Source organism: Grampus griseus, assembly GCF_964374135.1.
Source record: "Grampus griseus genome assembly, chromosome: 2".
NCBI lineage: Eukaryota > Metazoa > Chordata > Mammalia > Artiodactyla > Delphinidae > Grampus > Grampus griseus.
The window spans coordinates 25,048,842-25,189,582 of record NC_139018.1 but is presented as its reverse complement, the minus strand read 5'-3'; the positions used below and the strand labels follow the sequence as shown (position 1 = coordinate 25,189,582).

At 47.8% G+C, this 140,741-nt stretch overlaps 1 protein-coding gene across 2 annotated transcripts; it reads left to right on the top strand.

Annotated features, from left to right (window-relative positions):
• The first annotated feature begins 27,507 nt into the window (after positions 1-27,507).
• ADCK1 (aarF domain containing kinase 1) lies at positions 27,508-138,380 on the top strand. Of its 2 annotated transcripts, XM_082649134.1 has the most exons (11): positions 27,508-27,589; positions 37,430-37,575; positions 39,578-39,661; positions 69,456-69,659; positions 99,308-99,466; positions 109,998-110,156; positions 116,990-117,106; positions 130,431-130,580; positions 131,807-132,004; positions 135,894-136,087; positions 137,566-138,380. In XM_082649134.1, the coding sequence occupies exons 2-11, from the start codon at positions 37,441-37,443 to the stop codon at positions 137,735-137,737; spliced, it is 1,572 nt and encodes a 523-aa protein (XP_082505260.1). In that variant the 5' UTR covers positions 27,508-27,589; positions 37,430-37,440; the 3' UTR covers positions 137,738-138,380. The 2 variants fall into 2 exon arrangements, with proteins under 2 accessions (XP_082505260.1, XP_082505261.1); XM_082649135.1 differs by lacking the exons at positions 27,508-27,589; positions 37,430-37,575; positions 39,578-39,661 and adding an exon at positions 42,669-42,736.
• Positions 138,381-140,741: the final 2,361 nt, after the last annotated feature.

Genomic DNA, 140,741 nt, shown 5'->3' with positions numbered 1-140,741 from the left:
CTGTAGATGAAACAAGAATAGCTATGAGTTTTGATCACTGTTGAGGCTAGATAATGGGGAAATGGATATTTATTATATTATTCTCTCTACTCTTGTATACGTTTGAAATCTTCCATGATGTAGAAACGAACTTTTTTTTTTTTTTTTTTTTTTGCGGTACGCAGGCCTCTCACTGTTGTGGCCTCTCCCGTTGCGGAGCACAGGCTCCGGACGCGCAGGCTCAGCGGCCATGGCTCACGGGCCCAGCCGCTCCGCGGCATGTGGGATCTTCCCGGACCGGGGCATGAACCCGGGTCCCCTGCATCAGCAGGCGGACTCTCAACCACTGCGCCACCAGGGAAGCCCGAAACGAACTTTTAATAGCAGTATAGCACACATACAGAAAGGTGCATGCACTCAGTGTACAGTTCTTTGAATTTTTCCAAACCACACACACTAGTTTGAGCAGCAGCAGAAGCACCCCACATCCAAGATCACTTGATTTCTGGTGTGACAAGATGTTCAAGGCTAATTTAGTGCTTTTTCTGCCCCAGACCTTGAATCAGTCCTTTATCCAAGAAGGTTTTCTTTAAGTGGAAAGTGATATTTAAAGAAAACAATCTGGATGCTACAAATGCTCATCGTTACTGGACAATTATTGTTTGTAAGGCTTTTCAGTGGACAGAGCTAAAAAATTCACATATACACATAGTTTTGGAGAAAATGCATCATGCATTTATACTAATATTCCAATCCAAGTTTAGGATTATACAGATTTTACTTTGATTTTATATGTGTATCTCTTCTGAAAATCTCAGTACCTAATGGTGTTAACATAATTACTCATTTGCCTTATCCTACTATATATATAATGGTTTCAGAATAATATTTCTAATATGATTACTAAACATATGCCTAATGATAATAGTTTCTGAATTTTTTTTTCAAGTCTTTTCTGTCCTCAGGGTATATCTCTCTAGGCATGTACAGTCAAGTTGCATTGCTTTAAAGTGACTTGGAATAATTCCTCCGTGTGTCATTATGCCACTAGCTTGATACCCAGTTAGGTCTGAATATTTCATTTTGCTTTGGATTTTTGGGAGCTGCTTTTTAAAAAAAAAAAAGTTTTGTGAAACACTAATATGGTTTCAAATCCAAAATTTACCAAGCAGGTAGTACATTTAGAGAAGTCTAGATTATTTCCCTGTCTCTTCCTTCTTTTTCCTTTCCTCACCCTGTAGATAACTTTTAAAAATATTTTTTATAGTTTATCCTTCCACTTAAAAGTATACACAAATAAGTATATATATATTTTTAAATAAATTTATTTATTTAATTAATTTATTTTTTGGCTGCGCTGGGTCTTCGTTGCTGCGTGCGGGTTTCTCTAGTTGCGGCGAAAGGTGGCCAGTCTTAGTTGTGCTGAGTGTGCTTCTCATTGCGGTGGCTTCTCTTGTTGCAGAGCACAGGCTCTAGGTGCACAGTCTTCAGTAGTTGTGGCACGCGGGCTCCATAGTTATGGCTTGCGGGCTCTAGAGCGCAGGCTCAGTAGTTGGGCATGGGCTTAGTTGCTCCACGCATATGGGATTTTCCAGACCAGGGCTTGAACCCATGTCCCATGAATTGGCAGGCAGATTCTTAACCACTGCACCACCAGGGAAGTCCCCATATATATATTTTTATACTTCCTTTTCTTTCTTAGACAAGTAGCAGATACCATACACACTTTTGTTCACTTTGCTTTTTTCCACTTGTCAATATATCTTGGAGATCACTCCTTTGCAGGATATAGAGATTACATCGGAGGTTCTGAACAGAGAAAAAACTTGATCTGACGTATGTTTTTAAGACGATCATTATGACTACTATGTTAAAAATGGATTCCAAGAAGCAAGGAAGGAAATGGGGAGACCAATGTGTAGCTTTTGAGATAATTTGGGGAGAGATGCTGATGGCTTAGGCAGGGAGTTAGTAGTGGATATGGTAAGAAGTTGGAATCTGGATCTATTTTGAAGGTATAAGCAACACATTTTGATGATGGAATTGATGTGAAAGAGAGTAATCAAGGATCATTCCAACCAGGATAGAGTTGCCATTTACTGAGATGGGAAAACTGCAAGAGGGTCATGTTTGGGGTGGGGGGAGGAAGATCAGGAATTTGGTTTTCAACATGTTACATTTGAAATGCCTTGTTAGACAGCCAAGTAAATGTGTCAAGTAGGCAGTTTGTATACAAGTTTGAAGTATGGGGGAAATGATCTAGGTTGGAGACAGATAGTACTTACATTCATGATACCAGATGAGATTACCAATGGAGGGAATGTGGGTACAGAAGAGAAGTAGTCCAAGGACAGACTTCTGGAGTTTAGAAGTTGGGGACATGGGAGGAACCAGTAAGGAGACTGAGAGAAAATTGCTAGAGGTTTGATCAATGGAATTAGGAGAGAAAGCATAGGCCTTTCTTTTGGATCAGAAGCTATAAGGTTGTAGGTGTGATTTACCAGTATCTATCTTTCCTGGCATAAAGCAAGAGCCTGTGACAGGGAAGAAAGAAGCCACCATGCAAAAAGGAGAGACCAGAGAGTAAAGAGAAGGAGAGTAAGAGATTGATAGAGGTTGAGACCTCTGAACAACATCATGGGAGTTCCTGGATCTAGCAGTGCCTAAAGACCACACCACCTTGAATTTTTTTAACCAAGTGAGCCAATAAATTATTTTGTTGCTTTAAACTAGTTTGAGCTTATTATCATTTACAACAAAAAGGTTATTTTCTGTGCTCCCATAATAATTGTTCTTCCCCCAGTCTTTTTTTTTTTAACATCTTTATTGGAGTATAATTGCTTTATAACAGTGTGTTAGTTTCTGCTTTATAACAAAGTGAATCAGCTATACATATACATATATCCCCGTATCTCCTCCCTCTTGCATCTCCCTCCCACCCTCCCTCTCCCACCCCTCGAGGTGGTCACAAAGCACCGAGCTGATCTCCCTGTGCTATGCGACTGCTTCCCACTAGCTATCTATTTTACATTTGGTAGTATTTATAAGTCCATGCCACTCTCTAACTTCGTCCCAGCTTACCCTTCCCCCTCCCCGTGTCCTCAAGTCCATTCTCTACATCTGCGTCTTTATTCCTGTCCTGCCCCTAGGTTATTCAGAACCATTTTTAAAAATTCCATACATATGTGTTAGCATACAATATTTGTTTTTCTCTTTCTGACTTACTTCACTCTGTATGACAGACTCTAGGTCCATCCACCTCACTACAAATAACTCAATTTCGTTTTTTTTTATGGCTGAGTAATATTCCATTGTATATATGTCCCACATCTTCTTTATCCACTCATCTGTTGTTGGACACTTAGGTTGCTTCCATGTCCTGGCTATTGTAAATAGTGCTGCAATGAACATTGTGGTACATGACTCGTTTTGAATTATGGTTCTCTCAGTGTATATGCCCAGTAGTGGGATTGCTGGGTCGTATGGTAGTTCTATTTTTAGTTTTTTAAGTAACTCCATGCTGTTTTCCATAGTGGCTGTATCAATTTACATACCCACCAACAGTGCAAGAGGGTTCTCTTTTCGCCACACCCTCCCTAGCATTTATTGTTTGTAGATTTTTTGATGATGGTCATTCTGACTGATGTGAGGTGATACCTCATGGTAGTTTTGATTTGCATTTCTCTACTGATTAGTGATGTTGAGCATTCTTTCATGTGTTTGTTGGCAATCTGTATATCTTCTTTGGAGAAATGTCTATTTAGGTCTTCTGCCCATTTTTGGATTGGGTTGTTTGTTTTTTTGATATGGAGCTGCATGAGATGCTTGTATATTTAGGAGATTAATCCTTTGTCAGTTGCTTCATTTGCAAATATTTTCTTCCATTCTGAGGGTTGTCTTTTCGTCTTGTTTATGGTTTTCTTTGCTGTGCAAAAGCTTTGAAGTTTCATTAGGTCCCATTTGTTTATCTTTGTTTTTATTTCCATTTCTCTAAAAGGTGGGTCAAAAAGGATCTTGCTGTGATTTATGTCATAGAGTGTTCTGCCTATGTTTTCCTCTAAGAGTTTGATAGTGTCTGGCCTTACATTTAGGTCTTTAATCCATTTTGAGTTTAGTTTTGTGGATGGTGTTAGGGAGTGTTCTAATTTCATTGTTTTACATGTAGCTTTCCAGTTTTCCCAGCACCACTTATTGAAGAGACTGTCTTTTCTCCATTGTATATTTTTGCCTCATTTATCAAAAATAAGGTGACCATATGTGTGTGGGTTTATCTCTGGGCTTTCTATCCTGTTCCATTGATCTATATTTCTGTTTTTGTGCCAGTACCATACTATCTTGATTACTGTAGCTTTGTAGTATAGTCTGAAATCTGAGAGCCTGATTCCTCCAGCTATGTTTTTCTTTCTCAAGATTGCTTTGGCTATTCAGGGTCTTTTGTGTTTCCAATATTCCACAAATTGTGGAATATTTTGTTCTAGTTCTGTGAAAAATGCCATTGGTATTTAGATAGGGATTGCACTGAATCTGTAGATTGCTTCAGGTAGTATAGTCATTTACACAAAGTTGATTCTTCCAATCCAAGAACACGGTATATCTCTCCATCTGTTCATATCATCTTTAATTTCTTTCATCAGTGTCTTATAGTTTTCTGCATACAGGTCTTTTGTCTCCTCAGGTAGGTTTATTCCTAGGTATTTTATTCTTTTTGTTGCATTGGTAAATGGGAGTGTTTCCTTAATTTCTCTTTCAGATTTTTCATCATTAGTGTATAGGAATGCAAGAGATTTCTGTGCATTAATTTTGTGTCCTGCTACTTTACCAAATTCGTTAATTAACTCTAGTAGTTTTATGGTAGCATCTTTAGGATTCTCTATGTATAGTATCATGTCATCTGCAAACAGTGACAGCTTTATTTCTTCTTTTCTGACTTGGATTCCTTTTATTTCTTTTTCTTCTCTGATTGTTGTGGCTAAAACTTCCAAAATTATGTTGAATAATAGTGGTGAGAGTGGACAACCTTGTCTTGTTCTGATCTTAATGGAAATGGTTTCAGTTTTTCACCATTGAGAACGATGTTGGCTGTGGTTTTGTCATATATGGCTTTTATTATGTTGAGGTAAGTTCCCTCTATGCCTACTTTCTGGAGGGTTTTTATCATAAATCGGTGTTGAATTTTGTCGAAAGCTTTTTCTGCATTTATTGAGATGATCATATGGTTTTTCTCCTTCAGTTTGTTAATATGGTGTATCACGTTGATTGATTTGCGTATATTGAAGAATCCTTGCATTCCTGGGATAAACCCCACTTGATCATGGTGTACGATCCCTTTAATGTGCTGTGGGATTCTGTTTGCTAGTATTTTGTTTGAGGACTTTTGCATCTATGTTCATCAATGATATTGGCCTGTAGTTTTCTTTTCTTGTGACATCTTTGTCTGGTTTTGGTATCAGGGTGATGGTGGCCTCGTAGAATGAGTTTGGGAGTGTTCCTTCCTCTGCTATATTTTGGAGGAGTTTGAGAAGGATAGGTGTTAGCTCTTCTCTAAATGTTTGATTGAATTTGCCTGTGAAGCCATCTGGTCGTGGGCTTTTGTTTATTGGAAGATTTTTAATCACAGTCTCAATTGCAGTGCTTGTGATTGGTCTGCTTATATTTTCTATTTCTTCCTGGTTCAGTCTCAGAAGGTTTTGCTTTTCTAAGAAGTTGTCCATTTTTGCAGGTTGTCCATTTTATTGGCATAGAGTTGCTTGTAGTAATCTCTCATGATCCTTAGTATTTCTGCAGTGTCAGTTGTTACTTCTTTTTCATTTCTAATTCTATTGATTTGAGTCTTCTCCCTTTTTATCTTGATGAGGCTGGCTAGTGGTTTATCAGTTTTGTTTATCTTCTCAGAGAACCAGCTTTTAGTTTTATTGATCTTTGCTATTGTTTCCCTCATTTCTTTTTCATTTATTTCTGATCTGATCTTTATGATTTCTTTCCTTCTGCTCACTTTGGGTTTTTTTTGTTCTTCTTTCTCTAATTGCTTTAGGTGTAAGGTTAGGTTGTTTATTTGAGATGTTTCTTGTTTCTTGAGGTAGGATTGTATTGCTATAAACTTCCCTCTTAGAACTGCTTTTGCTGCATCCCATAGGTTTTGGGTCGTCATGTTTTCATTGTCATTTGTTTCTAGGTATTTTTTGATTTCCTCTGTTATTTCTTCAGTGATCTCTTGGTTATTAAGTAGTGTATTGTTTAGCCTCCATGTGTTTGTATTTTTTACAGGTTTTTTCCTGTAATTGATATCTAGTGTCATAGCGTTGTGGTCAGAAAAGATACTTGATACAATTTCAATTTTCTTAAATTGACCAAGGCTTGATTTGTGGCCCAAGATATGATCTATCCTGGAGAATGATCCATGAGCACTTGAGAAGAAAGTGTATTTTGTTGTTTTTGGATGGAATGTCCTATAAATATCAATTAAGTCCATCTTGTTTAATGTATCATTTAAAGCTTGTGTTTCCTTATTTATTTTCATTTTGGATGATCTGTCCATTGGTGAAAGTGGGGTGTTAAAGTCCCCAACTATAATTGTGTTACTGTCAATTTTCCCTTTTATGGCTGTTAACGTTTGCCTTATATATTGAGGTGCTCCTATGTTGGGTGCATAAATATTTACAATTGTTATATCTTCTTCTTGGATTGATCCCTTGATCATTATGTAGTGTCCTTCTTTGTCTCTTGTCATAGTCTTTATTTTAAAGTCTATTTTGTCTGATATGACAATTGTTACTCCAGCTCTCTTTTGATTTCCATTTGCATAGAATATCTTTTTCTATCCCCTCACTTTCAGTCTATATGTGTCCCTAGGTCTGAAGTGGGTCTCTTGTAGACAGCATATATGTGGGTCTTGTCTTTGTATCCATTCCACCAGTCTATGTCTTTTAGTTGGAGCATTTAATCCATTTACATTTAAGGTAGTTATCGATATGTATGTTCCTATTACCATTTTTTAATTGTTTTGGGTTTGTTATTGTAGTGCTTTTCCTTCTCTTGTGTTTCCTGCCTAGAGAAGTTCCTTTAGCATTTGTTGTAAAGCTGGTTTGGTGGTGCTGAATTCTCTTAGCTTTTGCTTGTCTGTAAAGGTTTTAATTTCTCTGTTGAACTTCCCCCAGTCTTAACATTTACCACACTTTATAGATTTTGATGGGTTATGTGACTGCAAGGGAGATTGAATCTCTCTCACCATTCACTTGTGGCCATACAATTTTGGGAAGTCCTCAACCCTCACTGGATTTCAGATTCCTCATCTTTTAAAGGACAGCATAGGCTCAGGTAATATCACACATCCCTTCTAGTGTCAACATCCTTTGATTGTTGGTACTTTTCTCTAGTTTTTCAACCTCTACATAAAGAGGTTTAAAAATATGCCATTTTAGGGACTACTGATACATACAACAACTTAAATGAATCTCAAAGGCATTATGATGAGTGAAATAAGCCATTCTCAAAAGATTACATGTTATGTGATTTTATTTATGACATTCTTGAAAAGATAAAACTATAGTGACAGAGAACAGATCAGTGGTTGCCAGGGATGAGGGGTAGGGGAAAGATGTGACCCTCTACAAGGCAATTTTGGGGGGTTATGGAATTGTTCTGTATCCTGACTGTGATGGTGGTTACATGCAACTATACATGCGCTAAAATTCATAGAACTGTACACCCAAAAAGTCAGTTTTACTGTATGACACTTAAAAAAATAAAAATTTTAAAACTCCTGGTCCAGTTCTTACTACCACACTGTTAGAAGGGCCTACTTAGCCTCATTCTGCATCAGCAATGTTTACTCTACACTTGCTGTGGTTCAGAACACATCTTGGGTTCCTAGGCCCATAGAAGTGGTTTCAGAAAACGTGTTTTTGTTTTTTTTTAAGAAGAGTAAGGGAATATTAGATGTATTTGTTTACTATTGCTGTATAACAAATTATCACAAACTTAGTGGCTTGAAACAACACCCATTTATGAACTCACATTTCTGTAGGTCAGAAGGCTGGCACAGCATGAATGGGCTCTCTGCTGAGGGTATCATAAAGCTGAAATCAAATGTTGACTGGACTGAATTCTCATCAGGCTGAGGCTCTGGCGAAAAATCCATTTCCAGGCTCATTCTAGTTGCAGTTGTAGCACTGAGGTCCCTGTTTTGTTGTGGGCTATTGGTGAGGATCACCCTCACCTCCTACACGCCACTCTCAGGTCCTTCCCACATGACCCCTGTGGTTAGTTCACATCATGGCTGTTGGCTTTCTTCCAGGCCAGATGGAGCACATCTCTCTGACTTTCTCCTCTGCTATCAACCAGAGAAAAGTCTTTGCTTTTATAGGACTCATAGATTAGGTCAGGCTCACCCAGATAATCTCCTTATTTTAAAATCAACTTTGCCTTATAAACATAACACAATCAGGGGACTGATATCTCGTCATATTCACAGCCCCAGGGCATGTACACAGAGCTGGGTGTGGGGAGAGGATCATGGGAGAGATCTTAGAATTCTGCCTGCCACAGGATATAAGCCAAAAGACAAAAAATATTTTGGTAAATGCAGGGTTATTGATTGTATTGTATGATGTACCAAGCATGATCTGGGAGTCTGAAGATATAAATTCAAGCTATAGCTTCACTGGTAAGCTGTGTTATCATGGTCAAGACACTGAACTTCTTTGGCCCCCAATTTTATCAAACTTAAAATGCTGATCTTTTCACCTGCTTTATGTATATATCATAGAGTGATTGTGAGACTTAATTGAGGTAATGGTGAATATGTTTTACTCAAATCTAAAGTACTGTGTAAATATATTAGTTATTTCTGTTAATATTTTGGCTGACAGTGATCTGCTTTAACCTCTGCTCCAGGAATGTATTATTTCTAAAAAGAGAATAAAGAAGGGGCAAATTAGAGAATGGTCCCAAAGCCAAGATCAAGAAGCTTAGATTTAATTCAGCAGGTGACTTGGAGCTGAAGGAGGACATAAACAAAGGGCCTGGGTCAAAGAAACTGGCAAGGAAGATAATTCTTAAGGCAGAATGGGTTTCTATGGTGATGAGAGACAAAGGAGCCCACAGAGGAAAAGGTTAAAATAATTAACATGGGAGATCAGTAAGATATAGACCAAGATCTGGGATGTAGGATTGAAAGAAAGGGGTGGAGTAGAGCTTTTACAGTCCAGTCTCATTTTTCACAGAGGCATATCCATGTGAAGCATTTCTACCATTTGTGGTCCCTTGCTGTCCATGGAGTGTATAGAGAATAGCAACTGACTTTAATAGCAATGTTAGCAAAACATAATTATGAAGGCAAATCTACTGAAAAAATAACACGATATTATACCCCAAGGCCAAGTACTTTATTCAGTTTTGTGGGGAGGGGGCTTGTGTTCAGCTGTGCTGGATCATCCTTGTAGCATTCTTCCCTTATTATCACAGGTAAGTAGCGGCTGCCTGTTCATAATAGACTGCCCAGTGTAGGCTGGAATTGGTGATGCTCCAGATTACGAGGAACAATCAGCTGACTCCACTCTGGGTATTCCAGATAGAGGGAGGAATTCGTTCTCAGAGGGCCTAATTTGATTCCTAACTAGCTGTGGCCCCATAGCCACAGTGACATAACTTGTGAGGTAGAAGCGTGGAGCTCTTAAACACACAGATTCTAGAGTCAGCTTTCCTGGGTTCCCATCCCAGCTCCCTAATTTACTAGGGAATTAGGGCAAGTCCCTTAACTTCTGCCTAAATCTCTTGCTGGCCAAAAAAATGGGGAAAGTAATTATAATCTATTCTCATAAAGCTGTTGGGATAAATAAATGAACTCATTAATTAATTTAATCACATAAAGTGCTGGAATAATGTCCAGGATAGAGTAAGTACTCAAAAAATTATTATTATTTTCTGGACATAATTTAATTGGCCTTAACAACATTTATTAACCTTCTTGAGCTTCAGGTTTTGCATTTGTAAAGTGAGGCAGTTAAACTCAATTTTATTTCTAGGGTACCTTCGAACTAACATTCTATTCTGTATGATGCATGTTTTTATTTATTGCAATTCCAGTATTTTATGCTCTGATGCCATTATGCTTTAGTTATTGCTGCTTTATTTATTTATATTCATTCCCTGGTGAAAAGTAGCACTGTCCTACCTTTTTAGAAGCCTTTCATATGCCTTCACAATCTTAAAAAAAATTTTTTAAATCAAAGTACTGATTTGTACTGAAGCACAGTTTAAAAGGCTAGACTCACAGATTACTTATTAACTGCAAAAGAAAAAATGTACCTTTATAGTGGAGAAATCTGGATCAAGGGACAATTTGATATTAGGTGCTTCTGACAGGATGTTCCTAAATTACCTGATCAAGCTAGACCTAACTTTAACCTCACAAGAAATTCAGGAGATAGAGGAATTGGTTAAATAGCATGAGGAAACAATCAGAAAAATCCAGAATACGAGACATTTTACAGGACAACTGGCCTGGAATCTTCAAAATGTCAATGTCATAAAGTGGCACACATTTCATTCCCAAACCCTTCAGCATGCATCTCCTAAAAATAAGGGCATTCTCTTTGTAACCACATTGTCGTTAATACTCCTAAGAAAATAAGTAAAAATTCTATCATGTAGTCTACTATCAGCCGATAAACCTGAACAACAAAAGAAAACAATAGACAAATGGGGCTTCATGAAAATTAAAAACTTTTATGCTTCAAAGGACACCATCATGAAAGTAAAAAGACAACCTACAGAATGGGAGAAAATATTTGCAAATCATATATCTGATAAGGAACTTGTAGTCAGAGGAACTCTTACAAGTCAACAACAAAAAGACAAATAACCCAATTAAAAGAATGGGCAAAGGATTTAAGTAGACATTTCTTCAAAGAAAATATGTGAATGGCCAATAATCACATTCTATTTATGAATAGAATCAATTTTTTGACTGTAGATGCCAAAGTTAAGGTCAACTTGTATGTGGTGAGATGGGCTCCTATGTCTTCTTCCTGGGCATGAGCAGTTCTTTGGGTTGAGATGGAGGAAAGCAGCTTTGCTGGCAGCTACTTCCCTCCTCCAGCTCTGAGACTTCCTGATTGAAAGCACTGCGAGACCTGCTGACCCCATTTCTTTCCAGATTTAATTATTCTTTTTGAAAGTTGGCTCTAACCTCAAGGGGATTTGAAACACAAGGCTCCAGTGGGGATGAAGCTTTAGACCCAAGATAACTATTCCTTTTGCTATTGAACAGCCTGGCAGGGGAACAATTTGCCCCTTGCCCTGAGCACTGTCATTTATTTTGATCGTTTTCATTCCTATCAAGTGTGCTTCTGGCTCAGAAGGCAGCCATCTGATACCTGAAGTGACTCCTTACATTACTTCCTTGTCTTTTCTCTTGTCTTGTAACAAGATATCCCACTAAAATATGCCTGTTTGTGTACTAAGGAGCTGATGTGGGCGTGGATGGCTATGATTTAGTAACCCTAAGGGGGAAAATACGGGGGCAATAAGAATAGTTATTGTGTGTTGATGAGCTCCTCTATGTCTATTTATTTCATTTAACTCTTACAACAACCCTATGAGTAGTTAACTCCTATTTATCCCCATTTTACAGATTGGGAAATGGAGGCTTAGAGATGTTATGTAAGTTACCCAAGACGACAAATGGAAAGTGACAAATCTGCAAAGTGACTTAAACCCCCCAAATATGGTCTTAACCACTGTTCCATACTGGCACCCAAGTGGAAGAGGGTACCTTTCTAAAAATTTGGAGTCAGACAGACCTGAGTTCGAGTCCTGCCACCCTTGCTTCCTAGTTCTATAACCTTTAGCAAGTCTACCTACCTCATAAAGCTTTGAGGGTGCTATGAGATAATACAGTGTGTAAGTGCTTGGTCCAGTGAGTACTAAATGAATATCAGGTGTTTTCCTTCAAAAACCTATCAAGTGCTTTCTCTGTACCAGACCCTGTGCTAATCTGGGGGGACTTGGAGTTAAATACTGCACAGTCTGAGTCCTAAAGACCAGGGGGCTTGTGGACTGAATCTGGCCTTCAGAAGTGTTCTGTTGGTCCACACATGCTTCAAAACTTTTGAATTAGTTGCAGACATTTAAAAATTGAGAGATTTTAATAAACATCTGTATTTCCAGCTTTGGAAACCTAGTAGAGATAGCAATACTGGGCCTATATTCTCACATGGCAGCAATCATCTAGGAGGCAGTTTGCCAATGTGGGAATGTGGGCCACAGTCCCCGCCACTCCCTATTGTATCTGAGGGGGTCAGTGGCCATTCACGGTTGCAGTTGTGCACTGTTTTCTTTTCTTTTTTTTTGGCCACGCCGTGTGCATGCAGGATCTTAGTTCGTGTGGCAGGTAGAATTTATATCCCCTTACAAAATAACCACCCTAAATGCTGTTCCTGACAAAAGCAAGTTAAATTCCTCCCAGGGCAGTAAAGAGAAGCCTCCAGAGGTGAGGTGAGAGTATTTCTGGGAGAATCCAGAAAAGTGGAGAGAGGAGGAATCTAGCTCCTTTCAACATGAGAATGGAAACCTGTCTGAATGGTCAGGGACAGGGTCAGGCTCAGCCTCAGCCCGTAGGAAAAATACTGTTATTCATAGTGGGTAGACTGAGAATTTTTTTTTTTTTTTGAGGGCATTGGGAGCCCATCCCAAGTCTGAGAGACTTGGCAAAGGCTGGGTGAAAGCTGAGGATGGAAGAGAATATTCAAGGTGAAGTTCAACCTATAGTCAAGAAATTTGCTCCAGGGAGTTCCCTGGTGGCCTAGTGGTTAGGATTTGGGGCTTTCACCACCGTGGCCTGGGTTCAGTCCCTGGTCAGGGCACTGAGAACTGAGACCGTGTAAGCCGTGCAGTGTGGTCAAAAAAAAAAAGATAAATTTGCTCCAAACCACGATAAGATACCACTCCACACCCACGAGGATGGCTATAATCAAAAAAGGCAGACAACAAGTACCAGAGAGGATGTAGAGAAATTGAAACTCTCATACATTGTTGGTGGGAATGTAAAATGATGCAGCCGCTTTGGAATACAGTCCGGCAGTTCCTCAAAATGCTAAACACAGAGTTACCATATGACCCAGAAATTCCGCTCCTAGGTGTATACCCAAGAGAAATGAAAATATATGTTCACATTGAAACTTGTACACAGTGTTCATAGCAACATTATTCATAATAGCCAAAATGTGGAAACAACCCAAATGTCCATCAACTGATGAGTGGGTAAACAGAATGTGTTACATATATTCATACAATAGAATATTCTTCAGCAATAAGAAGGAATGAAGTACCCAGAGGTGATGCATCATACATGAATCTTGAAAACATTATGCTAAATGAAAGAAGCCAGCCACAAAAGACTGGATATTATATGATTCTACGTATATGAAATGTCCAGAATAGGCCTATCCGTATAGAATGCAGATTAGCGGTTGCCGGGGGCTTAGGGCCAGGGTGGGAGGACAGGAGGGGGAGACTGGGAAGGAGAAGTGACTGCTACTGGTACAGGTTTCTTTTTGGAGTCTTAAAAAAGTCCTAACATTAGATAGTGGTGATGGTTGTACAACTCTGTTAATATAATAAAGCCCACTGAATTGTACACTTCTTTTTAAATAGCTATATTAGTCTTACTTTATTTTGCTGGCAGATTTTTTTATTTTTATTTTTTGGCTGCGTCAGGTCTTAGTTGTGGCATGTGGGATGTTTTTTTATTGTTGCGGCATGTGGGTTCTTTGTTGTGGCGAGGGCCTCTCTGTAGTTTTGGCACGTGGGGTCCAGAGCGCCTGGGCTCTGTAGTTTGTGGCAGGCGGGCTCAGTTGCCCCACGCCATGTGGGATCTTAGTTGCCTGACCAGGGATCGAACCTGCATCCCCTGCATTGGAAGGCAGATTCTTTACCACTGGACCACCAGGGAAGTCCCTGAATTGTACACTTTGAGAAGGTGAATTTTATGGCATGTGGAATTATATCTCAGTAAAGCTGATACTAAAACAAATCTCTGCTCCAAGTTTCTTCACACTCCGTCTGAGATAAATAGAAGCCACAAGGGACTTTTGTCTGTCTCCCCTTATCTTGGAAAAAGATTCCTTAGCCTCTCTTTACGCATTAACTCCTTATCTGCTGGCTTTTCTTAAGGTTCTGCTTTAGACCCTTTTCTAGTTATGCTCCATGAAGCAGACTCCCAACTTTACCACTAATGGTTGTGTGATCTTGAGCAAATTAGTTAACTTCTTGACCTCAATTTCCTCATTTGAAAAATGAGGATAATAATTGCATTGTTACTGAATCAGGTCCAGCTGCTCGCCGCTGGAAAAATCAATACTCGAGAGAGAGAGACAAACGTTGGTAGAAAGGAAAGGTGCTTTTAATCAGAATGCCAGCAATCTGCGGAAATGGTGGACTCAGTGTCCCACGTTAAAACCACCTCCGAAGATTCTGCTCGGCCATGAAAGTTTATAAAGGGAAAAGGGGAAGTAATCTCAGTTAATCACTGAGATAGGGGACTGGACTCATAGCCATCTCCCACTGTGTGCAGGCTTGTCGACTCCTGGTAATCTTTCTTTAGATGCTATCTTGTTCACACAGTGTATTCGTTAGATTACTGAAGGGGAAGCTGGGGAAGAGATCTGGTCATCTGTTAATTACTTATTCTTCATTTCTACTTCCTTGATCTACGGAAAGAACCGACAATTTAGGCAAGGTATTGTGTGATTAGAAGATTTGAAAGGTGTGCTAGCGCCAGAGATGAGTAGAGCATGGGGGCGCCTGACTTAAGGTTAGTGACAAGACAAAAGGGTGCCTCCTGCAGAGAGCTCTTTCCTGCAAAGAGCTTTTTCCTGCCAATAGCCGCTTACAGGGACTCCTTCATAGGTTAAGTGTGAAGATAAAATAACTAAATATATGAAACCTATTTAGAACAGTACCTGGCACATAGTAAATTCTGTATTAGTATTTTTAATGATTATTTATATATTAAAACCCTAGAACAGTATTTAGCACATGGTAAGTGCCCAATGAGATTAGCTGTTATTCAACCATACCTCATAAAAAGATTAGCTATTATTAATTAATTTTTATTAGAGAGGGTAATGGCAAGCTTGTCCAAGACTTTGCTCTCCTGTTGATGAACATTTGAGCTGTTTCCAATTTGGTGTAATTAATGAATAGTGCAACTTTGGGTATTTGCCCATCAGTTTCTTTGGGTACACACTTAGGAGTAGATTGCTGAGTCACAGGGTATGTGGATCTTCCTATTTCCAGATAATGCCAAACTCTTTTCCAAAGTTGCTGATTCAGTTTACATTCCCACCTCCAACACTTGATATACTCATCATGTAAAATTTTACATCTGGTATGTAACGATGGCATTGATTTTAATTTGCATTTCCATGCTTACTGATGAGGGGAGTGTCTTTGATTTACTCTTTTATGAAGAGCCTGCTCAAGTTTCTTGTCCATTTCTAACTGGTTGATAAGTTTTTTTCTCATCGATTTGTGAGAATTCTTCACGTGGTTTGGAAACTAGTGCTTTGTCTATTGCAAGTATTTTTTAAAAATTTATTTTATTGAAGTATAGTTGATTTACAATGTTGTGTTAATTTTTGCTGTACAGCAAAATGATTCAGTTATACATATATTTACATTCTTTTACATATTCTTTTCCATTATGGTATATAACAGGATACTGAATCTAGTTCCCAGTGCTATACAGTAGGACCTTGCTGTTTTTCCATTCTCTATATAATAGTTTGCATCTGCTGACCCCAAACTCTCAATCCCCTCACCCCCGCCACCTCTTTGACAACAATAAGTCTGTGCTCTATGTCTGTGAGTCTGTTTTGTAGTATTGCAAGTATTTTCTATTACTCTGCTTGTCTTTTTGCTCTAACAATGGTATCTTTTGATGAATAGAAAATTTTAATTCTTAAGTAAGCAAATATATGAATCTTTTCTATAATGGTACTGCTTTTCGTGTCTTGTTTAAGAAATTCTTCCCTGTCTCAAGGTCTGGTTGTTTTTTTTTGTTTTTTTTTTTGCAATACGCGGGCCTCTCACTGTTGTGGCCTCTCCATTGCGGAGCACAGGCTCTGGACGCGCAGGCTCAGCGGCCGTGGCTCACAGGGCCTAGCCGCTACACGGCATGTGGGATCCTCCCAGACCGGGGCACGAACCCGTGTCCCCTGCATCGGCAGGCGGACTCTCAACCACTGTGCCACCAGGGAAGCCCTCAAGGTCTTTAATATGCTTTCCTGTACTATCTTGTAAAAGCTTTATAGTTTTCCCTTTTACACGTAGGTCAATTCCACCTGGAATTGACTATTGTGTATGAGGTGAGATACAAGTGCAATTTCAATATTTTTCTACATGGATACTCAATTTTATCAGCACCATTTATTAAAAAATCTGTTCTTTTCTCACTGCTCTGCAGGCCGCCTCTGTCAGGTAGCAAGTAACCATATGTGTAGGTCTGCTTGGGGGCTCCTTATTCTGTTCCTGTTTCAGCAATTCCTCTCAGCTTGTTCTCCTTATTCAATAGTACGTTACATCTTGGCCCTTTACCTTGAGAATCTGCTTATCAAGTTACGCACACACACACACACACACACACACACACACACACACAAACTGAAAACTAAATAAAACAAAAACAGTTTTCTCAATCAGTATACATCTCAAGATCTAACTGGAGGGTAGGGGGCAGGGTTTTTTTCTTTTTCCAGCCAGAAGGGAACAAAGAAGCATGTAGATAAAGTTGTGTCTCTTTTATTTGACAGCTGCCTTGTTCTAGCGACATCAGTATGGGGTTGAAAACAACAGTCAGAGATGGGCAGAACCAAGGGAATCATTGAGGACAGTCAGACCACATCTTCTGAATCCTTCGTACCTCTGGTTGCTGCAGCTCTATTGGCTTAACTTGGGCGTTTTTTTTGGATGCAACCAAAGGCATCCTAACTCATCTATAAGCTACCTTAAATACAGACTTGAATGCAGGAACAAGTAAAAAGGCCTCTTCATGAAAAGGAAAACAGCTGTTACAAAAATATGAATTTTATTCTATAGGAAGGTAGTATGTAATAACAATAATAATGATAATGATGGTTGTTATAGCTAACATCTGCCAAGCCAGGCATGGTGGCTAGGAATTTACAGATAATATACCATTACATTTATGACCTTATTTAATGGGTATGACCTCCCAGTGCTGTTCTTTTCCCAGGACCACAGATGTTAAGTAACTCTCCCCATGTCACACAGTTAATAGGATTCAAAGGTCTGGCTCCAATACACTTATCAATTGCTCTTTTGACTTAGAATTTTTTATTAAATAGGGAAAATTAAATTCTTCCAGAAGAGTAAGATTTGGGGCAAAGGGGAATTCTACCTCACTATTTGTAGGACATTAAGTGGATAACCTTCCTAGAGAGTAGTGTGGTAGTATGTATTAAATACCTGAAAATGTGTATTGTCTTTTAAACACGAATTCTACTTTTTAAAAATAAGTGCTGCCCCCAAGGAAAGATTTTCAAGGATGTTTATAGCAGAGTAATTTTTAGCAGTAAAAACAGAGCTTTCATTAAATAAATGTTAGGAACTAAAACACTATTGCAGCTATTAAGAATAAGGTTTTAGAGTTTTTAATGGCAAGAAAAAATGCTACCTTAAGTGAAAGAAGCAGATCACAAAACAATATTCACAGCAGGATTTCTATTTTATATATTATTTAAAAGTCAAGAAGAATATACTGTAAAATGATAGTAGTGATTATCTCTGCAGGGGGAGATTATGGATAATATAAGTTCTCTTCTTTTACTTTTCTGAAAGTTTCAAGTTTCAGCTGTGAACTTCCAGAATATATTATTGATGAAAATTTCAAAGATATTAAAAAATAGCACAGAAAAATGAAACTGAAGAATACACCACCGACTTTAACAATTTTCAACACAGGGCCAATCTTGCCTATCATACCCTTTCCTATTCCCTCTCCCGGATTATTTGGATGCAAATCTCAAACATTATATTTCATTTGTAAAACTTTCATTATGTTTCTCTAAAAGATAGACCCCTGTTTAAAAACCACAACCACAGTACCATTGTCATGCCTAAATTAAAAAAAATAATTCCTTGATATCATCAAATATCCAGTGTTTGAATTTCCCTGATTGTCTTAAAATTAGGCTTTACATGTTTTTTTAATGTGTTCTTGGTTTTGCTTTACACACACACACACACACACACACACACACACACACACACACACACACAGTTTTGCTTACCTGAATTGAGATCCAAGTAAGTTTTATCCCTTGTGATTGGTTGATATATCTCATGGAACTGAGCAGAATCCTGCAGGGCCCCTCCAAGTACAAAGGCCCCTCCATGTCCCCTGCCTCTTCTTTGTAGAAAAACTGAAGTCTCCCAGGCCTCCCTGTGTCACAAAAGAGCAGGCTCAAGCAGTTAATGATCAGGACAATAGAGTCACAGAATCTTTCAGCATCTGAGTTGTTTTACAGATACTATAACTGCCACCAGAGGGATGACCAGACTGCAGCCGTGACTTAAGCGGCTCCACCTTGAGCAGTACTGAATCTATGGCTATAGCACAATTCCAAGAACTGGCCTTAAAAGAATGGTATTAACACTGTTGCTCATAATAATCTATATCTTTGTGGGCATCAAAATCATTGTAGCTTGTTCTGCCCATATATGTAAGTAAGCAGGCAACTAAAATTGTCAGCCAAGAGAGCCTACAGACGCATGTCAACATCTTCCACTCTGAGAATATGGCGCCCTATGTTAGCATGAAGAAGAAAAAGAAGACAGACCTTCACCCATAATCCCATAGAAATGGAATGATGTTCTGACAAGTGGGGATTTACAAGCAGCTTTCGGCAGGAAAGAGCTCTCTGCAGGAGGCCCCTACTGTTTTGTCACTTTAGCAAAGCTATATTGTAACCTTAAACCAGGCACCATCAGGCTCTACTCATCTCCAGCCCAAGCACACCTTTCCAATCTTTTGATCACAAAATACCTTCCCTAACCTAACAACTAGGTCTCCATGGCCTCTCACAGACTGGAATTGCAGGTGTCCTAGATTTTCCTAGACTGACCTGGTTTTCTGCCAAAGAAATAGTTTGTCGCACCCCATCATTCAAGAAAGAGGATATCTTCTTGAAAACATGATGTAGCAATGTGTGAGGATGTAACCTTCCAGACATTTCATGGTAAGGCAGCTCCCTTCAGCCCATCAATTTTCTGGAGATTGAGGCAGCTGTGAGCTGTTAGCAGCCAACATTCACAGCAGCTGAGTGATGGGCACACTGGCCTGCTCAAGGGGACCTGGGCAGAACACTAACTGTGTGTACCACATCACCTAAAATTATCTACCACCAGGGGCACTTGTACCATAGTTTAGAAAGTCTGGGTATAAAGAATGGCACTGTGAATGCAGTGCCTTAGGTGGTGTTTCGTGGAAAGTCTTTGATGGGGAGGAGTCTGGAGGAAGGGGTACTGGACGGAAGTCTGTGGAAGTCTAGTCATGGAATGTGCGGGGAGCTTGACAATGTTTGTGGTGATAGGAATGGGGAGGAAGAGAAAGATGGGAAGGGTTATAGAAGGAAGTGTCAAGAGGCTGAGTTCGTGAAGAGGGGTTGAGAAGAATGAAGGAAAAAGGATGACTTGGGTTAGAACCTGGGGGCTTGGGAGAATAGCAGTGCCTGGGAAGGCAGAGAGATTCAGGCTGCGGAAGCCAGCTTGGTCCTTCTGTCAAGACCAAGAGATCAATTCTCTAGCACGAATGTTTGTGGAAATATCCTCTCCTTTGCTTTTATCTGGAATATCCATTGTTAAAAAAGTAAGGATTTGGACTTCCCTGGTAGCGCTGTGGTTAAGAATCCGCCTGCCAATGCTGGCGACACGGGTTTGAGCCCTGGTCTGGAAAGATCCCACATGCTGCGGAGCAACTAAGCCTGTGAACCGCAACTACTGAGACTGTGTGCCACAGCTACTGAAGCCCATGTGCCTAGAGCCCGTGCTCTGCAGCAAGAGAAGCCCCCGCAATGAGAAGCCCCCGCACCGCAACGAAGAGTAGCCCCTGCTCGCTGCAACTAGAGAAAGCCCGTGCGAAGCAACGAGAACCCAACGTAACCAAAAATAAATTAATTAAATAAATAAATAAAAAAGAAGAATTGTGCACCCCGGGACTTCCCTGGTAGTCCAGTGGTTAAGACTCCAAGTTCCCAATGCAGGGGACCCAGGTTCGATCCCTGGTCAGGGAACTAGATACTGCATGTCACAACTAAGACCTGGCATGGCCAAATAAATAAATAAATAAATATTAAAAAAAATAGTAAGGACTTGCTGCCCCCCAGATTTTAGCAAAAGGAGCAGGCTAGGTGGATGTCAAAACCCATCCGTCTCCTCTTCCTACAGAAATTCCAACCCACCCACCTGCCCCACGAGCAGCGTAGGGCCAGGGTGTCAGGAACTCCCAGGCAAAGCTGTAAGATCATCTCCTCTTTCAGGATTGAATTAGTCCTAGACATGAGTCATATTTCCAATTGCCTTTCTTTCTGATGAGAGGGTCCTCGCTGGCTCTGCTGTCCTCCTTTCTTGGCAACAGAAGGGTGGTGTGAGATTAAATTTCTCAAGAAAACTAAAAAAACCACAAAGATCGCCGTCTCCATATCATGTGAGCCAAGATATTCTTTGGGTGAAGAGGGTCAGTGCAGACAAAGGCACTCTGATCACTTGCGATGCTTTCTCTCTCTAATTATAGAAAGTATTTAGCTATTGTTCCCTAATTGCTTGCTGCAGTTGGTTTTTTTTTTTTGACAAAAGCCTGGTTTCTGATGAGTTGTTCTTTTTTTTTTTTCCTTCCCCTGCCTTGGTCCATTGCCATATCAGGCCCTGGCTATCCCACTGGAGAACTGAAGGAGTTGGTATGGTATTTCTCAAGAAGCCACTTTAACCCATCTAATTGTTTTCATGGCTTCTCCTCTCTTCCTCCTAGTTACCTCATAGAGAAAGGGAATTAACATTTACTGAGCATCTATTTAGAATGTGCCAGGCATTGTACAAAACCTTTGCATAGATTATCATATTCAATCCTTGCAGCAAGGCTGAGAGGCAAATGTTATTTTCCTCAATTTACAGATGAGGATTCTAAGGCACAGGAAGTTCTCACAGCCTGTAAGTAGCTGAGCCAGGGTTCAAACCCAGTGGGTCTGAGCCCGGATTCCAACGCAGGTCTGTCTGACTCCATGTCACCTCTCTCAAAAGAGCCCAAGAGTTTTTTATAGACTTTGGCCAATAGAACATTGGTACTGATGCTCCCACCACCATAGGAGAATTGGGGAATCCTGCCCCCTCACCCTGAAAGTGCCTATTTCTAGGCCCTCTGACTTGGTGAGGATGCCTGTAGGACTCTGAAAGGAGATCTGGGATTCCTGTGTTGATTTATGACACATGGAGAGATGGTGGCAATGACAAGGAAGAAAGCCACCCCACTCCCAGGGGCTGCAGCAGTCAGGGTTCTACGGGAAAGAGATGGCACATTCAAGGTTTAAATCCAGAGCACTGAACGGATGGACTGCTTAGAGGAGGTGTGGGACGTTAAGGGGAAGCAGCTGGGCACCAGCAGAGCAGGAAGTCATTGTCATCCCTAAGTCTAAAGGGGTGTGGTGTGGGAGTGGTGCTCCTATAGCCCAGTGGGAGCTGGGGCTAGGGCAGAGGTGCTCCAACGGGAGCTGTGGCAGGAAAGGAACCCAGCCACTGCCAGAACGCAGACAGGAAGGCTGGGAGCACATGCGGAAGGGGGCTCTGTGTGTGTGCAGACATCGGGGTCTCTCTCTTCTTTGGCCTCCCTGCCTCCTGCTCACGCTTACCACTGGCCAAGCTCAACTAGAAGACAGAGGGCAGGGGAGTCTCAGGGATGCAGCCTGTACTGGTCAGCCTCCTGGGCATGGAGCAGGGCAGAGAAGGGTGGAGAGTTGACCTCGGGGAGGATACAGAGGATATTCAGCAAAGGGGCTTACTCAAGCCTGCCCTCCGTGTCAGTCTCTAGGGGTAGGACAGTGCTTACAGACCCAAAGAATCGTGGAATGTGAACGATGGAAGAGTCCTTAGAGTTCTGCCCATAGAATTCCTTTACTTTACAAAAGAGGATCCTGAATCCCAGGGATGTAAAATGACAGGTCCAAGGTCAGCTGCTAATTAGTAGCATAGGCAGGACTGGAACCCAGCTCCCTAGCTCCCAGTCCATCATGCCTCTCAATTTGAGAACTATGGTCAATTAATCGTTGGTAATAAAGGATTACTGCTGAGCCAGCTTGCCTATTTCCTGTTAAACCTGCTCAAAGACCTCAGGGTGTATTGTACTTTGGCCCCAGACGTTTGCCTCAAATGATTCCCTCTCTAAATACATCTGTGATCATAGTGGGCTGCCCATTCCAGAGTGTGGGCTCTGGAGTTAGACTCATGGGTTGGAAGCCCAGCTCTGCCCTTCGGCATGACCTTGGACAAGTTGCTTAACTCTCTGTTCCTCACTTTGTTCAACTATAAAATGGGGATAATAGTGATATGTATCTCATATAGCATGAGGATTATATGAGAAAACGTACATACTTCAAGCACTTAGACTAGCATCTGGCAATGAGTGCTTGATAAATGATAGCATATATATGTATATATAATATTTATTCAGATATATAAATATATATGGGAAATATATATGTGTATATATTCCAATAAATAGATTTGCAATTCTGGTTAAGAATTTATATGTTTTTTTTACTGAGATATATCAGCTATTTTTCACAAGGAATTTTTCTTTTCCCTTATGACAGATAAGAAAATTGAAGGGTATGTCAATTAGATTTCAATAAATTTGGAAAACAAAAAAAGCCTGAAGGGCCTGGGTGATGTGCCTTTTGTGGGATTTCTCAGTCAGTCAGAGGCAGATAAGAAATCCTTGTTCTCAATATCACTCCAGCCCCCAGGTTGGAAATTAATTCCAGATTACTCATCTTGATTTACTTCCTCCCAGATACTAAAAAAAAATCCCTTTAGGCTTCCATCAAGTCCAGGCCCGTCTGACCACCTCATGGGGCAGACCAAGCAGGTTTCTGCCCTTCCACTCTACTACACAGATGTACATGGATTGGCACATGGATTGGGCCACCAATCCTCTGGCAAACGCTAAACTGCCCTCTGGGGTAGCTGGATCCTGACCTTCTGGCCCTGGGTCTGAGTTGACTTCCTTTGTCCTACTGGAACATTCTGTCCTGGGCAGGTGCTAACACCAGCTTCGGGCCTCTAGCCCATGCTTCCTTCTGCTGCTGCTTCTGTGGATGGACTCCTGTGGGGCATTGCTCCCCTTTGGGATGCTGCTGGGAGCCAATGCAGCTTTCCTGCTTCCTTTACCACAGGCCCTAAGCCTTCTCCCCCTGCCTAGAACACAGTTCCCTTATTACTTCCTCTGCCGTGCTTTTTTCTTGTTGCCTTAAGGAAGAATTTTGTACTTTGGTTTCTCTTGCTTTTCCTCTGGTTGGCTGTGTGATGCTTTCTCCCAGATGGTCCACCTCTGGGACAAGCCACACAGCACCCTGAATGAAAACCTCTCTTGGACAGCATTCTAAATACTCAATGTACCAAACCCAGGCCTTGCTGTCCCAGAAATGTAACCGGGACCCTGGCAGGTTCTGGAATGAGTTAGTTGCTTTCCTTAATGGCTTTGGTTGCTCAATGCATTTTCTGTTTAGCTTCGCTGGTCATGTCCCCTCTCAATTTAAAACCCTTCAGTGGCTTCCTAGTGCACTTGGACTAAAATCCAAACTGATGAGCTCTCCAAAGGCCCCTGCCTGCTTCTCCTACTTCCTCTTACACTATTCTCTCTGCTCAGTCACACTGGGTTCCTTCCTGTTCCTCAAACCTACCGAGCTCTTTCCTACCCGTGGGCTTGCTGTTCCCCCTGCTTGGAAACTGCTTCCTCATCTTCCCCAGGGCTGATGTCCTCATCCATTCGGGTGCACCTTCCTCAAAGAGGCCTTGTGTGACTACTCTCTCCAAAGACGCAATCAATGGCCTCTGTCCAGTTACTCTTTACCATACCCCCCTGCTTCCTTCCTTCACAGAGTTTATTACATCATGCAACTATCCTGTTATTTCTTTGCATGTCTATTGTCTGTCTCCTCTTTCTCCACCTCAGGTAAATGACACTCTGTGAGGGACCTTTTCCATTTTATTCACCGTTATATCCTTAGCACCTACTGTGTGGCAGGCACTGTTCTAGGCACCACGGATCTAAATCCATGCTCTCGTGGAGCTTATATTCTAGTGGGGGAGACAGATAAAAGCCATCTTAAACAAATGAATGATATAATTTTTAGAATTGATGAGTACTTTAATAAATAAAGCAGTGTAAGGGATAGAATGTGTCTCAGGGAATGTGGAGGGGGGGTGGTGGTTAGATAAGGGTGATCAGGGATGGCCTCTCTGGAGGGGTGATGATGAAAGAGAGAACAGATTGCTGTGACAGAGCAGACCTTTGGGGGAACAGCAGGTGTAAGGGCCTCAAGGGAGCAGGCAGATTGGCAGGTTGAGGAACAAAAAGGAAGCTGGTGTGACTAGAGTGGTGTGAGCTGGGGGAGATGGGTGGGAAACAAAGGCTGGAGACAGAGGGAGTGGTAACAGCCATGAGCAGAAGGGAGGGTTGGGTAAAGAGTTTGTATTTTCTTCTAAGTGTGATGGGACACATCTGTACAGCACTATTCAGTTTCCAAAGCACAAACACCATCTCACTTGATCCTCACAAGAACCTCTGAGGTAAGTAGGACAGATGATAGTTCATATCTTTTATCAAGAAGGAAACCACCATTTTATTAAGATGAAAATGAAAGCTCTGCTAAGTGAGAAAACTTGCTTTAAGTCACACAGTTCAAACAAGATTCTGTGAATCAGTGGTGTTTAACCTTGGCTGTGCATGGAAATCCTCTGGGGAGCTCTGCAAAATCCTTCTATCTGGGTTCTGACCCTGGAAAATGGACTCAAGAGCTCCAGGGTGTGTCCCAGGAGGATTGTTAAAGCTTTCCAGGTGATTCTGCGGGGGCTAGAACTCTGCTCTCAATCTACCCACTTTTCACTATATGAACTGCCTTCTTGACAGAGCCTTTCCACTAAACTGCCCATTAAAATCACCAAGGCAGCTTTCTAGGAATTACAGAGGCCCAGACTCCAAAATCAGAATTTCTGGGGCTGGGGCTCAGGCACTAGCTTGTTTAAAAGCGCCTCACTCGCCTATCTGCTTTGGAGTTTCCCACATATATTTTTAAATTTTTTCTATCTGCTGTTGTCTCTTTTCTTGTTCCTTTTGGGGTTTATGCCTTTTTTATTCCTTTCCTGTCATTTTCATGGGATTTTAGGCAGGCATGGATTTAAATGGGTATACTAAACATAGCATGTTGAACTGGAAACCTGCTAAATTAAAAATTTAAAAAAATTTAAACAATTAAATTTTAATTATAAAAGTTATACATACATTCACTGTAAAAAATTCAAATATTACAAAAGGGTACAGTATAAACTGAAAGTACTCCAGACCCACCTCCCCCATTCCCATTCTTCAGGGTTAGCTGCTAGCCTGCTGGTAACAATTTCATAGTTAAAGTTAATGTCCAATTAGAGTAACCGTATTAAGTTTTTAATATATTTTCTCTCTCTGTGGTTTAAAATTTTCCATTTTAATTTAAATGTCTTTTACTGTATTCTTCATCTTTATGCTTTTTTATATGAACTTTCCTATGCTTGGTCTGCTCCCCAACACCCTTCTCCCAGGGAGCCCCTGTTCAACCTTTGATTCTCAGCCTGTAAGTCATGTCTGAGTTTACAAAGCATTTCAAAATCTCCTGGGAAAAATTAATGCTCCCTTCTTTATGTTCCTATACCACTTCGTTCATACCTCTATTCTAACACTATTCACACCATTTAGAAATTATTCCTTTTTAAAAAATATTAATTTAATTAATTAATTTATTTTTGGCTGCATTGGGTCTTCATTGCTGTGCACAGGCTTTCTCTAGTTGTGGCGAGCGGGGGCTACTCTTCCCTGAGGTGCTCGGGCTTCTCATTGCAGTGGCTTCTCTTATTGTGGAGCATGGGCTCTAGGTGCATGGGCTTCAGTAGTTGTGGCACGTGGGCTCAGTAGTTGTGGTGCATGGGCTTTTAGTTGCTCCGCGGCACGTGGGATCTTCCTGGACCAGGACTCAAACCTGTGTCCCCTGCATTGGCCGCTGGATTCTTAACCGCTGCACCACCAGGGAAGCCCAGAAATTATTCCTTTGTTTTCATCTTAACACTTATACATTGCAAACTCGAGGTGGTGGCAGCTGTATTATGCAACTCTATAATACTGCTAGCTCTGTACTGTAGCCCTGTACTGCAAGTGTCTTCTCCCAGTTAGTGGCTTGTATTTTTCTTCATGCCTTTTGATGAGGAAGTTCCTAACTTTAACGTAATCCAAATTTATCAAAGTTTTCCATACCGTTTTTCTGATGTCATTTAATAAACCCTTCCCTGAGATAGTAGGAAATTTTCCTTCAAAAGTTCTGATTTTACTTTTTCCTTTAAAATCCTTTAATCTATTTGGAATTAATTTTTTGTGTTAGGGGCCCAACAGAGAACCAGTTGGTTCAGCTCATATGCCAGCTCTGTCATGTATCAAGATTCCACATGTGCCTGGATTGTTTTGGGGCTCTCTAGGCTGTTTTATTTTCCCTCTCTGCCTATCCCTATACTAATATCCCATAGTCTTAATTTTTATAGCTTCATAATAAATGTTGATATATGTAAGGGTAAGCCCTTGAAACATTTTACTCTTCTTCAAGAGTGTTTAGGCTATGCTTTGTCCTTTGTTTTTCCATGTAAATTTTAGCTTAGCTTGTAAACGTCCAGAGAAAATCCTGTTGGAAAGTTTATTAGAATTGCATTGAATTGATAGATCAATCTTCCACCCCATCTCTGTTCCCCCACGAAGTAGCTCAAGAGACGTTTGTAGAAGGAATGAAGGTCTGATGATTGTCTCCAAAGTACATCTTATAAACAAACATTCAGTAAATAGAGGTCAATGAATGAATGGGGGATAAAATGACTAAGATCGATCAGCACTTTCTTACTATTCAGCAACTGTCAGTAAAATTCTTCTTTGCCTGTTGTAATACACAAACCCACGACTCCATCCTCCTACTGAACATAAATCTATGACCAATTTGGATAGCTTCTTGAAAATAAGTTTTCAGGAAGGATCCTGGCCGCAGCGCAGGCAAAGAAACAGGCTATCTGACAGGTCAAGTGTCTGTGACCCCTCTGCCTCCCTAGGTGGAGCGGTCCAGGGCGACCGCGGCTGTTCTTTGGCCCTTGTCCCCGCGGCTTAGGGAACCAAGAACTACAACTCCCGGCAGGCCGCGCGGCGCCCCGGCTTCACTAAGAGCAATCCGGAGGTGGCGGCAAGCAAAGTTCCCCGCGAACTCCCGCCACCAGGCTGCTGCTGGAAGCCGGGCGCCGCGTCTCTGTTTCCCACGGGGTGAGTAGGGGCAGCTCCTCGGAGGCCCGCGCAAAGCCCGTGCTGCCAGGGCCGCGGGGCGCGGGTAAGCCAGTATGGACGCGCCCGGCGCCCGCCTCTGCTGGGGCCTCCAGCCGGGAGGGAACCCTGGGCCGGTGACCTTATCATCCGGGGCCCGGCGCGCGGCCACGTGACTCTGGTGACTGGCAGTGCCCCATCACCTCTGCCGCGACTCTCCAGCCTGGCTCACCATTGGGTGGAAGCGTGGCGCAGTCCTGCGTGTAGGTAGAGCTGGAGCTGGAGGGAGGCAGCAGGTGGCTCACCCAGACCTCCTCAGCCTTGGTGGTCTGTGGGCTCCTAGGCGCAGGTGTCCGGGGCTGGAGCGCAGGCTGGATCAGAGCAGGGGCGCGCAGGTATCCTTGCCCTCCGCAGGGGCCTGCGCGACCCCGGAGCGCGCCGTATCTATAGCAACTTGGTGGGGCCCTGAGCTTCCGGATCTCACAGTAAACGTGTGCTGATGACAGCGCTATATGGAGAGCAGCCTATAGAAGACGCCTAGTACAGCTCTCTCCCCAGGTTAAGTGGCATTTCCTTTCTACTAACTATGAAGTCATTCGATTCAACAAGTACTTATTGATCACCTCCATGATCCTTAGCACTTAGTGGCTGCTCAGGAAATATTTGCGGAGTTGAAAGTGAATTAGACTTTATGTGTGCCTTCACACGTTTTCTTTAAGCAGTAGTTCTCAAACTTTAGCATGCATCAGAATCACCTGGAGGGCTTGTTGCAACACAGAAATCTGGACCCCATCCCCCAAGTTTCTGATTCAGTAGGTCTGGGGTGGGGAGCGAGCATTTGCATTTCTAACATGCTCCTAGGATATACGGATGCTGCTGGTCTGGGAACATACTTTGGAGTATCACTGTTTTGTAGGAAAAATTCCTGTGAACTTAAAGCACCAACTCGTCACTCCTGGTCCTGGGCCTTTCTGTTCTGTCTTGCCAGTTTAACTTCGGTAGCGTTAGTAAGCATGTACATATTACTTTTTCACTGTTTCTTCCCCCACATTATATACAGATTTTCATGTAGTCTACACTTGTGTCAATTTTCCTGGGTTACATCATATTGCATCTTTGGCCATTTCTCAGCAGCCCTCAGGATGTAAACTTTGACCTCTGCTGGGAGAGTTTACATTTTTTCCCTTTCTGATATACACTTATTTTCTTGTCACACAAGGGACCTATAAGACAAGAATAGTGCTTGGTTCATGCATTGCCCCCCCCCCCCACTTCCACCCAACTCACTGAATAAGCCATCTCAGTTTAGCTATCTACATCAGAGGCACTTCAGGGACCCACCTCAGGGCCCAGCAAGCCCTGTTCTCGTCCGCCTTGCGCTCTCTTGGCTGGAGCAGACACACCTGTATTCAAGTTCTGGCTGCATCACTTAGCTTCCCAGCCAAGTTTTTTACCTTTTCTAAAACTCAGCTTTCTGATCTGTAGAATGAAGCTGTAATAGGATGCACCCCAGGATGTAGTTGTGAGAGTTACATGAGATGTTTAAGCACTTGGCACCGTACATTTCTGCTTACAATCTCACTCACTCTTCTCCTCTTACCTGCTGCTACTCACGCTTTGTGCTTGGTTTTCCACTGTTCTCCCTGAGTCCCCCTATCTCTGGATGAAGTAAGTGGAGAATTCTATTCCTTGCCTGGATGAGATTTATTTTTCCTGTCTACTCTGGGACTTCGGCATCAGTTGGGGATTCCTTTAATCAATATTGACTGAATCACCTTCTGGGCATCAAACACTAGGAAAGAGAGTGATTACATTTGGATTACATTCCTATCTACAGGGCAGGGCAGGGCAGGCTATAAACCTGCTCAGGTCAACTAGATGATCCCTCAGCATTGATATGAAACATGATGGTATCATCCAACTTGGTTGCTTTTTATCTACATCAGTAACCAATTTTCCCTGAAAACCAGATCACTGTCTCCAAATGTATTATTGGGTCTTTTCCAGTCTTGGGAGCAGACCAAAAGAAATACTGCTCGTTTGTCTAACGGTCTCTCTAGGAAATGGGAGGAGGAGCTGTGGTCACTTTATGGGATTAATGGGATTGGAGCCCTAAATTCTTTCCTCTGTGGCCATTCTCACCTGTGCAGCAAACAGGGAGCGGTGATTCTAGGCTTACTGTCCTGTAATGTGGCCTGGGGAGGAGGCAGCAGGTGGATAGTAGCTGAAAAGTCCTAGCCCTGTGAACAGTAAGTGCTTGGTTCTCTGTTTAGTTCTGCACAGAGGGTGGAATTTCATTTGGCCATCAACTTTTAATTTGTAGAACTTCCCAGACTCTCCTCTTGCCTTGTCTCAATGCTTGCTAGTATGTTTCCTGTGGTCCAGCGAGATGGATTCCATGCTCATCCTTGATTTGACAATAACACAGCTCTCCTAAATGTTTCATAGCCTGGAATTGGTGGTTTCTAGTGAGGTGCTTTGGTTGATGTGTGACATGCTGTTGACTTCCAGGGTGCCAAGCAGTGTCTTCCCTGTGCCTGGCACTGTTTGGGGGTGGTAGAGGGTCAGAAATCATAGTGACTGATGCAGTTACTTGAGAATGGGGTTAAGAATGTTGGGGATTGGAGGTCTGCGAGTCCCTGTCAGGAAGGTCACGTGCCATAAAGAGAAAGGGCTGAAGGTCTACTCTGCCATTTACCAGCTGAGCCACCTGGGGCAAATCACTCACCCTCTCTGCTCCTTGGTTTCCTGATTTATACCTGGGGATGGTAGTAATATCTGTCTACCTCACTGGGTTGTGTGGAATAACTAATGAGATAATGAGTGCAAAGGGCTGTGTAAAGGTCAGTTATTGCTAATATTATTATCTAATGGTTAGGTTTTAGGGTCCAGTGGCCCCAGGCACCTCCCCCTCCCACCCCCAACCAAAAAAAAAGGATGTGCTGTTATGAGAAACAACTCAGGTGAAAGTCAAAAAACGCAAGTAAACAGAACAGGGCAGGTGATTCATTAGCAAAAGATTTAATAATGAAAGGGGTTTTTCATTGACAGACGTATTTCACGGCTGACAGGGTCTTTTAAAATTGCTACCCCAGGAAAGCAACTCATTTACATGTTAAAGACTCACTGACACCTTATGGGAAACTCCAGCTCCAGTCTCTTTAGACACAGTTTGACTCCTATATCATCTATTTTATGTTTTTCAATTTCCACCTCTTTTATTACTGAGGACGTTTGCATGAAAACTGGGTCTTGGGAGTTGTGTCTGCTTTGCTACTGCTTCCCCACTCAGAGGTGGGCTTAAGGCTGGGGTGGCCTCATTACCTAGAGGGACAGGCCTGGAGGATGGTGCAACCTGAGGAGGATGGGGTTCGGGGAGGGAAGTCTGGGAGGGATGTTGGGGGTGACTGGAGGAGGATGGCTGTCAAATTGGCAGCTCCAGTTTGTGATTCTCACCTGGGAATCTGTGTTGTTACTGACTCTGTACAGGTCTCATAGGGTATAGTTTACCCATTCATTAATTCATTCATTCAGTAAATACTTTTGGAGCACCTATTCCATGTGCTAAGCAAGGTTATGGCCAAGCATAGCCTGCAGGCCAAATCTGACCACACCCATTACTTTACATAGTGTCTATGGCTGTCTTTTGCTTTGCACTACAATGCCGGAGTTGAGTAGTTCTAACAGAGATGTTATAGCCTGCAAAGCGAAAAATATTTCTATATGGTCCTTAACAGAAAAAGTTCGCTGAGCCCTATTCTAGGCAGAGAGAATAGCAAGTGCAAAAGCACTGAGGCTGGAATGTGCCTGGCGTGTTGGAGGAATAGCAGGGAGGCTGGTGGCTTTGGGGTGAAGTGAGCAAGGGGAGACAGTGGAATGGCCTGAAACCCTGGAGGGAACTGGGGAGTCAGATCAAGAAGGCCCTCTCAGGTCACGCCAAGGCCTTGGCTCCTTTGAAACCACATACCTCAGATTGGGACTCGAACCCAATTGCACCTCAGATGGGATTCGAATCCAGCCAAAACTCCTATTGGGACTCGAACCCACGGGCTGGGACTCGAACCCACTGTCTTTTAATTAAAGTCACTCACCTGGTGTCAGGACTTACTGAAGCTCAGGTTCTTTATGTCTCAGTGCAGAAGGAATTCAGTGAGAGGCAAAGTGATAGGCAAGGAGTAGATTCATTAATATAGGACACTTGTGAGGAATATAAGCAGGCAGGCAAGGGGGCTCTGGCCTGAGAACTAAGTGGGAAAGCAGATTTATTTAGTGAGATACACACTCCATAGACAGATTGTGGGCCGTCTCAGAAGGCGAGAGACCCTGAAATATGGGGTGGTTAGTTTTTATGGGCTGAGTAATTTCATAGGCCAGTAAGTGGGAGGATTATTCCAGTCATTTCGGGGAAGGGGGGGGATTTCCAGGAATTAGATCATCACCCACTTTTTGGCCGTTTGTGATCAGCTTCTGAACTGTCATGGCGCCTTTGGGTGTGTCATTTAGCTAATGTATCACAATGAGCATATGATGAGGCTCGAGGTCCACTGGAAGTCGAATCTTCTGCCATCTTGGGCCTAATTGGTTCTAACTAGTTGATGTCATATCCTCAATGGCTGTGTCATTCTTTTTTTTTTTTGCAGTACACGGGCCTGTCTCTGTTGTGGCCTTTCCCATTGCGGAGCACAGGCTCCGGACGCGCAGGCTCAGCGGCCATGGCTCACGGGCCCAGCCGCTCCGCGGCATGTGGGATCTTCCCGGACCGGGTCACGAACCCGTGTCCCCTGCATCGGCAGGCGGACTCTCAACCACTGTGCCACCAGGGAAGCCCTGTGTCATTCTTTTAAAGGTTGTGCCCTGTCCCCTTCCCTCCTGTCTCACTTTGAGTGAGGTGGGAGCCATTGGAGAGTTTAGAGCAGAGGAATGCAGAGTTTGACTTGTTTCCATGTTGAGAATAGACTGGAGAAAGTTTCACTCTCTCATTCATTCATTCAGTCTCTTTTTTTTTTTTTTAGCAGACTTATTTACTCACTTATTATTTATTAGTGAATTCTGCCCTTTGCATTTAGTGGAAGAGGCAGATATAGGGCCAGATTATTAGAGGTAAAATCAGTGTACAATGAGACCAGAGAGGAAGGAGCAAGGAACTCTGATTGGCTGACAAAACTTCATAGAGGGATAATGCGGGATTGAGTGTGGGGGGATATTTTGGGAGATGAAGCTGGAAAGGTGGGTTGGGATGAGAATGGGGTGGGCCTTGAATGCCTTGCTAGAGAATTTGGACTTTTTGATAGAGAGTGGGTAGGTAAGAGTGTTAAGAATGCACTTGTGGGTTAGGATGATGATGACTTGTGTGGCAGAGTGAAGGTTGGCTGGAATGTGGGGATGTGTTTGGAATGGGGAATGGTTGAATGGTTCAGGCAAGATGTGATGGGTTTCTCCCACCTCCTTTATTAATTGTACAAGGTTGCGCTGAATTCTGGTCCCTGAGTGCTAGGAGTTCTTCTATATAAGCTCTTCAGCTTTTCAGAGAAGAAGAAATGAAGTTTAAAATAACAATAAGGAGAAGAAGTCTCATTTACTGAGCATGGTAGGCATTCTGTTAAAGCAGCATCTCATTTAATTCCCACAATGACCCTATGAGGTAGGTACTATCAAGAGCCTCTTTTGTAAATGGAGGCTCTAAGAGGTTGTGGTTTGCTCACGGTCACACAGCTGGTGAGCAGTAGAGCCGAGGCTCTTCCCGGCTCCAGAGGCTGAGTTCCTGACCACCGGTTGCTCTGTACTGCCTTCTTAGTGTGGGCTTTTCTGCAGACCCCACAAGGAAGGTCCCTGGATCACCCCTCATGGACCTTTTCGAACTGATGATCTTGAAGGAGGAAGGTGTGTGAGGAGTTGAGGGCACTCAGCCTAATTTAAGGCCTGCGTCCGGGTCCAACTGGCAACCTGTGTCTTGGCAGAAACAAGGTGGAGGGGACATTGAGCGTGCTGCCCCTTTCGATAGAAAATACTACAGGCTGAGGGTGTAGAGAGCAAGATGAAAAGGTAGGGCTAGGTGGGGGACTGCCAAGATGCTAGAAGTGGGGCGTGCAGAAGTTGATAGGGGAGTAACAAGATCCTTTACTAAGCCTGGCATTGGGTGAAGACAGAATAACAACCACCACAATGGCGGTGGTGGTAATACTGTTACTGGAGGGGGACCCCTTCTAGGGTCCGGGCGTGGGCTCTTGTCTAACTCGGAAATAAATTGTCCAAGGAGACTGACAAAACAAAGGGCTTTATTGAGAAGGGACACTCCAACGGAGAATAGCAGGGAAAGGGAACCCAGGAGGACTGCTCTGCCACGTGGCTCGCGGTCTCACGTTTTATGGCGCGGGGGGGGGGTGGGGGGGTGGGGGTGGGTTTTAGCCTTCCGGGTAGTCTCTGGCCAATCATCTTTGTGCTCATATTTGGTCTGACTCAGAGTCCTTCCTGGTGGCACGTGCATCTCTCAGCCAAGATGGTTTCCCGCGTGAGGGTTTCTGGGAGGTTGGCAGGACGTATTATGGGCGCGGGTCTCCTCCCTTCTCTTGGCCCCTCCCCAATTCTTCTTTGGTGGCAGCTTGTCAGTATCCTGCTCCTTATTGGGACCTCCTGTTGTGAGACAACTCATGCAAGTGGTTATTACCGTGCCTGGCCAGGGTGGGCGGTTTTGGTCCAAGGCTCCCTAACAATAGTAATTGCTACTGTGTTCTTACTGTGTAGGTGGCACCTTGCTAAACATTTTGCATGATTTCCTTATTCCTCACCAACTCATCAAGTAGGCACTGCTATGATCATCCCCATGTTACAGACAAGGTCATGGGATTGAGAGAGAGTTAGCAGTCTGCCCCTGCTTACCCAATGTGTAAGTGATGGTGTCGGGACTCAAACTCAGGCCCACTGGATTCTGGAGTGCTCATTCTCAACCACTGTGCTCTCTCTCATCTGAAAGGAATGAGGGATGGGGTAAGGAAGTTTTCATAAAACAAAGAAGATGTAAAGAAAGGGGACACTGCAAAGCAAGGTTTAATTTATTCTTGTTGTTTATAAACCCCTTTCTTGCAGAGTTAGGAACTGCTCCCAGGAGTTGGGCCAGAGCATTTGCTTTTAGTGAAAGAAATGAGTTTCTTAAATTATCCCCTTAAAAATAATTGCTTGCTGGGCTTCCCTGGTGGCGCAGTGGTTGAGAATCCGCCTGCCGATGCAGGGGACATGGGTTCGTGCCCCGGTCTGGGAAGATCCCACATGCCGCGGAGCGGCTGGGCCCGTGAGCCATGGCCGCTGAGCCTGTGCGTCCAGAGCCTGTGCTCCGCAACAGGAGAGGCCACAACAGTGAGAGGCCCGCGTACCGCAAAAAAAAAAAAAAAAAAAAAAATTGCTTGCATGGGACTTCCTTGGTGGCGCAGTGGTTAAGAATCCATCTGCTGATGCAGGGGACACGGGTTCAAGCCCTGGTCCGGGAAGATCTCACATGTCGCGGAGCAGCTAAACCCATGCACCACAACTACTGAGCCTTAGATCTAGAGCCCGCGAGCCACAACTGCTGAGCCCACATGCCACAACTACTGAAACCCATGTGCCTGGAGCCCGTGCTCTGCAACAAGAGAAGCCACCGCAATGAGAAGCCCCCACTCACTGCAACTAGAGAAAGCCCGCGTGCAGCAACGAAGATCCAATGCAGCCAAAAAAAAAAAAAAAAAAAATTGCTGCATCATCCTTGTTGGGTGAATGCAGTCATCTGGGGTTGTGAGTGGGTAGGATAAACTTGGAAGGGGGCATGGTTTCACTGATGAATTTGAACATGTGAAGCCTCTCTTTATTAAAAATGAAATATTTAGAAGAGTGGTTCTCAAACTTTGCATAAAAATAACCCAATATATTTCCTATTAAAATGCAGATTCCTGAGTCCTACCCCCCAGCTTTGATGATTCAGTGGGCCAAGGGGTGAACTTCAGAAATCTGCACTTTTTTTTTTTTTTTTTTTTACTTTACTACATCATTATCATTATTATTATTTTTTTGGAGTATAGTTGATTTACAGTGTTTCAGGTGTATAGCAAAGTGATTCAGTTATACATATATATTATTTTTCACATTCTTTTCCATTATAGGTTATTATAAGATATTGAATATAGTTCCCTATGCTTTACAGTAGGTCCTTGTTGTTTATCTATTTTATATATAGTAGCGTGTATCTGTTAATCTCACATTCCCAATTTATCCCTTCCCCCACTTTCCCCTTTGGTAATCATAAGCTTGCTTTCTATGTCCGTGAGTCTAGTAGAAATCTACATTTTTGAAATGGCACCCAGATAGATATTTATTTTTTTTAAGAGTTCCTCTGACCACACTTTAGAAATGCTGGCTAGGAAAAAACACTGCAAAGGGAAAAACAATGGGATTATAAAAAGAACTGGGTCCAGAAAAGTCAAGAAAGGAGAGAAAAAGAAACAGAACAGGTAGGAATATAGAAAGCACAGAAGATGGTAAAATTAAATCCAAATACATAAGTGATTCTGTTAAATGCAAACAAAATCAACTATATGCTATTTAGAGAAACAGTATAAAGTGTAAGTTGAAAGTAAAAGAATGGAAAAATATGTCCCTGTGGATACTTAAAAAAAATCTGTGACTATATTATGAGGCATGAGTCAAGATAGACTTTAAAGAAAATGCAGACAAGGCTGTTTGGAGCAATTGTTTCCATACAAAGGGGAAACAGAGGCACAGAGCAGGGAGGGGATGGTCACAGACTGAGTCCAGGGCAGAAGCAAACAGGGTGATGACCTAAATTTTCCTGCTGCATTTGTGCCGGGTTTGCAGCTGCAGGTGGCTTGATGGTGGCCCTTCTGGGTGGGACTTCTCCACTGGCAGCTGCAGCTGCGGTCAAGGACTTTATTCTGATATAGAATTCCTAGGAATTGAAGGGGAATCTGCCCACTGGCTACAGTGGCCCCAAAGACTGTCTGTGCAGCCACCTGGCACGCTGAGCAGTACAAGTAGGGTGGGGAAAGGGAGCCGGGAGCCCACTTGGTCCCACTGAATGGGAGTGTGAGTTTGGTGAAATGGAGCAAATCAGCAGGTGGACCTTGAGCCCCTAACCAGAAAGCAGCCTGGAGGGCTGTGAGTGGACAAGTAGTAACAGCCATGGTGTTTGCCCTCAAGGAGCTTACAGTCTAGAAAAGGGGCTGTCTATTCTAATTAAAATAAATATTTTGAAAATCAGTCAGATGTGGAGGGCTTACCTGGCTGCTCTGACCAGCTGCCATCTTGGCTGTGGTTACTTCTGACCTGGGCACAGGGGGCTAATGACGCCTTTGTGTGCTTAGTGGTCCAGTCATAGTTTCCGTAAGAGTCGTTAACACGCACTCGCTTCTCTTATCTAGAACAGCATCCTTCATCACATATTCGTCATCCTTCCTCTTACCCACTTTGATTTTCTTCTCAGCACTGAATACCTGCTGCTATTCTAATACATGTCTGTTTGCTTGTGATCTGTCATCCCCTCTAGACTGTAAGAACGTTGTCTCTTTTCTTGGCTCTCTCCCTAGTGCCTAGAACAGTGCCTGGTACTGTTGAAGGAAGAATGACTTTGACAGTTGACTTATGCTGGGTACTGTGCTAAGCATTTCACATACACGATCTCATCTTATCCCAACAGCTTTTGAGGTAGGTATCCTCCTGTTTTACAAATGAGGAAACACAGGTGCAGCGAGATTGAGGAAATGACTGAAGATCATGCAGTCTAAGTGGCAGAGCCCAGATTTGAATTTGACCACCTGGGAAACTCTTAACTGCTCCTCTTCCTCTGCTTTCCTTCTTCAGGGTCTGGGGACATGGCCCGGAGGGCTCTCAAGCTTGCTTCGTGGACCAGCATGGCTCTTGCCGCCTCTGGCGTCTACCTCTACAGCAACAAGTACTTGGACCTCAACGACTTTGGCGCTGTCAGGGTGGGCAGAGCAGTTGCCACGGTAGGTTCTTCATCTTTTGGGAGGGGCAGAGGAACTGCAGTATTACTTGCAGGTGTTCATACATGTAGCAGATGTACCTGCCAGTCACACATATGTGGAGATTCACATGTACCCTTACACGTGTGAAGCTCCCACTACACAGTTGCACAGGCATGGGTGTGCACCCCTGTGTGCCTGTATCCCTGTTCACACAGCCTCTGGCATCCTGAAGTTAAACAGAGTGGTATCGCATGGGGTCTCTGTTCTGAAGCCTTTACCTTTACAGAACCTCCTTACCTTATTTTAGTGACAGACTCAGGAGGCGGTCTTCTCAGGAAACACATGGAAAGAGAGCTTTGCAGCTTTGAGTAAATTCTACCAGAAAACTTGGGCTGCCTCCAGTGAGCTCGTGAATGGTTCGTGATGCCGGGCTCATGCTCTGAGTATCTATGCCTCGAAGAACTTTGCCGATCCCCTCCAAGCTCCAAACTAACAGAATCTGAATTGAATATTTGACTGTTAGAGGCTTTCTCCAGTGGTTCAGGAACATCATTCTGGTGTGATTGCATCCTCTTTAACTCTGCTGAAAGTGGCTGTTCCAGGCAGCCCTACATAATTGCTCCATTGGTGGGTAGAGTGCCACATGCGTCCTGCTTTCTTTCCTCCTTTGTCTGCTGCAGGATGAGCCCATGCTTTCTTCCCCTCGGTGTAGAGACACTCTGATGCACAGTCTGTCTGGGCTGTTGTCTAATCATTTCCTTAATACTCAGTGTTGTCCCGTCTTCTTCCTAGCCTGGCTCAGATGTAGTGCCTGCTCTTTAACGTAAACTGGGTCATAGACTCAAGATTAGCAAATAGATAAACAGGCCATGGCATATGTAGTGATTCCTAAGTGTTTGCTGAATGCCTTTTTGGGGCCTAGCATTATCTTATATGTCTTAGGGGTAGAAACGAACTGTCCCATGCAGGTGCAGCTTTTTTTTTTTTTTAATGTATATATTTTAAAAATTTATTTATTTATTTATTTATTTTTGCTGTGTTGGGTCTTCGTTTCTGTGCGAGGGCTTTCTCCAGTTGTGGCGAGAGGGGACCACTCTTCATCGCAGTGCGCGGGCCTCTCACTATCATGGCCTCTCTTGTTGTGGGGCACAGGCTCCAGACGCGCAGGCTCAGTAGTTGTGGCTCACGGGGCTAGTTGCTCCGCGGCATGTGGTATCGTCCCAGACCAGGGCTCGAACCCATGTCCCCTGTATTAGCTGGCAGATTCCCAATCACTGCGCCACCAGGGAAGCCCCTACAGGTGCAGCTTTGAAGGACCTTCTGGCTGAGGAGTGTTCACATGAATGGGTCAAAAAAACAATCTAGGGCTTCCCTGGTGGCACAGTGGTTAAGAATCCGCCTACCAATGCAGGGGGACATGGGTTCGAGCCCTGGTCTGGGAAGATCCCACATGCCGTGAAGCAGCTAAGCCTGTGCGCCACAACTACTGAGCCTGCGCTCTAGAGCCTGCAAGCCACAACTACCAAGCCTGCGTGCCACAACTACTGAAGCCCATATGCCTAGAGCCCGTGCTCCACAACAAGAGAAGCCACCACGAGAAGCCCGTGCACCGCAATGAAGAGTAGCCTGGCACTGTGAAAGGTGCAGGGGATACGATGATGAACAGGAAGGACATGCCCCTGAGCTTATAGAGCTTAATTTCTAGTGAAGTGGAAACCATCCATATACAAGGAAACAAATGAGCAAGGTAATTTTGGATGGTAGTTTGCTATAATAAATAATTGGGAGTTCCTGGTGGATGGGGGTAACTTTAGATTGAGGGTCTCTGCAGGGGTAGCATTTGTACAGAGCCTTGAATGACAGGAAGAAGCCAGCCAGCTCGAAATCTGGGAGCAGGGCCTCTTAGAGGTTGGACTGCTTCTCTAGACATACCACCTGTGTCAGGGGGCTGCAGCTGCAGGCCTTGGACAGAGGAGTAATATTTGATGTCTGGTGCTAAGCCTTCCTCTTCCTTGGTTCACAGACAGCTGCCATCAGTTACGACTATCTTACCTCCTTGAGGAGTGTCCCCTATGGTTCAGAGGAATACTTGCAGCTTCGATCCAAGGTAAGGGACCTGTGAGACCCATCTGAGCTAGACCAGGCCTGGGTAAGTCCTGAAGTGACTGCAAAGCCAGCAAGCTTCCTGAGTGCAGCTGGAGGTGGGTGGGGGCAGTGTAGGGATTGAGGCTGGGGGCTTGGGAGGAAGGAGGGGGCGTGTTTTAGTGCCCATGGGCTGGGCTGCCAAGCTGCCGTCAAGCTGGAACCCCCAGTACTGAGGTTATAAATCTATAAGGTGCTGCTGGGGAGGCTGGTGTGTATGTCTGGGGAGGGCACGCGTCTGGGATGACTCAGGAGGAATGAAGGCTCTGTCCCTGAGATAACTCAGCTGGCTTCTAAACTGCCTTGTCAGGCAAAACCCAGTTGAGAGAGGTTAATTGCCTTCCTGTCCTCTGAAGGCTACGCCGGGGCCTATTGTAGGTCTCTGAGTGGAGCTGCCGACCACACACTCTGTTCTCATTTGGAACAGGATGGTTGATTTTGGTGCTATGTCTACATGTCCCAGAGAGTTGGGGGATTAAGCAAGAGGGCACTTGTGTGGGATGTAAGTTGAGTTTGAGGTCAAGTGTATATAACTTTGGTTCTCCCAGAGAGAGGTTTGTGATAGATCTGTGTATCTTTACTCAGCCTGGAAGGCCCTTTGCCCCTTAGAAAATTCCTAGTCATCCTTCAGGACTCAGCTCAAATACCTTTCCTCTGTGACACTTACCTCCTCAGTCATCCTAGGTGGCTGGAATAATTAATTTTTAAATTTTTATTTAAACTTTTCATTATGGAAATTTCAACCATCCATAAGGGTAGAGTAGTATGAGCCCCTATGGAACTGTCATCCAGCTTCAGAAATTATCAACCTTTTGCCAATCTTGTTTCATCTACTCTTCCCTTTATTTATTCATTCCTTCATTTACTTCTTTATTCATTTATTTATTTATTATTATTTTTTGCTGAAATATTTAAAAACAAATCTCTGGCATCATATTATTTCATTTGTAAATACTTCAGAATGTATCTCTAGCAGATAAGGACCTTAAAAAAACCTTAACTACGGTACCATGATCATACCTAACAAAATTGATAATAATTCCTTAATAACCTCTAGTAGCTAGTCCATATTCAAATCTTCCTTTTTGGGACTTCCCTGGTGGCGCAGTGGTTAAGAATCCGCCTGCCAATGCAGGAGATGGGGGTTCGAGCCCTGGTGCAGGAAGATCCCACATGCCGCGGAGCAACTAAGCCCGTGTGCCACAATTACTGAGCCTGTGCTCTAGAGCCCATAAGCCACAACTACTGAGCCTGTGCTCTAGAGCCTGTGAGCCACAACTACTGAGCCTGTGCTCTAGAGCCCGTGTGCCACAACTACTGAGCCCGCATGCCACAACTGCTGAAGCCTGTGTGCCTAGAGCTCGTGCTCCGCAACAAGAGAAGCCACCGCAATGAGAAGCCCGTGCACTGCAAGGAAGAGTAGCCCCCGCTCGCCACAACTAGAGAAAGCCCGCGGGCAGCAACAAAGACCCAACACAGCCAAAAATAAATAAATAAATAAATAAATTTATTTTTAAAAAAACCTTCCATGTTGTCCCCAAAATTTCTTTTTTAAGTTGATTCAAATCTGGATCCAAACAAGGTTCATATATTATGTTTGGCTGATGTTTCCTAAATCTTTTTAAGTCTATAGTATTTCCCCTCCCTGCTTTTTGGGGGAGCTATTTGCTTGTTGAAGAAACCAGATCATTTATCCTGTGGAATTTCCTACATTCAGCATTTGACTGATTGCATCCTCACAGTGTCATTTAATGAGAAGTAAATTCAATGGTACGCAATTCAAAATATATAACATTTGAACATAAAAAATGACCCTCCTATCCCTGTTTCTCAGGTCCCCAGTTTTTCTGCCTGGAGGTGATCATTGTTTCTTGTATATCTTTCCAGAGAGATCTTCGTATTTGTATTTAACCACTCTATGTTCTTTATTCGTGTCATAGATGATAGTTGGTTATGTGTCTTTCTCTCTCTTTAGACCATAAATTCTTTTAGATCAGGGATGGGTCTCTCTTTTTTACATCTCCTATCTCTAGCAGTGATGCCTGGGACTGAGTTGAGTTAATGTCTGTCTCAATGCCAGGCTGTACCCTGCTAGCTCCCTGCCTTGGGAGAGGCCCCAGAAAGAGAGTAAGGTTTGTAGTCAGAAGACCTGAGTTTGTGCCTTGGCTTTGAGAAGGTCATTCCAACTTTTGGGGTCTGTGGACTACAGATAGTTATACCACTTACTGAGGTATGGATAGTATCTGAGACAGTGTGTTGTGAATGTAAATGTAAATAAAGCAGGTATCAAAACTAAGTCAGATGTCTACTAGAAGGTATGCTCCATGAGGAAAGAGACTTGGTCTATGTTGTGTATCTTCACTTCTGCAGCACCTACTACAGTACCCAGGACACAGTAGCTCCTAAATAAAGGTTTGTTGAATGAATGAATGAATGAAATGTTAGTTTGTATTGGAAGATCTCAAAGTCCTTGTCTCTGAGACCTAATGCCCCCTGCTTTTCCCTACCCCCTTTTCTCCATCTAACCAATGCTATGGGCCTTGGAAGCCACCAGAGCCACATTTTGCAGAGAGGTCCAGGCCAGGGCACAGGGGCAAGCCCTCTGCCTTGGGGAATCTGCAGAGCAGACAGGGGGATGGATGTCGTGAAGACAGTTGCCCTTCATGTGTAAGTCATCTGGAAAGCAGTGGTGCTGCAGGTCCTGGAGAAGCTTGGGGGAATGCAGTTAGGAAAGTACAGTCTGGCAGTTGACAAGAGAGCAGCAGCGCGTGGTGACTGGCACCAGATAACAGGGTGCAGGCTGGTCCCTGGGAGTTGTGCCTGGGAAGGGAGAGCCGGCCAGCACTAAAGAGCACAAGTAAATACCGCAGAAGTGTTTTCTTGCATCGGAGCACTTATCTGTTCTGGTCTGTGAGACTGAAAAAGAAGTGAGTGACGGGTAAAACGTAATTATCTCACCTGTTAAGCCAGTGTCCCCAGGTCCCGGAGTGCGCCAGAGCCGGGAGCTTGGCAGGCAGTGACTTCGAGAAGCACTTTCAAGGTTAGTGCTCAGCTGGCTGGGATCGCAGTGACTCAGCTCTGCTTCGAGAGGGGGTGGGAGCCAGCGTGAAGGTGTGTTTTCTAGGGGCACGGTGGCACTTTGCTGGGCAGTGAGGGCGTGGGACGGGACCCAGGTGCTTTGGAGAACGAGACTCCTGGTGCCCAGAAAGGACGGGTGTGAACTTGCCTGTGCCTGAAGCAGAAAGAAGTCACTGCTGGTACAGCTGTCCAGACGATGGGCTGGAGGAGGCAGGACTGAGTTGACTCTGACCAAGGAGTCGAGGTGTAGTGGACATATGTTAATTTTGCAGCACAGGAGCCATTCTTGTTTTAGGGAGCAGCATCTAAACTTTCCTTTGGGGAACCACTCCTATCTCATATACATGCCTTGAGGTTTGAGTGTAGCTCCCCCCACCCTCAGGGTGGGCATGTGACTTTGGCTATCAGTGTAGTCCATTCCTCTGGCCCTAGTGATTGATTCAAGGATGAGTATCTAAGCCAGTGCTGGTCAGTGAACTTAAATCAGCTCCAGGACTTTTGGGGGTGTCCCCCCGTGACACTGTCTTTTCTGCTGGATTACCTGAGAGTATCAGATGTTGGCTTAGAGCTGCTGGCAGCCATTTTGCCACCACGAGGGGAGAGCCCATCTGTGAATGGAGCCAGTATTGTGGAGAGATATATTTGAGTCCTAAGCTAGACTACCACTGGACTTTTCAGTTATTTATGCCAGGAAATTCTCTTTTTGTTTAAGATGTTTTGAGTTCAGTTTTCTGTTCCTTGCAGCCAAATGAGTTCTGATAAACTCTTGGGGAAGCGTAATTAGTGTTTTGATAGGTCACAGAAGGACCAGTAACTCAAGGAAAGAAATGAAATTCAGAAATTCCAAGGCCCATGGAGGATGAGGAGATAGAATGATGGTGCTGGGTAGAATGTGAGCCATTTTGGACCTAGAGCTCCTGGTCTGTCACCCAACACCTCTACTTCCCTAACTGTAAAGTGGGTCTTTGCCCCAGCTAAGTTTGTAAGAACAGAGATGAGAAGCTTTACTTAATTAAATACTGTGGGTTATTTAACCAGCCAGAGAGGAGATCTAGAAGCACAGTTTGCCTTGATGGCTCCTTACCATTTTAATGAACAAGTTAATTATTTTCTATTTTTCTTATTTTTACATGTATTAATTGGAATTATCCTACAAGAAATAGCTGTCCCTTCTCAATCAGTTATTTGTTTATTTTTATCAGTATCAACTCATGGATATTTATTTTATTCTATGGGTTAGAGTCCAAAATAATCATTATTTCTTTTTATCACTCAAATTGTTCTGACTTCGGCCATTGGGAGCTTCTTCAGGTTGTCTCCTGTGTTCTTTTGATATGCCCCATCATTTTTCAGCACTGTCTTAACTTTGTGGTACCACAAGTTGCCCCAGGCTCATCTTGTATTTTCATTGCCCAATCCCTGGAATCAGTCACTTCTCCAAGGAGCCCTGATTCCTTTTATTGGAGAATGGTATTCAGAAACCAAGATGTGGATGCATGTTGCTACTGGGGTGCTGTTGTTTCTAGGCTCTTCCAGGAGACATAGCTAGGAAATATATGGATGTATACTTAGCTCATGCATAAACACATCTGTCTATTAAAAAAACATGAGCTCATGCTGATACCTCTAATTTCAATCTAAACTCACAGAGTTCATTATAGCCTTCTCGCTTTCCTTATATGTAACTTATTTCTCCAACAGTGAGAATGCCTATTATCTACAATATATTCACTTATTTGTTAAACCCTAGTATAGCCCAAATTAGTTAACACCCCTAAGGCATACAAGAGCAGAGAGAGTGGCTCAAGGTGAATTAAGGGGGTATTTGAGCTGGGTTTGGATAGATGCATAAGATAGAAACATGTAGCATTGGGGACAAGGTGATCTGGGCTGAGGTTGATGGGTAAAATTTTGGCGATTGTCTATAAGAAGCAGAGAGTAGTTCAGTGTAACTGGAGACTAGGTTATGAGTGAGTGAAGGGTTATACTGGCAAACAGAATTAGAGGTAGGTTGCAGAGGGACTAAAGGCCAAGTTTTATACCATGGACAGTAGGGAGCCCTGGAAAGTTCTAGAGTAAAGTTTTGTTAAGCCATTAATGAATGAGAATGCTTAAAGTCATCAGTTACTGAATATTTTCTGAGCTTCTGCTTTGAGTTAGACAATGAATAAAAAAGTGGTATGTGTGTGTGTGTGTGTGTGTGTGTGTGTGTGTGTGTGTACGTGTATGTGTGTGGAGAGGATAAAGTGAGAGAGTGAGAGAAATCGCATGTGCCTTTTCCTTTCTTAATCGGAGTCCTAATATAGGGAGGGGACCTTGATTGTTGCTGTGACTGGGAATCTTTAGCTGAATTCAGTTTCTTGTTTATGGAGCAGGTCACTGGGCTCCTGTGGTATGCTTCCCGGGATGCTTCAGGTGTGCAGTATGTGTGCGTCATATTAGTTACTACGGTACTTAATAAATATTTGGGCTTAGGAGGTAAAGATATAAATACTCTTTTCCTCTTTGCCCAAGAAGCAGAACCAAGGAGATGCAGGACTCTGCCAGGTAGAGATCAAAATGTCAGCTTTATTACTGGTAAATGTTCGGCTGGATCACATGTCTTGGGCCTGTGAACAAGTGGGCTTGTTGAACTTCACCCCTGAATTTGATAGACTTGCCTACCCAGGCACAGACGTGGCAGGACAAGCCTCTCAGATGGGGGCCTGCCTCTTAGGGCAGGGAGGGACTGAATACCAGTGTTCTGCAGGTTTGCAGATCCCAAAAGGGAGGAGAGAGGAAGAGGTGAGCTGTTTCTTCTCCCAAACTCACCAATCCGGTTGAGGATTCCTCCTCCCACAGGGAGGGAGGGAGAGGGAAGAGAGAGGTCAGGAGCCTTACACCTCTGATGGGGCTCCCTCCACGTGCTTGCCTGAAACTTAGTGAAAGGAGGCTTACCTGCAGCACTTACCCTTGGAAGGGGAGGTAGCTTTAAATTTGCTGTAAGAACCTTTTGTGCCCATTAAATCCTGCTAACCTTTACACCTGACCTTGGATAGGGACACAGGCTGCTTCGGGCTTGAATAGGGGCTGACAATTTCAGCATTACTGAAATCTGCATTTAGAGGGAGGAGTCATGTGCTGTCTACCTTTAGAATTATGGCATGTGGTAGGGTATTTTGGGGGAAAATGGACTCCACTTCTGACCAGTGGGTATTGGTCAGAGGAGCAGAATAAGGAGCTCAGGGAAGGTGATGGCTATTTATAATCATTCCATTGAACTTGGGAAAGACATCTTTGGCATCAGCTAACTCAAACCTCTAATGGTCACATGTGGAACTGGAGGCCCAGAGCAGGGTGTTACTTCTTCAGGCACCCCCCCAGCCCCCTGCAGGTCTTGGCAGATCGCAGACTTGGTCTTGGACATCCAGATCTTGCCCAATCTCATGTTCTTTGCACTTTATACTTGGTTGTCTCCCTTTTTATCCACTTGCAACCTGGGGGAAAGCACCAAGTTGGATAGAAAGTGGAACCAAAGATGCCTGTGCAGCTTCTCCCCATGGTCCGCGCCCTCTGGTGCAAGCCCTGAGGCTGTGATGCTGCCTGGGGTGGGCTTGGGAAACACAGAGGAAGAGAGAGAAGGGCAATAGAGCCTTCTCCCTGGGATTCCTTTACTTATTTAACCCATCACCCAAAGAGTTATTAATTCAACAAATATTTGGACTTTGCACTCCCCAGTGGAGGGGAGTGTAGACCCTCCAAAGGAATCAGTAGATTGCTTTGGGAGGTTCAACTCTTAAGCTATTGAGCAACCGCTGGTTTTGAGGATAACCACACTCGCAGCTTAGTGAGAGTATGATAACTCAGCAAGCATTTTAAAGCTCTTCTTGCTTTGCAAGGGGAACTGTAGCAGCGTCTGACTTTTTAGGAATATTCTCTGAAACCTGGGACTATTCTGGCCAAACCAGGACACGTGTTCACCATTCATCCATCCACCTGTTATTTTAACCAACGTTAACTGAGCCTGCTGTGTGCCAGGTCCTGCGTCAGGCTCAGGCTCAGAGGACATAAAGGGAAATAAGACTCGATCTCTGCCCTCCAGTTGCTCACAGTCTAGTGGGGGGACCAGACGTTAAATCTCCAGTTGCAGAAGATCAGTGTGGTTTCATTCTAGCTCTGGCCCCTGACAGCAGCTAACTCCTAGCCAGGAGGATCGGGGTGGGTGGGGTGTGCGTGGTGGGCAGGAGCCCTGCATGGGAGGGGCTGCTAACCCCGCCTGGGGGGTGGGGGTACATGCCTAGAAGGCCTGGAGTTGCCTTTTCTAATTGTGTTGCTGTTCCTTTTGCACGTTTGGTGTCTGTCAAGCTGGTGTGGACGCTTTTCAGGGAGTTTTAATGCATTCTGTCCCTCAGATCCCCTTTTACTGCTTTTGTTTGTCATCATGGAATATTTGCCTGAGAGTATTCTGCACAGAGGAGGAGGGAAATTGAATCCTTGCTGCCTTGGTGACTGGCTTTCTCAGAGTTTGTGATAATTTCTGCAGGAGCATGAGCTGCATTTAATGTGCTCTGGTTGGGTCATCTAAGGACCAGGCCTGTGGAGTAGGGAGACCAGAGTCTGCTACTGAATCTAGCACCTCCTTTTCAGTTTTCTGCATACCCAGATCTTTCTGAGTACTGCATTGCAAACCTACACAACTTGCTGCAGTGGCCCTGACCCCAAAGTCTTTCTGATTCAGAGAGAGTTACACAGCAGGAGGCTCTTGGGCCTTGGTGTGGGCTGGGGAAAGCCTTGGTGGGGTCCACTCCCATTAGTGGGGACCCTGGGGGAAAATGTGGTGTGCCTTGAGCTTCCCCAGGAGATTGGGCCCACTGTGCGGTGGCTTCTCTGTAGTTCCCAGGCAGACCACGCAAATGCCAAGCTGTCTTCCTGGTTGCTCTGGACTTCTCAGTGACCTGTGGACCATGGCCCATAACAGTACCCACTTTGCCGTGCCTGCATACCTTTTATATTTCTAAAATCATGTGAAATATATAAGACCTAAAAAAAAGTATAAAAAATAATTTAGTGATCACCCTTACACTCCCTGCTCAATTTCAGAAAAGATACCTTACCCATATAATTGTAGACCCCTAGGTATTTCTTCCCTGATTCCAGTCTTCCTCCTGCATAACCAGTTGTCATTCCCATACACTTCTTTTTTTCTTTTTTCGCGGTACGTGGGCCTCTCACCGCTGTGGTCTCTCCCGTTGCGGAGCACGGGTTCCGGACGCGCAGGCTCAGCGGCCATGGCTCACAGGCCCAGCCGCTCCACAGCGTGTGGGATCCTCCCGGACCGGGGCACAAACCCATGTCCCCTGCATTGGCAGGCGGACTCTCAACCACTGCGCCACCAGGGAAGCCCCTCCCATGCACTTCTTTATACCCAACTATTTATGTATTGGTATGATATTTTTCATTTTATTGACTCTTTTTCCTTTACTTGGTTTTGTTCTAAGCAAACATATCTGTGAAATTGCAGGTTTGATAGACTAGCTTGCTTTTTTGGGGTCTAATGCATATGCAAGTAAGACGTGTTCTGGGTACCACCCAAAATTGCTTCTTGTACCACTTTTTTTTTTTTTTTTTACACTGGTGCCAGGTCACACTTAGAGAAACACAGACTGCACCATCGGTAGCAGATGCTGGGCCAGACTCCGGGTTGCGCCCTCCAATGCCTCGGTCTTTCCCCTGCTGGGTTTGGCTCCTCTTTTTCTAGCTTTCCTCTTCCCCTAGCTCACCCTGTTTATCTCCTGGGGCTGCTTCGGGCTTGAAGCTATGTGATGGGCTGATATTTGTTCCTGCTGCTCAGAAGTAGTGATCCCTTTCCAAAGGCCACAGCTGAAACAAAACAAAATCAGAAAAAAACAAAAAAAACCCAAAAACCCCCCAACAAAATTAGCCCCTGGGTTTCCGGTGATGGGAGGCCATTGCCTGTGCTGGGCGTCTCTCATCCTGATCAGCGCGATTATCACCATTAGCCAGTTCCTCATTTGCAGTGTCTGCAGCTCCCTTGCCTACGTGGGCTGCCTTGACACTCAGAGCTGGCTTTCTGCTGCTGCAGATCTGCTCTCCAACTGCCCCTGCCACCTGGTTCTGTGGAGTGGCCAGAGGAAGGCAGAGGGCCCTGCTCCCCAGAGATGGTGCTGTGTTGAGGGTTTAGCCTGCACGTAATGGGGCAGGAGCTGGAGAAACCCCAACTGCAGTCTGTCTTTGCTCATCTCAGATCCCATCCCAGACTAACCATGGCTGGGCTTCTCACTGCTGATTGCTTTTTCCACTGAAAACCTCCCTGCAGTTTCTTTTCTTGTCCTGGACTGGGCGTTTTCACGCTGACCAAGGTCTTTCTGCCTCTGCAGGGAAATGGAATGAAGCTGCGTGATGGGGGACTAGCAGTAGGCGAAAGCTAGGACTTCCCTACCGCTAAGGTTCTTCAGTACTGGACTGGGTTACCAAGGACAGATGTGAAATCTGTGTCTGGAAGGGCAGCTTTCTAGAAACAGCAGAGACTCTGTTGTGGAGCTCACGGATGGTTTCTAACCTGTCAGATGGGGAGCCTTAAAAGTACAGATTCTTAGACTCTATGCTCTAAAATTTGTTTTCTGTGATTCTGGGGTAAGGCCTGGAGAACCCATTTTTGAAAATGGGCTCCCCAGGTGGGCTTCTTTTTTTTTTTCCCCAGGTGGGCTTCTGATGCTAAGAGCAAGTGTTTACATTGACTGAACACCACGGGACAGGCACTGTGCTGAGAGCTCTCTCTGTATTATCTCCTTTAACTTCACAATGACCTCGAGGTAGATGCTATCATTGTCATCCCTATTTTACAGATGGACAAACTGAAGCACAAACAGATTAAGTGACTTGTCCAAGGGCGTACAGCTAGTAAGCAGGTATATTAGTTTCCTGTGATTGTTGTGACAAATGGCCACAAGTTAGGTGGCCAATGACAACAGAAGTTTATTCTCTTACAGTTCTAGAGGCCAGAACAATGAAAACAAAGTGCGGACGGGGCCACGCTCCTTCTGGAGGTTCTAGGGAAGAATCCTTCCTTGCTGCTTCTGGCGGCTCCAGGCATTCCTGTGGCTGCGTCACTCCAATATCTGCCTCTGTCTTCTCTTTTCTTTTCTTCTGAGGACACTTGTCATTGGATTTAGGGCCTATCTGGGCAATCCAGGGTGTTCTTATCTCAAGATTCTTAATTAAATCTATGAAGACCCTTTATTCCAATTAAGGTTATAATCATAGGTTCTGGGGGTAATAAGACATGCGCATATCTTTTGGGTGCCACCATTCAACCCACTATAGGGTCTTGGATTTAATCCCAGATAGTGGCCCCTGAGCCTGTGCCTATAACCACTCAACTTCCTGGCTCTGTCTCCTGGACTGGATGAGCTTCTAGGCTTCCTATAGGCCAGCAGTCGAGGCATGGATTAACTTGCTGTATCAGAGAGTTGACAAACCAGTATTTTCCTCTACCGCTCTCCTATCGCCTCGACCCTCCACCATTTCTCCTGAAACCCTTTGGGCTGTTCATCTCAGATGCAGAAATTCTCGCACCTTGATGTGCTTGGGAGGTGAGGCCGTAGGGGCTATGAGGCCACACTCATACTGGCTTGGGCGAGATGCATTTTTCTTGCCTCAGTGGCCACGTCTCCAAAATGGGAATTGCTGGAATAGCAGGGGTAGATGGAAGGCCATAATACAACTAATAAAGTTGTTGGAAGGAATCTGCAGCTGTAAGGGTGATGGAGGCGGTTGTTAACAACACTAGTAATCTAATAGCCTATTTTGATTTCCTGCTTCTCACTGTCTTGGCCCCAAGCAGCTATTTTCTACCAAATTAAAATCCACCCAGCTCCTTTCCTGTTCCTGAATAAAACTACCCTCAAAGCTCTTCCTTGTTACAGCAAGACTTTTTAATAGACTTTTCCTTGTAGAACCGTGAGACATATGTCCAATTAGCAGAATAACTTCACTTAAATATACAAATAAACTGTTGACAGATAATGGCAGGACATATGTGAAGTTAATTTAAGGCAGCATGGTTTGGGAGCTGAGGCACTGCCCCCTCCCACCCCAGTCTGTCTCCAGGACTCTCCTTCCCTCCAGTTTCTTGCTTTTGGGATGGCTCTTCATGCCCCACACTCTATAGGATGAAGAGGGATGTCTCCATGCTGTGCCCAGTCACAGCCCAGAGTACCTGGGCCACTCACCATTCATACAGTCAATTGTGCAGCAAATATTTTTGAGCACTTACTATGAGCCAGGTACTGTGTGAGGTGCTGGGTGTACAATGGTCTATTCTTGAGGGGATAGGAGATCATTAGCAATTGATGGCACTCACAAGAGTGTCTGGTCCAGGAGGGCAGAGACTCGACCTGTTTTTCTTGCTGCTGTATCCTTAGCACTTGGAACAGTGCTTGGCACACAACGGGCTCAGTGAATACTTTTTAGTGACTCAATGGGGTAAGTAAACAAGGTAATGTCAGCTCTTGCTGAGTTCCCTAAAAGAGATAAAACGTGGTCACGGGATAAAGAGTGACGGAAGCTGGGCTTTGGAAAAGCTCTCTTACGTGGGGTTTTTCAGTTGAAACTGAAAAGTGATGAAAAAACCAGCAAGTGAAGAGCTGGGAGAATATTGTTAGAGGAAGAGGCAGGGCAGGCTATGTAATTTACAGGGCCCAGTGCAAAATGACGATGCAGGGCTGTGGCTGGGTGGGAAGTCAATTTCCCCTTCTTGTGGCCCTGCTGCCCCAACCCGCAGTGGATGGGAAGCTCCCAAGGGATTGCAGCCTCTGTGCTGGGATGTGCTCAGGCACTGGACTGGGCATGAGTGAGAAGTCCTGCTGAGTCACCTGCTGAACTTGTCGTGGTGAGGCTAGACCCTGATCCTTCCTATGCTTGTACCCAGGCCCCCAGTAGGGACGAAGGGCAATGGAAGAATGTAGACATCTCCCACCAACATGACCTGTTTGCCATGCTGGGTGGAGAGCAGCTGTAATTGTGGGGAGGCTGGATGGGGCCAGGGTACTGGGCTTGGGTGAGGAATGGGCAGCTGAGAACCCACCGGGGAGGTGGGACTGTGTGTGTGCTGAGTCCCCCAGTGCATGCTCCATAGTCCCATTCGGCTTCACTTGAAAAACACAAATTCAAAGATAAAATTAAGAATTTCAAGACAGCTACTCTGTATTAGTTTCCTATTGCTGCTGTAACAAACTACTATAAACTTAGTGGCTGGACTTCCCTGGTGGTGCAGTGGTTAAGAATCCGCCTGCTAATGCAGGGGACAAGGGTTCGATCCCTGGCCCGGGAAGATCCCACATGCTGCAGAGCAGCCAAGCCTGTGTGCTACAACTACTGAGCCCACGCACCACAACTACTGAAGCCCGCGCACCCTAGAGCCTGTGCTCCACAACAGGAGAAGCCACAGCAATGAGAAGCCCGCGCACCGCAACAAAGAGTAGCCCCTGCTCACCACAACTAGGGAAAGCCTGCGCACAGCAATGAGGACCCAATGCAGCCAAAAAAAAAAAAAACAACAGAACTTAGTGGCTTATAACAATATAAATTTATTCTTTTACAGCTCTGGAGGTCAGAAGTCTAAAATGGTTCTCACTGGACTAAAATGAATGTGTCAGCAGGGCTTTATTCCTTCTGGGGGCTCTAGGGGAGAATTCATTTCCTTGTCTTTTCTAGCTTTTATTGGCCACCTGCATTCCTTGGCTCAAAGCACCTTTTCTCCATCTTCAGAGCCAACAATGTCTGGCCAGGTCCTCATGCTGGTACCTCTCTGGTTCTCTTCTTGTCCCCCCCTATTGCACTTAAAAGAACCGTTGTGATTACACTGGACCCACCTGGATCACCTGAGCTAATCTGTCTCAAGGTCAGCTCATCAGCAATTTCTTCTGCAGCCTTAATTCTCCTTTGCCATGTAAGGTAACATATTCACAGGTTCCAGGAATTAGGGTCGTGGACATCTTTGTTAGGGAGGTATTATTCTGTCTTCCGCATTAAACCACAAGTGTGGAGCCTTTCTGAGTGCAGGGTGCAGTCTGACTGCACTGGTCACATGTCCGTGAAGCTGGCCCTGGGTAGAGGAGGCTACAAGCCTAAAAGTCCCGAGATGGGAACAAGCACAGCTTGTTCAAGGACCCGAAAGGAGGCTGGCGTGATAGACTAGAGTGGATGACAGGGCATGTGGTACAAAATGAATCAGGAGAGACTGGCGTGGGTTGAGCACACAGGGCCTCCTAGGCCACAGTGAAAGATTAGGAACAGCAGGTAGGGATCTGCCTTAAATCTGAAAAAAACAAGCAAACAAACAAAAAACAACCCCCCCTTGAAAAACCCAACTCCCAATAAAAAATTTCAAATATAATTAAAAAATAGAGAGAGTAATAAGGTGAACCCTATACCTGGCACCTAGATCTAAAATATGTTGCCATAATTCTTTCATTTATTTATTTATATTTTTTGCTGAAGAATTTTAAATTATAGAAATCATGGCATTTCAACTGTAATTTCAACATGCATCTCTAACAACTGACATTTTTATAAGTATTGACGTCATCATCACAATGAATGAAATTAACAAGAATTCTTTAACTTCATCAACTTCCCGTGTATATTCAGTTGTCCCTCAAATACCCCGCCTGTTGATCTTCACGTTGTACCTGAACTTTGCACCTTTTCTTCTTCTGAGCTTAGAATGAGTCTTCCTTCTCTGTATCTTTTAGGATTTTTTTTTTTGTTCCTTCCCACTCCTGTCCCACACCCAGGCCTGTAGCCTGAACAGGGTTGAGGGGAACGGAAGGGAAACAGGCTGGATGGATATGTTATTCTGCTTGTGGCCTAACGTTTCTCTCTCTCTCTCTTTTTTTTTTTTTGTTTTGCTTGTAATTGCCATTCCAGAAATGCCCTCACTCTTCTAGCCACAGAGCAACTGTTGAGAACAAATTAATTATGCATCTTCTCAGTGTGTGTGATTAAGGGGCAGATGGAGGGAGGGGTTCGCTTCAGTTTTTCTGGCAACTAGGTTCCCACATGGATGCTTTCCAGACCAAAGAATGCGTGTCCTGGGCTCCCGTGGGCATCTGGGTTTGTCTCTGTAGTGGCAGGCTTGCTCACTGGCAGGCAGAGTCAGAAGTTGTCAGTAATAATATTATTAATCCCTTAAATTTGCAGCATATTTGCTGTTTGCTGAGGGCTTGCGCACTCACATCAGCTCATTTGATGGGATTTCAGGGATGCTGGAACAACTTTCTTTGCTTAATACCTCCCTAAATCATTGCTGATGCTTGTAATTCCACCATTAGAGATTAATTCTTTTGGCCCCAAACTGTTCCCTATTAAAATGCAAGTAGCCTTGGCAGCTGTGTAGCATGTTTTATTCATGAAGCTTTCTCAGCCACTAGTGGCTGCCCTCCCCAAATGCCCCCTCCCGCAACTTTCTTTTTAGGATGGGCTTCTCTGAAACAGAACCTATGTTTGGAGTCTTTCTCATTCCAAAGAGAGAACTCTGCTCTCAGCTAGCTGCTGAAGCTGGGAAAACAGACAGAAACTTATGCCAAGGTGTCAGTGACTGATAATAATTTCCTGTGTTACCATCTCTAGGGAGTATTTGTATTTTAAGTGGAAATTTCTGGGAGCACAGTGCTTGGTACAAAGGAACCTGTACCCCTTCATCCTATTATGTCAGTGGCTTTGACCTTAGATCTCCCTTTTATTGGGCTCCCTTAGAGAGACAGAGGAGAGAGAGGGCCAGCACATCCAGTTCATGTAACTACGATTAAGCATTGGCTTGGAGTGTCGTCCATTGTGGGTCGGGGAGAAAGTGGAGCTGACCACGTGTAACATAATGTCCATTTTGCAGAAGGAAAATGGAAGCGTAAGGACAAAATCTAGTTGGAGTGGGGCTAGAATTAAAATTTTGTCTTCAGAACCCCAGTAACACAGTTTTAGATTTTTAGAGTCAGAAGACACCTTAGAAACAATCTAACTCTGGGAAAGCAAATGCATTTTATTTGTCAATACCAGTTGATACATAGTGGTTGAGGGGAGGGTGGAGAATGAGTGAGTCTTCACCTGGGCTCAGTGTGTTGTGGTTGATTAGTGATGTCTGATGGGTGCCATGGTAATAGAGGGGAGGCATGTATGCCACACTTGTATTCCTGATTCTCTGCAACCTCTCATTGTACACATGGGCCAGCTGAGGTCCTGAAAGCTGGGATGATTTGTTCAGGATTATATAAGTAGGGGTGACAAATTAGGGGCAGAACTGGCCCAGAATCCAGGTCCCTTGAATCCTGGTTCAAAACCCTTTCTTTTGAAGTATCCAGGTATTCTAAGAAGCATTTCACTGTGGTTGAAGAGCATGTGGTCTTGGAGTCAGACTGCCTGGGTTCAGTTCTTAGTTAGCTGTGTGCCCTGGGCCAAGTTATTTAACTTTTCGGAGTCATTGCTTCTTTATCTGTAAAACAGGGGATAATAATTGTGCCTACCTTATAGGGTGGTTATGGAATTAAATGAGATAATATGTGTATGAAGTGTTTGGATTAGGGCCTATACATAGTGAGTACTTAATAAATGTTAGTAACTTAATTACAATTTTTATTGCCTTGTCCTTCTAGATTATTGCTGGATACGGACACAAAAACTCCCCATGCTCACTCCCTCTGCAGTATCTTGCAGAGGTACCCCTCAGACACCTGCTTCTCTTCCTTCCCTATTGAACGCTGTGGGATTTTCTGTGTTTGATGTGTTCCTGGAATTTGTAATTTGGTGATGAAAAGTCCCACAGTACTAACAACCAAGTGTGCGATGGTGCTGGGCCTGTAAATGCCCACGTTTGGGGCGTCATACTTCACACTCCACAGGAGTTTGTTTTGGTTTGGGACATCGACAAAGCCCTGGAGGCCTGGTGGGGTTCCCTGAGGACCAGCTGCCAGAGTCCTGGGTGGCCGTTTTGCCTGGTCTCTCCTCTGATCGGAACATTGCTATAGCATCTCCCCAGACCATCCCTGCTCCCCTGAGCCAGTATGTGCTCCCATCCCCCAACCTAGTTTGCAGACTGGACATCAGTGCCCAGCTGGTGCCAGCCCCCTCCCCTCACACCCGCCTCTCCAGTGGGCTTAGAAAGCAGGGCCCAGGCAGAGCCTGGACCCATAACTGGGCTGGGGTCCTCTTTACGTCATAGTCCAGCCACGCAGGCCCTTGTCAGTGGTCCCTTTGGGTGACCTTGAGGGGGACCCAGGGAGGCCTTGAGAGCCGGGAGGAGTCCGTGATGGTCCCGGATGTCTGGCCTGGGGTGATGGGACTTGGGGCTGACTCCTGTAGGACCATGGTCTACGCCTGCATTATTTGACTTCGCCTCTTGGTAGCGTGCTCAGTTCCTCGTGGAAGCAGTGCCCGGGGGCTCCCCTTGGAGTGTATAGGGGAAGGGAGCTGCAGCGGTGGGGAGGGCTCCCTGGGTGCTGTGATGGGCGTGTGGCTTCCGTTAAGTGAATCATCTGTGATTCCAGTCCTGACTGGCTGTGGGGGAAAAGCCTCTGCTCTGGATCCTCAAATAGGGGCCTTCTTAGGGTCTGCCTGTCTGTTCCTGGCAGACAAAGTGGGGAAAGGGGGCTGTGGGAAGGAGGCCATCCCCACTGAAGGACAGTCACGTCATTGTCCCTAACATTTGGAAGCTCTGTTGCTTTGGGCCTTTCATCTTGGATCACAGCCAAGTTTGGTGGCAACCCGGCCATGTCTGCGGTGGCTTCCCTGCTTTTCGTTGTCTGGGCCCAGAGCAGAGCAGACGATTAGAGCCCCAGAGCTGCAGCATGCTCAGAAGCCTAGGATTTTCTAACGGAGGTTCAGAGAAAGGGAGGATTGAGAGGCACACTGGCGATGGAGCTCTGGCTCTGCTGTTAGTTCTGGGATGGTGGGCAGCAGTCACATCATCTGGGAGAAGGTAGACGGGGAGGAGAGGAGAATGGGCCAGGCTGGGACTAGGAAAAGGTGAGGGGAGTGAGGCCTGGGTCCAGGCTGAAGAGGATTTTGACAGGTGAGAAGGAGAAAGATGGTGAGGTTATGGAACTGCCTGTGCAGAGGCCGGGGGGCAGGGGATGGCGCAGGACTGATCACTGTGGTTGGGGGATAGGGAGTGAGTGGGGAGGGTAAGCGATGAGTTCAGAGGGCACCTGGGTTGCATCGTGATGGGCCTGGTAGGCGTTTGGATTTCGTACCAAGGGCAGTGGGGACTTCTGGAGGGTTATCATGGAAGGCTATTTCCCTTTTCCCACTGTGGCCAGTATCCTGCCCCTTCGTGACCTGCCTGCCTGGGCTGTACAGTCTTGTGGTCTTATCCTGTGTCTGTAGTGAGACACGTTATGCCTCCCGGGCCTCCCTCTTTTCCTTCTCCCAGTGGCTCCCTGATTGCAGTTTGTTCGTGTGACTGGTGTTTTCCAGGCCCCTGTGTGCTCATGAATTTGTCCTAATCTTGGTGTTAGCCGGCTTACTGGAATGGCTCCTGGGAGCCCAGACACGGCCAGGCGCCATGGCGGCCATGTGACCTAGTTGTGGGAAGTAGCTGGGGGCGGGAGTGGGGAGGGCAACACCGAGGGCCCATGGCCACCTGGACTTTTTCCTTCTAATTTATGAAAAATGTTTAACAGTGTTTTTGGAGGAGCAGTGGAGTCTAGCAGAAAGAGGTGGCTTTTGGAGTCAGAAGACAATGACTCAAACCTTGGATCTCCCATTTACTGGCTGAGTAACCCTAGCAAGGCCCCTAGCTTTTCTGTTAGGGGCCTTGGAGAGAATGGTAATATCCACCCAAGGGGCTCTTACCTGGATCAGGTGAGATAATGTGTGTGAAAGGTATAATGCACTTATAAAGAATTGTGCATTTACTGCTGAGGACCATTATTACAGAGTGTGTGATGAGCAAGATTTTGTTTCCCAGCAGCTTATGTCATATGCTGGTATAGTGAATCAACAATTCAAATAGAAGCTAATGATTATGGAGAAGAGTATGTGAAAATTATAAATTAGGGACCTATTTGTACTTGCATTGTGCTGACAAGTCATTTGGCATCTTAGTTTGATCCTCATTTTAATATGAAATTATTAACTGAACTTGAGTGTTAGTAAAACCTAAGATAATAGGAAACTCATACATACTGGGCATTCACAACCTTTATCATCTGTTAATGAGTACTGATAAATTGAATGAAGACAGTCTTATTTCAAAGGCTCAAGATGGATATTTATATAAAGTGTGACTAAAATATTATAATTGATTTTAAAAAGTAAAACAGTTTTTATGTCCTGGAATTAGATAGTGGTGATAGTTGCACAAGTTAGTGAATATAGTAAAAGCCACTAAATTGTATATTTTAAAATGGTGAATTTTAGGGACTTCCCTGGCATCCAGTGGTTAAGACTCTGCGCTTCCACTTCAGGGAGCTCGGGTTCGATCCCTGGTCAGAGAACTAAGATCCTGCATGCCGTTTGGTGCAGCCAAAAAAAAAAAAATGGTGAATTTTATGGTGTGTGAATTATATCTCAATTAAAAAATAGAAAATTTAATTTATTAAAGCAGTAATTATAAAAAACTTAGAGGTTCAAGAGAAAAATCTATAATTTCACCAATTCAAACTTATTATGATTTTAATATGCTCTCCTCTAACCCTTTCCTATTATATCCGTAGTTCTATCAATATAATTATCTGGTTTTCTGATTTACTATGTTATCTTTAGCATTTTCCATTTTGTTACAATAATCTTCATGGTCTTCACCTAAAATGGCTACTTAATACTGCACTGTGTGACTGTTCCATAATTTACTTAACCCTTTTTCTACTTTTGGGATGCATCTATCTATATGTTTTTCTTTTATAATTATCACTGTGCTGAACCTCTCTGTACATAGGGTTTTTCCCTATGTCCTGGATTATTTACTTAGGAGGGATTTTTAAAGTGATATATATGGATCAAAACATTGCTGAGAGAAATTAAAGAAGACCTGATAAATGGAGAAATATATCATGTTCATGGGTTGGAAGATTCAATATTGTTAAGGTGTCTATTTTCTCCAAATATATCTGTAGATTCATAACAGTCCCAATCAAAATCCCAGCAGGCTTTTTTGTAGAAATTGACAGTCCGATTCTAAAATTTATGTGAGAATGCAGAGGGTTTTAGAGTCAATTCTAGAAGATAACACTGAAAAAGAACAAAGTTGAGGACTAATACTATCTGATTTCAAGACTTACTATAAAACTGTAGTAATAAGATAGTGTGGTATTGGTATAAAGATAGACTGATCTATGGAACAGATTAGAGGGTCCAGAAATAGACCCACACATAATATGAACAATGAATTTTATACAGTGGTGAAAAGGCAATTCAGTGTAGAAAGGTTTGTGGTATATTTATGCAGTAGAATACTACTCAGTTAAAAAAAAAGAATTATTGATATATACAACAACATGATGGGTCTCAGAAAAATTATGTTGAATGAAAAGGGCTGGATAAAGAGTATGGGGTATATGATTCCACTTATATAAAACTCTAGAAAATTCTAGTCTATACTGATAGAAAGCAGATCAGTGGTTTTCTGGAGGTGGGAGGTATGTGGAGGGATGGGGCTGGAATTACCAAAGGACATCAAAGCTTTTGAGAGATGCTGGATATGTTTACAAGCTTGATTATGGTGATGGATTCATAGGCGTATACATATGTCAAAAAGTATCAGATTTTACATTTGAAACATGTGCAGTGTACTGTGTCAAAATATCAATACCTCAGTGAGGCTGTTAGAACAAAAAATGATGTTAATGGGTTATGATCCTTTGAAAAAATTAGAAATCCATGAGTCCATACTGATATAGATAAACAAATGAATAAATTGAAATTTTGGTAAAGAACTGGCTATTTATAAAGTTTGGAAGGACTTCCCCATAAAGCACTTAATTATAAAAAGAAAACAAGTAACTTAAGTGAGGAATTTAGGTGGATAACCATCTTAAGACATTATCAAAATTAACATTGTCTCTAGGGAGACAAATCAGAATTGTGCACCACCAGGTTGTAATGAGAAGAACAGAGACTGTTAATAAATTGTTGGATTCAATTAGCTAACACTTTTTTAAAAAAAGAATTTTCGCATCTTTGTTCACTATGAATATTGGACTATAGCTTTTTTTTCCCCCTTGTATTTTCTGTCTAGTTTTGATATTGGGGTTATGCTCCTCTCATAGAATGAGTTGGGAGGTATTCTGTCTTCAGTTTTCTGGAAGGGTTTATGTGGAATTGGCAATATTTTTTCCTTAAATGTTTGATAGAATTCTACTGTGACACCATCTCGGGTCAGAGTTTCTTTGTCTGACATACACCATTCCAGCTTTATTTTAATTGTCATTGGCATGAGTTATCCTTTTCCATCCTTTTACATTTAACCTATTTTTGTTTTAATATTTAAAGGGCAATTTCTTATAGGTAGCATATATTTGAGTCTTTCTTTTTTATCCAATTTGGCAATCTCTGGCTTTTAATTTGGGTGTTTAGACCATTTATATTTAAAGAGATTATTGATATGGTTAGATTTACGTCTTTCATCTTGTTATTTGTTTTCTACTTGTCCAATTTATGCTTTATTCCTTGTTTCCTCTCATGCCTTCTTTTGGATTGAATATTTTTTTCATGGTTCCATCGTGTCTCCTTTGTTGGCTTATGAGCTATAATTCTTTTTGTTATTTTAGTGATTGTATCAGTTCATAGCATAAATCTTTAAGTTGTCACAGTCTACATTCAAGTGACATTATACTACTTCCTTCAGAGTATAAGAATCTTATAATCGTGTACTTTCATTTCTTTCTTTCCATCCTTTATGCTATTGTAGTACGGTTTGCTTTTCTGTATGTTATAAACTCCACATTACATTGTTATTATTTTTGTTTAAGCAGTCACTTATCTTTTAAAGAGATATAGAATATAAAAAAAATTCTTATATGTTTTCCTGAAGTTTCTATTTCTGGTCTCTTTTTCCTTTATGTAGATCCATGTTTCTCTCCAATATCATTTTCCTTCTTCCTGAAAGATGTCCTTTAACATTTCTTATAGTGTAGGGAGATGAATTCTATCAGCTTTCATATGTCTGAAAGAGCTTTTTTTTTTTTTTTTTTTTTTACCTTTAGTGTTGAAAGATGTTCTTGCTGGGTATAGAATTCTGGGTTTTCTTTCAGTGCTTTTAGAGATGTTGCTCCACTAACTTCTGCTTGTATTGTTGCCAGTAGAGATCTGCTGTCATTCTTATCTTTGTTCCTTTCTCCATAATGTGTCTTTTTTCTCTGGATACTTTCAGGATTTTCTCTTTATCACTGATTTTGAACAACTTCATTATGTAGTGTTCTTCATGTTTTTTATGCTTGGGGCTTGTTGAGATTCTTGGACCTGTTGGTTTATAGATTTTGAAAATCAAATTTGAAAAAAATTCAGTTATTATTTCTTTAAATATTTTTTCTCCACATCTCCCATTCCATCTCCTTTGGGGATTCCAACTACATGTTTACAAGTCTGCTTGAATTTGTCCCACAGATCGCTGATGCTCTTTTCATTAAAAAAAATTTTTTTCCTCTGTGTGTTTCATTTTGAATAGTTTCTATTGGTAGGTCTTGAGGTTCACTAATCCTTTCTTCTACAATGTCTAATCTGCCATTTATCCCATCCAGTGTTTTTTTTTTTTTTTTTTTTTTTTGGCGGTACGTGGGCCTCTCACTGTTGTGGCCTCTCCCATTGCAGAGCACAGGCTCCGGACGCGCAGGCCCAGTGGCCATGGCTCACAGGCCCAGCCGCTCCGCGGCATGTGGGATCTTCCCGGACCGGGGCACGAACCCGTGTCCCCTGCATCGGCAGGCGGACTCTCAACCACAGCGCCACCAGGGAAGCCCCATCCAGTGTATTTTTCATATCAAACATTAGTGTTCACCTCTAGAAGTTTCATTTGGATCTTGTTCTCTTTTTTTATATTGCCCATGTTGCTGCTTAACTTTTTGAACATATGAAATGCAGTTATAACCGCTGTCCTCCTTTACTAATATAGGTTTCAGTTTTGGGTTGGTTTGATTGATTGATTTTTTTTTCTCATTATGTGTTGTATTTTTCCGTTTATTTGCATGCCTGGTAAATTTTTTATTAGGTGCCAGACATTGCAGTTTTATCTTTTTGGGTACTAGATATATTTGTATTCTTAGAAATATTCTTGAGCTTTGTTCTGGGACACAGTTAAGTTACTTGGAAACAGTGATTTTTTTTTTTTTTTTTTTTTTTTTTTGCGGTACGCGGGCCTCTCACTGCTGCGGCCTCTCCATTGCGGAGCAGAGGGTCCGGATGCGCAGGCTCAGCAGCCATGGCTCACGGGCCCAGCTGCTCGGCAGCATGTGGGATCCTCCCGGACCAGGGCACGAACCCGTGTCCCCTGCATCGGCAGGTGGACTCTCAACCACTGCGCCACCAGGGAAGCCCTGAAAACAGTGATTTTTTTTCAAGTCTTTCTTTTAATATTTATTAGTTGGGAATGGAACAGTGTTTAGTTTGGGATATTCCCCTTAACTGAGTCAAACCACTTCTGGGTATTATAACAAAAGTCTCAAGAATTACGAGATTTTCCGGTATGGCTGGTGGAAATAGACCTTATATGAACACTGTTAACCCTACTGTTAACCCTAGTCTATTGTGGTTGTTATTTCTCTGGCTCAGGTAGTTTTCTTGTGTGCATGTGCTGACTAGTACTTAGCTGAATATGTGAGATGGACCCTCAGCAGATCTTCAGAGTTCTTTCTTTGTACATCTGTCTACTCTCCAGTACTCTGTCCTGCAAACTCTAGCTACTTTGGTCTTTCTGGCCTCTCAGCTCTGTCTCTTCAGTTCAGAGAATCTCCTGTTCACTGCCTGGGTTCCCCTTCCCTGCACTGTGGCCTGGAAACCCTCAATGCTGTAAATTGGGGCAACCATAGTGTTCACCTTGTTTGTTTCCCATCTCTCAGGAACCACTCTCCTTCCTTTCCTGATGCCCAATGCCTTAGAAAACTTTTTTTTTCTTTTTTTGGTAAATCTTGTCCACTTTTTTGTTATTTCACATGGGAAGGTAATTTTGGTCCCCATTTGGGAAGACATGTTAAGGGTGACATCAATATTTATGGCTTCGACAACTCCAAGTTTAGAGTTGCAATTTCCTAAGATGGGGAAGACTGAGGGAGGAGTAGGTTTGGTGGTGGTAGAAGTGGTGGGAAAGTCACGCTGAGTTTGAGAAGCTCATTGGACATTGGGTGATGTCAGAGAAGAAGTTGGATATGTGAGTCTGGAGTCAGGGGAGAGGTCTGGGTAGGGGATATGCATTTGTGTATCATCAGTGTGTAGACGGTATTTACCACCATGATTCTGGTGAGATTCCCCAAGGGAGTATAGCTAGAGTATTGATCATGTTTTTTATATTCTGATGCTTTGAAACTGGGGGTACTGCTGCTCTCAAAGTTAACTAGTTCCAAGAGATAGTAAGCAACTCACCTGTGAGCATGCCTTTCATAGGCAAACCAACCAATCTGGAGCCCATACCTGCCAACCACCTCTGTTACTGAGCTGTTACACTCTGGGTCACTATCCACCTGCCTTATTCACCCCAGGACCAGGTACCAAACAACTAGGAACATCCCCTACGCCCCAAAGCCAAATGAAATACTTAAAACTAGCCACTCCTAAGTCTCACCCATTCTTTCCCATCGAATCCACAATAAAAGCTTTGCCCACATTTTCCCTCACGCCCTCTCTCTCCTGGCCAACCCTGGTGCTTTCCAGTGTGGCTCTGTGTGGCATGCCAACTCTCCTACTTGTAAGGAATTGTGAGTAAAAAGTTCTTTCTTTATGATAGTCATTTCCATGTCTGTGTGTCTTACCATACCTTAAAACAAATTCTAGGTACCCTTACAGCAAGTACAGAAATGCCAGTTCTGGCTAAGTGAAGTGCATGCATTGCCTCACCTCATTTAATCTTCACAGCAGCCCTATGAGGTAGGTACTATTATTGTCTTTCTTTTATAGATAAGCAGTCAGAAGTAAGCAGAGGTTACATAACTTGCCCAAGATCACCAAATTCTGAGTGGTGAAGTTGGGATATAGACTGTGGCAATCTGATGCTGGCCCTGTGCTCTTAACCAGGGTCTACCTGACAGGTAGTCAGAGGAGAGACAGAGGACCCTCCCAAGGAGTGGGATTAAATTTGTGGTCAGGCTCCTTCAAAACTTTTATAAACTGCAACTTGTTTTTTTTCCCCCAAGACATGATGAGTTAGTTTTACTTTTTTGCTTAAATGAGAGCTTAAAGCAAAGGGTGACATCCAGAAAAGCAACCTTGGAGACCGTCCTGGCCTGATTCCTTGGGGATGGAGGAGTTGCAGTTCCATTTTTTTTTTTTTTTTTTTTTTTTTTTGCGGTACGCGGGCCTCTCACTGCTGTGGCCTCTCCCATTGCGGAGCACAGGCTCCGGACATGCAGGCTCAGCGGCCATGGCTCACGGGCCCAGCCGCTCCGCGGCATGTGGGATCTTCCCGGACCGGGGCATGAACCCGTGTCCCCTGCATTGGCAGGCAGACTGTCAACCACTGCGCCACCAGGGAAGCCCTGCAGTTCCATTTTCATGATGAAAAACACACACATGGATCATAGCACCCTGGAAAATCGGGGAAGAGATGCTGGATTCTGCACCAAGCTGGTCCAGTCTGCATGGGAGAATCTTGTCAGCTGGACTTATCTATTTCCAGAAGATTTTGAAGAAGGGATTATTTTTTAAAATTCTCCTCTATTATTGATATAATACATATTAGTTTTAAGAAATTTGAAAAATACAGAAAAACCTATAAAGAAAAGTATTCTTTTAATCTCACTGCCCAGAGGTAACACTGTTTACATGTTAGTACATTTCCTTTGGGTCTTGAATCTTTGATTAGAAGAATCCGTCAAGGGGCTTGTCTGTTTTGGGGTCTGTCTGTGACCTTGTCTTTCACTGTCTCTTTCTTTCTGTGATGTGTGGGGTATGTGTATGCGTCTGTCTGTTTCGTCTCTGTCTCACAGTCACACCCCGAAATCCCATTGGAGACGCTGCTCAATTCTGATGGGAAGCCTCTTTGATTCGGTCTGGCTTTGGTGCCTTTCTGCCAAGTTTGGGGCTCGAGATCCCTACTCTTCGGGATTTAGACACGAGTAAAGGATTGCTCTCCTTGGGCCTTTGCTCCATCCCTCCCAATCAATAATTAATCAGTACTGAGTTGATCTTATTAGCTATTCACTGCCCGCCCCCCCAACCCCAACCCAAGCTGGCTGATGACAATGCTTTTAATTAATATGAGGCAGATTAAAACTCATTACAACAAGGTTATTGGTAATGAGATAATCATAAGGCAAGTTATTGAGCTGGGAGTGAAAACAAAGTTGGAGGAGGGGCAGAGAGACACTGCCAGCCGTTCCTGCCGTGTTTTGGCAGGAACAGAAGGGGGAGTGTGGGGACTCTGCAGTGAGGACACGCGGCAGTGAAACCAGGTGCTGGGTAAGGGCAGGACTCGGGTCCAGTGAGCAAATGGGTGGGGAGTGTTAGGGCAGTAACATGTGTTGAGAAGCAAGAGCTGGTGTATTGAATTAAGAATATGTAGTTTATGACCTGATGAATGAGGAGCGCAAGCCTCCTACATGGGGTTGGCTGGTAGCTCCCTCGGCATCCAAGCTTCCACTGGGGAAGTGAAACGCAGTGGGTTGTTTTGATTGAAGGTACAGTTTAAATACACCTGCACAGAGGAAGTAGAGTCACAAGATTTATTATTACTTACAGATCCCAGAAGCAAGGATGCTCAGTGAGCTGGGGGAAGGGCAGTCCTCCATCCCAGGTACCAGCAAGCAGGAGGTGAATGCTGACAGAGGGAGTTTGCACTAAGCGAGTAATTTCTTGAAGTTCTGAGTGGCACCTGCCTTCTGATCCCAAAGGATGGTGGAGCTGTAGGAGCTGGAGCTAGAAAGGGACGCTGGAGACCAGAGTGCCTGCTCTGTTATTCAGCATGTGTGTCTTTTGGCTTTAAACGAACATTTACACTTTTTGGTTAGTGGCAATGTCCCTCACCCCCATGTGACTCTGTGTGTGTGTGTGTGTGTGTGTGTGTGTGTGTGTGTGTGTATTTAATTAGAAGCTGGTTGAAGGTGACTTTGGGGCTTCTTTTGTTGAAATGTGGGTGCCATTTGCAGTAGATGCTGATTCAGCTTCCTGGATGATGGTTTTCTGAGTGTATGACCCAAGGTTGTCATCAGTCTACATTTCTAGCTCATGCATGGCTTGCCCTGGGGGACACAGAGTCTACAGGGGACACAACACATGGTCTCTGTCCCCAATGGCTGATGTGCCCAGTAACCAGTGAGTCAGCAGTAGACCAGCCTTCCTGGGCTTGTGTGACCAGAGAGGGCTCTCTGCATTGCCCAGACAGTGTCCTGAAGGTGACCATCACTTTGTGCCAAGAGACGCCCTACCCAGGACTGGCTCAGGCCACAGGTGAGGGGCAACAGAGCCCTGGCTCTGCTCCTTGGTAGGAGGGCTTGTTAGGGTGAGGCTAATGCTTTCTGAGGGCTGCCAGCAGCAGAGATAAATGCAGATGTGAATCCTGTCTAAAGAAAATGGTGGAGCAGGTCTTCAGTATCACACACACACACACACACACACACACACACACACACACACACACGCATGTTGTTCTCTCGATCTGAAAGGCCCTCCTTTTTTATTCTAATCTTTTCAGGTTCAATTTCAGGGGCTAATCCTATGTATCAGCCAGGGACTAGTCATACCTGTAATTTAAATATAAAGACTCGTTCACTAGGAAAAGGTAGTTAACTCCTAAAAGGAGTAGAAGATCCTAAAGGTGCAGAAGTAGTAAATGCGTAAAGCACCTGCTCCCTCTAGGGCTGAGGGGGTGGTGAACAAGAACAGAGCTAAAGACTCAGCTGGGGGCCTCCCACCTGCAAGGCTGGGATGCTGGGCTGCCCTGGTGATGAGACGTGGTGGCGGGCATGGTCCATGGGAACAGCCTGCCAGGTGGCAGAGAAATTTGTAGGAGGGCGCGACCTGGAGCTAGTGTGTAGGAGCCGCCTGCTGGGTGGTCAGAACACTTGCTGGAAGATATGGGGCCTGAGTTGGTCCACAGGAGGGGCCCAGCAGGTAGTGGAGAAATTTACAGAGGGTGGGCTGGTCCGTGAGGGCCACCAAAGTGGTCACCCCCAAGCCACTACCCACTGGCTGATGAGCTGAAAACAGTGCACGGGGACAATAAGGGAGCCTCCTTGTGCTGTGGCCTTGCAGTGTTCCCCAGAGCCCCCTGTTGACAAAGCCTAATAGTGACCCATCTGACAAAGGAGAAATGACACAGGGTCTAGCACCAGTATCACAGCGCACGGCAAAGAGGCGTGGATTTGCAGCTGAGAGGCCCTGTGTTCCTGAGCTGCACGCACCCCGCTTCTCCCCAGGAGCCAAGCCTCTCTAATTCCAACCCTCTTGTTTCTCCCATCTGTGAGCTCCGTGGTCCTCAGTGTGATCCTACTGCCACATGTCATTCTCTGTGTGTGAGTGGCTCTGTCACGTCTCCCCACGAGGTGGAGGGCGTGGGACTCAGTCAGACCCCAGTGAATACGCAGTGGTTGATGTCTTTCCTGGGAGGGGCAGAGACCATGGGGTGTGTCCTCACTCCGCCTTCCAGTCCTCTGCCTTGACCCTGCAGTGGCTTTGGCGTGAGGGCTGAGCATGCCTCCTTGGGGCAGTGGGCAGCTGGGTGCCAGGGCAGCCTCACCGGGAGCCTCTGGTGGGACCTGGCTTCCGGTCACACCGTACCTTAGGACACATGGATCGTGGATGACTTGCTGGCTGCCTCTTATTCGGCAGGGTGGGAATTGGCGTTGATTATTTGAGCTGTAAAGGGTCATTTTGTTCATAACAGCCTGGACTCATGGAGGGTGGGGAAACGCCCAGTTCCATATTTGACCACGTTTGCCTTCTTTCTCACTTCCTCAGAACGTGAGTGTGGCCTTGGACAGTAGTGACCTACCATCTGACACCGGCCAGCTCAATTCCCAGTCCACCCCCACTGCTGCCCCCATGGGCCTTTTACTCATCTAGGGAAATGTGTTCTCTCCCCACACCCGCCCCGCCTTAATTCTTAGAGTCAATTCCCTTCTCTCTGCACCCTCCTGTCAGGGAAAAAAGACTCTTCTTGGCCTAGTTTGGACCAGGCGCCCGCACTCTGTTCAGGGGCATAGAGTCATGTGGACATAGGCTTCCGCAGTAGTGGGTTGGGGTGGGATGCAGAGGTGTCCAGCAGAGCCCTTGAGGGCCTAAGGACACCTTGTGAGTGCCTGGAGTGTGGGGCATCCCTCTGCTCTAGAGGGAGTGGATAAATGGCTCCCTGGCTGCTGGGACCAGGGTGTTCAGGGCTGCAGTGTCCTCTTCTTAATTCCTAAGGTAACGGTTTTCTGTATGGTTCACTCAGCAACTAATTATGCAGGATCTTTGAACGTTTCTTCCGTCTTTGTTGCCAATGGTTATTTATCTCTCCATGTGGTTTATTGCCTCCGATACACACTTAATTGTGTCAGCATCCTTCATACCACTTGAGAGAGCGTAAGTCCATCCTAGATATTCACTCTCCCGGTTGACTTATGGGTGGACGAGGGTACCAGGTTCCCACAGGGCACTGGGCTCCCTTGTCTTTTGTGTGTGCCCATGGCTTCATCCTGCTTCAGGAACTGTAGCTCCAAGAAGGCAGGACCCTCAAAATGCCAAGGCCCTCAGCTGAGCTGGGGTGATGACTGGGGATGTGTAGCCTGGGGGCGGATGGAGGCCACCTCCCACTCTGGAAGGACAGGTGGGCATCAGGCTGCAAGTCAAGGCCGGCTTGTCCTGCACAGCCTGCCCTGCTGCCTACCCCGTGTGCCTGATGCTCCCTGTAAAGTTCTCCTTCAGTTGACAGGAGACCCTGCTAAAGTTGGCTGCGTTAAAGCGCTGTAGGTTTGAAGCGTTTTCTAGACCTTCCTTTGACATTAGTTAGCTATTTCTTGATAAGCAAAACGTCTGAGTTTCTTATCCTTAAAGATACCAGCACTTGCCTCCCTAAATTGTTGTAAGGATTAAAAAAACAATGAATATGATGACCATGTTTAAAAATTGTAGACCTCCAGACAAACAGATGGTATTATTAGTATGACTGAGGGGTGGGTGGCAAATGCGTGAACTCAGTGTATCCTTGAATGAATCATAAGTGTAGATTAGAATTGGTTGAAAGCCTTGGACAAACGCTAGTTTCTGAGGGAGTGGGACTTGGACCAGGTAAGTTTTGAAGGAAAGGCGATCAGAAGCATCGGGCCATGTCAGGAGGCTGGTTCCAGTTTGAGATTGGAATTGACTGCTCTGGGTACCGGGAGACTGGCTGGAGACTGGAGACTGGAGACTGAAGGTGAATGACGGGGTGTGTGTGTGTGTGTGTGTACGTACACTGGGGGGGGGTGTGGTGGTGAATCAGGGTTTCTAAGCAGAGGGGGCAGGAGAAGAGAAGAGCATGCAGCAGACAGTGAGCATTCACATCTCTGGCCCCGCCTGTCTTCCTGCAGGTGCACCTTCGCTCTGCCAGGCGCCTTTGCGAGCTCTGCTGTGCCAACCGGGGCACGTTCATCAAGGTGGGCCAGCACCTGGGGGCTCTGGACTACCTGCTGCCGGAGGAGTACACCAGCACGCTGAAGGTGCTACACAGCCAGGCCCCACAGAGCAGCATGCAGGAGGTCCGCCAGGTCATCCGAGAGGACCTGGGCAAAGAGGTACCCACCTCTGCCAGGGGGGATGGGCTTCCGAAAAGGCCCCCGCAGAGTTCTCGCTGCTTGGCCCCAGGCCCTGGGGCTCCACCAGTGGCGTGGAACTACGCTTCGCAGAAACTTTCAGTGTGAAAGCAGAGAGGTTAGAAGGAACCTGAGTGGCCCTCAGTATAAAATATTAGTTGGGCCATATGAAGTCGTTGATATTTGATTGTTTTTGACCTGTAACTTAATATGATTCATATGGTTGAATTTAATAATACCTATCGGGCTTCCCTGGTGGGGCAGTGGTTGAGAGTCCGCCTGCCGATGCAGGGGACACGGGTTCGTGCCCCGGTCCGGGAGGATCCCACATGCCCCGGAGCGGCTGCGTCCGTGCGCCATGGCCACTGAGCCTGCGCGTCCGGAGCCTGTGCTCCGCAACGGGAGAGTCCATAGCAGTGAGAGGCCGCGTACCGCAAAAAAAAAAAAAAAATAAATAATACCTATCAATTATTGAGGGTTTACTGCGCACTCACACCTGCGCTGTTTCCCACATGTTATCTCACTTAGTCCTCAGGGCAAACCTATGAGGTAGGTGCCATCACTAACCCCATTTTGCAGATGAGGGATGGAGACTTAGAGTGATCAGGTAGAGCACCCAAGGGGACTGTTAGTAAGTGATTCCAGTGCACTGCTCTGTCAGTGAACTGTCCTAATCACTCAGTGCTATGACTTTTCCAGAACGTCCGTGGGCCACTGCTTGATTACCTCCAGTGATAGGAAGCTTATTCTCTTACCTGCTGCCTAAGGTGGTCCGTTCTATTATCACTCATCTCTAATTGTTATACATGCTTCCTCCTAAGGGCTAGGCCTGCCTCCTCAAACTTTCCTGATCTTCATCCACCCCATGGAGCAAAAGGGAAAGGGGCTGAGGGCCCTTCCATACACAGCCCTGGTCACACTCCTCTGGGCTCATGCCAGTGACCTGCAGAATGTGTGGAACCCAGATCGCCACAGTGGTGTGGATCCTTGCTGACCTGTTCCGCTCATCTTGATTCTGGGGACGAGGAGGGATTGGAGCAGCCGTCTGCAGGGTGCCGACTGGCCGATCAGGCCCAGCCTTACAAATTATGTGCTATAATTTCATGGTACCCCAGAGAACGCTAATAAAAAGAAAAACTTATTTTCTTCCTTCACCTATTATTATATTTGAAATTCTCCTCTTAGAGAGAGAACCCTTTGGATCTAGAACCTTTCTGAGCAAAATAATCTTAAAGTCAAGCCTAGATCAGCTGATGCCTTTCCTGAGATTATTTTATCACCTTTGGTGCCTCCCAGTTTCCCCAAATCAAATCTTTAGCAGGACTTTCAAGGTCTACCCCATCCACTTTCAAGTTGCCGTGGTCTCTGTCTGCCTGGAATCTCTTTACCCCATTCTCTCCCTGTCAAGTGATTCCCTGTGTTTCTAGGCCATTCGTCCATCTGTCTACCAAATGCTGGGCACTGTGCAAGGTGCTGTGTGTCCTGGCCAAATCCCAGCTCTCCTGTGAAATCTTCTCTGACCCTCTGCACACCTTTGCTCCTTCTGCTTGTGCCTCTTGTAGTTTGGTTAGTTGTGTCTAGTTGGTTTCACAGTAAGTTGTAAAGTCTGGGGATGAAGACCATGATGGTCCTTTAAATCCTATCTGCAGTTCCAGAGTAGGATGTGGTATATCGTGGGCACCAGTGTTTGTTTAATGAACCAATGGCTGATAAGTGACAGTTTCCTTAGGGTACTGCGGACTAGGTGGAGAGTAGGGGCAGAGATTCATAAAGACCATGTTCCATGTTCTCTGGTCTACGTGGAGCTGGCCCTGGCTGTCGGTGCCTTTCTGTAGAGCTGGTATCTTGTGCCCGGCATCCAGCCAAAGGGGAACCACTCCTCAGTGATAGCCTGGCCTGGGCTGGCCTCATTAACTGACTCTGGGGGGCCTGGGTCACGCAGGAGGTGAGCATAGAAACCTCTGTGGATTCCCTTCCTACTGAGGAGGAACATCTCCAACGGGACAGGGGGAAGATTGAGTGAAGATTTAGGGCTGGTGTCAGGAGCAGACCACAGGCTGGGAAGAGCGGGGTTAGGATGCAGGGGCCTCAGGCAGAGGGGACGGGATTGGCCTGGCACAGCCGTGTGCGCCCTTGCTTCTTGCCAAGACTGTTGGCCCCCTGCTTCCTACAGCATGAGGTGCACCCCCAAATTAAAACTAAATAAATCACTAAAACTAAATATAAAACTAAATAAATAATAACAGTGTGAAGTGCATCATTGCTAGCATGTGGCAGCTCAGTGGGGGGCGGAGGCAAGGGAGGGAAGGCAGCAGATTAACCCTTGGGAGGCCGACTTGTCTCTGGAGAGCTGGAGGGGGAGGCAAGAGCAGGGCAGTGGCTTCCTCCGAGCCAGGGTGGAGCGAGATGGGAAGCTGGGGGTGTCAGCAGTCATGGTGTGCCCGCCCAGCTGGCATGTCTGGGGTTAGAGGATGCTGCCTGCATCTTCAGGGTCTCTTCTCTAAGCCCCCCGGCCAAGTCCTCCTGAGCGTGGTGGCCTGTGGCTTCTGACCCACAGCTTGACTCGAGTCCTCTGAGAAAGGGAGGCTAATGTCAAGGTCATGGCTCAGAGGGGGCGTCCCTTACAGCTGGGAAGCTCAGAGACCTCTGGTTTCTTACCCGGCACTACAGGTGCACAGTCAAAGTCTTCCCTCACCCCTTTTGTTCCCGGTGACACACTTTCTCAGCCTGTGGGTGGAGGGAGGGGAAAGGAGACAGGTGGGAAGCAGGGTAGGTGGGTGTGGGGCTGTGAGGGCGGGGAAAGTCACTCACTCTGCACTTCCCTCCTCCTCCAGTGAAGTGTCCTGTGACACTTCTCGGGGAGCAGCCCTCCCCCCAGGAAGATGTTTCAGCCAGCCCCACTGATCCTGGGCTCCACGCCTGCCCTGGGGCCCTCCGTTCCGTCCCTGGTTCCAGGAGTGTGGTGAAAGGAAGCCGAGTCTGCCATGCATCACCGTCTTCTTTCTAGGTGTGAGTCCTTGTGTGGGCTCTGAGGTTACCTCGAGCTTAGAGACTGCATAGCTGCCCCTGGGTCTCAGACTGAAGAGTGAGGAGAGGTGGCCAGAGGAGCTCGAGGCCGGTGCGTCCCAGCTTGCACTGACTGGTTCCCTCTATGCTCTTAGGGGCCCCTCCCATCAGCAGAGGCCTTGGGGGGCGGGTCACTAATATCCTCAGACCGATCCCTGTCCCAGGCAGATAGGGCTGGCCCTGAGGGGTGTCCCCAGCATGGGGGATGAGGGTTAGGTGGCGGCTCTTCTGGATCCCATGATTTGCACTTGGTTCTGGATCAGTCCAAATCCCTGGACAGCAGCCAGTGCTGTCAGTGCAGAGGTGAGGGCAAGTGAAGGGGTACCATCCTGGCATAGGGCTTGGCCTGGGTAGGGAGTCTGGGGGACCGGGTAGCTAAGGGAGTGGCATGTGAGGGATGGGACAAGACGTCAGATCTCCTGATCTTCTGGCCAGTGCTTTATCTCTTATTAACAGAGCTTCTGTTTGGCAGAAATCCTCTGTAAATCACTTTTCTATGTGTCCGTGTATCTGTGCCTTGGAAGTTTCTACTATTATTACCACAAAGAAACTTACTTTTTTCTTTTTCTTTTGAATGTTAGGCTTAAGTCCCGAAGGACAGGTCCTGGGAATCAGTCAGAAGTCAGAACTCTAGGATGTGGGGTCATTTCTGCTGCTTCCAAAGTGACTTGGATCTGGAGTGGGTTGGAGATGGTCTCAACCTTGGTCTCCTGACTGTCCTTAGGGCTGTGGGTCCAGGTGCAGTGCTGATCTCGACCAGCAGATGGCGCCTGAGCTCGAGAGTCAGGGAGGGGTGTTGAAGACACGGTCCTTCCTTCCAGAGGGGAGCCCCAGCAGCTGGCTGAGATTCAGATGATTTGTACTCCTGGGCATGGTCCATGCTGTGGAGGGAGCCTGGGCTGACACCTCTGACCCTGAATGGGGCAGACACAAGCCTAAGGTACGAGACTGTTGACCATCCTGGTCCCAAGGAGCTCTCGGCTGTGTGTTGGAGGACCTGGCAGGGCTCTTCACACTGACCACCAGCCTATCCTTACGGCTTCCTCGTTTGGAGTAGGAGTCCTCTAAGGGCCCCTGCAGACTCTAAGAGCATGCAGTTCTATGGTTCAACACGTTTTCCTTCCTTTTTCCATTTCTTCTTTCTCTTTGTTGTCTAAGCAGCTTGAATTTAGTGAGAGAGGCACAGAGCTGGAAGCTGTGGCTGCAGCCATAATGGGTAAGACCTCATTCTGGCCCCTGTGGTCTGGGGTCATCAAGAGGTACACTCATCACTGTAATACCTGGCCATGTAAGTGCCTGCGAGAGAGAGAGAGAGAGAGAGAGAGAGAGAGAGAGAGAGAGAGGCAGAGAGAGAGATGGAGAGAGAGAGAGAGGGGCAGAGAGGCAGAGAGAGAGACAGAGAGAGAGAGATGGAGAGAGAGGGAGAGAGAGACTGAGAGAGAGATGGAGAGAGGGAGATAGATAGATAGATATTATATTTGGGTGGATAGAAGCTTTCTGAAGCAGGTGGCATCTGACCCAGGATCTCAAAGATGGGTGGGGTTGGGGGCTTCCCTGGTGGCGCAGTGGTTGAGAGTCCGCCTGCCGATGCAGGGGATACGGGTTCGTGCCCCGCTCCGGGAGGATCCCACATGCCGCGGAGCGGCTAAGGCCCGTGAGCCATGGCCGCTGGGCCTGCGCGTCCGGAGCCTGTGTTCCGCAACGGGAGAGGCCACAACAGTGAGAGGCCCACATACCGCAAAAAAAAAAAAAAAGATGGGTGGGGTTGGAGGAGGTGGAGGTTGGAGGAGGGGATTACTGATTAATGAGATGTGCCCCTGCACATCTTATGCAAGCAATGGAAAGCATAAAGTACAGAGAGTGCACGGTGAATAGTCTTATTGACTAGTATATGGGGTTCAAGCTGGTGGCCAGTGGAGCCGAGGTTGCAAAGTTGGGGCTGAGGTTACATTGAGAGGGGCCTTTGAATGTTCTTTTCATAATGGGAGCCTGGAGGAGAGGGGCCTGAGCAAAGAAGGACAGAGTGGAGACGAATTTTCTTAGTAACATGGGAGATGAGGTCATCTTTTACAGGTGGGGAAGGTGGAGGCGGGAGGTTTGAGGTGGGCGGAGAGCTTGGGGGTAGGAGTTACAGTGGGACTTTGGAAGAGATGATGGAACCCTCAACTGCAATGGTACAGTTATCTTTGGTCATAAACACACACACATCTCTCTCCCCACCTCCCCAGCACATACAGACAAATCCAATCTCCTTACAATATATTTCAGTGAATGATCCAGTTTTGTTCATTGTCCCGGAACATAGTTGTATCAGATAACGTTCTTTTGAACCCTTAAATTCTATGAAAAACCAAAGGAAATGAAGTTAGGGGCTGGAGCAGAGCACAGAAATACCTTTGTTAGGGGCAATGCTTGTGCTGGTATTGGGGTGCTGGGGTTTGGCTTCTGTGCTCTGAAAGATGTTTTATCTGTCTTTTACCCCTGGGCTCCCACAGGGTGGGGATCTAGATTTCACCTTGTTTTGTAACTCCCCATAGCTCCCAGGGACAAGGGCTCAGTGTTCTGATGGGCCATCTGACCAGAGTGGCTGTGAGAATGCAGAAGAGAATCACTGTGATTCAGATGGGAAAATGCACCCGTCATTGTTTCACACAAACCTACAGGTACGGGTGGAGGGCGATGTTTCAGTTGTAAGCAAAAGTTCAGAAAAAGAGATAAAGAAGCTCTGCTCCCAGGAACATCATTCATCTCTCAAGCTTGGTGGTGGTGGCAGAGAGAAGGCACTGTTGACGTGAGGACCAGCGGAGGCAAAAGCAGAAGGCGGGGAGGTGAGGCAGGAACTCCTGGCCTGTGCAGGGGGTTCCTGGTGTGGGACCACTGGGTGGGGGCCGTGCAGAGACTGGAACAGGGGCTTGGGTGGAGGCCTCAGGACTGGGGGAGGGGACCGTAGGCTTGGAGAGTGAATGACAGGCTCTGGGCTGAGCCATATCATTTCTGCCTGCCTGCACACAGGACTTCTGCTGGCACGCAGAGAACTTTGTGAGAACTAGGAAAAGGTGCCTGAGCTGGGCATCCCTTCCCCCAGGCGGTGACCGCTCTACCAGGGCTGGATTTTTATTCTTCTATTAGTCAGGATTGGCCAGAGAAACAGAGCCAGTAGGGTACATGTATGTTCTTTTATCTAATAAATAAATAGTGATTGATTGATTGATTTTAAGGAACTGGCTTATGCAGTTATGGAGGCTGGCAAGTCAGAAGTCTTCAGGGTGGGCCATTGGGCTGGAGACCCAAGAAGAGCTGATGTGCATCTGCTGGCAGAATTTTCTCTTGCTTGGGGAGGTCAGTCTTGTTTGATTCAGGCCTTCAACTGATTGGATGAGGCCCACCAATATTAAGGAGGGCAGTCTGCTTTACTCAGAGTCTACTAATTTAAATATATATCTCATCCCCAAACACCCTTACAGAAACATCAGAATAATGTTTGACCAGATTTCTGGGCGCTGTGGCCCGGCCAAATTAACACGTAAAATTAACCCTCATCGTTCCCCACACGGCCCTTCGCTTGGCTTGCACGTTTGTACCCTGGGTCCTGCTTTCACACGGCCCTTGAGCTTCTTTTTGAGCCTTTGAGGTGGGCAGGAGCCAGACTGCCTGTTGGTTTACTGTCTTTGTGACCTTGGACATGTTACGTATCTTCTCTGTCCCTCAGTTTCCTGATCAGTAAAATGGGGATAATGACAGTACCTGCCTCACAGGCTTGCTGCAGGGATTAAACGAATGAATGAATGTGGAGCACTTAGAGCATGCCTGGCACAGAGCAGATGACCAGCAAAGGTTAGCTGTTGTTTCTGTGTTGCGCTGGATGCTTCATATGTGCGAGGAACCAAGGTTCTGGGAGACTTTAAATGGTGGAGTTGGGTCTTTAGCCAGGTTTTCTGATACGAGGTATGGTCCCAGATACTATTTTGCTAGAAGCATCGGCCTTTCTCTTCGCCTTCCTGATTGGTACCCAGCATTCCATCTAGTGGCCAGCCCCTTCCCTCCCACTGTTAGAAACCCCGCACAGGCTGCCTTGGAGCCTGTCTCCTGGGCTGCTTGAGCACCACCCTCCCAACAGACACCCACGTTGGGGGCTGCTGGCAGCTCAGCGGGCAGTTTCCTGAGGCCCGTCAGCAGCACCTCCCATGTACTGTTGGTCTGATTCCGTGGAGGAGGTGGAGCCACGGGTGCCCAGGGCCATGAGTCGGCGGCTGTGCTGTGTCCAGGACCCACCGTGCCTTCCTCACTTGCAGGAAGGCAGCTGGACTCAACTTCCCTTGTCCTGGAGGAGGTGGGTATGGGATGTGCGGAGGGCTGAACATGCCCTGGTTTGGACTAGGGCTAGAGAAGAGCTTAGGACAGAGGTAAGAGGAGCCCCTCCTGCCCCCGGGGCTGATTCCACCTGGGGGCCCGCGGCTGGCAGAACACTTTCCTCCCTGATGACACAAGCCTCCGTGCTGTCGTGTTCCTTGCTGCCTTCTTTCCAATGCCGACTCAACTTCTCCCTGCCCGTCTCGTATTTGTTCACACATATTTATGGAGCACTCCTCTGTGCCAGGTACCATGCCAGCCCCCGGGGGTCCGTGCCCTCTGGGGCTCCTGCCCTGTTCTCGCACACACTGGCAGGGGCCGGGCCGAGGTCAGCTCACCCTTTACCACCCCTGGGCTGCTCTGCTGGCCTGCAGCTGAGGCCCACCCTGAGGGCTTCAGCTGTCTGTAGAATTGCTTCTTTCGGTCTTCTTCTGGCGTCTGGTTTCTTTGTCTCCCCAGACAGCACCCCTCCTCCCCAAGGCTACCGTGTGAGCGTTCTGGGAACGGAACAGAAGGAGCTGGAATGCGGGGTGGGGAGGGGACGGGGGGAGCTGACCACCCTCCCTCCCGACCTGGGCTCATCCAGCCTTCCCAGCAGCTCTCAATAAAAAATACATTTATATTAAAAACATAATGAAGAATAGAAAAACATTTTGCCCCCAATAATGCTGAACATCAAAAGGAGATTTTTATCAATTATGAGAGATATTTTGGCCATAAAATGGTAATTTAACGAGTGGGAGATGGATGGCGGGAAGCATTCCTGTCAGCCGGGACAGATGGCGTGCCATTAGTCACTGGGTGAGAGACTGAGGCATCCACACTGGCCCTTCCTCCCCAGGCCTCCTGGCCCGGCTCCACCTCAGGCCCACACCCCTCTGCAGGCCTCCTCCTCTGGGGTGGGCGGGCGCCCATGCCGGTCTCTGGGGCGCCTACCGTCCGATTCTTCTGTAGCTCCTGGGTGAACCTTACCCAGCCTGGGCCACGTCCCTCTCACGCCTGTGGAATGGGGGCCCCCGGAGAGCAACTCAAGTGCTGCCCCCCGCCCCCTGCTTTCTTTCTAGCCCCGTTGGCCTCTCCACTCTTCACACAGCTGCACCCTGGCTGCACAGGGTTTTCGCATCAACCTGCATTTGTACCTCAGGCCTGTCCTCTCATGGCCCTCCTTTATTTCTCAGGCTCTTTATCATCCTTTGATAAAGGATGATGAACAACACCGTGTGCGCACGCGCGCGCACACACACACACACACACACACACACACACACACGTGAATGCCGGCCAGGTATCAGGCATTGCTTTAAAGCTTTCACATGGATCAACTCACTTCTCACTAGAACCCTCCGAGATGGATACCATTATTCCTTATTTTACAGGTAGGAAGCTGAGGTACAGTGTCTGGTGAAGTGGGCCCCCTGGGCCTCCTCATGTACTCCCAGTCAGGATTAATGGCTCCTTTGCGCTTCCCCCGTTGCAGTTCTTTGTTGTGTTAGGATCCGTTGCTTTTCCATCTTGAGTCCCCTACGAGGCCTCGTGTGGGCTCTGCGCAGAGTAGGTGTTAGTAATGTGGTTGGGTTGACTTGTAGAACTACTTCAGATGCCCCTGTCCCCTTGAACTGGGCGGTCCTCTCACTTCAGCCTGGTCGTCTGGTCATCTCAGAGCTCGGTTTATGTTCTCAGGATGGCAGGTCTCTTCCCACTCATCTAGGGGTTTCCTCAGAGCTCTGTCCAGTGCTTGGCACACAAAAGATGCTTAATAATGGATTATAACACGCGCTGAGACACTCCATCCAGCGTAGGACATCGTGGTGTGGGGTTGTAGGGCCTGGGGTCCTTGGGGTAGCCAGCTCTGCGCCTGGCTCGGTACTGGCCCCCTTGTTCCCTGGGACGTTCCCCTATGAGCCTGTGGAGGGCTGGGCGAGGGTGCATCTGGGGCTATCTAAACTACGGGCTGAGAGCCTTCCCTGGCGGTCCAGTGATTAAGACTTTGCCTTCCAATGCAGGGGGTGCAGGTTCCATCGCTGGTCAGAGAGCTAAGATCCCACATGCCTGTGGGCCAAAAAACCAAAACATATAACAGAAGCAATATTGTAACAAGCTCAATAAAGACTCTAAAAATGGTCCACATCAAAACCGCTCTGGACCTCCGAGGGAGCTAGACCTCACATTTCCTTTATCGGTCAGGCGCAGATAGGTATACATCCTGAGTGAGTCTCAGCTGGGCTCAGAGAGGAGCGGGACTGGTATTTTCACCGTGGGCAGCAACACAGTGGAAGCCCCCATGTGCCTATCGCTAGGAGCCATGATGTAATGCTGGGGCAGCTACACGCTGGAATGATGCTTGTTGAGAGTGAGGCACATCCCTGTCACATGTCCAAGATACACAGCCACAGGGAAGGAACCTGGTCCCCCAGCACGAAGTGGAACTGGCTGAGAGGGAGGGCGCAGGGCCACACCCTCCAGGGGAGCTCCTGCCCCGCAGGCCTCCTCCTGCTGCCGCTGCTATTCACATGGCAGAAGATCATGGCTTGAGCAATGGTGATGGCCCCGTAGATATTACACAAGGCCTGGAACTTCTCATCTCTGCTATTGCACAGGACATAATACTGCTTGATGGTGTCCAGTGTCTCCTCCTCGCGCTTCAGTTTGATGATGTTTGGGTCTGGGACCACTTTCTGGGCATATTTCCAGACAGAGTCTTCGAAGGTGGCAGAGAAAAGCAGCATCTGGCAGTTCCTGGGAAGCATCCTGCAAGGGAAGGCCCAGGTGTTTGACATGACCCCGACCCAGTGTTTCACTGCAAGGAACAGAAGCACAGCCTCCCCAGGCTTGGATGACCTGCGTCCCCAGGAAGGTGGCAAAGCAGGGAGGAGCACTGCAGGGAGGAGGGAGGAGCAGACGTGGGGCAGGGACGGGTGGTGGTAGAGTCCCTAAGTCTCCTTCCACAACCCGGGCTGGGGGTATGGTCAGTGCGACATGGAAATGGCCCACCAAACAGATGCCTCTGAAAGCTGCAGAGTAGAGAACCTGGCAGGGGCAAGAAGAGGAGGGTGAAGTAGAAGGAGACGATGCTGCGGGTCAGGAGGCCGAGAAGCTCCTCCTGGCTCAGGAGCTCCTACCTCTGGATGCGGATGCTCTGATCTTGGTGGCCCTGAGTAGCCATCATCACGTCAGCCTCATCCAGAACAAACACCTTGATCTTCTTGGGGTCAATGAACTTGAGCTTGGAGCACCAGTCCAGAACGGTCCCGGGGTGCCAATGACAATGTGCTCACCGATCTTCTGACCTCTTTCCCCTGTGGAGACAAGATGTGTTCTGTGGGTACTTCCGTGGCTAAACCCGCTTTCAAAATGAAAGCCTCCTTGCCCATCCTTCCAGGGCTAGAACAAGTTAATTCCAGATTTCCAACCACAGGGGTGTTACCCAAAAGTTTTGTGTTCTTCTACTATAAAATGGGCATAATGACACCCATCTCACTGCGCTGTGGTCAGGATTAACTCCTACACAGTCAACCCTCCATGAGTGTTAGTTTCCCTTTTTCTACTTCCTCCTGTAATTCCCCATCACCCAATTCCTTCTCTTTAGCATAACACTTATTCTTTTTATACCATCCCTTCACTCATGGTTCATTGATTTCCTTATAAATTGGTAGTTTTGAGCCCTAGCATCCTGGCCCAGTGATCTTTTGCTTTGTTAGATATTCTAATTGTGTAGACAGTTTTCCTAAGTACAAATTCTCTTTGATTGAAAAAAACACATTACTCTCAAACTATAGCTGGTGGGAGTTGAAACTGATATAACCATCTATCAAAATTACTAATGCATGTAGCCTTTGACCAGGGCTTCCACTATTACGAATCCATCCTGTATGTACATGAATATGTGTGAAATAACATATATGCAAGGATATGCTTTCATTAAAACATAACTAAGCAAAATATGACGCACCGAATGGATGACACCAACAAAAGTATAAAACTGTTTAGGAACTGATGTGGAACAACCTCCAAAGTACATTATTAAATGTGAAGAAGAGGTTGCGGAGCAATCTGTATACCAATAGGGGCAAAAAAGAATACACGTAATATATGTAAAAAAAAATGGTCCACATCAAAAAAAGTCTTAAAAAAATAAAATAAAAAAATAAACTATGGGCTGAGGCTCAGTCAGGGTCTGGCTTCTAGAAGGAGCAAAAGGATCATTTCTGAGGCAGCATGGCATGAAGGTTAATAGAATAGGCTCTGAATTCAGAGGGCCTTGCACACATCCCAAATGCTGCCCTATTCTAACTGTATCATTAGTTCTTTCTGAGCCCCAGTTTCCTCATCTGTAAACAAGAGCGGTAATAAAACCTTTGTATTAATAGGGCTGTGATGAGGATTGAAAGATTAGCCCATGTAAAATGCAGTGCGCAGCGTGCGGTGGATCCCAGTAGCTGTTAGCTGTGGTTGTCATGTATGAGGTTGGGAGGAAGAACTGAAGCAATAAGACGGGACCCTCAGGTTATATCCAGCACCTCGCCTGGTACTTGGATCCTCCTGGGGTTTGACAAACACTGGATCTTCTCATCTTCTAGCGGCAGCTGCTTTAGACACAGGTTATCCAAGAGCGTCACTAACTCATGCGTTGTAAGGGTTTAGAAATCATCTTGTTCAACCCCAGTTTTTCACAGGTGAGCAAACTGAGGCTCAGAGAGGAGAAGTAACTTGCCCAGGGTGGCACAGCTGCTTAGTGGTAGAAGCAGGCCTATAGAACCTGGGTCTCATGACTCCTGATCCAGGGCTAGTGCTCTTGGACTGTTCTGTTCAGGGCTGGAAGCTTAGTGCCCAGAAGGAGAGGCCCCGCACAGGAAACGAGGCCGGTCTTGCTCTCAGCGAAACCCAGAGGGCCTCAGGTAGCTTCCACCCTACTTGGGACCTTGTAGTTTCTTGTGGACTTTCAGGAAGCTGTATTTTCCTAAGTTCATCCCTCAAAGGGATGGATTCTCTTCTTCGTATCCTTCTATCAGTCCTTGTCTGTGCTTTGGGGAGATTATACCCTTGCGCTTACCAGTTCACCTTTGGCCCACAGGCCATGCCTGGGGTGCTCCCCTTCTCTGGGATCTGTCCTGCAGGGTGGTGCCCAAACCCTCTGCTTAGCTGCTGTGTCTGGGCTGTTCCGTGGAGAAAGAAAGGGCTTCAGCTCATGGTGGTTCCACTCACTGACTCAGGAAGTTTGGGGCGACCACTTGCTGCTTTGCTCACTCAGAAAATACAGGTTTGTGGAGCAGCTGATAGGTTCTTACCTCTGTGCCAGTGCTGTGGTGGATACAGAAAATGTCAAAGCCAAGTCACTCCCTCCCGCCTCCCCCACCCCCCACCCCGCCAAAGCCAGGCAGACAAAACAATACACAGAGGGAGTAATTAGAGAACAATCAAGGCCTCACCTGTGGGGCTGATGAAGGAAAAGTTTGGGGGAAGTTCAGAAGGGGATTCTTGGAGGAGGTGGGCCTTGAGCTGGGCCTTAGAGGATGAGTAAGATTTAAGGAGGGAAAGTATGACAGCACATGAGGCCGGGCAGTGTGGTGGCGAGGGCTGACCACAGCTTGTTTTGTGCCAAGAGCAGACCAGTGGGGTTGGAATGACAGGGAACTTCGTTGGGGTGTATTAGTTTGCTAAGGCTGTTGTAACAAAGTACCACAAACTGGATGACTTATACAAGAGAACTCTATTGTCTTGTAGTTCTGATGACTGGAAGTCCAAGGTCCAGGTGTCGGCAGGGATGGTTCACCTGAGGGCTGTCGGGGAGAATCTGTTCCCTGCCTCTCCCCTCGCTTCTGGGGTTTGGAAGGCAATCTTTGGTGTTCCTTGGCTTGTAGAAGCCTCACCCTGATCTCTGCCTTCGCTCTCACCTGGCGTTCTCCCTGTGTGTGTGTGCACGTGTGTGTGTGCGTGCGTGCGTGTGTGTGTGTGTGTCTGTCTCTGTGTCTGAATTGCCCCTTTTCATAAACGAGGTCATGTTGGATTAGGGGTCCCACCCTATGCCAGCATGACCTCATCTTAACTAATTACACCTGCAAGGACACTGTTTCCAAATAAGTTCATGTTCTAACCCCCTAACTGGGGCTTAGGACTTTAACACCTGCGTATTCAGAGGACACAAACCAACCCGTAACAGGTGGGTGCTTTGGGTCTTTTGTGGTTGTGAGGATCAGAACCCCAACTTGATCGAGCTGAAGCAAAAAGGCAGGTGTCCTGTCTAATGTAACCACATCTTAGGAAGGCTTGGGGTGGAGTTGAGCCTTTGGGGAGCTCTTCCCGGACTCTTCTCTCTGTCTCTCCACTTCTTCCTGCAGGTCAGCTTCATTCATGTTCCCTCCATGACCACCTGGCACTGGAAGCTCTCAGCCTCACCTCTTTCCATCTGTGGCCCCAGGAGGAATGCCCCCCACCACTCTAGTTTCATTTTATAAAATAAAGTGTCCCCCTTCTTCCCCCCAATTCATGTCTATCTGGAACCTGAGACTGAAATAAGGTTTTTGCAGATGTAATTAGGCAACTTAAGATGAGTTTACACTGGATTAGCGTGGTCCCCAATGACTGGTGTCCTTATTAGAACACCATGTGACAATGGAAGCCGAAATCTGAGTGATGTAACTATAAACCGAGGAACTCTGAAGATTGCTAGCAGACAGCAGAAACTAAGAAGATGCAAGGGAGCATTCTCCCTTAGAACCTTCAGAGGGAACGCAGGCCTGCCAATGACTGCAGATGAGCTGAGCTTTTAGAACTGTGAGACAATATTTCTGTTGTTTTAAGCCCCCCCAGTTAGTGGTAATTTGGTGTGGTAGCCCTACTTAGCAAATACAGTTGTCTGTTCCATAAGGACCAATCACTGTGGTCGGAGGAGGTGGGGTCTGTAAGATAATTATCCCCCTCATTTAAACCCCAAGGTTTAGAACTGGGGTCGGGTGGGAAGCAGCAAGGCAGAAGAAGGCGTAAAGATGCGTAAGGCCAGCAGAACCGGAGATGTTCATGTCAGTGGATGATAATGTTGGTTTCTTTTTATTTGGTACTTGCTGTGTAGTACACATTGGCAGGATGTTTTACAGATATTGCTTCTAACCCTTAACAATAATTCTGCAAGTGTGATAGACTTTGCCTTTCCAAGTTTCCATATGAGGAAGCAGAGACCCTGAGAAGTTAAGTAACAGCCACAGTCACGTAGCTAAAGGAAGCAGAGCCAGGCTTTGAACTCTGTTGCCTAAGGCCTTGCCCCTCCTGCATTCCAGCTGCCAGTCCTGAGGAGGGACTGGTTCTCGGAGGGCGTTAGAGTGGACATAAGTGTTGGGCCTTCATGTGTAGGCTTTAGGGGGTGGCCCCAGGCCCCAGGAAGTAATGTTAAGTCAAATCAGCTAATAGCGTGTGTGTGTGCGTGCGTGCGTACGTGTATGCAAGCTCCCGTGACTGATGGAAAAAGACATTTCGGGCAGAGTTAGCCAACATTGCAGGATGGATGGAGGGGCCCAAGGCAGGAGCTGTGGGAAGGGGCTCTTTCCATCATCCGCATATGGCAGAGGTGAACTCTCCCTACAGAGCCTTTTTTTAGCTGTCTCCTGGGGCTTGGGCAGGGCCAGTTTCTTCTCTCGCCATCCCCCTGGAGCTCCGAGCAAGTGTCCCGAGCTGGACAGTGAGTCAGGAGGCTACAAGCCAGAGGATGAATGCCACGGTCACTGCTCTTGAAGGAGCTGGCCGGACAGCTGACCCCATGCCCTCTGGGACCGCTGGAGGGACTGCAGGGTCCTCATCTTCTCCTTGAATGAAATTGTGGCCTTTCCTCCCCTTCCCAGGGAGAAGGGGTGGGTCTCCACTTGCAACCCTCAGGACTGGGGTTGGTGGCGTGGGCCGGCTGGATGTGCTCGCAGTGGTTTCTGTCTCCATGTGAGCCAAGCAGTTGTCCTTACTGGTGATGGCTGGTGGAGAAGCGATGATCTGGAGGAGTCCCAGGTTCTGCCCCATCCTACAGTGAACATAATTGCCAACCTTGGCCCAGTGCTCATGGCGTGAGAGGCGCTCATCCTAGTTGGGGGTTCCCAGAATATGACTCCAAGAAAAGGGTTCCAGTGCAAGTGGTTTTGTGGGAAGCTCAGGGTCTTCCAGTAGGAAGTGGGAACGTGGTCCAGGGAAGAGAAGTCAGCCGGTGGCTGTGTGCTCTTAAACCAGCTGCGCCAGTGGGTGAATGAAGGTTAATGCTGTGGGGAGACTGGGAAACGGTGCTAAACAGTCACCTTAGAATCATCCCACTCAACAGCCAAAGGAGAAGGTGGGGTGTTTATACACCAGCTTTCTAACTTCCTGAGTGATGGCTGCTCCAGAGGGCTGTTAATTCCTGCGGCTTTGGAGGAGGAGTCCTCAGGCACAGATGCAAATACAGAGAATTGCAAATCAGGCCAGAGAAGGAGGAAAGATCTGAGGGAATGGGGGGACACTGGCAAACTTTGCAGGCATCATCTCCTGTAATCCTCACAGCTGCCCTATGAGGGGAAGTACTATTATTATTCCCACTTTACAGAGGAGCAAACCAAGACCAGAGAGGTTGAGTCACATGCTTGAGGTCACACAGAGAGTACCAGGCAGAGTCAGGAGCAGAAGCCAGGGCTGACTGCAGAACCCAAGCTCCTAACCACTGCGTTCCCTTGTTCTCTGTAAGGACCCCTGTGCTTTTCACAAGGTTTCATACTTCTGGCATTTGATGGATTCTCCCAGCATTCCTGAGTGGGAGGCGGGACAGGCAGATGGGGAACCTGGCAGGTCAAGGAACTGAATGTTTATTAAGTGTTTTCTCCTTCCCTAGCATGTGTTTTCAAACACAAGGTCTCACTTAGTCCTCACAATAGCTCAGCGGGGTAGGTATCCCTTTCCCCATTTTTTCCAGATGTAGAAACTGAGATTCAGAGACGCTAAGTAACTTACTCAGTATCACACAGCAGGACAGTGGCTCAACTGGGAACTGAACCTTAGTGTTGTCTGACTCCAGAGACGCATACCCTTCATGGAGGCGAGGGGCTGGTTCAAGGCTGTGCTGATGGGCCTGTGGGACCCAGTCTGCCTCTGAGGGCCACGCTCTTGCCTCTGACATCACCCCAGTCTTCCCCCTTGCCTTCAGCCCTGGGCTGGCCCTGGGCCTATGTTGCCTCGAGAGCCAATCAGATGGTAGCTGAGGAGGTGCTCTAAGGAGCCTGCTGGGAGGTCATCAGGCTCTCCTCTCCATCTCACCTCTGGACAAGGTGCTCCCCCTATGTGTGTGCAGGCAGGGGCTGGTGATGGGGGAGTGGGCTGCTCCCCCATGGACTTCTCCAGCTAGGAGCCCCCCTCTCCTCCCACTGCCCCCGTTCGCTGTCTACCTGATGCTGCTCCTTGGCAGCAGAGGGAGGCAAGCCCTCCACGTCCGCCTGATTTATGTTCATCGTTGAAACAATAATGTTTAATCTGGAAAGGGCTAATCAATTTTTTATGCTGATTATGAATAGGCCAGCTGTGCCTGCTTCTTTATTCATGGAGCTTTAGGAACAAGCCCATGTCCCGGGCCAGGCTCCCCTGGTGAGTTCTGCTGTAGGGACCCAGCTTCAAGGAGTGGTGCCTTGGCTGCCTGGCCTGTGCCACTTTGGAGGTGACTCCGTGTGTGTGTGTGTGTGTGTGTGTGTGTGTGTGAGACCAGAGAGGGTAAGCTGACTCCAGGTGGAGAACTGGATGTAGCGTGCATGGGTACATGTCTGCCTGTGTAGAGGGTGGGATGGGCTGGGGAACAATTAGGGGAGCATTGGATGGAAGGTCAGTGTCACAGGGTCATAGAAGTGGGAGGGCGCTCAAAGATCAAGTACCCTGACACCTCCTTTTACAAGTGAGGAATTAAGACCCAGAAAAGGTAAAGCAACTTCCCTAAGGTCGTGCTGCTGGTTGGTGGCAGAGGTGGGGTTAGACCCCCCTACTCAGAGGACAGAACACTTTCCACAGCAGTACAAGCAGGGCAGAGTCAGAGAAAGGTACTGTGTGGGCTGCTCTCCTTGAGTTATTGGCATCATACAACTCTGACATCTCGGAGGAGCTTGTATTTTAGGTACAGAATGAGCTGTAGATGTAACTTAATGAGAGGTTAAGACAGGCTGAGAGAAAGTTCTCTGAAGTTTGGGCTACAGTTTTCAGGTGTTCTTGGAATCAGGGAATAGGGTCTTAGGGAGGGGTGAGTTAGGATACTCTCTGAAAGAGGAGAAACCTGAGTGGGACTTCAGTGCTGTAAAAGGAGAACGAGCAGAGAGGCCTGGAGAGGGCCTTTGGGCAGGTGGAGAGGCATGAGCTGACGGGCAGAGGCAGGGCTGAGGGTCTCAGGGAGGCGTCTGGATCTGAGCCAGACCAGGGAGCCTGTACCTCTGGGCCTGGGTGGTGTGGCTGCCCCACAGGCTGGGGTCCCGTGTGTGGACCCTCCACCTCCCTTCCAGGACGTCACCAATCTTTTGCTGATTCGTTTATTGGCTCAGCAGATGTTTACTGAGCTCCGCTGTGCGGGAGCCGGGGGTTACGTGCATGAACAAGCTGCCGTCATGGTGCTCATGATCCAGTTGTGGGGACGGCAGATGCTAAACAAGCGACCAGGAAAGTGAAAATCTAAAGACACTTGTGATAAATGCCGCGAGAGAGGAGGAGTGCTCTGAGTGTGGGGCTGGGTGGCCTTTCTGAGGACGTGAGGATTAAGCTGAGGCCAGAGGGTAATTAGGGGAAGGGGAGGCAGCACAGAGAACAGAGAATGCAGAGGCCTCAGGGTGGGGAAGACAGTGGACCTGCCTGGGGGCAGATAAGGGGTGGTAGTGGCTGGACAGAGAGACACCCTTGAAGGTGTCTCTGCGCCTGGACGGCGCAGTCTAGCCTGCAGGCTTGCAGGGGATCAGGGTGGAACTGGGCGACCAGTTACAAGGCTCCTGTGGTTGTCCAGGCAAGAGGTGATGGTGACTTGGACGAGGCGTGGACAGACGTGCTTTGGAGGCTGAATCAACAGGACTCAAGGATGAATCACGTGGGGGGGGGGCCAGGGAGAGGGAGGTGCCACAGTGGACTCCTGGGGTTCTGACCACAGCACTGGAGGGGACGGTGCGGAGAGTGTGTTAGCAGGTCAGCCTGCAAGCAGTTTGGGGAAAGGTCTTTCTACAGGGCTGGGGTTTGCACAGTGGCTCCCTCTCTCCTTAGTGGTCAGAGAAGGCCAGAGAGTCCACATGGGTTTGAGTAATTTGGGGTTCAGCATTGAGAGGCTGGGATCCAGCATTGGGTTCCTGGTTTCCAGATATTAAAAACGTACCCTAATCTGACGTGAGCTCTAGGGCCGTGTGTGTGTGTGTGTGTGAGTGTGTGTGTGAGTGTGTGTGTGAGTGAGTGTGTGTGTGTGTGTGTGTGTGTAATGGATTTTGTAGAAGGAGAAGCTGTTACTTCAACAGCTGGAACAGCTTCTGCAAATTAACTGTGTCATCAGCATTGTGATGAGGGGTCTCTCATGGGCCACCACTGCTCCTCCCATCTTTGGTGTGTGAGCCGATGACAGGTAGTTGTGCGTGAGGACTGAAGCTCCTTGGGAAGAGGGGAAGATGCTGTTTCAGCCAAGCAGGTTTTAGGGTTTGGCCTGGGGGCTGGGAAGGAATGACATGTAGGAGGCAGCTGGGGAAGCAGAGGACGCCTTGCCCTGGGAAGCGGGTGAGGACAGGACTGTGCCACCTGGCACAGCAGAACTGGAAGCAGTTATGTGCCCTTCCTGTTTCCACATCTCAGGGTTTGCACTTGACCTGTGTTCCCCCCACTGCCAGTGCAACCTCTTGTCACATTCCCCAGCTTTCTAGCCCTTTCTCTGTCCTGGGAAATGCAGCAAAACAATAAAACCCGACTTGTACTGAGAGTGTTACACTAATGCTCTATTTCAGGGCCTGTTTTAGGTTCCTATTGCTGCTGTTAACGAATTACCACCAATTTAGTGGCTTAAAACAATACACGTTCATTATCTTGTTGTCCTGTGGGTCAGAAGCCCTGAAATTCAGGTGCTGGCTGCTGCGTTCCTTCTGGAGGCTCTGTGGGAGAATCTCTTTGCCTTTGCCAGCTTCTAGAGGCTGCCGGCATTCCTTTGCTTGTGGCCCCTTCCTCCATCTTCAAAGCCATCAGCATAGCTTCTTAAAATTTTTCTCTCTCTCTTGTCCTTTCACCTCTGTTTCTGTTGTCATATCTCTGCTCTGACGCTGACCCTCCTGCGTCCCTTTTATAAGGACCCTGTGGTTCCATTGGGCCTACATGGGAATTCAGGATACTCTCCACATCTCAAGAGTCTTACCTTCATCACACCTTTGGGGATTGGGATATGGACATCTTTAGGGGGCCATTTTTCTGCCTACCACAGGGCCAGATGGTAAATATTTTAGGTTTTGCAGGCCACACACTCTCTGTTGCAACTACTTAATTCTGCCGTTGCAGGATGAGAGTGGCCACAGACAATAAGTAATGAATGGGCATGCTGTGTCCCAATAAAACTTTATTCATGGTCATGGAAATTGAATTGCACGTAATTTTCACATGTCACAAAATATTATTATTTTGATTTTTCTCTCTTAAAAATGTAAAAACGTATTCTTTGCTTGTGGGCTACAGAAAAGCAGGCGGTGGCCTGGATTGGCCCATGGGCTATAGTTTCCTGGCCCCCTGCTCTAGATGCATAATATCCTTTAACCTTTAGAACTCCCCTACCAATGGGCATTATTATCACTCCCATTTGCAGAACGTTAGTGCAGCTAAGCAGTTTGCCCAAGGCCACTTGGCTATATGTTGGCAGATAGGGTTAGCCAGGCGTGTGCGTGGTTTCCCCCAAATGTGAGCTTTATCTTCTCCGTAGATACAGCAAGTCTGGGTTTACCTCCCTCTAAAATTCCTGGGCACTGCTTCTGTCACATGCAAAGTAAATCTGGGAAACTTCTTATTGGATGGAACACGCTCAGGTGTTATAGAAAGACCACAAGGGCTTTGGTACGTGAACCCTCTTGTTTGGGGCTCCGAGGCATAGGAACGCAGCTTGGGCTCATTTGCTGTGTGTTATTTCGCCACCTCCCAAAGGCTAAGGAAGTCTGTCCTGACAGCAAATGGTGCCGCTGTAAGCAAAGAATGCTTAGGCTTTAGTTGTTTTTTTTTTTTGCACTACGCGGGCCTCTCACTGTTGTGGCCTCTCCCGTTGCGGAGCACAGGCTCCGGACGCGCAGGCTCAGCGGCCATGGCTCACGGGCCCAGCTGCTCTGCGGCATGCGGGATCCTCCCGGACCGGGGCACGAACCCGCGTCCCCCGCATCGGCAGGTGGACTCTCAACCACTGCGCCACCAGGGAAGCCCTTTAGTTTTTCCCTTCCTATATTTTTGGGTGTAGGAACACCTGAAGGTTGTTGGGAGAAGGGCTTTGGGGTTTCGTGAGGGTGAGCCCATCTGGTTTTAGAAGTATGAATGCGAGTCACTGTGGCCAGGCTTTCTCCGCCGTGGGCATGAGCTGTGGATGAGGACCTCCTCAACCAGGGGGAGACCCGGGGAGCCCAAGTGGGCCTGGATTCCAGGTTGGGAGTTGGTGGTCATCTTCTCTCTGGCTCTCTGCTGTCTCCATACCTTATTCCCCTTATTCATGGTTCACACAGGCTGTCCCCTCTGCCTGGAAGGCTCCTCTTTCCTTTCTTCAGCTAGTTAACTAGTGAACTGGCTCCTCATCCTTCGGAGCTCAGTTCTTTGTCTCCTTCTCCAAGAAGTTCTCCCAGCCTGGGTTTAATCCTCTGGACAAAGGCTCTTATGGTACCAGCTACCCTCCCTCTTCATGCACTTTTCAGAGCTGGCCGTTTATCTTTCTTTGTGATCTCGTGATTAATTCCTGTCTCCCTATTGGACTTCATGTTCCTGTAGTAACTCCGGAGGCTGGTGGCCGTACCCAATTTGGACTCACTCCCCATTGAGTCCCCACTGACCAGCACAGGGCCCTGCACATAGTAGTCACTCAATAAGCATTTGTTGGATGAATAAACGAATGACCTTTAGGGAATATATTCTACTCTGTACAATGGGGGTGATTGTATCTCCTCTACCTTAACCTTAAGAGAGGGTTGAGAATTACATAAGAGCAAGATATTATGCAAATACAAGGAATTACCCATGGTTGAGCATTCAGTGCCTGCAGAGCAAAGATATCCTGACATCCCTTATTCCAACCAAGCTCAAGTTCAAGGAAGAGTCCTCACACGGGCAGGCATGCGGTGGAGGGTGTAGAGCTCAACCTGCCCGATTCTTGGGTCTGAGCTCCTGGCACCACCCGTCTCTGGACCCTGGGATGGGGTGTGAGCACTTGACTCACGGGCGCTTTGCAGCTCCACGGACAGCTCATCACCTCTGTACTCTGATCACCCAGGGGATGCCTGCCCTGGTGGGGCCCTGGCTGTGGGAGTCCTCAACTTCATACAGCACTGCCTAGGATCTCTGGTATCTTTACCCCAGAGATCTCTGTCACAGGCAGAGACATAGACCTGTCACCCTGTGCAGCTGGACAAGTTATTAAGATGGGAAACGTTGAAAGATTAGATTTATGACAGCCAATGGTGGGTTATGAACAATAATTTATCAAATGTCAGTGCCTGCAGCCTACAATTTACAGAAGGTTTGCTTAAACTGAGAAGATCTGATTGGATTGTGCCCTCCCCCACCTCTAATGAATGACAGATCTAATGGATGGCTTTCCGGGCTGGCTGGCCACACTGGGTGTTTATCTGCTTTTTATTAATCATTATTATCACATTTCCATAGAGTCCCTCTACCCACAGCTCTCGAAGTACCCAGCCACCTTGAGGGAACTGTAGCCACTTCCGGGAGGTGTTTTAGCTATCCTGGATCAGCTGGAAGGCCTGGAGTCCCCTCACCAGGAAGAGGATGGGGAAATCAAACCTCACATCCATTCATTCACTAGGAAATACATACTGGGCACCAGTTGTGTGCCAGGTGCCTTGGATGCAATGCTGAGCAAAACAGAAGTCTATCATCTAGAAGGAAAGAGGGAGATGAAGCAAATATAAATTGAGGCAAAAGTGCAGTTGTGTAATTGCTCTTGAGGAAGGCAATGAACTCTGAGAATGTACACAGGGAGGCTTCCCTGAGGAGGTGACAGTTGAGCTGTGATTTGAAGCATGGGTAGGAATTCCCTCGATGAAGAATTCCTATTCATTCCTTCTAGGCAGAGGGGATGGCACGTGCAAAGGCCCTGGGCAGTGAGGGAGTATGCTGGTGGTCAAAAGAGGCCATCTCTTCAGGGCAGATGGAGCTTGGGGAGGGCAGAGGGAGGAGAAGGGGCAGGACATGTAGGCAGGGTCAGACCCTGTGGGTCGTGCTAAAGATTTTGGCCCTGGGAAGTTGGTGAAGTAGTTGAAGCAAGAAGTGACATGATCAGTTGACGTTTGGAAAACTCACCTTAGCTGTATGGGGAAGAGGGCTTGGCACAGAAAGGAACATGAGTGGGCAGACCAGTTAGGAGTCTTTGGGTGAAAGAGGATGGTGGCTTTTACTCACTGACAGAACAGACCTGAGCGCCTCCTTGTCCAGTGCTCTTTTCATTAGACCACTGTGTCCTCTTCATGGAGGCATCAGATGGGGCACCCACTACTCCTGCTACAATTATTGGGGGTCTTCTGTAGGCTCTATTCTAGACCCTTTATGTATGTTGTTTCATACAACTCCATGAGGTAGGTACCCAAATTCCCATTTTACAGATGAGGAAGCTGAGGTACAGAGGGATTATGTCACTGCCGAAGCTGATGCACTTGGAGCCAGAATTTGAGTACGGGCAGTTTGACCCAGAGCTTGCATTGGAATCGCTATGCCTTGCTGCCTCTCAGATCCGACTGTCCTGACCAGCAGGTGGGCATTCCCAGGGAGCATGCCCATGGCCATCCTAGGGTGGGCTGCTCCTGGCTTCTTGCTTCTCCTTCTGTCAGCTACTGGTTACCATCCCACAGGAGGAAAGAAGCTTGGTCTGACCTGTGATGCCCTCGGCAGAGCCAGGTAGATGATTGTCCTGTACCTGGAGGCTCTTCAGCAAATTGGTAAGAGTTTAGCATCGTGCCAGCCTCCTTGCAAGAACTTAGACAGGAATGCTGTTCTGTAATTTCTGGGGAGGACCCTTGTTGAGAAGGGCCTCAGGTTCTGCTGTTGGCCTAGCTTGGCAGTAGCAATAGCTAATGGCTCTGCAGAGCCAACACTTTCATCTTTCAGAACCCCAGAAATAACACAGATTCCATGGAAAACAGGTTCTAGGTGTCCTTGAGCTATTATCGTCATTACGATTTTTATTATAATAAATTGTTCTGAGTGGGAAGCTGGAGATGGGGCTGCACCCACCTTGAGGCAGGGCAGCTATTGAGTGGGGAGACGGAGAGACACCTGGATGCCTTGTCCCCTCCCCTGACCCCCCAGGGTCTACATGGCGATATTGGGGGTCCCCTCTTCTTACCTTGCCTGAAGGTCCTTTCAGGGTTGGGTTAAGCAGTACTGGGCAGGGGGCACTCTCTCCAGCAGCTACTGCTAAAATGCAGGTGTGTTTTTCAGAGGCTGTTGCCTTTTTCTAGTAGGACATTCGGCTGCACCAAGGTCTCCTCATGGCTAGGGACTGCCTGTTTTGTTGGCCCATGTTCCTAGCATGGTGTTTGTCATTTGATGGGCCTGCAGTAAATATTCATTGGCTTAGGCTAAGAAGTGGCAAATTGGTTTCATTTCATACGTTAACTTTTGTCGGTTGGCAGTGGCTGCGCGGAACCCTGGGTTGAGAGAGATTTTGAGGCATCATCTGGGCCCAGCAGGAACGAAGGCTGTGATGGATTCGTGATGTCTGGCAGGGTGTGCTTGGGGTACATTAATCAGCTATTGCTGCATAACAAATTACCCCAAAACTTAGTGCCTTAAAACAACAGACATTTGATATCTTACAGTTTCTGCGGGTCAGGAATTTGGGAGTGGCTTTACTGGATAGCTTTGGCTCAGTCTCTTCGTGAGGTTCCAGTCAAGATGGTAGCTGGGGTAGAGTCATCTGAAGGCCTGAGTGGGGAGGAAGGAGCTGCTTCCAAGATGGCCCACTGTCGGCAGGAGGCCTGGGTTCCTTACCACGTGGACCTCTCCACAGGTTGCTTGAGTGTCCTCGTGACATGGCAGCTTGCTTCCTCCTGAGCAAGCATTTCAAGAGAGAAAGCAAGGAGGACATCTTGGTGACAGTCTTGGGAATTGGACACCGTCACTTCCTCCATGTGCTGTTTGCTAGGAGTGGGTCATTAAGTCCAGCCCCTACTTGAGGGGCAGGAATTGCAGCAAAATGGGGTATCAGCTGATAGGGTGACTGTGAGATGTTGGGGTTCCTGGTGCTGAGAGGAGGGATGGATTTTCTGCCCAAGGCAGACATCAGACATCAGTGTTTTGGCAGAGTCCTAGCAAGCTAGAGCTCTATTGTCTGCCTCAGACTGGGGTGGGTATGGTTCACTCCAGCCACTTCATTAGCACAGGGACTTGTCCTTCCCCCCATCAGGCAGCAGTGGATGGCTGCTGGCACCCAGCCAGGTGTGGGCTGGGCCATCTCAAGACCTTGAGAGCCAGATGTTGTTTGCTGCTGATGCCATGGTAACCTGCTTAGGTGCCCTGGGCAGTCTTCCTGGCTCCTAAGTGGGAACTGCCTGGCCTTGGCATCAAGGCCTGGATTTGCTTCTGTCTACATGTGGAGCTGGCCAGTTCAGGGTGTGCTGGATTTCTTAGCATTATCTTTTGGTGATGTCGTTTCTGAATCCAGAATATGTCTGATGTGAATGAGTATGGGGACAACAGGATAGAGTATTTGAAATTGGACCATCTTGGAAAATCTGGGACATCCCCCATCTTGTGACTGATGGGCCAGTCCCCATGAGGCTGGGGCTGCCTGGGCTGCAGGCTCTGGTGGGGCTGGCTAAGAGACCCAAGTGAAACTCCCCCCAGGGGTCATGTTGAGGCTTCTCTAGAAGGTCCTGACTTCCGGCCTCCTTGTTTTGGGCTGAATGAGGACCTGGCCAGTGCTTGTCGGCTTAACGTGGCATTTTGGAAACATTGCCCGGTAACCTGGCTTTATGGGAATCCTCCTGGTTGATTTTCTGGAGGGTCTCTCACTTTGCCCAGTACTAGGGCATCACGTCACGTGGTCTCTTGATTCTTGGACCCCAGCTGAAGGCAGTCTGCTGACATTTTTTTTTCTTCCTGTTTTATTGAGATATAATTGACATCCATCACTGTATTAGTTTAAGGTGTACAGCGTGATGGTTTGACTTACATATATTGTGAAATGATTACTGCAATAAATTTAGTTAACATCCATCATGTCATATAGACGTGCTGAAGTCTTAACCTGAGCCCCTGGTGAGCTAAGCCCCTAGGAGGTGACAAATTTCTTCTTGCCCTTCTCCCCACCCCTTACACACACACACACACACACGCGCGCGCGCACACACACACACACCCCAGACCATACAAAGCTAGAGAAACTTTTTCCCTGATTATTTTTCCTTTTCCAGACAGGGACATTGATATATTTGAATCATGGGCTGACAGTAATTAAAAAGCCATAACGTCATTTTAAAATGTAGTTGTTTTAGTTAATTGATATTGCCGCCAGACCCAGAGGGAGAAAAAAAAGAACAGGGGAAAGAAAGCCTTAGAAGGGGAGAGAGGTTTCTGCGGGTGACTGGAGGCAGCTGAGGGCCCTGCTTGAATCTAATTGCTGCAAATGCTGCAGGTTGTTTCTGCTAATGGTTTTCTGCTAAAGGTCTGGGGGATGAGGCCTGATTGGAGGGGGGTGACGTTTGTTTCAGCTGCACGAGGGGTAAAATTCTGCTTTCGGGACAGGGTCTATTTTTCCTTACTCTCTATCAGCATAAAGTACTTCCAGCGAACACTTTGAATCAAGGTTCCATTTAGAGATACTTTATTCATATTTAATTACAGCCTGTAGCCCCAATCTTTAATTACGGTTTTTTATAAGCCAGCTAGGAACATTCACTAGCAATCAATAATTGTGTGTGTGTGTTGTGTGTGAGTGTGTGTGAGCACAGGAGGGTGAGGGTGTCTGACGTGCTTACTGATAAAGGGGAAGAGGGTGGCTGCAGGGGCACCCCGGAGGTGGTGGGAGTGCATGGATGGGGTGGGGTGGGCGGGGTATCTGCCCAGCAGGTTCCCTGCGCCGAGCGGGTAGTGCATCCTCACTTGCCATGCCTCTGCTTCCACTGGTCAAATTGAGGATTTGGGCAAGTCCTCACAGCTGGGCCTCGTTCAGGGTGCTGAATGGGCACCTGGGCTTTGGTGGTATCTTGGGACCCCCCCCGACCCCTGGTGGGAGCAGGGAACTGTGGGAGGCCCCCCTCCCCATTCCCTGGGGATATGGGGGACCAGTCTTCCTCTTACCCTGAAGATTGGGACATGCTTGCCTTGACGCGTTCCTCCCCCCGCCTCCCCGCCCCCTGCAGCGCTCCTGGCAGCTGTTCCTGCCACACAGCCCTAGTGATGCCACGTCACTCTTCAGTTGCAGTGACTCTGCAGCGTCCCTGCAATGACTCTGATTTGAAGACTGGTTGTCCTTCTCAGAGAACGAGCAAGTGTTCCCAGGGAGCCAGGCGGAGGCTTGGGGTGGGAGTGGGGTCAGATGACCCCCAGGTCCCCTTGCCCATCCTAGCTGCCGGAGGTGAGGGTCTGAGTTCACAGCTTTTCTCTAGAAAACATTCTCCTTGGTGCTCCTTCAGGAATTACCAGAGGCTTTCCAAGGAAGTGGTGTTGATCTCACTATGTTACGGACAGGAATGTTGCTAAAGTTCCCTCTCCCTTCGGTTCCTGGATCCCAGTCCCAGCAAGAGGGTGGGGAGGAAATGGAACTCTCGTGTACTGGCCTCTTGGGGGTACCGGGCACCATGCCCAGGTTTCTTTCATCTATCCCTGCTGGGGCCTGAGAACACACTGTGTCAGTCAGAGCCCCTTCAGTTGTGTGTGACAGAAAACAACTCAAACTACCTTCAGCAAAAAAAAAGATATTCTAGGGTGGGCATCCAGGCATGGCTAGACCAGGGGCTCAGCCATTGTGACCAGGATTCACTCTCTCTCTTGACTCTGCTTTCATCTTTGTTGCTACTGTGTGACCCCTGGTAGCTCCAGGCTTCAAGTTCAATTTTCAGCTTCAAGTTGAGCAGAAAGAAGGAGAAGCACTTCTACAGTTTAAGCAAAAGTAAAACAATTGAGTCTGATTGGACCACTTGGGTCAATCTCTGATGTAATCAGTGTGGCCTGAGGAACCTGGGGTTCTGAATGATCAGGCCAGGGTCTCACCCCACTCTGGAGTAACAGGTGGAGTCCACCTAGGTAAATCCCACTCGTGACATGTGCTTTTATGTGTGAGGCCTTTGGAATAGTAGCAGTGTGGGAGTAGGATGGTCCAGCCATTTCAGAAGGAGGAAAGAGTTGATACAATCCCTCTCCGATAGAAAGAATAGTGGGTTCAGTCCTTCAACAATATTTGTTTAGCACTGACTAGTTCCAGTCCTGTTCTAACTGTAGGGAAGTCAGCAGCAAACAAAACAGAAATAAATTGCTGCCTATTTGGAGCTGATGTTCTAACACGCTATAGGGCTGACGGCCCTTTCGTTCTTAGTCTAAGCCCAGGTCCAGGATAAAGCGTTCTTGTGTGGAGAGACCCAGGGTGATTCAGGCGGATGATGTGGGAAGAATCTGGCCCTTAGGGAGCCCAGAACTCACGAGGGAGGGAAAAAGGCAAGTTGAGGAAGGGGGCAATAGGAGGGGTACAAATAAATACCCAATAAGGAAGAAGGGGGACGGGAGGCCAGTCTGTACCCATCTCCCGTGACAGAAAAGGGTAGGCCCCTCCCGTGTTGCCTGGACCTTTGGCCCCCGCAGGATGTTGATAAATGGCATGGAGTTAGTGAAAGCTACCAAAATGATGACAGGACTGGAGGGAGTGATTTATGAGATGAGATTAGCAAAGTGACGGTGCAGCCTAGCAAACAAAGGGATGGGGTGGTGGCCGTGGGTCGTGTGACCTCTGAAGTCCAAGGAGAGGAGAGGGCTGAGGGGTAGGATGGAGTGGCTGCTGCCGAAGGGGGACGAAGAGAGGCAGCAGGGGCACGGACTGAGTGGACCTCAGCATGAGAGCCTGGGTGGTGTGAGAAGGAGCGGAGGCACGTGGCATACATATGCACATTTGCGTGTGTGTGTGTGTGTGTGTGTGTGAGTGAATGTCTGGCCTTTCCAGAATTGTGAGGCTATACAGGGAATTCAAGAAATGGAGGGGATGAGAATTTCAGACCTGGACAATTTTGCAAAAGGCTTTTGGGGCCCTTCTTCCCACCTGGTAGAATATTCATGTCTGGACCATCTATCTGACCACTCAAGTCAGACAGACCTTTCCTTCAGGAGAAATGGCATTTCTAAGAGGGAAGGAGGGGAGGAAGAAGGGAAGAGAAGATGGAAGAGTAAGGGGTATATGTTCCATTTCATAGAGAAAGTGAGGCGCAGAAGGGGCAGGGATCTGCCCAAGGTACTTGGGGTGGCATCACGCCTGAAGACCAAAAGCAGGGCTCTGGTGTGCAGAGATCTCTGCCAGGTGGCTGGGTCAGGAGTGGACTTGGGGACCCATGTTGAGGCTCAGGCAGCGACAAGTGGTAGCTGTTGGGTTTGGAGCCTCTAGCCTGGGCTTCCTTGAGCTTTCCGGATTGGCGGGGTTGGAACATCTTCCATCGGATCCCCGGGCTTGGGCTGCCCTGGACCCAGGTTCTGTTAACTTTTGATCATATCCATATGTGAGAGCCTCGGAGACACAATGGTGAGTAATTAAATAGGTGGATGACGCACGGTTCTGAACACTCGAGATGGCACTCTTTTGGCTTTAAATGGGGGTGCTCAGGGTACCCCTGCACAGGTATGAGACCCACCCTCCACGTGTGTTTTCTGTCTCACTCCCTGCCCTGGTGGCTGGTGTGAATTTCCATGGCACTGAAGGGCCCAGGCAAAGCAATTGATAGAGGAGAAAGTCTGTCTTGGGGGCACTGGGCAGTGCTGGCCCTGGTCCATCCGCCTGGCCCCTCTCACTGAATTGCGTCATCTTAATTGCTCTGTCCTCTCTCCACTCTTGACAGATTCATGATTTGTTCGTGAGCTTTGATGACACCCCTCTGGGAGCTGCCTCCCTGGCCCAGGTCCACAAGGCGGTGCTGCATGATGGGCGGACGGTGGCCGTGAAGGTCCAGCACCCAAAGGTGCAGGCTCAGAGCTCAAAGGACATTCTTCTGATGGAGGTGAGAGCCTCCCACCTTCCCCTTCCTTCATACTCGTTCTACATTTCCCTGGGATCCAGGCAGTCCCAGTGAAACCGGTTCAAGGCCTATAGTTTGGAGTGTGGCCCTTTGAGCAGCAGAGTGAAAGAGGAGAGCTTGAGACCACAAAGGAGGTGTCATGACAGCGCTGTGACCAGGGGACCCATGGCAGGGTTGCTTGATTTTTGATTCATTCCTGGGAACTGTCTGTGGGTGGTCTCAGAACATGGTGGGCAGCTGCTGGGGCCAAGGAGACCTCAGGGGGATATTGTAGAAATGAGACGACCCACAGGTGACTTCCTTGGGGGTAGAAAAAGTTACTTCCTAATTTGTTAAATTATAACAAAAGGGAGCATGTGGTCAGTCAAGGGATGTGGAAATGACAGGCAGATCACATAGAAATATTTATGCAGATTGCACATTTGCTCCCCTGATACTTTGCTTTGAATGAACAAAACGTGTCTGCCCTAAAATGGCCCTGGGACAGCTGTAGTGGGGACTGTGCCTCTGGACTTTTCTAGCTCCATGCCTGGAGCAAGGAGGAAGGGTGAGTGACCAGGGTTTGGGCGGTAGCCAGCACCCCCAATGGAGGTCAGCAGTCTGCCTACCCTGCCAGCTTGTCCCTCTCCTTCCTTTTCTCTTTCCCTTTCCTTGGTTCCCTTTCCTCACTTTGGACACTTAGTTTATTCTTCCAGCTCACTTTGACTAAACTTAACACGTACATAGGACACAAGAGTGAGTGACCTGCATCTTCATCTTCAGGGGAGCTCCCCATTTAGTGGGGCAGACAGGCTTGTACACAAAACAGCCCTTGACTATGAGCTCCGTCAAAGGGGTGTTTGCAGAGTGCTGTGGAGCCCTGTGCCTGGAATGTTGGGGGCATCAGGGGGGCTTCACCAAGGCACCCACGAGACAGCCGGGCAGGGGAAGGATGACCCAGCCTGTGTGAAGGCCCTGAGCCTTAGGGGAGCAGGGTGTGCTTGGAGAGCTTCCGCTGGTTCAGATGGAACGAGCTGGGCGTGGGTGCAAATGAGGCTGGGAAGGTAGGCAGGACAGAACATGAAGGGCCTCGTATTCCAGGCTCAGGCGCAGAATGGTATACATAGTAAGTACGTATTTACTGTGGAACCGAGCAGATCTGATTTTCTTCTGTAGTCAGTGGGGAACCATTTAAGAATTTTAATCAGGGGAATGTCGTGATCAGATGTGCCTTAGAAATAAAAGTCTGTTGACAGTCTGGAGGATGTATTGGAAGGCAGAAAGACTGTAGCCAGGGAGACTAATTGAGGGGCTGCAGCCTTGGTCTGAGAGAGAAAAGATGATGTGAACCCAGGCAGTGTAATGGGGGTGGAGGAGAGGCATGGATTCACAGGGTGGAATCATCAGGACTTTGTGACCAGCTTTACATGGGATGGGGGGAAATACTGGTATGAATGAAAATGAAAACAAATTGTAAGTTTCTGGCTTAAATGATTAAATTTAGGTGCCTTTAACGATGTGTATCAGTCGGGATTCAGTTGGGGGAAAAAAGAACTTGCTCTAGGTATTTCAGAGGGAATTTAAAACAGAACATGGGGTTCACAGGGCATGGAATTGCTGAGAAGCCAAGTGGAATGGTGAGATAGTCACCAATAGTGGGAAGCCGCTGCCACCCTCCAGGTGGAGGGACAAGGAGGAGAGGTGGTTCCCTGGAGCCCAGGTGCTGGGCCCACCTGAGGGGAGTGGATCACAGACCTCGGGCCTGTCACCTGGGGTTGGAGCCACAGATGCTGTTTGAGGCAGTGGGTGTTTCACCTCCTCCTGTTCCCCCCGCCCACTCCCCTGTATTCCACCAAACCTAGCTGGAAGCCGGTTGGCAAGGGAGCCTGGGGAATGTAGTTTCTTATGAGATTAAGGGGGTGGGATGGATGTCAGAGCAAGTGGAGTGGGTGACGGAGCAACTCTGTTCTGTAAGACATTGCCGTCAGCAGTTTTAGATCAGGATCTCTCTGTCGGTCTGCAATTCAGGCTGGAAATACAGATTCTGGATTTATCAGCAAGGAGACTCATGGGAGCTGAATCTGGGGCAGTAGCTGAGATGACTTAGAAAAGCTATATAGAGTAAAAATAAAAGGAGGGGGCAAAGAAAGAGCTGTGAGGAGCATCATGCCCAGGAGGATGAGATCCGGAGGGAACTAAGAAGGCATGGTCAGAGGGATTAGAGGAGAGCCAGGACTGAGCAGCTACGTCCAATGAGAACAATGTAGAGAAGAGAGCACTGTCAGTTATCTAGCATCCCAACTGATACAACCACTAGTCTGCGTGATGAACCACCTGAAAACGCAGTGGCTTAAAACACCAGTCGTGTATTTTGCTCATGACTCTGCAACCTGGGCAGGGTGTGGCAGGGAGACTCATCTCTGTTTTATTTGGCGCCAGCTGGGGTGGCTTAACTGCAACAGGAGGACCCACTCACACGGCTGGCAAGTTGGTTCTGGCTGTTGGCTGGGAGCTCAGCCGGGGCTGTGGGTCAGGGCCTTAGACCCTCACCAAGGCCTCTCCAAGGCTGGTTGGGCTTCCTCACAGCATGGTGGCTGGGTTCTAAGAGGGAGTGTCCCAAGAGAATAAGGCTGAAAGCACATCATAGTTTTATGACCTAGCCGTGGCAGTCACGCAGGTTACTTCTTCCATACTTTATTGGTAAGATCAAGAGTCACAAAGTCCCCCTTGGTTTAAGAGGCAGGGAAATAGACTCTACCTCCTGATGGGCGAGTGGCACGGTTCCAGAAGAGCATTAGAGGGGGAGGTATTGTTGCAGCCGTTTTGGAAAATATAATCTGTCAGAATTACGGCATGTTGTCAAATGCAGTATAAATTTGTGAAGCTCTGGAAAGAGTATTTTGGGTTTGGCGACTTAGAGTTCTTGGGAAGAGCAGGGAGAGTGGGGTGAGTGGGGTGGAAGAGAATTGAAGCCTCAGGGAGCAGAGACGGTTAATGTAGACTACTCTTTTTCATGTTTAGCCATGGATGGTGGGGGAGGGTGAGTATAGTGGTTAGAGCAGAGCACAGGATTAGCGGCGGGGACCTGGGGCAGGCTGTAGCTGATGGGGAAGGGGCAGCAGAGCCGGAGACTTGGAGATTTAGGAGAGAGAAGTAACTGATAGATCTGGTTTAGGAGGGGCCTGGAGGGATTGGGCTCCAAGGACACAGGTGGAAACGTTAGGCTTTGGCAGCCTTTGCTTGAGGCTAGAGGAAGGTAGTAAGGCTGGGTACAGATGAGTGAGTGGGGCAGAGGGGGAAGGTGGGGAAAGTGGACAGCTGAGTCGTACCAGCCTGATAGCCTCTATTTTTTCTCTGAAGTAGGAGGTAAGACCATCTGCTGAGAAAGAGGGGGTAGGAGGTGGCATGGAGGCTTGAGCGGGGAAATGAAGGTTTGGAATATTGCTGGGTGCAGTGGAAAAGGGAGCTGACCGGGACTCGGGAGCGGGGTTGCCGAGTGGCATTGGGCAGCCACCTGGAAACCTTAGTTTTCTGAAGCATCAGTCAGTAGCTATGGAACAGCCATAGATGCAAGTGCACTGTGAGTCTCGGAGGATCCCTGGGTGTCCTGGGACCCAGCAGCCATGCCTGCATTAGCTGGGAACCTGTCTCTGCCCGGTTGTGCCAGCAGACCCACTGGGGCTGGGAGGACAGCTGACATCTTTTCTTTGCTCAGAGCCTCACTGCTCCCTAAGTAATGGTGGCCGTAAGGTCGATATCAATAATAGTAGTAATAAAAATTTGGCATCTTCCGGCCTGAGATAAGCATCAGATGCTTTTCTTGGAAATTACCAGCCCTGTGACTATGTGCAGAGCACAGAGTGGCTCCTTCGCAGTGGCTGGGGCTGGGATCGTGAGGCAGATCAGAGACCCGCACTCACAGCCTTCAGGAGAGAAGCTGGAAATGAGGCCTGAGGTCACCACCTCCATGGACCATCAGCATTAGCAGCAGCAGAGTGATACTGCCTTGTCGCTGGGCTTGGCCTCTGGTGGAAAAAAGGCCTATCTGGTCACCCTTTCTGCTTCACAACTAAGAGGCGCCAACTGGAAAGCTCATTTGGTTTTATATTTGGAATGAGTATTACTATTTTCTTCTAAGTCCAGACCTAAATGGTGCCTTGATTTTAGGAATGACACATACTCCAGTGTGCTTGGTAGGAAAAAAATGATTTCTAGGAGGCATTAGGGCTATCGTACCCACCAGAAACTTAGAGACAGAGGGGAGGCAAAGCCCGTGAAGAGCCTTCTGGTGTTTCTTTTCATGCCAATTCCAGGTATTGTGTGTCCTCATGCTTCTCTCCCACTGCCCACTATTGTCTCTCTCTCATCTCCAACCCTGTGATTGACCACAGCCTGGTCTTGAGAGGAAGAAAACCTGATTAAAGTAGTTCATACTAAGGAGAGAGTGGCTAATAGGCTTAACTTCTGGATATTTGCAGTTTAAGAAGTGGGCTTGTAAATCCAAACACATATCTGCTGCAAGGATAGAGGTTTGCAGAAATGAGACTTTTGAGAATAAGGAGGTGGGGGCTACTAGCCATAGCAGTGAGTATGGTTTCAACTGCATGTATCAGGACATCCAACTAAAAGTGGTATAAATAATAGTAACCTATATATATATATATATATATATATATATATATATATATATTTTTTTTTTTTCCCTGCGGTACGCGGGCCTCTCACCACTGTGGCCTCTCCCGCCACGGAGCACGGGCCCTGGACGCGCAGGCCCAGCGGCCACGGCCCACGGGCCCAGCCGCTAAGCGGCACGTGGGATCCTCCCGGACCGGGGCACGAACCCGCGTCCCCCGCATCGGCAGGCAGACCCTCAACCACTGCGCCACCAGGGAAGCCCCAATAGTAACCTATATTATCTTACATTACAAGACATCTGGAAGTAGGGTCAGCTGTTTCAAGGTTGACTAATCCATCACTTCTTTGTGGTTTTTAAGGACCCAGGTTCTTTATGTCTTCCACTCTGCCAGCTCAGCTTCCTGGCTTGTCCTTCTAAGGTAGTGCCCCTCATAGCTGCAAAACAGCTGCGGGGTTCCTGCTGTTACAAGTAGATGACATCCAGATGCCAGAGAGGGCCTGTTTCTTCCCTCGTATTAAAAAGTAGCCCCTTAATAGAATTCATTTCAGTTTTCATTGGCCAGAAGCAGGCCCACATCCCCAAGACTGAATCAGTCTTGGCAGGAGGATTGGGACCACTTTGATTGGCTTAGACCAATCATGGTTTGCCTTCTCAGGCTAAGGCCTGCCTTCCTTGAAGGACAAGAAAGATGCAGAAAATTGAGGTTCTGTTAGCCAGGAAGTTGGCACCCAATAGCATGTACCACCTTGGTGTTTTGTGTCTCTTCCTCTTGGGGACGGGGATGGTCTCGGCGACAGCTGTTGACCAGTGCTAGAGAAACAGAGACTGACTCCCAGTAAATGGTGATGAACTTGATGGTGTCGGTGACTTTGCACAAAAGAGAAAGGCACAGCCAAGGGTGTTTTCAGCTTTGTCATTATCACCTGATATTGTCCCTTTAATAGTTGGGGCAACTCTACTTCTAGATGCACGGCCAGTGACTCTTATTGATTTGAGTGGCTGTCCAGAGCCAGACTAATTGGGTCCAGAGATTGGAACAGTGATTCAGCAGCAAGGGGAGAACTGACGAGGCAGAGTCTGTCTGCTGGCGGGCTGGCTTTGCAGCAGTTCTTGCCTGCCCACGATAGCAGGGAGCTTAGCAGGCCGGGTCTCACTGCCATGCTCACCATTTGAGAACAGGGTAGGACTCAGTTGACCCATGAGCATCATTCCCAGGTCCCAATAGCACTATCCTGTATCACTCCCTGTTATCCCTTAAGCTTCTGAAATTGATGATGAACACCCCCGTGCTCTATCACCCCCTAAAGAATCTAATTCATGGCCAGGCTCCCTGCCCTTCATGTACCACCTGTCCCCAAGGTGCTCTGCAGCATTAGGGTAGAACTCTCTGATCTGAGCACCAGAATCCCATCCACCCACCATTTGATGTCATCCAGCCCATACCAAGGGACTCTAAAAGTAAAGACCTGGGACAGTTATGTTTTTGATTTTTTCTGAACAACATTTTCAGTGCATGCTGTCTGTCATCTTGTTTCTTTTCTGAATGTGTTGATTGAACAGTGGGTGGCTAGGTAATGTTTGTGTTGGCACAGAATCCAACAGCTGATTTTATTTTTTTTAAATACATTTTTAAAAGCCCCAGAGATGTAGACCATCCCATGGAAACTTCTCTTCACCCTGTAATTCTGCTTTCTAAAAAGTATGCACTTTAATAACTTATCAGAACAAAGATAAACCCCATGAATGGTAAGCTATTTGCAGCACTCTGAACTGATTTTCGATCCTTGTCGAACATCCATTTTTACCAGTTCACATCCGTGTAGGCGTTCTATTTAGTGTCCTGTTTTTCCATAGAACATTATTTCTTTTATAATATATAATAACTTGATAGCAGTAACTCGAATTTCAGTTGCATTTTACAGTTTACAAAGCTCTTTTTATGCCTTATCTCAAGCTTCCTATTGTATTGTCCTGTACTGTATTGCCTGAGACAGGGCTGCATAAAGAAAGAAGTGAAAAAAAAAAAAAACCCAACACGTGGGTCCAAGTCCCGCATTTGAAATTAAAAGCTATGTGACCTTGAGAAATGCTTTAACCTCTTGGATCTGATTCCCTTCTCTGTGAAATGGACAAGAAGAGGAAGAAATGAGAGCATGTATATAAAGTGCCTCATAGCGCAGTGCCTATGCCTGGATAATGATAATTCCCCCCCCCCTTTTTTTTTTTTTTTTTGCTATTATAAATAGAAGTCACTAGTTTTCAAACTTTTACGTGACTCTCAATTTTTCTATTACATTTCTGTGTGGCTCATAATTTATTTTTCCTACTGTGAGCCAATAGCCCTATAGGAGAATGATTTCATTATTCTACCTTGAAGGAAGTATTAATTGTTGAATATACCTTGATTGATTAACAAGACTCCAAATCAAGTAGAATATTCTCAGGCATCTTAAAACTGTGGTTCCCCAAAGTTCAGAGGTAGTCCTTTCTCCACCAAAATCTTAGAGGCATAAAAACTTAATGCATTTGGGTAATGCACATGTGAACATATAATTATTTCTGGGGAGAGGGCAAACCTTTTGGAATGTTCATTTATTCATTCACTCATTCATTCATGTGAATATTCAGTAAACATCTGCTGGTTATTGAGTACGTGCTAGGCACTGGTGGAAAATTGGCTGCTGGAAGAATTTTATGGAGAAGATAAATTTGGGAGAAAAATCAAAAAGTCAAGTTGATAACAACACCTGTTTTATTTTCGTTGATTGCATCTGTTGTCAAAAAAGAAAAACTTGAATCTACTTAGGGCAGGCTGTTAAGAACGGAATTGAATAAAAACAGAAGGTGAGACTGAGGAGTTTTATTTTATTTTCCCAAGCCAAGAACAGTCTAAAGTGACAGCAGCCCAAAGCATTTTAGACTTGGACCAGACAAGTTTTAACCTGACCCCTCTCCCCACCCACGGTGAAGTTCAAGGGGTTGATAACCCCCCTGAATTATGTACAAAATTATGGGAGTATTTACATTTTCTGGGCTTCATAGCTGGCATCAAAATTTCAAATCGGTGACTTCCTGTAAAGGGGATGGTGTCCTATAAAGCTAAGAACCCCTGACTTCCATTCAAACAGACCCTCTCATTTTAAAGGAACCAAGGAAGTGACATGCCAACCACCACAGAATGCTTTTGAGACCAGTTTTATGAGTAGTGCAAAGTTTTTTGGGTTATGAATTAGTTTACTAATTAGTTATTAGCAGTTAATATCAATCAATAAAATCTTTGGCTGCTTTTATGATTCATGACATTAAGTATTAATAATAATCAATAGTACTAGTAATGACTAATCACATAATTGATTAGTAACAGAAGAGTCTTTAAAGTGCCTTTCAGTGCTGTTTGGATATTAATGATAATTAATGATAATTAAAAATTTCACAAATAGCAGTGACCATACAAATGATGAGGAGTTATTGTGTGGCCAGAAGCCTCATCTCCTGGTATAGACGCCACTGGGCTACATGTGGGTCTCTGTGTATACCTTGGTCCAAAGTCATTACCAAGAAGGTAATCAGTACATTTTGATTGAACAAATGAGTGAGACTCATTGTGGCTCCTTCCTTGTCCCTCCTGGGTGAGAAGCTCTGGAATCTAGGCTGGAGCAAAACACCCAAGAGGGTTCTTGCTTGAACTCAGAGCCCAGAGATTGGAATTCAGGTGCCTCGGATGACAGATGTGCCCTTAGCCTGGGCTGGGCAGGTGCTTCTGTTTCCTGTGCACCAGCTCTGCCTCCCCTTTGGTGACAGCTGAGGGCCATCTGAGGGCACGATGATGAGACAGGATGTCCGGCTCTGACACATGCGGCCTGGGCCTCACTGTTGCTACCTCTTCCTTCTTGTTTCGTGTGACGGAAACAGAAACAAAACATAAACTAAATCGATTATCATAAGGTCACAGGTCTAGCCCCTGAAAGACTAGACAAGACTTAAAGGAAATTAGACTGCAGCCGAATGTAATTAAAAAGGGTTTGAGAGAAATTGAGTATAATAACCCTGTGTAATGATTCTTTTAGAATGGCGTCTGGTACATTGCCTCGGACATAGGATTTAAAAACAAAGCTGTAGAATGCCTTGTAGTTAATGGCCCTACTTTAGATTTATTTCTTTGTGCTGCATGTGCCTAATACAGTGTTGGACATCATATCATAGACCAGGGCAAACAGAAGCATGAGACAAGGCTCATAGCTGGGGCTCAGTAAGGCCTTCTGGATAGACTGGGTGGTGTCTTGGTCAGCTCAGGCTGCCATAACAAAATACCATAGACTGGAAGGCTTAAATGACAGACACTTATTTCTCACCGTTCTAGAGGCTGGGAAGTCTAAGATCAAGGTGCCAGCTGATTCGGTTCCTGGTAGGAGCCTCTTCCTGGCTTGTAGACAGATGGCTGCCTTCTCCCTGTGTCCTCACCTGGCGAAGAAGCGGAGAGCCCTGGTCTCTCTTTCTCTTCTTATAAGGACACTAATCTTGTCACAGGGGCCCTACTTTCATGAGCTCAGCTAGACCCAATTACTTCCCAAAGGCCCCACCTCCAAACACCATCACCCTGAGGTTAGGGCTTAACATATGAATTTGGGGGCTACATAAGCATTAAGTCCATAACAGATGGGGAAGGTCTCTTGGTACCAATAGGCCCATGGTTCTTTAGTTCTCGTTCCTTGTCCTTCTGCTCTAGCCAGGGCTAGAGATGGGGATTCTCAGAGGACTATACCAAGAATTACTGGGAGGATCTATCAGTGGTTCTCCCCAGGCCCGACTTTGAACACCAACAGGAGGGCTTATAGAAGAACAGGAGAGGTGCCTTCTGTGTCCCTCCCTCTCTCCACCCCCCACCCCCGCCCCCCCAGTGCTGGAACATCCCCCATGTCCCTGGCATCACCCTTGCTTACCCACTACAGTGCTATAGTCTGTGAACTTGTGAGACCATCTCAAATCCAGAGCTCCAGTGGTGGGGTAGCCTCAGAACTGAGTCCCTGCCCACGGAGGGGCCGTGGTGTGCTCTGCAGATGTCCCTGGGCTCTTGTTCTCTGCCAGTGATGTTTGTTTCACATAATTAAACTGACAACTGAAATGCCAGATAAGTCTTCTGAAACTCACTCTTTCATCATGTCCTGACTCAAGAGTCCACCGTGGGCCCAGATCTCCAAAAATCCAAGCTTTTTACCCAAGTGGTCAAATCCCTTATCTCTTACTCCTCTTGTCTTAGCCAACCTTGGTTTCTTATTCCAATTTGATTTTTTATCATGAACTATTTTAGATGTATTCAATACAAAAAGCATAGAAAATAATATAAATGCTCAGGTACCAACCACTCAGCCTAAGAAATAAACAAAATGTAGCTGCTGCCCCCTCCCAGCCCTTTATAAACAGGACCACAAAGCACAAATCTGCTGGAAGCAAAGGCAGCAATTCAGCAACGTGCTTAAGAGCAAGGGTTTGGGGCCGGGTAGACCCAGGGGGTTCTGGCTCTGCTTCCTTGCTGGGCAAATTCAGGAAAATCACATAACCTCTCAGAGCCCCAACTTTCTTAATCTGTAGAATGCAGATGATAAGACACTGCGAAGAAGAAATGGAGGAATAAGGCAGGTAATAGCGCTTACCCAGTGCTGGGCGAGTGGGGCGCGCTCAGTAAATGGTGGTGGCGGTTTCTGCTCGCGGCTGTTGGGCTTTCATAATCTTGGATTTGGACTACAGAGATGGGCCCCAGGGGAGCCGTTTGCCCACCCACCCTTACTCCAGGGGCGGCCTGGGGACTTGTCAACGCCCAGACCCAGGCGGGAGGACAGAGAATGTACCTTCCTCTGTGGGGGCCGTGGACAGACTGATGGGGTGCTTGATGGGTTTTAGGTGCTCGTCCTGGCCGTGAAGCAGCTATTTCCGGAGTTTGAGTTCATGTGGTTGGTGGATGAAGCCAAGAAGAACCTGCCTTTGGAGCTGGATTTCCTCAACGAGGGGAGGAACGCCGAGAAAGTGGCCCAAATGCTCAAGCACTTTGACTTCCTAAAGGTAGGAGGTCAGGGCCACGGGGCCCTGCTGGTCGGGCGGAAGAGGGCAGGGGAAAACTGGTCCCAGCCCTGAGCATCCCCCCCTTGCAAGACATGAGCGGGGACATCTCCTTCCTGAGTCTTCCTTCTGAGGGTGACTGATTTGTCCCTGGTGATGCACATTAAAGCCCTTGAAGGCAAAGTTATCGACACAAATTATCAAAGGGGATTGCTGACTTTTTGAACAAATATTCTTTTATTGAACGACCTGCAGTTGCAAGACCTTGAGCACTCCTGAGGGCCTGTAAGCCATGGTTTCCACCTCCACGAACCATGGGATGATGACATTGATGATGGTGATGGTGATAGCTAACGCTAGTATACTCTGGCACTGTTCCTAAAGCTTTACCTATGTTACATCAGCTCATTGAGTACGCAGGTCTGTATCACACAACACACGTGTCCTAGAAATCTCCACAGTATGCAAAATCGCACAACAGAAACCACAAGGTTTATGGGCAAAATAGGGGTAGGCTTACCACGTTCAAAAATGTCACCAGTGACCCAGAAGATAAAAGCGGATAGGAACCTAATGAAATGGTAGCATCGTTTTACACATGGTAAGTGGCTAAGAAATACATTAAGACCACAGTACACACGCCGCTTTACTTGACGCGGGCTTGCGGAAGTGGGCATCAGAAGAGTGGCTGCTTAGGAGTTACTGTGAAGAGGTGGAAGGAGGGTCCTCTGAAATTGGACAGCTGTTGTGACGCCAGTTACGGGTGAGTGTAACCCATAACGCACGTGGTGATGTTTGAGGTGTGTCTGCTTCGTGTATTCCTGTGTGGGTCAGCTGGATAGAGTTTTCTGCGTTTCCGAGTATTTCTCACAGATGATACTGCACATAAGTGAATGTAAAATTTGTGTTATGATCAAATTGTCCCCTAATTTATCAGTCACATTGGAACAGATTTGTGTTTTCAAGTATTGACTAGAACTGCTGGTGTGATAGGAGACACTTACTGTGGGAAACAACATCAAATGACACAGAGTCCCAGCTCAGTGAGAGGTCCTGCTCTAAGGATTCAGAAGGGACTTCTGTGGGGAGCAGGGCAGGGAAGGCTCCAATGAGGAGTTGGCCTTGGAGCTGGTCTTTGAGGACTGTCCTGATGTTCCCCACAGGGCCCGTGGAGGTCAGAGTGAGAGAGATGCATGCCCACACCACTGCTCTTCCAACACATTTTGTCCATGGTGGGGCTTGGATTCATTTTCCGGGGGTACCACTTCATCACAGCAGTGCAGGGGTTGGGTCTCTCTGGCAGTCTACATGGAGAGATTGACTTTCAACTCTTGGAAGAGATCAACCCTTTGCTCTTAACTGGGGAGGCCTGGAGAATGTGGGAGGGTGAGGCACAGGGCTCCAGGTACTCGTTCTGGAGCAAACAGTCAAGTGGGGCTCTTGCTGGGCAGGGTGTCTCAGCATGTGGACTGGAAGGTCTCTTGCTCTGGACTAAAGTATCCACGTGGCTTCTGAAGACATCCTGAGAAACAGAGACCGTGTTTATACTGTACTTCTGCTATCCGGATTGATGAATAGAGATGGGGAGACTGAGGGTGCATCTACCCTAGCTGCCTGAGAGCCCTAGAGCTTGGTTCACGGGAGGAAGACCTACAACTGTGATGAGCAGTGTGGCGTCTTGATACGCTGGTTTGGTGGAAGGTGTAGCCACTGGCAAAGTTCAGCTTTTTGAGTGAGTCGGGGGTCAGGTCTGTCCAGATGCCCCCAGTGTGCTTGACTGGCTTTGCCTTAAACAGCCCTACGAGGCAAATGCCATTATTCGTACAGACCCTCTTGCTTGGGCAAATCCAGATGATCTGGTAACATTGCCCCAGCCTTGAGCTTCAAACCACCAATTCAATGAAAACTTGGCTTTCTAATGCAAGTAATAATATTAACTAATTAGAATAATGCTGTGGGGTCTGAATTATGCTTCCACTTACGTATTCCTTTTCTTTCAGTCCATTATTCCACATTTATGGAGCATTTCCTGAGCCTCTTGCTGTGCTAGGATCTGGAGGTACCTAGATGAGTAAGAGATGGTTGGCTCCTGCCTGGGAAGACGTCCCATCTAGTGGGGGACAAACACACAGCATGTTGTTATAGTACAGGTTGGTTAGCACTATGCCAGAGACTCTTCTATGTTTCTGTGGATGCCCAAGAGGAAGTACTTAATTCCGCCTAGGTAAGGAGCTCAGAGGGGGCTTCCAAGACGTGTTGATTATACAAAGGGATAGGCAATGTTTACTGAATGTTTCTTCTGCGGCACTGAACACTATGACGATACTAGGACACTGAATCCTTCCAACAACCGTCATCCCATTTTACAGATGGTAGTCTTAGAGGAGAGGAGTTAGGGTACAAACGGGATTTTCTGACTTCAACTCTGAGGCTCGTCTAAGGACATTCTGTTGCCTCTTAGCCGGCAGGGGTGGTCCTCCGTGCCAAACAGAACCGTCTCCTCCACTGTTCCCATGGAAACAGCAAAATCGTCCCCTGGCTGGGGCCAGCTAGCATCTGTCAGACCAAGACATGTAATAATAATAATAATAACACAAATTTTTGAAACGAGGATGCCAAATGGGTAAATAATTAGTGTAATGATTTGACCTGCTGCTTCTAAAACCCGCACACCATTCCTAAGACAATGGTAGAATTAAGGCTCCTGAGTAATTAATTTTCTCTAAACACATAACAAGTGGGAAGCAAATTTTGCGTTGCAAACCCCGTTCAGCTCTTAAAACAGGAGATAGATTGCTTTTGCACACTGGCACCCCATCACAACATCTGTGCGTAATTAAGCCTCAGCAAAGAGTTTACCTCTCAGTGTGTGAGGCCTCTTCCAGTGGGGTTTAATAACCTCAGCCCTATGCTATAAATCTCTGAGCCTCAGACAAGCACTGAATGCAAATGTGGTGTCGGGGAGACGGGGAGAAGGTGATGGGGCAGCCAGGCCGAACGGTCAGACCAGGGCATTTGTAGATCTGGCATCAGAGTGTGTGTATGCTGTGGGGAGGGGACAGGACAAGCAGCGAGGTTTGTGACTGACCTTGGGGACAACTGGGACAAGATAGAGGGAGAAGCCTTATAACCACAGGGTTTGGGACTGGAAGGGATGAGAGTGTGTCTCTATATGTGGAGGTGGGGCTTGGTGGGGGGTTGTCTCTTGAGCACTCCAGGGTTTTTTAGTGCTAGGTAAGGGGCCTGGGACTCTCCAGAAACTGTGGGCAAACCCTGAGGAGATGAGCATGCTTTTGGTGAAACATCATAACTTCCTAAGACTCTCAAAGATCAGGAAGCACTGATGTGTAATAATTAGTTAATATTTTTTACATGCCTGTGCTGTGTTAGACACTTTTAAAGTGCTTTATGTATATTTACTCTTTAATCGTTATACAACCCCACAAGGGAAATGCCATTATTAGCTCCATGTCAGCAGCAGGGAAGCTGAGGCCCAGAGAGATGAAGCCACTTGCCCAGGTTTACACAGTTTCCTGGTAAGGGACAGAGGCAGCCTGGCCCCAAGCCTGCATGTTAAACCTTGAGCTCTTCTCCCTCTGTAATAACTTATGGGCAGATCTGAGTTATGCTGAACTGTCTGTCGCATTAGCTCTCAGCCCTGGTTGTGTTTCAGAACCAGTGAAATTCTACGTGGCTGTCATATAGCAGCTGCCGTGTTGAGCACCAGGACCTCACACATGCTAGTAGGAAGTAAGGAGCGTCGCTTTCCTTGTAACTGTTGTCACCCTTTTACAGTGAGGGAACTGGCACTCAGAGAGGTTATAAAACTTACCCAAGTCACACAGCTCAGAGGTGGCAGAGCAGGGGCTCCAGCCTGACAGTCTGACTTCAGGTCTATGCTCTGCTCCACTGGGCTCGGCTAATGGGACGACTGTGGCCCTGGATGACGGGGGGCTGGCCCGGACAAGCCAGGTGTGCTGACCAAGCACAGGAACAAAGAGGAAGCACAGGGTCAAGGCCAGTTAATGAGACTGAGGCCAGGGTTTGGGGCTGGAACTTTCCATAATCTGTGCCCTCCTTCCGGGGGTCAGGATTGGCTCTGGTATGGGGGCAGGCAGAGCCTACAGGAGTGGGGCCTCTGCTCCGTGGTGAGAAGTTTAGATGCCAGACCCAGAGGTCCTGATGGCCTATGAGGGGTGAGCAGGCACCCTGGCCAGGAGCCTCTTGGGGTTTATTTCTGTTTGGGCAGGGGACAGGGTGGTTCTTATTGCCTCTTCAAAAATTTTCTGTTTTGGGCTTCCCTGGTGGCGCAGTGGTTGAGAGCACGCCTGCCGATGCAGGGGACACGGGTTCGTGCCCCAGTCCGGGAAGATCCCACATGCCGCGGAGCGGCTGGGCCCGTGAGCCATGGCCGCTGCGCCTGCGCGTCCGGAGCCTGTTGCTCCGCAACGGGAGAGGCCACAACAGTGAGAGGCCCGCGTACCGCAAAAAAAAAAAAAAAAAAAAAATCTTCTCTTTCATTTTCCATTCCTTGATGGAAGAAGCTGAGGAAGGAATGGTGGTGAAACATTGCTGTTGGGGTGAAGTAAATTTCACCTTATAGCCCCGGAGCCTCCTGCTCACGTGATGATTTAGGGACAAGTCACTTGACCTTGTGTCCCCTGTCAAGCCAAGTTTCTCCTAATTGAGCAGGAGGCCCGTTTGCATCTTGCAGGCATTTCCACGTTACATCCATCGAGGGGCAACTGCCGCGCTCCCTGAGCTCCCAGGACAAACCCTTCTGCCTCCCATTTTTTTGCTGTCTCTGCTGTTTCAGAGCTAAGCCGCTGAGGCAGGCGCACATTCCACTGGGAGACTGGGTTGGTTGCATTTGGAGGGAGACTGGGGGGAAAGGTGGAAGCGAGGGAACCCAGTACACCGGTGACCCTGACTGACGAGCCCAGGGAGGCTCCAGCTTTTGGGTTTTCTCTCTGGTCTGTGGCTCTTTCTTGGCTGTTTTGCCTGTTGCCCCAGGTGGGCACGGAGGGGAGGGGCCTGGCCTCCAGTTTCCAGAGCCCCAGGCACCCACGGCCAAGCTTGGGTCCCATACAATGCAGGGGAAGGACTTAACCCCCAAATATGTCCCTTTCCTTTGGAAGCCACCACCAACCGCAGCAAACTCGCCACTCATATTCTTAAAGAGATTTTTTTGAAGAATGCCAAGCGAGACTGAATTTTAAGTTCAAAGTAACGTAGGGTCACAGATTTCTCTAATGGCCTAGATGGCAAGAATTGCAGGAAAGGAGCAAACCAAAATGACACCTGATTTCAGTAGGAACTTTTGTTCCAGGGAGCCCAGGGTGTTCACTTGTACGTACGGCACTTTTTGTCCCCAGAGCTCCTTATTGAGATGGAGAAGGAACAATCTCCTTTCTAATGAGGGAAACTGAGGCATGGAGGAGTTAAGTGTCTGGACTCAGACACAACAGTTGTTAGCAGAACCAGGAACAAGAAAGGTTTCTTGGCTTGAGGGCTGCTATCTTACTGCTAGGTGAGCTCTGAGGGTTGGGATGAGGGAAGTCCTTATTCCCCAAAACACTTCAATTAGGTGTCCTTGCTTCGTCATTTGTAAGTGGAATAAACCCGTTAAGTTGTTGGGGAATCACGGCATGCTGAAATCCTGGTCATTCCTCCCTCCTGGCCATGGTGGGACTCACAGGTGTCGCTCACTCACATGGCAGCCCAGCAGTCCTTGGTGCAGCCCAATCTCGTGGCTACTCCTGGGGAAATCTTCTCTTTTGGGCTGTTGGGTGTCCTTGGAGTCAGAGTGGGTCGGAGAGCATATCAGTTAGGAATGCATTTGTCTGTAGGTAACTGACAACCCCATTCAGAGTGTCTTAAACAAGAAGGATGTATTTTCCTCACATAGCAAGAAGGCTTGTAGCAGTTGCCTGTTGATATTGTCTCAGTGGTTTGACAGTATCAGAGCTGGCATCTCTGTGATTTTCTTAGACTTTTCCTCATGGTTATAAGGTAGCTGCTGCAGCTCCAGGTATCACATTCACTCTCAAGGTAAGAAGAGAAGGGTAAGAAGAGTTGCAATATTTACAAACATCCCTTTTTATTAAGAAAATAAAAACCTTCCTACACCCCCTAACAGACCTCCACTTATGTCTCATAAGCCAGAACTGTGTCACATGGCCATAATTATTGCAGGGCAGGCAGGGAAAGTATTTCGTTTCCCCTGTCTCGGGGAAAGAGGAGGATTGGGAATAGGTGTTGGGTTAGGCTTCAGCACTGCCTGCCACAGGAGGCTTTAGGAAACGGGCATGAGAAAACTCATGACTTCGTGACTGAAAAATTTATCACCTAGCAAAAATTCATTCATTCAATCATCCATACATATAACACCCATTGCACAGGTGAAGAAACTGAGGCAGAGGGTTTATATTCACACGAGGAGCCTGAAATAAGCCTGGTGTGAGAGAGAAATTGCTTCTAACACCAACTGTGGCTCAGATGTGAGAGGTTCCATGCATTTTTCCCCTAAGTCCCAGTTTTAGTGTGGGCTCTTCATTGTGTCTGGAAGGCACTGAGGAGGGTGGGAAGCCCTTCTCTGGTCCCCAAGCAGGAGGGGTCACTAAAGGAGGCCTTGCGCCTCGCTGGTGGAGGCGGAACAGCCTACCCTTCTCTCTTGGCCTGCCTCCCGCTTTCCCCACCAATCCCTGCTGGGGGGCCTTCCCTTCTGTTCCTGGGAGGAGCGTGTGTTGATGTCTGGCTCATGTGCCTGTCTGCAGCCCCCTTGCCCGCAGCTTCCAGCCTCCTGCCTCCTTCTGACCTGCCCTTTCCTATTCCAGGTCCCCCAGATCTACTGGGAGCTGTCCACCAAGCGGGTCCTTCTGATGGAGTTTGTGGACGGCGGGCAGGTCAACGACAGAGACTACATGGAGAGGAACAAGATTGACGTTAATGAGGTAAGGTCGAGGGCACTTGGCTGCTGGCGCAGGACGGGGCGGGGCTGCCTAGCAAGGGCAGGTGTGTCTGGGTGAGGTCTCACGGTCTTGAAGTGGGACCTGTTGTCTGAAGAATTATAACATCTCTGAGCACAAAGCAGCCTTACAGGTCCTCTATGGCAGCTCTCTGCCCATCTCCTAGAAATGGGGTTGGCAGCAGGCAGTGGGGTGGGGCACGTGCTGAGCCCCACCTGCCCCCACCCACAGCAGCTCCTGCCTGGACAGGGGATTACCATCTGTCTTCTTGTGCCATCTGAGCCCCACAGTGCAGAGAAACTGAAGAACAATGGTGCAAATCCATGGGACTTAATCCTCTGCCCTTTGGGCCCTGGACGCACCTCCTCCCTCTTCCTGCCCTCCCCAGATCTCCAGGTACCAGGCCAAAAGGGCGCAGCAGTAGCCAGCTAGTGGCTTGGAGCGAAAAAAAGAGGGGCTTCTGTCTCCTGCCTGCCACCTGATTGGCCTCAGGGAAGGCTGACCGGTGGGCTGGGGCCTGTACCCCATTTTCTTCTTCTTGGTCACCATGGGGTCCCACAGGTAGGGATGAGGTTGTCTTTTTTCCACCAGCATTCATCATTTTTTAGTCCTACTGTGTGCTAGGTGTGAGGGTTCAGAGAGGAACTAGACACAATTCCCTTTGTCAGGGAGTTCCCAGCCTAGCACTGGAGTCAGGCACACAACTCTATCCTTGTAGCCATCTCTCAGGCAACGCAGCGAGGGGTGAGCCAGTCCCCAGGGAGCCACAAAGAAGAAGTGCTCACCTCTGCCCCAGGCCGGCTTCCCCAGCAGGATGAGCGGGAATTTGCCAGAGATGTGTGTGTGTGTGTGTGTGTGTGTGTGTGTGTGTGTGTGTGTGTGTATGTGTGTGTGTGTGTGTGTGTGTGTCGGGGTGGAGGAGTTGGGGGCGCAGAGGTGGTCCTGCAAGGAAGTGTTAAGGAGTGGTGAGGTTTTGCAGGGCTGCAGGCAGATGGTGAAGGCCTTGGGCATGACCCCGAGATACTGGGGAGTCACTGAAGGGTGAGTAGTGCAGTGACATGACCCCTCTGGCTGGTGGGAGGAAGGAAGGAAAGGGACCAGACCCAGTAGAAGCGAATGCTCTTGGCTACTCCCCCTCAGGCAGCACACGACGATGAGCCTGTGGTCCCAGTGGTGGCCCACACGTTGGCTGGGTGGTCCCAGTGGAGGAAAAAGCCACACTTTGGCTCAGCAGACGAGCCAGTGGGAGCTGAAGGAGTGTGCAGATTGTGAGCCCAGGCCTTGGGTGCCTGTGTGGCCTCTGCAATGTGGACGATGATAGCCTTACCTCTAAAAACGTTGGGAGGACCTCAAGAGTTAGTGCACAACAGTGCTTAGAACAGTGCCTGGTGTATGCTGAGCACTCCAAAATGGCAGCAGGACTGTTGTTTCCACTCTTTTCTTTGGGCTCTGGCCCTTCCTTCCTCCTCCTTTATCTCCTTTGACGGTGAATGTTTGCTGAATGCCTGACTCCCTGTGCCAGGCCGTTTTCTCCATGATAAACTCAGGAGGGAGGTCTTATTGTCTCCATTTTGCAGATGAGGAATCAGAGATTCAGAGAAGGAAGGTAACTTTCCCAAGGTCACACAGCTAGTAGAGCTAGGATGGAAACCCAAGTCTCTCTGACTCCAGTACTCCTCTTAGTTCATAAAAGGAGGGCCTGCACCAGACGGTATGGAGCTGCTGCCAGGAGCCTGTTTAGCCACAGCTGGCCTTGGGTCCTGGGGACAGCTGTTGTCCCCTTACTTAGGGAACAGTGCTCCCAGAACCCTTCAGGGGCCTCTGGGTGGGTGGGGAGGCTGCATGGGCCTCTCTACTCCCTACCCTGCTTCACCCAGGGCAGCTCTGCCATCACCTGAGTTGCCTATTGGGCTTTTTGGGAAGAGATCTGCTGCTTGGGGGCTGGGGGCAGGGGGAGGATGAGAAAACTACTGTTCCAATTCAGGGGAAGCTCAGAGAGATAGCAAATGTCTCTCCCGAGGTCACCTGGCAGTAGCACAACTTGGGGCTTCTGACTCTGCTTCCCTCACTGTTGGCTAGAGGGTGCTGGGCAGAGCTTCCTGCAGAGAAGGGAGTGGTAAGACCTGCTTGCCCATCTCTTCCTCTGTTGGTTGGGGTGGGGGTATGTCCCCGCATCTAACCAGGGATCCTTTGTCCTTTGTCCACCAGGACTCTTGAGTACAGAGTCTTTGGTGCCAGTGAGGAGGGGAAGGGGAGGTCACTTCTTGTTTATCCTGAGCAGTCTTAAAGGGGAGCAGGGTCTCTCTGCCTGCTGATCAGGAAAGACTCCAGGGGCCTCAGGTTACTGGCGTTTAGTTACTGCCAGCTGCGGTGGGCTTTTCATGGCAGCAGCACCCCTAAATTCATTAATCTCTTCTGATCCAGTGAACCCAGGGCTGTAATGGCGTTTAATCAGGCAGCTTTGATTTTCAAAGACAAATGCAGACAGAGATGTGCTCTGGTGTAGTTGCTTGCTCTTGGCGGAGTGAGGTACCTGGGAGGAGGCTGGAGGTGGCTGGTGGGAGCTGGGGCTGGGTGATGCCCTCTGAGGGCCTGGGCTCATCTGCTTCTGCTTCCAGCCCTCTTGAATCAGCTTTGCAGATAAGGCCAGTGTTCTGTGCAGAGCAGACCCTTGGTGGACATCCTATGAATTAGCGAACAAACTAAGCCAGTCTCATGCCCTGGATTGGCCTCTATGAGGCAGGGCTGGGGTAGAGTGTTGGTTTTTGTTTCTGTGGACATACAGAGTCGGACAGGCTGATATCAGAGTAGTTTGGGAAAAACAATAGCAAAAATTATTATAAGCAACTTATATGTAGCAAGCATGTGACAAATATAATCTCTACTCCTTACAGATGTCCTCCAAGGATATATTGTTAACCCCAATTATAGACGAGAAAGGTGAAGCTCAGAGAGGTTAAACAATTTGCCCGACATCACACCGCCAGCAGGGGCAGAGTCAGGAGTCAAAGCCGGGTCTGCACGACTTCAAAGTCCTCTCACCTCCACCTTCTCTGTCTCCCTCCCAGGAATGTGCCTGGGGCTGCAGTGGTTCCTGGGGCCACCTGGTTGACAGCCACGCCAGTAACTCCTCGAAGAAGGAGTTGGAATACTGACAGAAGTTTTGCCCAGCTCCCAGGGCACCATCTAAATGCAGCCCTTCACTCTCTAGCTTACATCAAGTTCATGTTACAGACGTTCCATTTTCTAGAGATGCTGTGAGGGCTAGATGTGTCCTCCTAGCACAGCTCCTGGCGTGTGGCTAGAACCTGAACTGGTAGCTAGTTGATGGTTGTTGCTGTTTTCATTATTATTATCATCACTGGGCCCTGCCCTTTCCTCCGTTACCTCCTTTGACCATTAACGTTTACTGACTACCGGACTCTGGGTGCCAGGCCCGATCTGCATTACAAACTTAGGAGGGAGGTCTTGTCTCCATTTTGCAGATGAAAAATCAGAGACTCAGAGAGGGAAGGTAACTTACTTGAGGTCCCAGATCTTCATGGTACACCTCAGTGAGTTTTCATATGGCTATACCGTGTACTCACCAGCCAGATAAAGGGACAAACCATTTCTAGCCCCCTGGCAGACCCCCTCCTGCCCCCTCCCAGTTGATACCCTCACCCCCACCAGAGCTCCCACTATTCTGACCTCTGTCGCCATAGATCACCTTCTCCCTTACTGAATTTCATGTCAATGGCATCATACCATATAGTAATTTAGGCCTGGCATCTTTGTCCTCAATTGGCTGTGGGTCTTTTCTGGAAGCTCTGTTCTCTTCCATTGGTCTGTTGGTCTGTCCTTGCAATAATAACCATACTGTCTTAATTCCTTATTTCCTTAATCCCCTGCCCCTGGCTTCTAGGGTTTGCATGACCTGGGAGCCTCCTTGGTAGTGTTCTGAGATGATGTCATTAAATACTTCCACAGGAACCTCAGGCTGGGCAGTGGGCGCTGGGACACGTGCTCTACTGTGCCGTTGCTGACCATTGGTGATTTTGGGAGACTAGGGACAGGCCCTACTGTGCAGAAATTAACCTATTATGGCTCTTACCAACCAACCTCAAAGCCACAGGCCTCATGGAAGACTAGTGGGGTGTGTGTGTGTGTGTGTGTGTGTGTGTGTGTGTGTGTGTAGCATGAAAGACTCCATGTGACTGAAAGTTTCTAAAAAAATTCTGAGATTCTAAAACCTGTCTAGGACTGTGGGACTGAGTGGGCCTGTCCCTGGAGTGATTCTCCCTCCTGAGGACAGCCTGGCTGTGAGTGTTGCTTGGGGAGGGAAATACAGGGGACAGATCGGAGTGACAAGGGGCAAAGATCTCACCCCAGATCCTGGGGGAGAGGATAGTTAGTGGCATCTTGGCTGCTACAAGTTGTTGACTCAGCTGGAAGATGGGGCTCAGCAGGAAGTGGCTCTAGAAGGAATTGTTCTCAAGGGTGGGGAGGGCTCTAGACGCCTCCAAACACATGTTAGTCATCCCCACTCCACTCTGAAGAGGCCTCCTCACCCTGCAGTGTCCCAGCCCAGTTGGGCTAGTATGTGAGGACCTGAAGACCAGTCCAAGTGGCCAGTTCCCCAGAGACTCAGGTAGGGAAACACCAGTTTAGGAGACAAGAGACCTGGGTTCGAGCTCCATCTCTGCCAGTGGCCTGCTGTGTGACCTTGGACACATCACTCCCCTCCTCTGGGCCTCAGTTTTCTTACTGAAGGCGTTGGGTTAGCAGGACTCTAAGGGTCTGTCCTGCTTGGATACTTTACAGAACAGCGACTCTTGGCCTGCTTGGAGATAAGACTTGAATGCAGATTCCTGGGCCCCACCCCAAACTTACTTATCAGAATCTGGGGTGGGAAGGGTTGCAAGAATCTGCATTTAAACAAACTCTCCAGGTGGTTCAGGCACTCACTGGAGTTCAGGAACCACCTGCCACAAGACCAGGGGGTCCCTGGCTGCCCCAGGTGAGCCCGCAAGCCTCACCTCCACTGTTTTGCACGTCCAGGCCCTGCCTAGGTGTGTTGTCTGGCCAGGGAGCGTGGAGCCTGGGGAGCCAGCAGCCTGCAGGGGCCCTCTTTTGTCTGTGCTCTGAGCCCAGAAGCAGCATATTATTGAGGGCCTGACCCGGTGATCATATTTGCCAGTCACTTTAAGAGCTGGTGACAGTGACTGTCATTGATTTCATTAAGAATAAAGGTCGTGCAGGAGCACGCTTTCCTGGGCTGAACGGAGGCTCCTTAAGCCACAGGACGACTATTGATTGCAGGACCTTTATCGAAGGTTAATTGGATTTCAGTGAGTGTGTGTTTAAGACCCCACATGGGCTGAGGCCCAATTGAATTTGTGTGAAATTAGCTGGGAGAAAGGTGACAAAGTCAGGAGCTGGGGCTGGGTGAGACAGGGACTGGAGGCCTGGTGGGCAACGTCCGCAGTCTGTGAAGGACGGGTTGGGTGCAGGGATGGCGGGCTCGCGAGAGACGCCAGCCTGTCTATCCCGGGGGCCCGGGAGTCTGCTGGGGAAAGAAGGCTGGGTGCTCCGCAGCGGTCATTATGTGGACTTTGACCAGGTCCTCTGTCCCCATGATGGCCCTCTGGTCTGTGGTGTGGCTTGTAGAGCCTGTCTTCTTACCACTCCAGAGAGTAAATCTTGTCTTCCATAAGGATCTGAAGGGAATCTGGAGGTTTAGTTCCTCCTTTGGACTCCCATCCCATGTATCAGAGGTGCCAGGGCCCGAGTTGCTGGCCTCTCTAGGCTCCGAGACAGCAGACTTCAAGTTCCCCCACTGTCAGCTTAGGGTGCCCTGTCGTCTAGCCTGCTGAGCCATTTGTCAGTAGCTGTCTGCTCCCCTCTGGCAAACACAGCCTGGCTAATCTCTTTGTGTGCTGTTTTTGGCCATTCTACTCTCTGTTGCAGTGGGGTCTCGGCCTTATCTGTTGCTTTTAGAGTCATTTTAGCGGGGCTGGTGAAGGAATGCAGTCAGTGCCTGGGTTCCATCTGCTATGTGTAGCCAGCCGCCCTTGCCATGTTTCTTCTTTCCAGTCGTTTTTCTCTTCTGTGTCACTGGAGAAGCAGTGAAAGCATCTCAACCGTGTCTTTCAACGGACGTTTCTTGAGCACCTACTAGGTGCAGGCCCCTCATGTCAGTGCCATAGGAGAGGTGTGGACAGAGCGTGGGACAAGTGGGCTGCGTGTATGATGGGAGGGGCAGAGGGTTCAAAGTCGGGCCACCTGGGGTTGTGTGTCGCTCTGCCATTTATTGGCCAGGTACCCTTGGGTAAGTTACTTAAACTCCGAGTCTGAGTTTCCTCATCTGTACAGTTGGAGTGATAACAATACTTCCTTCACAGGGTCGTTGTGTGGCTTTGCAGGCTGTGAAGTTCTGTTAAAAACAAAAAAAGTCATTTATAATTCATGAGGTTATTAGTCACAGAGGCATGTCTTGCTCCACGGAATCTCCAAGAATCTTCTTGCTCCTCTCCTGTCCACCTCCCTCTGTTGTCCATGAGTATGTAGACTCAGGGGTGATCAGTGGTCATTGACTGAGCAGATGGGGACCCCTTTCCTGTCTCTAAAGCCATGCTGCCCGCGTGTTTCCTCTTGTCTCCCGACACCAGCCTGGATTGTGCAGGACATTTGCTTTGTGCTCAGATCATCCCCCACTTGGCGGGTCACTCTGGTTCGGTGGTGGGAGGTGCTCAGAAGACTAGGGAAGAGAAGTCAGAGAGGCACAGAGCCCCCCGGTTACTGAAATCACTAGAATGAAAACACCTCCTCCTATCGTCCACCCTCCGTAACTTCTCACACCAGATCTTGAGAAGCTTGGGGACGTTGGAGGGGTCCAGGTGCACAGATGGGTTCCTGGAGACTTATGTCCCCAACAGCAGGTGTGTCAGGAGTGGGCAACAGCGTCACTTTGGAGTTGGCCTTCCTGGCTTCTGCTGCTGGCTCTGCTGCTTGCGAGCTGGGCCGCCTTGGTGGAGCTCATCACCCTTGGGAAGGCCCAGGTTCCTGCTGTAAAGTGGATACAAGAGAGTATCAGGGACTTCCCTGGCGGTCCAGTGGTTAAGATTCCACGCTTCCACTGCAGGGGGCACGGATTGGATCCCTGGTTGGGAAACTAAGATCCCGCATGCTGTGTGGTGTGGCCAAAAAAAAAAAAAAGTATTGGATTGTTTGATGATTGAAACATGAAGCAGCTGGTGCAGTGCCCACAGGCCATGCTCTCAACACAGGCTGTTTTGCTGCAATACTAACCCCCAACTCCCTCCGTGGTGCTGTCAGTAAAATATTGGCCAGAAGAAGGGGGAAATGTAGGGAAGAAACCCTTTGCTCATTTCCTTTATCCTGACCCAGGTAAGGTGGGCGGATGTGGACGTATTTCTTTGGAGCGAGTTGCTGCCCGAGGCAGGGATGTCAGAGGTCATCATGTGTGTCTCCCAGTAGTCATGGCCCCTGGGATCCACTCCCTGCCACTCTGGTAGCCGTGACCCTTTGAGCCTCACTGGCCAGGACACCTGAGGAGCCCTCATTGGCCTGTGGATACCCCAGGCCTTGGCTCTCAGGTGCTGTCCCGCTTCAAGCTGAGTCTAGAGAAGCTTTCACCAAGCCCCTAGAGGCTCCGAGATTAGAGAAACTCCCCCAGGTTCCTGTAATTAACCTGGCTCCTCTTCTTTCGTCCTCATTACTGCTCCCAACACCACGTGTGGCTGAAGAAGTTCCCACTGCCTTCACACTCAGGGACTTCAACTCAGTGCTCGCTGGTCCAAGATTGACCCGCTCCGTGAATGGCCAGCAGCCAGGGACCTGAGGCTATACATCCCAGGGGTGGTTCCCGGGGGTGGGGTGGGTTGGAGAGTAAAACGCTCGAGGCAGTGGTCTGGTCTGGTCCTTGGGGCTGTGGTTCTGCCTCTAGAAGCCTGGGTGGACACCAGGGGAGGAGCAAAGAGAGCTTGAATTATTAACCTCCTTATACTTAATATCGGGCTACTTGTGTGATTATTAATATCCTGCAACACCATCCTCCTGTTTCTTTCAGAGATCTTGACCTTGCTTCCTTGACACCCCCCAAGAACATAAATAGAGTTTCCCTTGGGGGTGGGAATAAATCCATCCATGCAATTATAGAATAATTAAAGTACTTTCAGCCAATTCAAGTTTTGAGAAGAATCCAAAAATAACTCTTTGGTTTAAACATTATTTACTAAATTAATTAATTACTCAGACTTTTGATAGATTCCTGGGTTTCCCCTGCCATTGCGTGATTACAGAAATCACTTACGTGAGCGGCACATTCATTTTACATGGGACAATTAAAGACTTGTCACTGATTTTTTTCTGAAAAGAGCTGTAGTATGGCTTTAGTTAACAGTGTATTTTGGGTTAGACAAACAGCTCTGGATTTCCCACTGCGACTCTTTTCTCCACACGGAATGCTTTCTTGGTTGCCGTGGGGACCTGCAGAGGTTTTTGGTGCAGCTCCTGCCACCAGGAAGGAGCTTCCCAGTGAGTGGAGAGGCAGGAGGGGCTGGTGATTGAGAGCTTGTTCCCTGGAGCCAGGCCACCTGGGTTTGGATCCCGGTTTCACTAACTGCTGGCCAGGTGACCAAGCTTCCTCCTCTTTTTGTATCTCGCTTCCCTCACCTGTCTACTGCAGAGGTGGCTGTGAGTCCATGTAACGTACCTGGAATGGTGCATGGCACAGAGCGTTAGCTGTTACTATTCTGAAAAGGTGGGATTCCTTTCTTTATGCAGATGCTGCCGTTAACAGGGCAAGGGGCAGCCTTAGAGGAACTGAACCGACATTTCTCCAAAGAAGGTATACAGATGTCCAAGGGGCACATGAAAAGGTGCTCAACATCACTAATTGTCAGGGAAATACAAATAAAAACCACAATGAGAGATCACCTCACAGCTGTTAGAATGGCTGTCATCAAGAGGACAAGAGATAACAGTGTTGGTGAGGGTGTGGAGAAAAGGAAGCCCCCGTGCACTGTTGGTGGGAATGTAAATTGATACAGCCACCATGGAGAACAGTATGGAGGTTCCTTAAAACACTGAAAATAGGGCTTCCCTGGTGACGCAGTGGTTGAGAGTCCGCCTGCCGATGCAGGGGACACGGGTTCGTGCCCCGGTCCGGGAAGATCCCATGTGCTGCGGAGTGGCTGGGCCCGTGAGCCATGGCCGCTGAGCCTGCATGTCCGGAGACTGTGCTCCGCAACGGGAGAGGCCACAGCAGTGAGAGGCCCGCATACCGCCAAAAAAAAAAAGACAAAAAAACCCCCAAAAAACCCACTGAAAATAGACCTACCATATGATCCAGCATTTCCACTTCTGGGTTATATGTCTGAAGGAAACGAAATCAATATTAAAAGGATACCTGAACTCCCATATTCATTGCAGCCTTATTTACAATTGTCTGTTCTTGAGGAGGAGCCATAGCTAAGTATATGGAAGGGGTGGAGAGAGGGCTTTGTGCCCAGTGATGGCCTTAGGTTTCTCCTGGGACTCTCAGTGCCTCTGTGAGTAGGAGGGGGCTGGCTGCCTTTCTCTGGGCATATTGGTTCTCAGAGACTATTTATTGCAACTCTGATAGATGTTAAGAAAAATTACCTAAAATTCAGAAAAAGGAATGTGCGGTTTGTCCTTTCAAAGTCACTCTCGGGCATTGTTCAAGCAGCCTACCTGAGGAGTTTTTCATATCTAAGGGAATGTACTTTTGTTTGACTTTGCTACTGACATTAATTAAGGGCTCAGACTGAAGTCGTATGTCAACCTGTGGATCTTATCCAGCAGAGATGCAAATAATTTCTCCCTACTAGAAAAGATAACCCGGAAGGTTATGATTTCCTTATTGCCCAGTAGGGCAATAACCAGTTTTGTATCTAATCCCGGAATCTTAGTCTCTTATTCCTGTTTAAATACCCATAAATACCCAGTCCCTCAAAATTCTCTTTGAACCAGACCTACTTTCTTACTTGCTCCTTTACTGATGAGTTACACAATGTTTGACATGTGTTCATTCTATATTTGTGTGAAAGTCAAGTTTTTAACTTTTCGAAAATTACTCTTTGATGGTGACAGTGGGTATATTTTTTTTCCAGGTTTAAAGTAAGCTACCACATGACAGAAAACAAACAAGCACGTTTGTGTCGTAGAGTGTAGCGGATAACGTGCCTTCCCACAAGCAATCACATTTTGACCTTGAATCTCGAGGTAGCTCTGTGAGGAAATAGAGCAGATGGGGCTAGGCTCACCGAACAGCTCAGGGAACTTAGACTCAGATTGAGATGGGAGGTGATTTGTCCCCCAGGTAACCCATGCCCACAGTGGCAGTGCCAACAGGGCCCCAGAGTGAAGCCAGTGACATAGGCTGGTCCTCCCTCCTGTTTCTGCCTTCCACACCTGCCTATCCTGGTGAGATCTGGCTAAAATGAACATCAGGAACAGCCCGTAAAAGGAAAGACACCCAGGTAGGGGCCGCTGGAAGGGGAGGACTGCTCTGGTGGCTTTGCCTGCGTGTATATGGGCCGCACTTGGCAGCCTCTTCTCCTCCTCCTGTAGCAGCCGCTCGCTCCTCATGGGCCAAGGCTCCCCCAGCCTGAGTCCCCAGAGCCCTAGGGGCCACCTTTCAGTGTAGTAACAGGGGGCCCGCAGCGACTAGCAATATTTCAGGAAGCTTAAGGGAGGTCATACATCTCCCCATGACAGGTCTGCCCAGACTAAATGAAATATCATGTCTCTGCTTTTGGCTGGAGTTCTGTCAGCTCTGTCTGGCTGCCCTGCTTATCTTGGGCTGATCAGGAGCCCTGATCGGACCTTATAGGCATCCTTGACAAATAAAAATGAATTATTACTTAATAAATGCAATTGGTTTGGCAAATATGGCCTTTTAGAGCTCGTCTCCGGAGAGCTCCAAAGAGCCTAACAGAAGGGGTTCTCAGTGGTCCCGAGGTGGGGACCTGCTGGCTCATCCAGGACCCCCTCTCCCAGGAAACAGAAAATGGTGGCCCTGGGGCACCCAACATCTCAGCCTGAGTCTGGGAACTTGACACGGGGTAAAGTTCTGTTCCTGATGCCCACAGACACCAAGTACTGGGCATTGCTTTCCTCCAAGAAAAATGTCAGGAGCGTGTGGTAGCAGGGCACAGGGCGACAGTCTAAGTGTCAAGACTTTAGATGGCCTCTTTAAGCCTGATTTCATCATTTCTTAGAAAGGTACAATGAAACCTAGTCTGCTGCCCTCCCAGGAGTGTTAGGAGGAATCAGGGGCGCCTAGGAGAGGTTACTAGGTCCCGAGCACCATGATACTCTCATTGACCTGACAGTAGCCCGTGAGAGTGGCACTATTATTATTTCCATTTTGCTGAAGTTGAGAGTATGACTAACTTCTTTAAGGTCACAAAGTTCAATTGAGAAGTGCAGAAGTTGGCGTGAGCCAGTATAGAATAGTGGTTACTGGAAGGCTGTGGGTCACACCTGGTTTGAATTCTGTCTCCACCTCTTTCCAGCCAGGTAGCTCTGGGTACATTAAACCTCGACGAGTCTCAGTTCCTAATCTGCAAAATGGGGATCATGATTGTACTTACTTTTAGGGCTTTTAATAAGGATGACAACTACTGTTACTAAAGTAGACGTATTCTTGATGATTTAATTGGAGGCCAATTATCATTGATTGGGATTCAGAGGAGACTAATGGGGTTTGGATAAGCATCAGAGGCCGGAACCTCAGCATCCCAGGAAAACATGGAGAGTCAAGGGTCTCATTCATGTTGAAGGCAGAGTCCTATACTCACATGTTTGGCCTGTTACAGGCAAGGGGATGAATAATAGAACCAGTCTATGATATGTAACTTAGACCTCGATGAAGCTGTTTAACAAAATAGAGCCAGTTCCTGCCATCATATAGGAGCTTATGATAGCGGGCTAGATGGTTGTTAATCAAATAATAATACAAAGAGTGTGCTAGCGGTAGAAAAGTGTGAGGGTGTATGGCAGGAGAACATCATTTAGTCTAGGAGGTCAGGGAAGGCTTCCCCAGGGAGGTGATGCTCAGTGGGGTGGGAAGGAAGAGAGGAGTGAAACAGCTGAAGGGGAGATGAAGCAATGTTCCTGGAATATCATGTGCAAAGGCCCTGAGGTAGGAAGGCACAGAGATTATTAGAGAAGAGGAAGAGAGCAAATATGGCTGGAATGTCAGTGTGGTACAAGATGAGACCAGGGAGGGAGGCTGGGCCTGGTTGTACAGGACTTTGTAAACCAAGGAAAGGAGTCTTTATCTTAAGACCCTAATCCTATGTTCCCCATCCCACGGGCCCCAGCTCCTCTCCTCTAGCTGGGATATGTTTGTTAGTGAACATGCGGGCCAGCCGAGGCTGAGGGATGCCAAGGGCAGTGTGTGTCCTAGGGCGCCAGCTTCCTGGGTTAAGCATCTCTTTGTCCTGTGGAAACCCATCAGCAGACCATCTGTGGGTCCGGGTCTGGCTCTGTTCAGCAGCTGTTCCCTAGCTGGGAAGAGGCTTTTAGCTTTAATGAAAAGGGAGTAGAGATAAGGAGGCTGCCTCGGCAGGGAGAGCAGCAGTGACAGGATGATGTAAATGGCCTCTCCAGTGTCATTTCTTCTGTGCAGACATCATAAATCAGATTAGCATTGGGCTGTGGCAGGGAGGGGAGTAGGGAAAGGGGCTGAAGGGAGAGGGGAGAAGGGCTTGTGATTCTGGGTACTCCTGGGACTGGCCTGGAGCTGCTGAGGCAGCCCCAGAGGGTGATGGGGGTCATCTATCCCTGGTCCTCAGCCCCCTGACCTTGTTCTTTGGAGAAGGGGCAGGTAGAGTGATCCCTAGCCCCACCCAGCTTTCCAACCCATATTCAGCTTTGGGGGAAACAAGGAAGAGGGACTGAGAGAAGAGAAAAACCAGGGAAGATTGGAGGGGCAGGTGTGGGAGGTGGGTGTTACAGTCTTCAGAAAACCTAGAAGCAGTGGTTCTCCTACCTTGCCATCCATTAAAATCACCTGGGGCACTTAAAGATAATACTGGTGCCTGGGTACCGCCCCTAACATTTCTGAGTTCCAGGTGAATCTCACGTGCAGCTGAAGTTAGGAAAAGCTGGATGAGCGTTGAGCTTCTATCAGGAACGGTGCAATCTCCAGCCATCCCTTCCACCGTGACTGCTCAGGCCTTCCTCTTGAGAGTGGCCAGATTGAGGGGCCAGAGGAGAAATCTCTGAGGCACGTGATAATGAGGTGCAACTCCCACCCACCTCCCTTCTCTTTCAGATCTCGCGCCACCTGGGCAAGATGTACAGTGAGATGATCTTTGTCAACGGCTTCGTGCACTGTGACCCTCACCCAGGCAATGTGCTGGTGCGGAAGTGCCCGGGCACAGGAAAGGTGGAGATCGTCCTGTTGGACCATGGGCTTTACCAGGTAGGAGCGCCCTTTCCCCCCAGGGTCTGGTCCTGCTTGGGCTCAGAGCCCGCTGAACTCCCCTACTGGCCACAGAAATGGGAAGCAGATAGCAAGGTAGCTGAAGAGGGCCCAGCCCTACCCCTAGAGCTGTTATCTTGTGGAAGTCAAGGTCAGAGGAGCGCTCCAAGCTCTCCGAGCCTCAGCTTCCTCCTAATAGAGTGAGTGATAACACCTCCTTTAGAGGCAGCTGTGAGGGGTAGATGAGATTGTGCCTGGATGTGTGAATGGGCTTTCTCAGCTGCAAAAAAAACCTTTTTCCCAGGGAAGCCCAGGCCAGCCAGGCCCTGGGAGGTGAGCTGCCCTTACAAGAGCTAGACTTCAGGGGGAAGGGTAACTCAGCCCCAGTGAGGAGGTCATATGTCATGGGAAAGGGCGCAGGGAGCTGATAGGGGTTGGATGGTCCTGACTGTCCTCTGGAACTTGGGACACAGAGCTGGTTCCAGTGAGCCACGTGTTCCTGCCTAGAAGCTGACAAGTTCAGTGTCAATCCCAGGACCCAGGTCCTGGCTTGATTCCATGAGGCAGGTGGTCCTGGGGAGGTTTCCCTGGTGGTCTCCTGCTTCTCGCCTCAGAGCCCTGATCCCACATCCCCAAATCTGGGCTTCCTTTGAAAGACTCGGGTGTTGGGCATGTTAGTTTAAGTTAGAAACAGCCCCCAAGTGAATGATGGCCCAGACACAGCAGATGACTAATTGCCTGCTCACACACCAGTCTGGGGTGCGTGGAGGAGCCTGCAAGCAGGGGCTGACCGAGGCTGTTGCTCCCAGGTCTCCTTGGGGGTCTCGCCGCCCACCAGCAGCAGGGGTAAGGGCTCAGAGGAGCATGCATGGGGAAGTTTTCATGGACCAGGCCTGCAAGTGGAGCTTCTGCCACATTCCATTGGTCAGAGCTCAGGCAGAGGGCTACAACTAACTAGGAGGAAGGCGAGGATCTTAGACTTGGGAAGAAGAGGGGAATATAGATTTTGATGGGCTGTTGGTAGCCTCTGCCACTCAGGACCAAGGCTGGCCAAATAGTGGCTTTGTACCTGGACCTTCAAGGATGGCCGACTGTGGGAGAGGAGCAGACGTTGTGCAGGAACCATGGTTTCCCTCCACTCCCCTTTGCAGTGGTCACACCAGCCAGGGACTAGGTCTTTCATGGGGAGAGGGGGCCCAGGTCCTGCCATGCTGCCCCCGCTGTAGGTGCTCACGGAAGAGTTCCGCCTGGATTACTGCCACCTCTGGCAGTCGCTGATCTGGACCGACATGAAGAATGTGAAGAAGTACAGCCAGCGCCTGGGAGCCGGGGACCTCTACCCCTTGTTCACCTGCATGCTGACAGCCCGGTCGTGGGACTCAGTCAACAGGGGCATTGGCCAAACTCCAGTCACCGCCACTGAGGTGGGTGCCCCCCCCCCCGCCCCGGTCCTGCCCTGTCCCGGATGCAAGGGGCAGGGCCAGGCGTGGCGTTTGGAGCCCTGCCAACCCAGGGTCTGGGGTTCTATACTGGTGGTGCTGTGGGGATGGAGTAGGGGCAGAATTAGAGAGGTACTGGTTGAGGAGGAGGGAGGGAGGGAGAAAGAGTGTGCCTGGATGGACGGAGGGAAAGGGGACGCTGTCCCACTGTGTCCCTCCTGGCCTTATCAACCTGGAATATAAGTAGGTCACGTTAACCGTATAATCCAGGCTCTGTGACTTTCACTACAACCTGCTGTCATAAGATTTCAGGCTTCCACCAAGTTCTCCCCCAGGACTTCTGGGAATCCCCAGGGACTGTCTGGTGAATAAGTCTGGCGCCACCCGCTGTCTCCTACTGGGCACCATCTCCCATCGTGGGGTTGCTCTAGGGCACCCTCCTGGGCAGGGGGCTTCACTCCTCATGCCGTACTCAAGGGCTGCTTGTCCCTTCATTCCTATGGAGTTTTTAGTGAAACAGCTCTTTTGGTCTTTTTGTTTGTAGCTCATTCCTCCATTAGATCGGGAGTCTGGGCTGAGACCGATCCTAGGAACACCTTCTCCCTGTACTTGTACTCACCTCTGCCCCTCCAGTAGGGGCTTAGCGGGTAGCTCGTTCTTCCTGGCTCAGGGTGAGCTCCCTCCCGGGCTCCTTAATCCCTCAAGGAATTGCCTTCTGTCTTCCCGGTCTGTCAGTTTGCAGACCTTTGCAGACTTGCCTGTGTCCATGTGGGGAGGGGCTTACGCTTGCCACAAGGGACAGGGTTCTGCTTGTGCAGTAGAAAGACCTGGGCTCTGGTTCCAGCGCCTGCTTCTGGTGGCATGACCTTGGATGGTTCTGGTCACCTCTCTGAGCCTCAGAGTCCTCCCTTGCGAGCTGCCTTGTGGTGGGGGCTTTAGGAATGGCTGGGTCCAGAGTCTGCAGCGATGTCACCAAACCACCATCTGCCTCTTGCCATCTCTTGGCTCTGCTTTCCTCCAAGTTGACATCGTTCCCCAGCAAACTTGGTGGCAAAGATGACCACCAGTCACCCCAGGCTTACACAGCTTTCAGCTCATCATCTCAGAAGAAGAAAAACAATCTCCTTCGTTTGTTGGATAGGGATGATAGTTTCTGCTTTATTGATAATGCATGTAAAATGCCTCCTCATAGTTTCTGAAATTTGTTCACTGAATAAACATTTGTTTTTGCTGGACCCTGGACTGTGGATCCAGTGATGAACAGACAGACAGGACTTCCATGTAATTTGCACTTGTAGAGGAAGACAGACAGTAAACAAGTGAATAAACAGGTAAATGGAATAAGTGCAGGTTAGAGGTGCTGGGGGGAGGGGCGGGCGGGCAATAAGCAGGGTGCCGTGATGATGGGTGATGGGGGGATGCTGTGGAGGAGATCTCGCTGGGGAGTTGACATGTAAGCTGAGGCCCGAAGGACAAGAAAGGCACCAGCCACAGGAAGAGCTTGGAGAAAGCACTCCAGGCAGAGGGCACGCGATGCATTAAGGGGGCAGGGTTGGGTGGTCTGGAGTGTGTGAGGAGGATGGTGGACTGAGAAGCGTTTGGAGGCCTGAGCTGGGAGAGTATCACACAGGGAGAATTTCAGATTCATTCTCAGGACAAAGCAGAGGCTTTGACAGGTTTTGAGCGGGAGAAGCATGTGCTCAGACTCTCTATGTTAAGTATTTCTCTGGAGCGGGGCAAGATGAACAGGTGGAAGGATGACGGGGCTCAGACTACGCTAATGGAGGTGGAGAGAAGCAGGTGGGGCCAAGGTGTATTCTGGACATAAGAGTGAGAGGCCTTTCTGTCGGCTTGGACGTGAGGGGAGGAAAAGGGGAGAGTCAGAGTTGCATCGTAGCTTTTTGAGGTGAGTTATGGGGTGGAGGGGCACCACTTCCTGACCTAGGAAGACTTGGGGAAGGACACGTTTGGGGTGGGAGGGTCAGTAGTTCTCCTGAGCGTCCAGATAGCGGTGTCGTGGGCAGTTAAGCCTGGTGCTCAGAGATCCAGCCTCGAGACGTATAAGTTTGGGAGTCTTCAGCCTATAGATGGTATCAAAGCCACAGGGACGGACAAGATTGCGTGGCACACAGTAGGTTCTCAGTGAATGATATCTGGTTTTATTAACTAAGTTAGGGTTTTGTTTTTGCAAGCGGGTAGACATCCAGCAGGTTCCAAGCTTGACGGCTGTGCTGCTCTGAGAAAGAGCCCCTCGGGGTAGCCTGGGTGGACACAGGGGCTTCCGTTTGGGCTGAGAGGGGGTCTGGTGAGCGGGGCCTTGATCTGCCCTTAGCCCCCGCAAGCAGGGTGACCTGCAGCTGTGCGGGGAGGTGGCGGGGAGGCAGACAGCCTCTTGGTGTCTGGCTCGTGTTGAGATGTTCCAGTCTGATAGCTCCTGCCTGGGGGACATTTCGGGTTTCACAGCGGCTCAGTTGTCAGCGGCGCACGCGTGCTGCTGAAAGAGCAGAGAGCTCTGCTCCTGCTGCAGAAAGCGGCTGGGCAGGGTGAAGCGCTTGGCAGCATTGCTGGGCCCCTTGGGGTGACTTTGACGGACCCCACGCGCCTCCCTGTACCTTATCCCTGATGACCCTCTGGGTTCTGCTGGGAGGTGGGCACAGACGGTGTTAACATGCCCAGTTTTTTGGGGAGGACATTGGGTCACACAGTCCTCTGTGAGATGACAGGCAGTGTAGTGGTGAGGGTGTGGGCTTGGGAGCTGCACGGCCTGGGTTTGACTTCTGACTCACCTCTTACTAGCTGCGGACCTTGGGGAGGTTACTTAACTTCTCAGTGCCTCAGTTTCCTCCTCTCACATGGGGGTATATGCTTGCCTACTAGGGTTGCCGTGCGATTAGGTGAGTTAACACATGCAAGCATTGTCAGAGCGCCCGGCTTACTTAGTGATGCGCTGTACGAGTGGACTATTGGCATCGTTGTCACCATCACTGTTTCTCTGGAGACTGAGAAGGGATCAGAGCCTCACTCTATACTCAGGACTCTGGCTAGAGGCAGTTATCTGCCCAGAACCATGCAGAGCTCAGGGACGGGGAAGGCTGGGAAGCCAGACCCCAAACTTACCCACCAGGATGGGGCAAGGGCAGCCCTGAATCCTGCTCTGGGGACAGGAGGACCCCGGGCAGTGGGCGGGCTGATGCTGGCTCCAGCGTGGAGGACAGTGATAAGCGGTGGCCAGGTGGGCAGGTCTGGTGGGGTGCGGGGCCAGGCAGGGTATGGGGGAGGACTTTGGGTTTGGGTTTGGGGTCAGCAGCTCAGACCTCTCAACTGCACCAGCCTGGGCTTGGCAGGAGAGATGGGGGATGTGACTCAGAAGCACCAGCTTCCAAGGCTCCTTCCAGGCCTGGCCTGAAATTGGTGGCCAGCGAAGAAGCCTTAGAAAAGAACACAAGGGTGGACCCCGGGCTGAGAGGCTGGACTCATCAAATGGTTGGTCGGGGAGGTAGACTTCCTGCCCAGTCAGTGTGGGCTTGGGGGCTTGGGGGCTGGGTATGGGTGACCTTGGCTGCCAGGAGCTAGGATGGCAGAGGCAGCAGAAATGTGGCCTGTTTCCTGCTGATGCGCTTCTGCTCCTGTACCGCGTTCGGTGCTTGGCTAGAAGTTGGGTGAGTTGTCCCATCCAGGTTTGCCCGGCTACAAAGCCCCTTGGGCTAGGCTTCCCTCTGGGGAGGATTCCCAGTGCTGCTGAGGCAGCTGTGCTAGACGCTCCCTCCCGGAGCTTCCTTGCAGCCCCTCAGGTCACAGGCTGCCCGGACAGCCCGCCACCCGGGGCCCCACTTCCCATGCCAGCCGTCTGTTTGTCCTCCTGTCTCTGCTTCAGGACTCAGAGATCCGCAACAATGCGGCCAACTACCTCCCCCAGATCAGCCACCTTCTCAACCTCGTGCCGCGTCAGATGCTGCTCATCTTCAAGACCAACGACCTGCTGCGGGGCATCGAGGCCGCCCTGGGCACCCGCGCCAGTGCCACCTCCTTCCTCAACATGTCACGTTGCTGCGTCAAGGCGCTGGCCACGTGAGTGTGGGCTCCAGCCGCTCCTCCCCTCTAGCTCCCCGCCAGCCCCAGGGGTCTGCACACCTCCAGTTTTCCCACCAGTCCCCAGGGCCGTGCCTGAGCTCCCCAGTCTCCAGCTCTCCCTGCAGGAAGTTAGGGGCAGAACACAGCTCCAGTGACCTGGCTGATGCCTCAGGGCTGTGTTTTGAGGTGGTCCAGAGAGCCACCTCTACTTGTTAAAATTGTGGATTCTAGAACCTCACCCTCCCGGGCAAGCTTTGCAGGTGATTCTTACCCTTAGTAAAGTTTACAGTGTCTTCGGAAAATCTCAGTCCCATCCAAGCATCCCCCGGACTTGGGATCGGGATGCCCGGGTTCGCATCCCATCTCCAGCTGGTCCCGGGACTGTGTCCCCAGCATTGGCCAGGCAGTGAGGCCAGTGTTCCTTTCCCTGCAGGTGTGGCTGTGACTCAAGAGGGTGTCACCAGCAGGCCATCTCGAATCTCAGGTCTTTTTAGATGTCTCAGCATCCTTGAGGTGTTGATGAGGAAGGAAAGGGTGCTTCCTCAGGGGGGTAGTGACAGAGGAAAGAGGGTTCTAGGCTCTCCTAGCTGACAGTAGCAAATACACAGGAAGGCCTATGCTCTGGCTGAATGTTCTCACCTGAGAAGGCAGGCCTGGACTGTGGTCAGCTCCGAGCCCATCCATTCTAGGCAGTGAATGGGTCATTCTGGTAAATGGGTGAAGGGAGTGTTGACCACATACATCATGTACCCACTATCAAATACTGAGTTAGATTACAGGAAGATAGACTGTATACAGAAAGGGCCGAACATGATTTATTCTTCCTCTGAGGTTCAGGAAACAAAGTCTCAGGAGTTCCCGGAGCAGTCCAGTGGTTAGGACTGGGTGCTTTCACTGCCAGCGCCCAGGTTCAATCCCTTGTCGGGGAACTAAGATCCCGCAAGCCACACGGCACAGCCAAAAAAAACAGGACACAAGTCTGGAATAGGTGGTCATCATAAACACCAATTTTCATCATGTCCTTTCGTTGGTGCAGAAGAGATTGAGCTGGGCTGAATCCACAGTGGCCCCAGCCTCCCAGGACTACCTTGATTAGGTTTCCAAGTGATTCTTACCCTCAGAACGTTTGGGAAAGGTTTTACCTTTGGGTTTGGGGGATTCTGATTTGATAAATATTAACTATACTTTTGGAAAAAGGGAAACATTGGAACGTGCTACCCACTGGGTTCACTAAACCTTTGATACGCTGTGAAACAACTGCTTTTGCTGACCCCACTTACCTGGAAGATGCCTTTGGAATAGCTGAGTTCCTCAGGTCCCTGACTGGGCTGTGGTCTGATCGTAACCAGGAGTTGTCCACCAGGGCAGGGGGCTGGTGAGTTGGCAAAGCCACCATCTTCCATTGTTCTAATGATACTGAGTACTTCTTACCTCTTTATCTCCTGTTCTCTCCTTCCTTCCTGCCCCTCCTGCAGGCACAAGAAGAAGAATACCCATTCATTCTTCAGAAGGACCCAGATCTCTTTCAGTGAGGCCTTCAACTTATGGCAGATCAACCTTCATGAACTCGTTCTGCGTGTGAAGGGGCTGAGGCTGGCCAGCTGGGTGTTGGCCCTGCTCTGCTGGCTGTTGCCTGCTCCACACTGAGTGGACTTACTGTTCCCTTCCCGGTGTGACCTTTTGGTGGCCAAGGGGTCTTTTCACTCCTCACTCTTCCATCATGTCTCTACGCGCTTGCCCCGATTCTGCCAGCTGGTGGCCTGGAGCCCCACGGTCTCTGTCCATGGCACCGTTGTGCTCCACCTCTGAAATTCCTCTCCTTTGGAGCCCTTGTCTTGGGACCCCCAAGCTGTGCCGTGTGATAGGTTCCTTTCTCTCTGTATCCAGGGAGAAGGCACGGCAGTCTGCTTTCCCGCTCCCCCTGTGGGCCATTGGGTTGGATGCCCCCCCTCTTCCGTTAACCCTTCCTGTTATCAGGATGGACCATGAATCCCACTGAGGGCACATTTAACTTGCAGGAAGTTCGATTTTGCTGGAAGGGAGCATGGTCTCTGAACTGGAGAACAGTTTCCTCTCCTTGCGCTGTCGCCCCCCAGAGGTGCCGACCTTAGCGAGGTGGCTTGGCGCCCACGCCAGCCTCTGTAGCAGCTGTGAGTTCACTGCTGTCGTGGTGACCCTTTGGTGTTTTCTGTACTGTGATTCAATAAAAACCCCTTCAGGGTTGCAGAGCAGAGCTTGGTCAGTGGGATTTTTATTCCAGGTTGGGAGTGAATCCACTTTGGCCACTAGGTAGGAGTGGGTCTGGATGCCGTGCGACATTGTGATCTGCTCGGCTTCCTGGCCCTGAAATCCTTCCACCCTCCCACTGTGCGGCAGCTTTCTGATTCTTGTATGTTTCTCTCACTTTCTAAGACTGAGACCTTGGTTGGAATGGTTAGGAAGCCCAAGGCCAGGAACTCGGAGGCTCAGCTGAAACGTCTGACTTTGGTTCCCCCGGTTTCTCACCTCATTCCCTGTGACCTGGCACCTGCCTTGTTCTACCAATTGGCTTCTGACTTAGCCCTTGGATTCATCATTTGATACCCCCAGTCCTGGAGACTGTAGTCTAAAGTTCAGTCACCGTGGCTGGGCTTCCACTCTGAAACCTCTTTGTCGCCTGTCTGGACTCTACTTCTACCTTATTGCCTGTTGCTAGCCTGCCCCTCCCCCACTCGATCATCTGGTCCTGTTTTGGGGACACCCGCAAACTCCTGTGTTTGTGTGGTCTCCAGATCTCCAAGACCCCAGATATGGCAGGTCCTAGCTCTCACCGAGCACCCAGGCTCACAGAGAGTAATTGTGTTTAAATCTCTCCAATCTTACTTCACTGCATTCATGAGGGCAGAAAAAACCCTAAATTTAAGTCTCATTTTCCGTTCTCTTTATTCATAACACAAGAAGCAGATTTTTCACTGACCAGAGATGATTCGCAATCCCTTTATTTCCTGAAAGAATTAATTGTTCTTAGTGACCAGTTGGTTGCACCCTGAGACCTGAGAGAATAATTTGCAGGATCTGTTATGAGTCACGAGGATGCACGCTGCATATTACATTTTATGGTGTCTTTTATAGCCACTGAAGTAAATATAAATGTCCTTTTTGTTCAAGGTAATGGTTACTCGCTTTTCACTTTGGGTTTAATGGTTGGCTTCCTGCTGCCTTGGGATCTAAGACATCAGCATGTTGCCAGAACAGTTATCCAGAGAGAGCTGAGAGGCTGGGAGAGCTTGGGGTACAGAGCAGTTTGAAAATAGGAGGGGTCAGTGTTTACTGAGTGCCTTCCACGTGTGAGAGAACATGCTAGGTTCTTTGTAAATAAGTTACATCTTGACTTGTCTCATCAGCTCTATGAGGGCGAGGGGTCATTAGCCTCACCTCACAGAGATGCGAACTGAGGCTCAGAGAAGTTTAGTAATTTGCTTGAAGTCACTCAGCTGCTGAATGAGGGTCCATGCTTTGCTTTTTATTCCACAGTGCTGGAGATATGGATTACGCCTGCTCCGTGAGTTGTCATATGTGCCTGAATTGTGACTCTAACACCCTGACTTAGAGAAAGTTGGGTTTTCAGTGGAATTGTGACTCTAACACCCTGACTTCAGAGAAAGTTGGGTTTTCAGTGGAAGTGAGGGAGTGGATGGGTGAAGGAGACAAAAAGTTCTGGAAGTGCAGACCGAGTCCTGCATGTTCCTCGGGCCTAAGACAGGATGGACCTGGACCACTGTGATACTGCAGTGCAATTCTGATGCTGACCACCTAGAGCTAGTACAGACTCTGTTCCCTTAAGCACATAGTTCCCATAAGACTGCCCTCACTTCAGACACAAGTTGCAGGTTTGGGGGTCCCTAGGCCATCTACACTTTTGACCAACTGACTACAAATTTGGGGGTTCCCACAACCCCTTTAGATTTGATAATTTGCTGAATGACTCACAGAACTCAGGAAAGCACTACACTTGTGACCAGGCAAATGAAGAGACACACAGGGTGAGGTCTGGGAGGATCCCAAATGCAGAGCTTCTGGGTTCTTGCTGTGAAGGGAACCTCTTGGCACAGAAATGCGTTCGTTAAGCTTCAGTGTCCAGAGTTTTTATCAGGGTTTCATTATATAAGCACGATTGATTGAATCATTGACCACGTGACTGAACACAATCTCCAGGCCCCCTTCCCTCCCTGGAGAAGGTGGGGCTGCTATCAACCCCATCCTGAGTCATTTAGCATAAGCTCAGGTGTGATCCAGGGGGCACACCACGAATAACAAAGATACTCCCATCACTAAGAAAGTCCAAGGATTGAGAGGTCGTCTCCCAGGAGCAGACAAAGCAACAAAGACCAGGCAGAGTCTTCACTGTATAACAATCACTCTGGTGTCTCCTCATCCTGTGTACTTGGCCTGAGGTGCGTCTTTATCGACTGACCACTGGTCTGTGCCTTCTGCTCTGCCAAGTGGAGCCACCTCTGGTGGATCCGTCTCAGGATCTCTGTTCTGCAGCTCAGAGAGTGTGCACGTGAGTTTATACGTGGGACCTTTGCCCTGCTCCCTTCTGTCCTGTGGAACTTCCATACATTGATTTGGGTTTGGTGCTTCCAGTAAAATCCTGCGGCTTTCTTCTCCC

What these genes read in the sequence shown, in the direction of transcription:
- ADCK1 (XM_082649134.1), top strand. Translation starts at nt 37,441, where the DNA reads ATGGCCCGGAGGGCTCTCAAGCTTGCTTCGTGGACCAGCATGGCTCTT. An exon ending in GAGAGGACCTGGGCAAAGAG is followed by an intron (nt 69,660 to 99,307) that starts GTACCCACCTCT and finishes CACTCTTGACAG; the next exon opens with ATTCATGATTTGTTCGTGAG. An exon ending in AGGACATTCTTCTGATGGAG is followed by an intron (nt 99,467 to 109,997) that starts GTGAGAGCCTCC and finishes GATGGGTTTTAG; the next exon opens with GTGCTCGTCCTGGCCGTGAA.